Genomic DNA, 144179 nt, shown 5'->3' on the forward strand with positions numbered 1-144179 from the left:
GCACCAATCACAGCACCCAATACAGCGTTGGAAAGGGCAGTTGCAGCAGAAGGACATAGGCTATGCAGACGTCCACCATATACATTTAAAAGGTAAAAGAACCGTGCCAGCAAAGTAGTCCCTTGTGGGGGTGTCTGTGTTGTGCTGTGGGCGTGTGCTGGGGGCGTCACAAACGCTGGGGGCGTGTGGTACGTTCCGCCCTTCATGCCATGTCTCATATCTTGTGCTAATCCCACCCTTGTCCCTTTAAATACCCCTGCACCCCATAATGCTAACCCACAGTAACTACTTAAAATACCCAAACACCCTTAAACACTAACCCATCTTAACCCAATAAATGTACCCCAAAACCCAAACCTATCCCTGAACCCTATAAATACCCCTGTACCTCAAAACGCAAACCTACCCCTGAACCCTAAAAATACCCCTGTACCCCAAAGCCCAAACCTAGCCCTGAACCCTAAAAATACCACTGTACCCCAAAACCTAAATCTACCCCATAACCCTAAAATACCCCTGTACCCCAAAACCCAAACCTAGACCTGAACCCTTAAAATACCCCTGTACCCCAAAACCCAAACCTATCCCTGAACCCTAAAAATACCCCTGTACCCCAAAACCCAAACCTAGCCCTGAGCCCTAAAAATAACCCTGTAGCCCAAAACCCAAACCTACCCCTGAAACCTAAAATACCCGGTACCCCAAAACCCAGCCCTGAACCCTAAAAATACCCCTGTACCCCAAAACCCAACCTAGCCCTGAACCCTTAAAATACCCCTGTACCCCAAAACCACCCCTGAACCCTAAAAACCCCCCTATACCCCAAAACCCAAACCTACCCTGAACCCTAAAAATACCCCTGTACCCCATAACCCAAAACTATATCTGAACCCTTAAAATACCCAACCACCCCAAAACGTATACCTCAGTACCCCAAAACATATACCCCTATACCCATACTTACCTTAACCAAACATTAAAAAAACATGCTTTTACCATTCATGCATTTACAACGAATTTCGTTGTAAATGTATGCGTGGTAAAAGCCTATAAAATGTAATGCCATGCGTTATAATGGCATTGCGGAGTCATGGTATTTTCGTAATGAAAGTATGCGGAGGGATGGTATGCGGAATGAAAGTTGCGGAATAATGGGTGTTTACCCTCCCCCAATAAGTACATTGGTGGCACGGCGGCCCACATCTCCAACAACATACTCATATTTTTTCACCATCCATTTGAAAAATGCACAGGTCTCTCTCATTGATGGCCAGCACCGACATACACTTTTAGACACACCTCCCACCACAAGTTCTAGAACTGCAAACTTTAGAGCTGGGGAGCTACGTTCGAATCTCGGCATTAGCTCAACATCCTGTGATTCCAGGAAAATCGCTTTGTCTCCCCGTGCCTACCACAAAGGAATGTGTTCTTCTCTAATGTAAATTGTGCTCATGCTATGTTTTTTTTTTTTTTTTAATTTGTTTTTATTGTTGCATCTTAGCTCCTGGGTACAAAGTGGACCAATGGCCGGCGTGGCGTCAACATTCAGCCACGGTCAGCCGTGCGCGCAACTTTTCTGAATACAAACTCATGGTAATTGACATTTCTTCTATTGAACAGTACAGACCGGTCAGGTATGTCAACAGGCTGGAGGCTCCGTTATCGTGCTCCATGAGGGAGGAGGGAGAACACTAGTGGGTGTGTGAAGTTCCGCCTTGGAGGCGCAGGATCGGGGTCTGTACAGTTCTTATAACGGTGTTACTAGTAACTGGGGGGACAGAACTGTGGGAGGGAGCATATAGGCGTTGGCAAGAGCACAGTAGTGGAGGGCAAGTGTATGGTGTCAGGAGACAAAGGGTTCCCTCAGTGTGCACTCACGCTAAGGTAGAGCATTCAGGAGTGGGGGTATTCCGTGTCCGGGAGTATTGGGGTGGTCGGTGTGGGGGCGGGGCCTTGGTCGGGGGTTACTTGCACAGTCAGGTGTGGGGGGGAGGGGGGGCGTGGGTGGGTCCTCTGTGTGCAGGGTCTGCCGGAAGCTGTGCAGGAGCATGGCCCATTCCATAGAGATGGGATGCTTACGCGCTCCTCTGGCTTCCTCCTCTCTAAGAGCGTCCTCTTCTGCCGCCGCCCATTTACAAACCGCCCCCGTCCATGCTGCTATAGGGGGGCCTTCCGGGGACCGCCAGTGCATGGCTATGCATCTGTTTGCCAGTAATAGCGCCAAGGATACAAAGCGCCTGTGTACCGGGTCACGTTTCGGGACATGGAAGATGCCTAGTGCACTGGATTCCCAGGAGGCTAGTGATGTGAGACCTGTAATATCCGTCAGCGTGTCATGCACCGTTTTCCATAGGGAGTGGAGGTCGGGGCAGCTCCAAAACATGTGACGGAAATCTGCATCAGGGGATCGACATCTGGGGCACAGGAATTGTGTAGAAGGGTAAAATCGCTGTAGGCGCGCTGGGGTGAGGTACGCCCTGTGTAGTATATAGTATTGAATGTTTTTGAATCGAGCGTTCCTAGAGACGCGTTTCGGGGCCTCGAGCGCCTTGGACCACTCTGTGTCGTGAAGTTCGCGGCCAATGTCTTCCTCCCACGTGGCCCGTAGGGTCGTCAGGGGGGCGTGCGAAAGTTCTCGTATTGATTTATACAACCAGGTGACCAAGTGGTGTCCCACTCCTATGTGTAGGATAGTGTGTATTACTGGGTGCGTGTCTGGTTCACCTGCTCCCAGATTACAGTAGGGACGAAATCCCTCGAGTAGTTGTCGATGTCTGAGGAATTGACCTGGGGGAAGTTCATACTCCGCAACCAGCCGATCGATTGGTTTAAGCTGTCCCTCCTCAAAGAGCGACTCCATATCCGTGATGGCGCATTGTGTCCATTCAGTGATCATCGGCGCCGTGAAATAGGATTCCCGTCTGGGGCAGCCTACCAACAGTAGTAGCGGGGAGTATGGGGCTCTGCCGGGGGCTGACCGGTGGATCCGCATCATACATTGACGCGCAATTGCGACTTGAAGGGGGTATGTGCGCCGGGGTTTGGTGCCCGGGAGGAGAAGACGGGTGAGCTCCGTAGTCGGGACTCTACCGGTCGAGGTGAAGGTCTCCTGAGTGTACCGGTCCGCCGTCCAGTACGACAGCCACTGGATCTGCGCCGCCAGGAAGTAGGACTCGAAGGAAGGTGCTCCGAGCCCGCCTAGTGTTGTGGGGAGTTGGAGGGTTTTCAAGGCCACTCTGTGTCGGTTAGCACCCCATATAAGGGTGCCCAGGAGAGAGTTGAGGTACCGGAAGAAGGATTTGGGTGGTACCACTGGCAGGTTTGTGAAGTGGTAGAGAAGTCGGGGGAGCATCACCATTTTGGCTAGAGCTATCCGCCCTATCGGGGCCAGTGGGAGCTTGTTCCAGAAGGCAACCGTCGGCCGCAGGTTAGCTAGCACTTTACGATGATTGCCGTCAAAGATGTCTGCCGGAGAGTGGTACAGGCGGACGCCGAGGTACCGGGGAGCTTCCGCGGACCATTAGAGTCTGTGGGTTCCCAGCTCGACGTCGCGGGGGGTACGTGCGGGTGGAAGGGATAGATCGTGGATTTGTCCTAGTTCACCTGGAGTCCCGAGGCGTCTGCGAACTCAGTCAGCGCCACTCCTATGGGAGTGAGATCCGCTTCGATATCCCGGACATATATGAGGAGGTCGTCCGCGTACATAGAGACGCAGTGTGTGTCGTTCGCGAGCGGGATTCCCCAATGTACTCCTTCCTGGCGCAGTCGAACCGCCAGCGGCTCGACGGCCAGGGCGAATAGAAGTGGTGACAGGGGGCACCCCTGTCCCGTGCCTCGGCGAACCTCAAATGCAGAGGAGATGTGTTTTCCAATCCGCACTCGCGTTGTTAGGTCAGTGTACAGGAGACGGGTGTATGCCATGAGCGCCGGGCCGACGTTGAGACGACGTAGGGTCGAGAAAAGGTATGGCCAGGCGAGGGTGTCAAACGCCTTTTCCAGATCCATAATCAGGCAAGTGGCGCGGGGGAATCTGTCTCGGACCTGGTCCTGTACATGGAGAACGCGGCGGATGTTCTGTGAGGTGTTTCTACCCGGCACAAATCCACATTGGTCAGGGTGGACCAGTGGGCATATGACCTGGGTGTACCTGTCAGCCAGAATTTTCCAGAGGATCTTACAGTCTGCTGACAGGAGCGTGATGGGACGATACGAGCCCAGTTGGAGTGGGTCCCTGTGGGGCTTGGGGAAGGTCACAATTACGGATTCCCGCAGTGAACGGGGAAGCACTCGAGAGTGGAGGGCTGCCGCGAACATCCGAGCCAATCGTGGAGCAAGCAGGGCGGAGAACGTTAAGTAGTGGGAAGCCGTCGAGCCCCGGGGCTTTATTCCGGGACAGGGCTCGTAGTGCTTGGGTGACATCCGAGGGAGTTATTTTGGTGTCAAGTGTGCGCTTGTCAGCATCCGATATCGTGGGCAGTGTCAATGGGTCGAGCAAGTGGTCCACTAATGACGGAGTGTACCGGGTTGGGGCCTCGTATACCTTTGCGTAATAGTGTTGGAATGCCAGGAGGATCTCAGCCTGAGATCGCACTAGTACGCCCTCCGGATTGATAATATCCGTAATTGGTTTGGTCTCAGTGTCTTGCCTCGCCATCCAGGCAAGCATCGCCCCCGTTTTGTCCCGGTCTTTGTGGACTCTGGAGGCATAGGCCCGAAAGTTGTATTTCCGGAGATCAGCACAGGCAGCTTGGTACACCGATTTCGCTTCGGCCGTGAGCGTGACGTGTTCCATCGAGTCATTGGTCTGTTTAGTGAGTGTAGCAAGGCGCTGTTCCGTTGTTATGAGTGTCCGTTCTAATGTGCGACGCACCCCTGCGATTTGTTGAATACATTCCCCCGTGCCACCACTTTGAATGCATCCCATTCCACTAACGTCGACGATGCCGAGTCCGCATTGTGTAGGAAGTAGTCTTGTATGCTGGTTTTGTGTGTATCCCTAAAAACCTGATCTGACAGGCAGTCCTTTGGGAGGCGCCAAGTGGGGATTGGTGGGTGTGGGGGGCGCCAGACCAAGCGCAGAATGTGGGCGTCGTGATCCGAGAGGATTCGACCTAGGTAGTCCGAAGATATTACCTTTGGGAGTATAGGCGCAGAGCATAAGAACCTGTCCAGACGGACTCAGAGGTTGTGCGGTACCGAGTGGAATGAGTAAACACGGGCCAGTGGGAGTAAGTGCCGCCACGCGTCAGTGAGCCCCCAGTGTGTGGTCCAAGCCCTAAAGTGTTCCGCTTGCCGGGGGGTTGGGGAGCCCGCGGGGGTGGGTGTGATCGGTCAAGGGCGGGGTCTAGCGAGCAGTTGTAATCTCCTCCCAAGATCCATGGAATTGCAGTAAACTGGGCCAGGACTCCCGTGAGGTGATCCCAGAATTTATCTTGCTCAGTGTTAGGGGCGTAAATGCTGCCCAGAAGGACCCCTTGCCCGTTTAAGATTCCCTCTAATAGTGCGTATCTGCCCTCCCTGTCACCCACCCGTCTGAGAGTTCGAAAAGGGGTGCCTGGCCTAACCCAAATTAAGGCGCCACATGCGAATGCTGAGTATGTCGTAGCGCAAAAGGTCCCTCGCCATTTGGCCTGTAATCGGCCCAGTTCGGTAGCGTTGGTATGTGTCTCTTGTAACAGTGGTACGCAAGCTGACATGCGCTTAATGTAAGAGTAGACGGAGTAGCGTTTGCTAGGTGTGTGGAGGCCCCGTACCTTCAGTGTGAGGACGTTAACGTCCAACCATGGAGTCGCCATTGTTATGCTTTCGTGCTCGTGAGTGGGGCACCCTTGTACCTCCCAATGACCGTGAGGTCCTGTTTTTCGTGTGTGCCCCTGCGCGCCATGCTTCCATATGTGTGGGGGAGGGTCTAACGGGGGCTACAACAGGTAGAACCAAAGGTGGGGAACAGTCCCAATGCCAGGGATATATCACCGGGGGTGGCATATCCAAACTAGTGTCCCACTAGGGGAGAAATATAACAAAATTCTGTGGGGGTGGCTGCGTGTGTTACTGCCGGGCTTATTCGCAGATCGGGCTGTTGTAAGAGAGATGACAATCGCGTGTGTGCATATACAGCCAACTAACTAAGCATCTTTGGCGCGCAAACTTCGCACAGTGCGATAAACAACCAAGAAAGAGGATACAGCAATCGTCCAATGGTTCATCATGAAGAGGTGCCAGGTTGGCCTGCTTGGGTAGCGTCCGTTGTATGCACCGCAAGGAGGGGAGATGAGATCGGACCAAATCCTGACATTGTGCCGTCGCTGTACCGGTCCTTCTCAGGGGTGAATAGGTGTGGTTGGCTTTCCAAGTCCGAGGCTTGGGGAGAAGTGTGCAGTTCAGTCACCGCCCGTAGGGCGTCACGTCTCTCCTGCATAATTTGCGTTAGATCGGGGGAGCCTGAAGGTCAGGATGCTTGACTCTTGGAGGTGTCTGTCCGGATGTGATTCGTACCACGTCTCCTGGATCGTCGCGAGTCGTTGTTTTGTCTCCGCTGGGGACTGGGCTTAGGGATCAACGGACAGTGGAACTCCGCCCAGTCCTGTGCTTCCTCCGCCGTGGTGAAGAATATGGATTTCCCATTATGGAGTACCTTAAGGCGGGCTGGGAACAGTAGGGAGTACTGGAGATTATTTTCGCGGAGACGCCTTTTAACCTTCAGATAGGTCGAGCGCTGCTGTTGTACCTCTCGGGCATAATCCGGGAACACCATGACCTGTTGGTCTTCCACTTGCAGGGGGCCCGCCACCCGGTCTCGGAAATGTAGGAACTTAGCCAGCATAGGGCGTGGAGGTAGGCCTGGCTTGGGTTTCCGGGCGGGAACCCTGTGGGCCCTTTCGATTGAGAAGAACGCTGACCGCTCCGACTCGGGGGTAAACGATCTGGTCCATGATTCCATATAGGTAAGCGGGTCCGAGTTTTCAATCCCTCCGGCAGTCCCAGGACGCGGATGTTGCATCGCCTCGAGCGTCCCTCCAAATCGATTGTGCGCTCTTCGAGGGCCGCCACTCGGCGCAGGACTTTCTTCATGTCTGCTTCTTGCGTTTTCACCGTGGGCTGAAGCTCTGCCACGTTTCGCTCTCCCTCCTTCACTCTGTCCACCAGTTTGCGGTGGTCGTCGCGAATTAGGCTGATGTCCGTCGTCAAGACGCCTAAACGCTCCCCCATAGACAGCCAGGACATTTCGATAGCCGCCAGTACCTGATCCAGTTTCGCCGATAGCGTGGGGTCCGCATTTGGCGTGTTTGTCTGAGTCCATGTCCTTGTGTGCAGCATTTTCTAGATGGCCGTTTCAGGGACGGCAGTCACCTGTGAGCCCCTTGGTTTCCCCATTGGGTTGAGGGAGAGGGCGCCGCATCGTCGTGGAGTCCTGAAGCCACGGGTCGTTGGGGCGAAAGCCAATCCAGTGGGGGTCAAGTATCTAGTCTTTGTTGTCGTCGAGGTGCCCCTGGGCTCGCCACGGGGCCCCTCCGGTCCGGCGACTTCGGTGGTGAGGTAGTGGTGGGGCCTGCGTTGGTGTCTGCAGGCTCACAGCAGCAGGCTATTGGCGCAGTAGGGGGGCCAGCCGCACCCCTCTCCCCCTGAAGCAGTGAGCAGTCTATGGCAGGAGTCGGGGTAGGGTGGGACCGTGGCGGTGAGGGGTTGTTCTTATTGTGGCGTGCCACCGCTGTATCCTGGGGGGTGTCGCTGCCGTCGTTATGGGGAGGCCCGCACCGGGCCCGGCATCTGAGACCTTCTGGGCGCCATGTTAGGGTCAGGCAGCCCGATCTGCGGGGCTGTTCGCTGTGCCAGGAGAGTCTAGGCCGCTCTGTTCCCCCGTCCAGGGAGTGAGGTGTTGGGTGACCGCTGGGGGACTCAGAGGAGGTCGCAGGCCACTGGAGAGGTAGCGGTGAGGGCCCCCGGGGGGGGGGGGGGAAGGGAGCTGGCACTCACCACCCGTCGGGAGCTTCACTGCCGCAGGGGGGTCCAGGCGCCGTCTTGGTGGTTGGGCTGGCATCCAGCCGGGCAGGAGCGCTGGTGGGGTGAGGCTCCATCTTGCGCGCCGATGCGCGCCCGCCAAGGCGAGCCCAGTGCCGAATGCACCTCCGGGGGTCAGTCGCGTCAACCTGTTAGGAGCTCCGCAGCCCTGGTCCGTGTGCGTGTTCCCCGGGTCTCCAGTCCGGTTACGAGGGTGTAGCCGATTTGAGTCTAGAGGGTCGGAGACGCGGCCGCCATCTTGCGGTTCGGCTCCCCGCTCCGGCAGAAGAGATTTCCCCCTCTAATGCCGCACTTCAACAGCGGCCGCGGCTCTCCTGAATGAAGCCTCCGGTGCTGTCGCAACTGCCGGTAACTTTTTCGTTGGCTGAGGCTCACGGCGATCCCTGGAAACGGGCAGGATGCAAGCCCGATCGCGGAGCCTCAGCAAGACACCGCCGCCATCGTGGCTTGCTAAGCCACGCCCCCTTGTGCTCATGCTATGTTGTCGAGTTCGCGCTATATAATATTGCAAGGAAAAATAAAGTAGGGAAACTCGAGTTCACACACTACTGAACACGCACTCTTAAGTGCATCAGCAGTGCACTGTGAATCGGAGTGTTTCACAGGCCTGTCACAGATAAGAAATGCTATCTAAACGAAATCCTACAAAACAATATACTACTGGCCGGCAGCAATTCATACCCGGACAACGTCGGGACGGGCTGCTAGTGATGTATATAGAGCTATGTTTTATTTGTAAACTTTTAGCGGGAAAGGATATATATCTGTCTAGAATTCCGCTTTTAATTGAAATGTATACAGAATGGTATTATTGGTGAATTTCTTGTGTTATTGTATGGCTTAATGCTGCAACAAAACATTGATTGAAAATAATAAAAATTAAAAAACATGTTTTATTAGAACAAATAACGTTTTTGAAGGCACTATTTTGAGTATTTTAGAAAAAAGACACAATATTTTTGAGGGACACAATTCTTGCATGTTTATAACATGTTCAAACTTGTTTTTGAGTCATTTGTGCTGAACTGTATAAACTTATTGGTATTGAAATGTACTTGCTGTCGAAGGCCATCTGTTATCATGCATGTAATCTTTTGTATAATTTTAAGGATACATCTACAATCAGAACATGTAAAAGCACCTGTAACCTTGCTCTAGTATCTGAGCCTATTAGATCTGTACAAACTGAAGGATCCATTGTCTACGTTTGTATAATTTTAGGGATAAATCTACAATCAGAACACGTAAAAGCACCTGTAAACTAGCTCTAGTGTGTGAGTCTTAAAGATGTCTGTAAACTGAAGGTATACAACAACAGAGAGTATATGATGGAAGAAGCAGGATTGAAATTAGAGGGAGAGTGAAGAGAGATGGCACATACAACTTAAAAATGATGGGAATCAATGCCAAATTTCAGACTAATAATTGAAAACCCCATAAAACCTATGGCTCTGTAGACAGTTGCTGAAAAATGCATAATTTTGCAACCAGATCTTCATAAGTTTTTCGGAGTTCACCTCCCAAAAAACAAATGTCAGATTTGGATTTCTTGACCACCGTGAAATCACTAGAATATTTCATTAAGGCCCCGAAAGAGCCGTCTGAAACGCCAGTGGTTTTTAGGCAATTTTTTATCAGTAGACACAATGTTTTCAAAATTGAGTAGGTGGAAGATCTCTTCCACAGCTGAACCTCCGCAGTAGAAGTTACGCTCACTTGCTTCTGGCATCTGTTTACACACCACCACTTTCCAAGTTCACTAGTTACTAGGTCACATACATATAAAATGTGTGCTATCAACTACAGGTAACAACTCAACTCACTCTGGACCATGCTTTTACAAGCCAAGACGATAGAAGGGCCTGTTGCAAAGTTGGCCTTTGAGTGTTGATTTTGTACTTTTGGTCTGGATCTATTTATTTCAGGTCCAAACAACAGTAACTTTTACATCAACAACTGTTGTCATTACATAGCTCAGTACTGCAGTTTGGTTGGTCACGATTACTGTTATAGCTCAGTGCCCAATTTGTGCTGGTGGTTGCAAGTATTGGGCATCAGTCATCCTTTTTGAGGATCTGGATATATTTTTCATCTTCAAACCTTGGCCCAGAGTAAAAAAGGGAGAAGCAGAAAATAGAAGTGCAGGAGAACAGTACAATAGAGGGGGGAAATGGATAAATAGGAATTTGCAAGTCTCAAATAAAGATACAGAAATGGTAGTGGTTGAAAGAAAGACTTATGAGGTGGACTCCAGAACAGGTCATCTTGGTATTGGGCAACCTCAGCCTACAGCTCTTAAAAAAAGCCTTGAGCCATGCACCTAAAAAATATAATAAATTAGGAAAAGAGAGTGATTCACAAATGGTATATGAGACATTAATGAAGATTTAGAATTCATGCAACAGAGTAACTATTTACTTTCAATTTTGACTTACAAATAACACTCTTTTGATATTCAACCAGGTGTGTGTTCAGCCCCTTATAAGCAAGCGACTGGCTGCAGATCATACCACCGGGCATCAAAGGGGAACATCCTTAGCGTGACACAGCATCAGAGCAAGCCTTGATCCAAGCACAGGATTAGCCATGCTAATCCCTTGATCAGCCGGTGTCCCTGTCATTCGCCCTTTGTCGGTGATGGGAATTAGCTGCGCATTCAGGGGTTTGACAGCTGTCATTCGTGGTCTGGAGTTGAATTACCTGGGTTTCTAAACACACACAAAAATACACCAATTTGTATGGAAATGATCTTAATATTTCCAGAGATCTGGACCACACTTTAGCTTCCTTTGGTGCCTGTTTAACTGCATGTTCACCTGAGCAAGGACGTTGTTTCAGCAATATGCCAGGTTTGCAGGGCGTGACATCATCATACACCCTTTGATCCCAGTGACATCACAGGTTTGAGCCCTTGTCTTTCAAGCCACTTGCCATCCTCCTATAGGCTGCTGGGGGAGTAGACAGAGGGCAAGGATTGGACCTAGAGCTATTTACACTATTCTTGCTCCTACTTCCCCACTCCTGGGATCACAGACAGCAAACAGGAGTCAAGCACAGCAGATGCTTCCCCCTGGCATCACTAGTTGAAGCCATTAGTCCAGGAGGTTTTTATTGTATTGTCTTTTATTTTAGTACTGCATGTTACCTTGAGGCCACTTCCAAGCACTTGGATATCAGGGAAATGTGGTAAAGGTGAAAGTCTGGTCTGTGTTCGATTAGCCTTGGTGTTTTTATGGTTACTCACAGTCATATCTTTCAGAGTCCAAAGAACCAGTGGACTGTCTTCTGACTAGAGGAGTTCAGGCCCTCTTGTGGAATTGCATCATTCTTCGGTTTGCGAGCTATATAGGGAATGGAATTTCTTTTAAAGATGGGAGTTAAGTGCCCAAGCGAATTAAAATGAATGAATGCCTTATATGAAGATGACATTTATCCTATCGCCTAGTCCTCCAGACTCACTAGTTGTCTCTGATAGCAGAGCGTGCATCTGGAACACATTGATTTCTTTGGAGGGAAATACTTCTGCATGGCAGGTAACTTCATGCACACTCACTGGCTCCCACAAATAAAAAACTTCTTTCACTTGGAGAAAATGGCTTCCTCTTTTGAATTCTTAAGGCCTCCTGAGAAAGGGTGCTGGCCTCCATAGTCTACCTCAGCCTAGACTCATGATTGGACTCAGACAGTGCCATTCTTATCAATTTTCCTTCAAACCTGGCCTGTACGTTTTGTGCCTACGATTCATAGGTGCTAAACTCTTCTCCCCCTACTGAACCGTGTGTGCATTACTCACCGGGTGCTCATGAATGGTCTTCATTAAGGGATTCCATTTTTGTTCAGATTCTGAGTATGGAATGCAGAAAGACTCATTTCTGATAAGCGCACTGTCATTTTCTTAGATACCCCATTACCAGTGAATTTGTTTTGCCTGATAGTGTCTCCCAGTTATAGGCGATAGTCCATCAGCCACAAATGGGTACAGACAGCAATATCAGGAGAAGCTTCATTTCATCATTAACCCGCACCAGGATGTGGCCCAATATGGCCCCACAGCCTAAAGTAACTGATTCCTGCCTCAAGGTGCCCTCCCAATTTAAGACTTCTGGTCCCTACATTAACTGTGCCCGGCTCAACTACATTGACTTGTTCCGGGGTTTCCATATAGTATAGTGCTATCATAAGTATACAATAGCCGAAAGAAATCAATGTTCCATTACAGATAAAAAGAGTATAGAGTTCGCCTCGGGCACTCACCAGTTCACACACTGATTGTTCTTCTGACTGATAGTACTTCAGACTCCAGTCTGTGACGGAAACCTCACAATCATTTGAAAACACACATTTCAGACTCCATAACATAATGTAATTGTGGTTACCAAACAACACTGCTGGTCAACGGGTCACTGAGTCGTTTCTGGCATACAAAGCCTGAAATGTAGGGACACAGCTATTAGGATATCTGTTTAAAGTCCTGACTAAACCAGAGTGTCATAACTGCACAGAAATCACAGCAATATCATTGTACATTAATCATCAAGGCGTGAGATCGATGAACTGGAACACAGCCGGGTTGGAGAAACATAAGTGTGCATGTCTGCTTGGCCGACCAAACCGACATGCGCATATATAAGTGCACAGTACTCCTCCCTGCCATGTCCAGGCTCCACCCCTCCTGTCGGAAAAACAGCTCAGACAGAGATAAATAAACCAATAATAACAATGTTTTTTTTATCATCTGCTGCTGTACGAAGGAGCCGCCCTGATCAGGCTTTAACTTGGAGGAAGAGCGAAAGGGAGGAAGAGGAAGACAGTAACGCTGTGGCTAAGGGATGAAGCAAGGATGCTAAAGGACCTGTGGCATATGGAGGCAGGAAGTGTAGGGTGAGGGAAGAATGAGTCAAGAGGTGGTATCAGGGTGAGGCAGCGGCAGTAGTATTTGGCAGGAGGGGGGAAGCAAGACCGAGAGACTGCGCTTGTTTCTTCTTTGTCAGTTTTGCTGCAGATTTGTGTATCCTCCGCACATTTGCGGAAAAAGTGAAAAAACCTTTTTGGCTCCCAGGGGAGTCCTTGTGGGACCCCACCACCAGACTGAGTGGCTCTGGGTATTCCTACCCTGCCCCCTTAGGTTGTATTTTGTAGGCATGGGCGGAATTTGCGAATATGCGCAAATTCGTAATCGCGATTCGCAAAAATCCGCCAAACTCTGCGAGCTTGCGAAATTTTTTTTTGCGAGTTCGCGAGATTTTTTCACCAGTTCGGGAATGAGAACTTGCGCATGCGGTCGCAACGGTCGCGAGCATGTTGTTTCCACTTAACGATGCCTTTTTCCTGTTTCGGGTCGCAATGACGTGTTCGCAATTTCCTGTTTCGGGTCGCAATGACGTGTTTGCAATTTCCTGATCAGGCTTTAACTTGGAGGAAGAGCGAAAAGGAGGAAGAGGAAGACAGTAACGCTGTGGCTAAGGGATGAAGCAAAGATGCTAAAGGACCTGTGGCATATGGAGGCAGGAAGTGTAGGGTACGCGCAAATTCGTAATCGCGATTCGCAAAAATGCGCCAAATTCTGCGAGCTTGCGAAAAAAAAAATTGCGAGATTTTTTCACCAGTTCGGGAATGAGAACTTGCGCATGCGGTCGCAACGGTCGCGAGCATGTTGTTTCCACTTAACGATGCCTTTTTCCTGTTTCGGGTCGCAATGACGTTGTGGGGTGTGGGATTCGGCGGGCCGGAATAACAGGCGGGGAGGCCAGATATAGTGCGCTATGTTTAGCGAGGTTTATTGTAGATACAGGTAGGGATGGCTTATAAGTCTCTGAACAAAAGGTGATCGATGGAGTTCTCCTGGGGAAGTCAGAGGTAGAGAAGACGTCCGGTCGGTGGGGGAAGGGAAGGGCTCCGGCTGCTGGGCTGATGTCCTCCGGATGGTGTAAGGCTTCCCTCTCTGTAATGCCGTTGGGTCTTTGACTTCTGCGGTTGAGCCTCGGAGGTTTGGGGCGAGAGAAAAAAATAGAGGACCGTTAGTCTGTCACTCCTCTCGGTCTGTACAACTATCACCGACACCAGGAGGTGGGGATACAGAAAGTGGATAGTGAGGGACGGGTATGACGGGGAGGTGAAAGAGGCCGAAAAATAGAAGGGAAGACCAAGGGTTGACAGGGTGCTCGAGGTGTAGGAAGGTGGGGGTCTATCTATAGATATATATACAGTGCTTTCGTGCTCAAGTAGGTGCAGCGCTATATTATTTACACTTAATTACAACTATCTACAAACGGCACACGGAGATGGATGACGGTTACTCACGTGGCCCGCCGCAACTCCCTGGTGAGTTGCGGCCGCTCTCCAGCAACCTCCTGAGGACTCCACCAGTCCTCAGACCACACGTCGCCGTCGGCGTCCTCCTCCACTTCTTCCGGTTGGAGCTCCGGCTCCTCGTCTCTCTCTCTCAGCTCCGGTTCCTTCCTTGCTGCCTCCTGCCACAAGTCCGCGGGTTGGAACGCCCTTCGTTGTGGTTCGTTGGTTTTTATACCTTCCGGGATGTAGTCGGGGGCGGGACTTCCGGGGTCAGGTAGAACTGCATCCGGGTGTCCGTCTTCCGGTTTCTGGTTTCGGCAACCCTGCAGTTGGAGAGATAGAGAAGAAGTCCTATGGAGAGGGAACAAGGCATCATCTATGTTAGGCGGACCCCTCCCCGCGCGAGGATGCCGCTTCGCTACGGCAGGTACGGTGGCCCTTCCACATCCCCTTTCCCTAGCTGTCTTTCTTGTGGGGGTGGGAGAACAGGGAAAGCGAGAGAGGTAATCCGCATTCCCCTGTTCTGCCCCTTTCCTATGTTCAGTTGTGAACCTATAGGGCTGAAGGGAAAGGAACCACCTAAGGACACGGTCGTTGTGGCCTCGGTTGCGGGCCATCCACGCCAGAGGGGCATGGTCCGTGTAGAGCACGAATTCCCTCCCCTCTAGATAATAACGGAGACTGTCCACTGCCCACTTTATAGCTAGTGCCTCCTTCTCTACACAGGCATAGTTCATTTCTCTGGGGTAGAGCTTCCTGCTTATATACAGAATGGGCCTTTCATTCCCACTTGGGTCTCTCTGGGACAGGACGGCCCCCAACCCCTGATCGGAGGCGTCTGTTTGGAGGATGAATGGTTGGCTATAGTCAGGGCTTACAAGGACTGGTCTGGATAAGAGGGCCTGTTTTAAAGTTTCGAAGGCCTGCAGTAAGGGCACTGAGGGATGTCTTAGGGCCTCTTCTGACTTGGTACTTTTCTTCAGCAGATCTGTCAGGGGAACAGCTGTTTGGGAAAAGTCGGTATGAACCGCCTGTAATACCCCAGAAGCCCCAGAAAGGCCCTGAGTTCTGTTTTGGTCTGAGGGAAGGGAATGGAACGGATGGCCTCTATCTTGTTGTCTTGGGGTCGGATGAGACCTTCCCCTAAAAGATAGCCCAGGTATTTGACGCTTTGTGCGGCCAAGGTGGTTTTGGCCGGGTTTATAGTAAACCCACTGTTGCCTAGAGCGGCCACCACCGCCCTGAGGTGCCCCAAATGTTGGTCCCAGGTATTGCTGTGGATCACTATATCATCCAAATAAGCCCCAGCGTAGTGGGAGTGAGGCTGTAGGACCCTGTTCATGGCCCTCTGAAAAGTGGCGGGGGCGCCGTGTAGGCCGAAAGGCATTACTATGAACTGAAACAAGCCCTCAGGGGTAGAGAAGGCAGTCTTCCGTTTGTCATCATCCTTCAGGGGTATCTGCCAGTACCCCTTGCATAAGTCGAGCGTGCTAATGTATTTTGCGGCTCCTATTCTTTCCACCATCTCATCAACCCGTGGAAGGGGGTAGGAATCAAATCGCGAGACTTTGTTTACTGCTCGAAAGTCTATACAGAACCGCACCGAGCCGTCGGGTTTGGGGACCAGTACTATTGGTGAGTTCCAGCTGCTAACCGACGGCTCGATAATGCCCATCTGCAACATCTGTTCTGTTTCCTTCTTTATGATATTTCTGCGTGCTTCCGGGACCCGATAGGGCCGTTGTCTCACAGTTACCCCTGGATCAGTTTGGATGGCGTGTTCCACTAGGGTTGTACGTCCTGGCAGGGAGGAGAAGACATTCTGTACCGGGGACAACATGGTTTTTAGTTCTTCTGTTAATGACGGGGGTAGATCCGGGTCTATGCAACCCTCAAAGGACAAGGGGTTACGCACCAGTTCACCAGATAGGACAGGTCGGGGCCCCTCCCACTTCTTTAAGAGATTGATGTGGTAGATCTGCCCGACTCCTCGGGTAGGCTCGGTCTCTACTTCGTAGGTGACGGGGGTTACCTGACGAAGGACGGTGAATGGACCCTGCCATTGCCCTAGGAGCTTGTGGTCAGAGGAGGGTAGTAGTAACAACACCAGATCGCCAACAGCCAAGACCCTCTTCTTGGCTCCCTTATCGTACTGTTGTTTTTGGGAAGTTTGGGCCTTTTCCATGTGTTGCCGTACAATGTCCCGGACTTGGGTGAGGTGGGTCTTTAGATTGTCCACATACTCGGGAAGGGGCCGGGTACGATCCGGTTCTGCCTCCCACGCCTCGCGGGCCATATCTAGGAGGGTTCTGGGAGGTCTTCCATACAACAGTTCGTATGGGGAATATCCGGTGCTACTTTGGGTTTTGCACCGGATAGCGAACAGTGCCAGGGGCAACATCTCTTCCCACCGCTTGCTTTCCAATTCCAATAGCTTTTTCAGAGTAGCTTTTAGGGTGGCGTTGTAGCGTTCCACTAACCCATCCGTCTGTGGGTGGTACGCTGAGGTTCTCAGCTGCTTGATACCTAGCTGGGAGCATACCTGACGCATCAAGGCGGACACGAACGGGGTTCCCTGGTCCGTTAAAATTTCTCGTGGAAATCCTACCCGTGAAAAGATAGATATCAGGGCTTTCGCTATGTTCTGGGTGGTGGGATGTTTCAGGGCGACAGCTTCCGGGAAGCGCGTGGCATAGTCCACCACCACCAATGCATATCTACAACCGCTCCTGGAGGGCAACATGGGCCCGATAAGGTCCATTCCTACCCTGCTAAAGGGTATGTCTATGAGAGGGAGGGGCCGGAGGGGTGCTTTTGGGGGTCTGTAGCGGCTATTCCTTTGACAGATGGCACACTCCTTGCAATATTGTTTGATCTGGCTATATACTCCCGGCCAGTAGAATTTTTCGAGTATTGCCTGTCCTGTCTTCTCTTCCCCGAAGTGGCCGCCCAGGAGATGACTATGCGCAAGGAACAACACCTTGTCCCGGAATGGAACCGGAATAACTAACTGTGGAGGTATCTGGGGGTCCGCTTTTCGATACAACAGGCCCCTAGACCGGAAGAAGTAGGGACCTACATGTAGCGGGTCCTCGTTGTCAAGGGCCTGCCCCCAGGCATTTTGCAGGATGGGATCTTCTTGCTGTGCAGCTCTAAATTCACGGTCCGTTTCCCAGGGATGCTGCGCCTCTTGGACTGGATATGCTTCTGTGTACCTCCTTCTTTCCTTTTTCTTTTGGTTTTTTGTTTTGGTCTGCTTCTCAGGAGAGGGACTCAAGGGGTGGTTTTGGGAAAAGGGGGCTTCCTTCCACCATTTTTCCAGGGAGTCGGTAGTGTCTCTTAGGAGAAGGGGGAGACCACTATAATCACTACCCAGAATGGCTTGTTCTGGCAAGTTAGGGATCAGTCCTACATTCAGGGTTCTTCCGTGGTCAGTACTGGTTTGTACCGTGACTCGGGCTGTGGGATAGCTTTTGGTGTCTCCATGTACGCACTTGATGGCTACTGACCCGGTGAAAGGGCCGACGGGTTTCGGCATGTCCTGAGGTCGTACTACGCTGTGTCTACATCCAGTGTCGGCCAGCGCCATAAGGGGTTGGTTGTTGATTTTCACAGGACACCTAAACGGTGGGGGTGAGGCTTCCGCGGTGAGACACACATAATTCCGAGTCACCCCGATTTCCATAGGCTCCTCCTTCTGGGGGCAGTGACGGGCAATGTGTCCAAAACCACCGCAGTGGTAACATTGGGGTCCAGGTGGGTTTGGTCGAGGCATCATCGGATAGGGCACGAAAGGAGCAGGTTCTGCTTTTCGGGGAACGGGTGGCCGAGGGGGCCGGATGTGGCTTCCATGCGGGCCCCGAGGGAGGTGTTCTTCTTTGTTCTTCTGAACTTCTTGGGCTTTGCTGTAGGCACTGGCTATCTCGACTGCCCGTTCGAGCGTCAGGTGAGCATGCTGCCGCACCCATTTTTGGGTGCTCGGATGAAGGGAGGCGAGGAATTGTTCCAGGTTTATTTTAGCGACTATCTCCTCCTTAGTGGACGTAGTGGTTTTCAACCACCGGGATGTCAGGTCCTGAATGCGATATGAGAGGGCCCGAGGAGTTTCTTGGGGCCCCTCTCGTACTTGTCGTAGGCGGATCCTATAGGATTCCTCGTCTATCCCCAGACGCTCGAGGATACACTTTTTAATGTCGGCATACGGCGTCTGCCCCTGTATATTGGCCTGTTGATAGGCTGATTGTAACTCCCCGGTCAGCAACGGACCCAAGTAATGACCCCAGCGATCTTCAGGCCAGTTGGCCGCTTGAGCCAGTCTTTCGAAATTCGTTAAAAAAAAGTCGGGGTCTTCCCCCGCGACATACTTTTGGAGGACGACCGACGGTAAGGGAGCCAGAGGCCTCTGCTGTCCCATTGCCTCCGTGAGCTTCCCTAGAGCCTGGTCCTGTGCAGTTCCTTGCCCTTTCAGGACGTCGTGGAGTTGGCCCCGGTCGTCCTCAGCGGTCTTCAGGAAGCGTTCCATCATTTGTCCGAGCTGCTCCTGGCTTTCGGCCAGCTTCTTGACTGCGGCCTCCATGCCTCCGGGAAATCCCACTTCTGACACCACTTGTGGGGTGTGGGATTCGGCGGGCCGGAATAACAGGCGGGGAGGCCAGATATAGTGCGCTATGTTTAGCGAGGTTTATTGTAGATACAGGTAGGGATGGCTTATAAGTCTCTGAACAAAAGGTGATCGATGGAGTTCTCCTGGGGAAGTCAGAGGTAGAGAAGACGTCCGGTCGGTGGGGGAAGGGAAGGGCTCCGGCTGCTGGGCTGATGTCCTCCGGATGGTGTAAGGCTTCCCTCTCTGTAATGCCGTTGGGTCTTTGACTTCTGCGGTTGAGCCTCGGAGGTTTGGGGCGAGAGAAAAAAATAGAGGACCGTTAGTCTGTCACTCCTCTCGGTCTGTACAACTATCACCGACACCAGGAGGTGGGGATACAGAAAGTGGATAGTGAGGGACGGGTATGACGGGGAGGTGAAAGAGGCCGAAAAATAGAAGGGAAGACCAAGGGTTGACAGGGTGCTCGAGGTGTAGGAAGGTGGGGGTCTATCTATAGATATATATACAGTGCTCTCGTGCTCAAGTAGGTGCAGCGCTATATTATTTACACTTAATTACAACTATCTACAAACGGCACACGGAGATGGATGACGGTTACTCACGTGGCCCGCCGCAACTCCCTGGTGAGTTGCGGCCGCTCTCCAGCAACCTCCTGAGGACTCCACCAGTCCTCAGACCACAAGTCGCCGTCGCCGTCCTCCTCCACTTCTTCCGGTTGGAGCTCCGGCTCCTCGTCTCTCTCTCTCAGCTCCAGTTCCTTCCTTGCTGCCTCCTGCCACAAGTCCGCGGGTTGGAACGCCCTTCGTTGTGGTTCGTTGGTTTTTATACCTTCCGGGATGTAGTCGGGGGCGGGACTTCCGGGGTCAGGTAGAACTGCATTCGGGTGTCCGTCTTCCGGTTTCTGGTTTCGGCAACCCTGCAGTGGGAGAGATAGAGAAGAAGTCCTATGGAGAGGGAACAAGGCATCATCTATGTTAGGCGGACCCCTCCCCGCGCGAGGATGCCGCTTCGCTACGGCAGGTACGGTGGCCCTTCCACAGACGTGTTTGCAATTTCCTGTTTCGGGTCGCAATGACGTGTTTGCAATTTCCTGTTTCGGGTCGCAATGAGGTGTTCGCGTTCGCGCCGTCGCTCGGCCAGCTACCAAAATCTCGCAGCACACGCGAAGAGGGAGGCAAACTCATCAGCGAACACAGAATCATGGTAAGTGAATGCCGCATGCACAAGATTGTATTTTTGAAGCGCGAACAAGAAAAAAAAATCAGTCAACTCGGGAATTGCAGACTTTTGGGCAATTTCGCACGATTCGCGGATCTCGAAATTGTCAAAAATTCGCAAAATTCCGCGAGCGGAACGGATTTTACCGCCCATACTTAGTATTTTGACTTTTTTCTTCTAACTCGGACAAGCCCGAGTCCTTAGATGGCTGCCAACACTTCCTGGCTAAAGTGTTGGCTTTCAAATCCGCTGAGGAAATGCGTCCCTAGATATCTAAATTTCTTTAATAACTCTAAAACTACTGAATAGGTTTACACCAAATTACGAAGAGATCTTTCTGGACCAAGATCTACCATTCTGCCAAATTTGGTGTAATTTCGTTCAGCGGTTTGGGCTGTAGTTGTGTCTAAAAACTGCAAAATCCCCATGGACATTACTTGGTGAATAAGTGTTTTGGGACCCCATCCCCTTTTTCTCTGCCCCTGCTTCACAAATCAACTCAAAACCTTCCAGACAGCAGCTGAAGTCAGTGGCAAACTAGTTTTGAAAATGCCTTGAATATTCATCAAATGGCGCCAAAGTTGTTAGCAAAAAAATAAAACGCTGAGAGAGAGAGAGTGTGTGTGTGTGTGTGTGTGTATACTCATACACACCAGTTCTACCACTGAGGTGCACTCCTTTTCTGGTGGCTGTGCACATGCGATCAGGTGAAATACTGTCAATCCCAGTACAAAAGAGCCAATGGATGAAGTGTGGTAACCATTTGCTATATACTGTATTTTGTCGTAGGCAGAAGCAAAATGTAAAAGACACTTTAATAGACCAATGGATGAAGAGGGCTCTCAGAAAAGCCCCTGTATGTGTGTATATATTTTTTATAATGAGGATGCTAAAGCTGTCTATGGTTCATGCCAGATTTGGAAAATACGAGAATGGCGATATAGATGACGATGTCTTTAGGTCAGACCTAAAAAGGAGAAATTTATATTTTTTTACACCCTCTGATTACTGGACATTTTTCTCCCTTTCTCAAGATTTACTAGCGTAGTAATGAGGAGATTAGATGATGTGATCCTGAATTTGTAAGAGTAATCTATTTACAGGATAAAATGTGAATCAGGTCAGAGTTATCAGCAGTCAGAGTATACCTTTTATCTGGGGCAGTTATAAAAACGTATCCTTTTCTTGGAAAGCTCTTTCAGTTCCATGGTGAAAGTGTCAAGCCATGTGTGCCAAAAGGTACAGAGTGCACTATCTGTTTACTTAGAGTTAATCTTTACCATGCTAGTCCCACAGCTGATGAAGTTTATTAAAATAAAGTTTGGGAACTGTGATCCTGAGCGCATTGGGGGAGGGGTCAGTGAGAGCGGGGATGGGGTCAAAGATGTGGTCTTTCACTGTGAGTTAACTCCTTATAATATTACGCATACACCTTGAAGCAAGCTGGCTCTGTATAAGGTATGCCGTTAAGTGGGTATTCCATGCACAGAGTCCAGAGATTCCCCAGAAGTGTACAGGGCTCAATGTGAACCCAAAGTGCTCTATTGGTGGTAGTGCGGATGAGCAGCTTTAGGCCTAACACAGAGGAGTGTAAGGCATTTACTGCACAACATTGAACAATAATGGACACACGACTCAAAAAGGAGATCCACACCAATTTTAGAAAAATAAACGTTATTCAAGTTTTATTTTAAGACCAAGATCTTTTCAAAAAGCTAAGTACGTTATTCAGGAAAAATGTGTTTGTCTTTTAAAAGTCGACAGTACAGTTTTCAAACAGTTCAATGTTATCCTATGGAGGAAAACAACAATGCAGTTTTACATGTAAGTACCCAACTTACATTTCCAGTCTTCATGGCTTAAGATCAGCAGACGGCAAGGTTCATGTAAGCACAAAGTCTGCAGCAGCACAGAGGCGGCAGGATGCAGAGGTCAAATTTGGAGCTGGGCCCAATGCGTTTCAATAGAGACCTGGGATGCTTGAAGCCACACTACATGCAGGTAGGTAGATCGGTTGCAGAGGCAAGCTTTGGGGGTTAGAGTAAGCCCAGGAAGGGCCACAAGGCAGCACCAGTCCTACGCCACTTGTGGCACAGGGACGGCTTGGTGAAGGGTGCAAATTCAGCATCGGGCACCCAATGCTCTTCAATGGGAAATCTTGGTTGCTGCAGGTGTCGAACCGGAGACTGCACAGAGGAAACCAGTGACAGCAGGGGTACGTTGAGGTGTTGTGGGTCGAAGGGACACCATCGGTTCAGCTCACCAAGGCCCAGGGGATTCTGGTACAGGGGTATTATGACGTTGGATTCTTCTCACCGGAGCCTGTCGCGGCTGGAGGGAGCCTCTGGATTCAGTCTGCAGGCATTGTTATGGATTTCAGGAAGGGCCAGTCAACTGGGACTTGAGGCCAGGATCGCTGAAGACTCTGTTCTGGAATGGTGGGCAATCTGGACATGGTCGGAGGCGTCAGGTGCAGAGTGGGCACGACTTGTGGTTCCGAAGGGCACCAAAGTCCTTTGTATAGTTTTCTTGGGGGACAGATCCGCTGTCCTCTGGAGTCCTGGTCTTTATCAAAGAGCAGGTCAGTCTTCCCTGGGATCTAGAACTCACTGGCTGTAGGACAGGCATCCTCTTCTTTTACCGGGTCTTGGAAGCTGGAGACACATCAGTAGGGGTGGGGCCAAGTCAGGAGGTGTCTTCAGGCTTCCCTGCACGGTGTCTTCTTACATCAGCAGGAACTGGTTTCAGGATGTGGGAGAGCCACCCAAATACTAAATTTCGGGGTGTTTAAAGGGAGTGTCAGGTAGGGCCAATGGCCATCTTACCTGGGGTGACTACAGCCTCAATTATGCCACCCTCCTTTTGGAGGGGGCACAGTACTATCCCTGATTGGAGGGGTCTCCATATCTTCAAGATAGCGGGGACTGAAAGATGTGCTTTACAGCGCTTCCCCTCCCTTAGGGGTGGTTTTGGCAGAGGTGTGCACACCTCCTATCTTAGGTTTTCCCGCCCAAAGTGGGAGGTTTAAACCGGGGGCTGCCAACTGCTTCTAGAAGTAGAGGCTGGGGGAAGCATTACAAAAGGGCAGGCCTTTGAAGCTTCCCTCTCGAGCAGGCCTGGGCGTAGTTCGCATAGTTTTGCTACGTGGAACTCCACAAAGTTATAAAAACAAACTCAGCGAAGTTCCGCAAGTGGCAGAGTGCAATCCCACTAGCATCAGTGTGGGTTTATTGAGAGGGCTCGTTTGGTACCAAACACTCCTGGTTTCAGAGAAGCCATCATGGTGCAGAGGACCTCGAGTCGTCAAGTTCCTAAGCCCATGTACTCTCTATGGATTCCCTGGCACTTGGAATATTCAAGAATGGACTAAAGTATTGTAGGGGCATGTCTTGCCCACACCTGCAGTATAGTGCACCCTGCTTTAGGGCTGTAAGGCCTGCTAGAAGGGTGACTTACCTATACTTTAGGCAGTTCAGTGTGCCATGTCGACTTTGCCACTGCAGCATGCATGGCTTGGTGCAGACAAAACAGCAGTCTGCATGGCCTAGGTGAGGGTTCCCTTGGGGACCCTCTTCAATCTGAATGCCCTAGGAACCCAGGTACCATTTAGTAGGGACTTAAAGGTGGCCTGAAGGGCCAATTGTGGAATAATTTTAGGGAAGCAGTACTGGCACAGGGGACCTGGTTGGCAGGTATCCTGTGTACTACCACCGAAACCACATAAATTCCAGGCAAAAAGTGGGGGCTAACCATGTCAAAAGAGGCACTTTCTCACAAACAGCAAATAAAAAATAAATGCAAGTTAAACTAATCAGTGGCTAATGCACTCCAATATCTCATGCAATCTCAATTGGTTAATGCTCTCACTGCAAATGTATTTATGTGTAAATAAGTCACAAAATTAAATCTGGGCTGATGCAGTGGTGAATAGTGATGAGCCTTTATACCGCTACGAGTTCCTAGCATAGGGCAGAAAACACTGTGAAGATGTAAATCATTATTAAGTTTGCTGTACACACAGTATAGGACAGGCTGCCGCAAAATGTGCAAAAGAGTTTTGTGTTTAAGATAAAACAAGTACAAAATATATATATATATTTTAGTAGTATGCAGACTATAACTAGTGCATTGTTTTCATAAATGTCCATAAAAGGGAAAGATTCCAGAACTCCGCTATCTACACCCTTACTTTACCTCTCAAAAACAATATATTTTTGTCATCAAGTAGTTTCATGTGACTCCATCAATTAAAGCCTATACTGACTCCCAAGCAACCTTTACCAATGTGATGACCAGTGTGTCATGCTCCCTAGTGTGAGGAAGGAAAAGGCCCACTTGCCACTTTTTGAACTGTGAAATAAAGCAAAAATCAGGGTTCAGTGGCCCCATCAGGCCTCTGTGTCAAATGCAACTGCACCTGATGCACCAATGTAAGCTACACCCGTGACCTTCACGACTATTGAAACTATCCACACAACTTAAACGATTAACAAGTTGCATACATTTACATCTCTTTCCGGTAGCTGGTACCCTGGCAAGAACGCTTGTTTCTTCGTTAGTGCTCAGTACCTCTCTCTCCTTCACCATTACAAAAATGGGGTAGCCCATAAGGTATGGACCTGGGTGAATATAATTATAAACAAACAGTGGTCCTGAACCTATAAATTACAGTATTTTGAACAAATCAAAGATGAATCAATATTTGAGTAAGAAAGCAACAATGATCTGTCTGCTAATTGTAAAGACTATGTCTTTGAAAGAAACCTTGCACCACGGTTAGAGAAAATATATTTCTATTTAATTTTTTGTATTCATATTTTTGCAATACTTTTTATATCAATAAAAACACAAAGGTTGCCCCAGAACAGGAGCATGCAAAGGAAAGATGTGATTCAGAAAATGAAAGCAAGTGAAAAGGGAGATAAATAAAGAAATAGTGATTAAGAAATAGTTTGCATTATTTTACAATCAATACTGAACAAAATTTTTCATTGTATTGAACACCTGGCCAACAGCATAGTTTTTTTGCAATCTAATCAAAAAACATTGTAGTACATGAGCCTAAATATCATCAATTTTGCACTGTGTACAATGCTAACAGACAATTGGTCCAAGGTGTATGTATTTGAGATGTCGACTTTTCGACTCGACTTATTCCCAAGCGGCGAGTTGGACCTGGGGATTGCGAGTCTTCATCAGGACTAAAGGTAAAATGAGGCAACCAGGGAAAATTGAATAACCCCTTGGTAATAGAGCAAGTGATGTGGGGAGATCCGAGTTTACCACAACTCAACAGGTATCCTTGAATTCATATCTTTATCCATGTCAAGGGGACGTTGCTTCATATATGACATGGTGTGGGGTACCTTATTTGCAGATTCAAACAATGCACCCAAGTCGGTAATTTGCGAACTTCCACTCCAGAATTCAAGAAACGCTGAATTTAAAATGTACAGTTTTCAGGTAAGCCATGAGGATGCCCTGGCGCAGAAACATGGGATTACTGTCATGTTGGTTGTATAGAACATGGAGGGCCATATGTAGGTAAAAGGCGAATACCGATTCCTTAATACCGAATCGGTATTAAGAATTCGGAAAACGCGATGTAGGTAAAAAATCGGTAAAGTTTACTGATTCGTTAAGATTCGGTATTAAATACCGAATCTGAAAGAATCGGTAAAAAATCAAAAATCCAACAATGAAATACCGAATCGGTGTTACCGAATCCATTACCGAATCGGTAAAAACCGAATCAGTAATTCAAAAATTTGTACGTAGGAGAATCAGCCAATCCAGATCAACCAATTACCTCACAAACAGGAAGTGGCCACACCCAGCCTGGTGTATAGGACCAGGAGCACACAGTGAGGCAGGCAGGCAGTCAGCCAGGAGAGCTGAGGAGGGAGCAGCAACACAGCCACACAGCCACGAAGCACGACAGAACCCGAAAGCAGTGAGAGGGCAAGCCACGACAAGGAGAAGGAGGGAGGTGACAGAAAACAAAAACTGAAGTTCAGTGACAAGGAGCTGGAGGTACTCATCCAGGATGTCGGCCAAGAGCACCACAAGCTGTTTGGAGCCCAGTCCCACCAAGTGCCACAGAGTCACAGAAGAGGCAAATCAGGAGTGGCACTTGTGACAAAATCAATGCCATAGGTGTCACCCAGAGCACCATAGAGGACATCAGGAAGAGGTGGTACGACCTCAGGAAATCAGCAAAACACAGGATGGCAGAGAGACACCGGCAGGCTGGCCTTACAGGTGGAGGCAAAAGCCGAGCCCCAGCACCAACACCACTTGAACTGATGGTGGAGTCCACCATCCAGCCGGAGAGTGTGAGCGGCGTGGGAGACGCAGACAGCTCCGCCCGAGCAGCATGAAAACAAGGTAAAAAGCATGCCCAACATGCTGTGCTACCCCCTCCCCAACCCCAATCCCCATTGTGGCAAAGGGACACCCACTCCACCCCATGTCTTACTGGTTACCTTCAATGCATGATGGGTGATGTAGTCAAAGGGAACACATGAATAGGTCAGTCAGGCTAGCATTCACAATACCATGGGAAAGGAATTGGCTACGTCAGGACAACCACTGTGCACAATAGGCATGTTGTTTAATGCAATACCATTGTTAGCAGAGCATTGAGTACATGTACATTTGTGTCATTACAGGCGAGTCATCTCGCAGTGCAGCAGAGGCCAGCAGAGGCAAGTCAGCCAGGCCAGAGGGGAGCCAACATGAGGATGACAGCATGTCCTCAGGGACCACAAGCACGGCGCCATCACAGCCACCCATTCCTCCAGCACAGCCATCACCACCGCGCCAGGAAGGGCCGCAGTCCCCACTCACACAGTCCCGAGAGCGACGATCACCGACGCCACCACCACCACAGTCAGGCAGGAGGCATGCCGTGGCCAGCCTCCAGCAGATGGAGGGATCGGAGGAGGAGGGCAGATTCGGCGAACAAAGTCCCATTGCTGATCGATACCACAGGAAGAGGGCTGGTGCAGCATCCGATGGCTCCCACATCACATCAAGACGCCGCAGGGTGAGGCCGGACAGTCCAGTTGCATCCGAGCAGGGTGACAGTGTGTTTGCTGGACTGGAAGGCAACATGCTGAAGGTCCAGCGCCTGCAATGGAGGGAGATGAAGTCAATGCACAGGGAGGTGGCACACATGAACAAACATATGCACAGGATGGAGAAGGGCATCAGTGCTATGGGTGAGAACTTGTGTGCGGGAATGGAGAGAGTAGCTAACTCGGTGGACAACCTCTGCAGCCAGCTTCAGCGGGACCGTCTTGGCAGGCGCGGGGAGAGACAGAGGCTCCAGGCCTATACCAAGTCGGTGAACCGGCTGGCCACTACAACTTCAGTGATGTGTCGCAGGTCCATCGCCATGCAGGAGGAGATGGCACATTGCAGCAGGGATGTGGCCAAGGGGATGGTGTCCATTACCTCTGTGCTACAGCACATGCAGAATGCTAAGGCGGCCACAATGGAAGGGGTGGGGGGACAGTGAAGTGGCTACCAGCCGTGGTGGCATTACGCCCTCACCCACAGAATGCAGGAGGCGTAGTGAACGCAACATGCCTGCACATGAACAATCGTCCACACCAGACAGTGTCGAAAGGGAACGTGGACGTGCAGCGTGTGAACGCAGGAAGTAAGGAGCTATGGCTGTTTCCATGAATGAGATGGGTGATGTAACCCATGTCCAATTGGACATTGCTCACTATAGTGGAGGTGTGCACAATAAACACCTTTACATGTAACAGGTAATGGCTCAGTGTCGTTACTCACTCAGAAAAAGTTTGACGTAATCTCTGACCGCCTCTGTCTCCCATCTTGTTCAATTGCACCACCAGCTGCGCAGGGCTCTGGCTGAGGGTTGTCGTCGTCCTCATCCTCTGAGTCAGTTAGTTCCACTGCTGTACCTTTTGTTGTGGCCAGATTGTGCAGCATTGCACATGTAGCAATGATCTTGCAACATTTCAGGGGGCTGTACAGACGTGCACCTCCAGTTTTGTGGAGGCAACGGAATCTGCTTTTGAGCAATCCAAATGTGCGCTCCACCACGTTGCCTGTGCTCCTATGTGCCACATTGTACCTCCTCTCCCTTGGGGTGGTTGGGTTGAGATATGGTGTGAGCAGATAGGGCCGGAGGGCATATGCGCTGTCACCTATGTGAAGAAGTAATTGGTATTGATTACTGTGCACAACAGCTTGAGGCAGGGTGTACATCAGGGTGTGGCACATGTACTTAACTAGTATGTATCCGTCTCCAAATTCGCCAGCAAGCAGATGTGTATGGATGCCACTGTTACGGAAGATGTAGGCGTTGTGGCTACTCCCGGGGAATTTGGCCACGATGTCAGTAATGTTGTGATTGGCATTACAGATCAACTGCACATTGATGGAGTGGGTGGGTTTGCGGTTTCTGTATATGTATTCGCTTGCTGCAGGTGGGCAGATGGGTATGTGTGTTCCATCGATACATCCAATGACGTATGGGAACTGTGCAAGTTGGTAGAACTCAAGCTTGGTTCTCTGCAGCTCCGCCTGTGTACTGGGGAAGGAAATGTAATGTTCCATTCTGTCCATAATGGCATCCAGGAAGGTGTTGAAGAAACGGAATAGACAGCTCTGTGACACTCCACCCACTGCAGCTATCACACCCTAAAAACTTCCTGATGCAAGGAGGTGCAGGCAGCAGAGTACCTGGACATGGGTGGGGATAGCGTGGGCCCTTGGTGTCTGATGCTCAAGATAGGGTCTTAGGTCACGGATTAGGTCCTGGATGGTGTCTGGGTGCAGTCTGTATCTTTCATGGATTTCCGCTTCTGTCAATTGGAACAATGTGATGCGTACTCTGTACACCCGCTCTTCACGTCTCCAGATCCTCACTCCTGCTGCTCTCAAGCGTAGCCGCCTTGCAATGAGGTAGAGGGCTGCCATTGTGGTCACACAGATGCATTTTGGGCCGGTAACACCGAAAAATGCCCTTTTTCGGCGTTACGGACCGATATTCGGCCACCTACATATTGCCCGGAGTCACTTATTTAGGGGCCTGTTTGCTTCGAAACTGCTCTGTACTGATATTATTTTGTTGAAATAAAAACAGTTAAAAAAAAAAAGTCTGATGATGAAAAAGTCCTGATCCCCAAAAATGAGTGATTGTGCCCCAATTGAAGCCATCAGCATAAATTAGGCATTGATTTACTGTAGCTAAGAGTAAAGATGAATTCGCAGCTTTATAAACACGAGTACAGGTTTTGAGTCACTTAGTAGTCAGCACCCGGACCAGATGCCGAGAATAGGTGTCTTTAAAGATTTGTAATGATGGTCAGGTCAAATAAAACGTTTTTTCAAAACATTAGCACCTGATAGATCAAGCAATAATTTTGTTTTTGGGTTATAAACCGCCGTTCTAATTAATTGAAACAAAATTAACTTTATGACCACTGCAAGTGGTCTTGTGCCTTATTTTTAACATTGAAAGCAATGACAAATCTGGCGTGTCATGCACGGTCAACATTGTTCTCACCCTCAAAACATCTGTGTCTTATCCCTAGGTCCTCCTCCAACCAACAGTTTAATGAGGCTAAATTCTAATGTGATAATCCTTTTGAGCAATATAATGCAGAGCTTTTTTAAGAGGCAGCACAGAATTCATTGTCAGGTATAAAGTAATTACCACCCCACTGCTCATGACAATAAAACATATGGTACCCTGATTATTAAATCTCTCTCTCTCTCTCTCTATATATATATATATATGAAAGTAAAACTCGTCCCAGGAACTCCAACACTGCCACGATAGCACGCAGTTTTGAAAAGACGAAGAGAGGAACCCAGTATATAGTTATAGTTAGGACCTAGTTACCATAGGAAAAGCGTTTTTTGTTTGCTAATAACTAAGGTTCAAAGTCTACAGATATATGGACTGTTTTGCTGAAATTAAAAAATCCAAGTGTTCTGAGTGGCTGAGGAGGCCATTTCAGAGCAAGTACTTTGATTTGCTGGCCGCAAAATGAAAAGAATTGTTGCTGTGGCATTTACAGGACTGGGGACCCTGTCTTAAAAATATGTGAAAAACGTCATAAGGGGGCTGGGTAAGGATACCCTGCCAACTAGGCCTTTGGAAGGGGGCTGTCCCATGGTAAAAAGTTTGAAGCCCTTTTTCATAAAATCTAGCTGTGTGAGCCTGGACGGTTGACTATGTATATATATTTTCTTAATTGGGAGGGAGGCATGTGACCCACTTCCTTAGCCTTGGAATGGTCCTGAGGTTCGATGTGAGACGTCTCAGGGACTCCATACCCGGGACACAAGGATGATTCCTTCCCATACAAACGCGGGCAGAGGACACTGCATTGCTCCAGCCAGGCAAAAAAAACACAGAAATAAAAGCTGCTACCTCCGGGCGGGAAGACATTGAAGTATGGCTGGTTCCCACTGGCACTCAAGAGTGAGTGCTAACGGGGGGGCTTGGGCAGCCCGCCTACTGCCCCTAACAGGGAGCTGAGTTGCCTCAGGTGGGACCGAGGCACCGACAAAAATAAAAAAACTGGGGGGAAAAGTTGGCGTCTCCCGCCCGCAACCGAGCATGGGTGTAGGCTGGAGAGCTAGCGAACCTTTGGGACTCCCCCACTATCTCCAACAGAATGGCAAGCTGTGGGTGTCCCAGGTGTGACCGGGATACTCCCAGGAAAAAAAAGTAATAGAAATTATAAATGAGGGACCAGAGGCTTTTATTTATTCATTACTACTCCTGGCAAAGAGAACCCTACAATGTCCTTTGTGGGCTAATTTGTATATATTTTCCTGCTTTGTGGTGCCTCAATCAGGGCAGTTCAGAAAAGGGGGTGGTGATGGACAGAGCATCTGAATTAAGCAGAATACTCGTACCCAGTCAACAGATCAGGGCTTGATCCATCACCGTTTTTTAGCTCACTGCACCATCCCAGCTCAGAACCTGGCTACATGCAAATTAGTCTGTCCCTGGCCCAGTGCATCATGGGAATAGGGCAGACCAAACTACCAAGCCAATTCTTTTACTGGAAAGGAAACAAGCTTCCGGGGACCGGTTTCTGGCATTACAGCCGTCTTCGGCCCGGCTTGCTTGAATCCGGATGGTGCAGTGAGCAAGGGACTCACATCTGAGCATACCCTTCCACGCTTATGGTGGACAAAACGATTCAGAAAAGGGGGGGTGGTGATGGACAGAGCATCTGAATTAAGCAGAATACTCGTACCCAGTCAACAGATAAGGGCTTGATCCATCACCGTTTCAATCAGGGCAGTGACACCACCATGCTACAAAACGTGGTGTGTGTTGGGGGTAGCGGGAGGCTGCAGCAGCCTCCCATAATTCATTTCTTGAAAGTGAACACTATTTTTATTGAGTGTACAGCGTGTCCACAGGAAAAGTTTTTGGTGTTTGAAAACATTCCTATTGCTTGCAGTTGGTGTGATAGCTGTATTATATGATAAACACAAGATGATGGACTGAGTGCTGAAACTTTTCAATCACTCTCCCCCAGTAAAGAGATCTGGGTTTAATCCATCGTCCTTTTGCTCACTATGCCACCTTGGTTTGGACCCAGACATATGCAAAAATCAGTCTTGACCCGTCTCCTCGTGGGAACAGTTCAGCTCGAACTGCCATGCCAGGTCCTCCCTGGACCGGAAACAAATGTCTGAAATTCCCATGGGGGGGGCAGGGGTGGGAAGGAGGCAGGGTCAAGATTGATTTGCACGTGGCGGGGTCCAAACTGGGGTGACGTGGTGAGCAAAATAATGATGGAAAAAACCCAGATCAGTGTTTGAAAAGTTTCAACACTCCATCCATCATTTTATTTTGTGATGTTAATTTGATTGTATTATATGGCCCGAAGTGTGTAAAAACAACTAAGATGTGTTTAATATCGCAGACAAGGGCAAAAGGTTTGTCTTCATATAATGATGGGTTGACTACTTGACAAAGCCAATAGGCTTGCTTTGCATATTAATGTGGTCACCGCTGCCACTGCCGGGATCCTGGATACCGACGGCCGATTACAACCTACATTACCGCCGACCTTTTCAGGGCGGGGACCCTGCCATGAAAAGGTCAGCGGAAAGGCAGAGAAGGGGCCCCAAGATGTTGTAGCGCATGGGGGCACATGTTGTGCTCCCATCTTCTTGCACTGTCATGGATGCACTGTGTGCCATGCATGACATGGTGCATGGTAGACAGTGCACAGACGCGCAAGAGGCAGTGCCTTGGTGGCGGCATGTGTTGCAGGTACTCTATAAGCCAAAGCATTCTGCCGATGTGGCCACGTTGATGCAACACTGCTAGCCTGGTGATTAACCCATAAGTATTGTGACCAGGCATCCCAGATTTCCCAGGACCTTTCCGGTTTTTCACCACCTGTCCCGGTAGATTTCAGGAAATGTAGCTTATTTCCCGCTTTTTAGAGAGGGTTGACTGAAAACGGCAGAAGGTGTTTTTTTATGATTTACAAAACAGGGATAGATAGTTGTTTCAACAAGCAATTTAATTAACAGGGAAGCTACTGAGTTAAACAAGCATTTGTAATGCAATATGTCTCGCATTATGAAAGTTTGAGCTATTGGTCTTGTAAATGACAATTTCTTTATTTATGTGTTGGTTTTGAAAATAGCTAACTTAATAGCTTTGTCATTTACAATGCCAATAGTTATAACTTTCGCAAATGTGACACCTATAGCATTTGTAATGCAACATGTTTTGTATTTACGTGACTTAGATGTATTGATACTACAAATAACAATGGCTTTAAATTTTTTTAAATAATTAACCACATGGCTGCTAGGCGTTTTCCCGTCCTGTGCTGAAAAAACCAAAATCACGGTAATTCATGACGAGCTGGGCTTGTCATCCGCGCACGGCAGGTAAGCACCATGACGAGCCCAGCTCGTCATTAGCTTCGAAGGGGTTAATACTTAAATAAAAGTGATTCTAATTTATAATGGCAATAGCTTAAACTTTTGTAAATAACTTGTGTGAAGATTATGTTCAGTGTATTTTATTGTGATGAAAATCCAAGAACAGAAGTGAAATATTAACATCTTTTTGTGACATTTGTAATGAAGCTTGAAACATTGAGTGCACATATTTGAACCAGTTGTTGTTGAATGGTTGCAGAGATTGATGCTGTGATGGCACGGAGTGATGCTGGGGTTGCGCTGAGTGATGCAGGGGTAGCGCTGAGTGATGCTGGGGTTGCGCTGAGTGATGCAGGGGGTTGCGCTGAGTGACGCTGGGGTTGCGCTGAGTGATGCAGGGGGTTGCGCTGAGTGACGCAGGGGTTGCGCTGAGTGACGCAGGGGTTGCGCTGAGTGACGCAGGGGTTGCGCTGAGTGACGCAGGGGTTGCGCTGAGTGACGCAGGGGTTGCGCTGAGTGACGCAGGGGTTGCGCTGAGTGACGCAGGGGTTGCGCTGAGTGACGCTGGGGTTGCACTGAGTGACGCAGGGGTTGCGCTGAGTGATGCAGGGGTTGCGCTGAGTGATGCAGGGGTTGCGCTGAGTGATGCTGAGGTTGCAAGGGGAAAAAACGTGTCTAACAGAGGGCAGAAGGGCACAAAAAGCGAGTCTAACAGAGGGCGGAAAGGCAGAAAAAGAAGGGAAAAACGAGTCTAAGAGAGGGCAGAAGGGCACAAAAAACGAGTCTAACAGAGGGTAGAAAAACAAGGCGAAAAACGAGTCTAATAGGGGCAGAAAAACAAGGGAAACAAGCTAGGTTTCGGCGAGATGTTCGCATGAAGGCAGAAGGATCACCTGAACTATTGCTGCCAGTCCGTCATGTCTGTAGGCAACACAACAGCGCCAATGAGGTTACGTAGGAAAAGTGGCGGAAATGTTAGAGGCCGCAGAACTGCTGACAATAGGCTCTCACTTGTTAAAGTGAGAGCACAGTATTTTGCCACTGTTGAACAAAACAAAATGGATTGTTAAAAGTTGATTTTCGGCAAGCCTGTGATCAATCTTTAGTGTGGTGTGGACCATAAAAAAAATGTGCATGCACGGCCTCGCAGCCGTTAAGTGAAGCAGCGGGCGAGGGAGCGGATCCCTTTGAAGTAGCTCACGGCCCCGGGCAGTGACAGGACTCACACTGCCCGAGTGGGCCGAAAAAGAGGGAAACTGCCTACGGCTACCCTGGTACTTAGACCTGGTTCTACTGAGTTTTAGTTTAGTAGCATTTACATGACACTGAGTTGGATATGCATCGGAATAAACCGAAGAAGGGTGGCTTTGAAGCCTGGCCTTCGGTCTGAGTGCCTCGGCCAAAGCGGTAGTCGGGTGTAGAGCCAAGGCCTTTTGCGCTTATGATAGAACCTTGGCGATAGTTCCTAATTGTCCAATGTAATATAATTTAAAGAAGGAAAAAAAGGTGCTAATGGTGACTTTATTCGCTCAAAAGTGTGTGGTGCAAGCTAGCTTTCGGCGAGATGTTCGCATGAAGGCAGAAGGATCACCTGAACTATTGCTGCCAGTCTGTCATGTCTGGAGGCAACACAACACCGCCAATGAGGTTAGGTAGGGAAAGTGGCGGAAATGTTAGAGGCCGCAGAACTGCTGACAATAGGCTCTCACTTGTTAAAGTGAGAGCACAGTATTTTGCTGCTGTTGAACAAAACAAAATGGATTTTTAAAAGTTGATTTTCGGCGAGCCTGTGATAAATCTTTAGTGTGGTGTGGAGCATTAAAAAAAACAAGCGCTAATCGCTTCTCCGGTGTCGGTCACAATACAAACTGCTAAACTCTCCGAGCAACTGTGGAACTGGTAGGAAATACGAGGCACAGAAAAATGTACATGCCGGAGTAACGTGTACAATACAGAGTTGTAACACCGATTGAAGAGGTACTCACGGACACTGACAATAAAGTGAAAAAAAAACATTGGTTACACTAAATATGTTACTACAGTAGTCACAGCATCTGGGGAACTCCCTCTAGGCTCTAGTACATGGAAATTGTAAAGTGAGGAACAGATCTGTTTAGATCTCCGGAGGTAGTGGCGACAGTTGCTGGAAAAAGCTTTGGTATAGCTAGGAGGCGGCGTTGTAACAGGAGAGGACGGGACGGAAGATGCAGTAAAATACGGGCAGGAAAGAAATGGAGAATTCCGTGCGTTGTTTAAAAAAATAGAAAATGGGGTGGCACACAAACAACAGTTTAGTGCCTGGTCAATGAAAAAAAGATGGTGACAAACGGGCAGCTGTTTCAAAACTGCCGAACCCTCGGAGCAAAAGAAACAAGTCTTCGCGGCTCGATGCTGTTTGGGAGGTGGGAGGGGAAGTAGGAGAGGGGGGAGTGATAGGGATGAAAGATCTAGCCGCCGCATGCCTGCAGAGAGCGTGAATGAGAAGAGCGGAGGTAAGAGGTGAAGTGAGATGTGTGGGAGGGGGTGGGAAGCGGCAGCCTTTGAAGTGTGATGACAGACATATGGTGGTTTGTGACGTAGCTGGTTTGTGCACACTCTTAGACACATGAACTGTGGCAAATCTTCTGTTGGTTTCAGAGCTTATTTGGCCCTCAATACTCTCGTCTATTTATCATTTACATGATAAAATAGTCGAGACCTAAAAAAAGGCATTTTATGTATGTTCTTACTGCCTGTTCTGTAATACTCTGCTGTCGTTCTGTGCGCTTACCGAAGTAAAATTTTAGTCCTTCTTCTATTTTGGTGAAATGTCCCGTTTTTTGGCTTTAACCCCTCCCCTGCTGATGACGGAACCGCTCCGTCATCAGCTACGGTTGGGCTGTGCTGATGACGGAGCGGTTCCGTCATGGCCCGGCCACCGCGCCTGCGCGGTGCTGATTTCGCGACTGCGCTGCAGTTGTATTGAGCGGGGCGGGTCATGACGGAACTGCTCTGTCACCAGCACAGCTCAACCGCGGCTGGTGACGGAGCGGTTCTGTCACCAGCATGCGGCCGCCGCCCCGCCGCCGCAGCGAAAGGGTTAAAGTTCTGGTCGCCCAACCCATAATGCGGCGTTTGGGATGCCGCCGTACTCCCGACCACAGCAATGGCAGTCTGGCAGTCAGACAGCCAAAGTCTTAATAGGGCCCTAAGATTAAAGTGACATTATAGCTAGGTAGGGTATTAAGATATTACTTTATGTCAAAAAAGCTTCGGAAATGTACTGAAAAAATTACTAAAGTGATGTTATAGTTTGTTGAAAATATCATTTAAAACATACTATTTTAAACGTTTAAAAAAACTGAAATTCAACGTTATAACTTACTGAGCTAACTATAATGTGTGCATGCTCATGCACTGCTGATGACTGCACATATTAAATCATGATTGACATGTTCAATGGCCTAACTGATGACATTATCCACCTTATCGTTGAATATAATCTAAAAACCAATACAACCTTTGAACTATGTAAAAAAAAGTACTAAATGGTGTAGAACTGTGATTAGCATGAATTAAATAAACAAACATATGAGCTTATTTTAAATAATTACACTGTAGCCTACTCCCTCTAGAAACACTAGCCCCATTAGGTGGCCAAACCCCTACTTTGCATACATTTGCTCTGGATATAGCTCACTAATTACTTTCAGTGTCAAAAGTATATTACAAACTGTCACACTTATGGATGATTTAGTCAGTAATATCATCATTGGGAGGTACAAAAACATCCCAAATTATACATTTATGTTGTTTGTAGATTGAATGCACAAAGGCAAAATTGCTCCAACATTAAATAGGCTATCAACCTTGTCTTAGAGAGGCTGGAGCCAAAGAAGTCAGAATTATAAATGACATGTCAGAAAGGAATTTGAGATCTTTTCTTGTAATCTGATATATTTTAAATTGCACAATTAGTGGTAACATTCTTCAGGACGCTGGGTCAAAGTCATAGAAAAAAGTTCCCTAAAGAGGTCAAAATGGACAGCGAGTTTAATTTCTTTAAAAGAAGATTAAAGGCTACTTTTTACAGATGGGTGCTCTGTGATTATTGTGGGTAAGGCACCATTTGGTTTTGCACTTTTCATGTCTCTCTAATAATGTCAACGATAGAAATTGAATGAAGGATATTTCTCAAATACAAGAGATGTTTCTGTATTGTGCTGCTAACAGGGATACGAAGAACTATTGTTCATTCCAAGTTAGTACAAAAAATTGGTTTCCCCAGCACACGTTAATGTCAACATAAATAATAGATAAAAAAATTCTTGTCTTTCTTTGTATTTGTTAGATTCATTCTCATATGTTCTCGTTTATTTCTTTTTTTTGCCAAAACATGTTTCGTCGTCCATGGCAGGTGGTGATTCCGAACCGGGTTCCTTATCTTCATTAGTTTTTCTCTCCCATTCGCAGCGACGGCGTCTTCCGTCGTACCAGCGAGTACAAAGAGTACTCGCTGGGATGATGGAAGGCTGCACGAGCAAACACTCGGAAGGCAGTAAAACGGATGACAACAAATAATAAGGGATAATACTGACAAGAATAGGAGAGAAAAATTAACGAAGACAAGGAACTATTTGGGGAAACCGGGATGGATTTACAACTGGTTAAAAGATAACACTATCCATACCGACCAACCAGCCCGGAGGAAGTCGCAGCCACCTGCCATGGGCGGCGAAACACACGTTGACTAAAAAAAAGGCTAAAAATGAACTAACCGAAACATATGAGAATAAACCTAAGAAATACAAAGAAAGACAAGAATTGTTGATATATGTTATTTATGTAATACATGTTAACAGTAGTGTGTGCGGGGGAAACCAATTTTTTGTACAAATTGGGTGATTTTGGTCATCCAACTGGGGAGTGGGGGATCTCCCCACCTCAAAGCACTGCACATAAATAAGTTCACAACAACTTTCAAGAGTACTTCTGTAGAGCGCCACAGACCCTTCTGCAAACCTCACTCACACTAGCTTATTCATTCCAAGTTAGTTCAGGTATGCCCTGTAGACAGCAAGTTAGCACATGAGGAAGACTAAGAACATAAAGGTTTGCAGGTTGGGATAAGACACAAAAATGCCACAAAACCCACAGAAGGTGGGGTTATTTTACATCAGAATGTGGTTCTTGAACAGGAAACCCCATGTGAAGACATGCATATACAGAGTTAAGAAATTCTGATTGCTTATGGACAGGATGTCCAATCCCGATCGGAGTCCCTCAAGGATCTACTCTATCTCCGTCACTTTTTAACTTATACGTCGAACCTCTGACAGAAATCCTCCGAGACGCAAACATCTCCTATCACATGTACGCGGACACGCAGATTTACATCAAGGTCGCTTCTATAGAGGACATCAAGTTAATCAATGAGACCTTAAAAGAGACAATACGATGGTTAACCAGTAATCACCTGAACCTTAATGCACAAAAAAACGAATTCCTATAAAACGCACCACCAAAAAACCACACAGAGGCGATAGAATGGACCAAATTGATCACAGCACTAAACTGCACCCCTACACTAGTGGACTCAGCCAAATCATTAGGAATCCCATTGGATGAGAACCTAGACATGAAAGCCCACATCAAATCAATGGCAAAAAATGCCCCCTTTCACTTGAACTACTTAAGGAAAGTGAAACCATTCATCTCGTCCGCAGATCTCAAATTGGCAATACAATCATCAGTTATCTCAAGAATTGAATACGGGTGCACAACCTTAACAGGGCTTCCAAAAAACTCCACAGCACCACTAAAAGCGTGCCTCAATACAGCAGCAAGGCTCATTACCTGATCGAGGAAATTTGACCATATATCACCCCACCTAAAAGCGTTAAACTGGCTACCATATGAAGCAAGAATCCAATTTAAAATGGCATGTATCACCCACAAAGCTCTCCACTACAAAACACCAAGATACCTGGCCCAGAAGATTGAGCTTTATGGAGGAGGGAGACCAGCCAGGAGTGCCAAGGAGCTGCTGCTGAGGCCACCCATCTTCCGGAAGAAGAAAACATACGACAGAGCTTTCTCTGGGGCAGCTCCCAGAATATGGAACTCACACCCTCCGAATATCAGGAAAATTCCAAACATGGCAACATTCAAAAAGGAAGCTAAGATCTTCCTAATAAATAAGTTCCTTACATAGACTAGAACGGACTTCACTGCCACCGCGTCTTAGAGGTGCCAAGACGGAACATCGATTGGAAGAAAGAGAATGCCTCTAGTTAAACGGGGAACAACCTACCGGCGCTATACCCTCCCAGAAGATTGCACAGATAAAGACAAGTCAGAACTATTTGTTACAGGAAGACAACCTACAATATAGTAGGATAGTAGAATAACATTTATGATAACCTGGGAGATAGACGCAGACTGAAAATTACGCAGAAAGGTGTAATCCCGATTCTAATACTAGCCCAACTTTAGCAAACCATTGTACATAGTTTAGAATATATCCACTTTTGACGTATACCTAACCTACCTCATATCAGTGTAATGTTTACTATATAGCTCTATACTTACCGGCCTCACTCATTATATGGTAATGCTATGCGAGTTGTATCTCAAACCTACCTCATGTATGTATATATGTATCTGTGAACACCACCACCCTGCTGGACAACCTCGCCACCCTCGGTCTCAAGCAGCTGGTGACCACCCCCACCCACTACGCCGGACACACACTAGACCCCGTCTTCTCCTCCAGCAAGGACATCTCCTTCAGCCACGCCACCGGACGGACCACAGCTGCGTCCACTTCAGCTACAGAAAGAACACGATACACCACCACCAGCAACAGGTTGCACGCAGAAGATGGAACAAGATCACAGCCGACCAGCTCGACGCTTCCCTGAGCCAGAACCCCCCCGCCAGCTCAGCGAACCCCAGCCAGGCCGCCAACAACCTCACGAAGTGGATCAGCAACTGCGCAGACGACCTCGCCCCACTAAGGACCTCGCCCAGCAGACCCGGCAGTAAGAAAGCACCATGGTTCACCGACAAACTCAAGAGCTCCAAGAGGAACCACCGAGCCCTCGAGAGAGCCTGGCGCAGCGACCCAACACCAGACATGACCACCCTCAAGCTCGCCACTCGAAAACACCACCAACTGATCCACACCACCAAGAAAACCGCATTCAAGGAACGACTGGAAAACAACGCCCACAACAGCAAGAAACTCTTCAACATCGTCAAAGAGCTCTCCAACCCCAGCGCCGGAAACAACGACATTACCCCATCACAAGACCTCTGCAACTCCCTCGCCTCCTACTTCCACAACAAGATCGCGGACATACACAACAGCTTCAGCACAGAGCCGACGCACCCCACGACAGCACCTGCACCCCCCACCACCACCCTCCGCGCCTGGACCCCGATCAACACCGAGGAAACCTTACGCACGATGAACTCCATCCACTCCGGATCTCCAACCGACCCTCACCACGTCTTCAACAAGGCCGACTCCGTCATCGCACCCCACCTGCGGGACATCATCAACACCTCCTTCGACACAGACACCATCCCGGAGAGCTGGAAGCATGCCGAACTCAGCGCTCTACTGAAGAAACCATCAGCGGACCCCACCAAACGCAAAAACTACTGCCCCATCTCGCTCCTCCCGTTTCCGGCCAAAGTCATCGAGAAGACCGTCAACAAGCAGCTGCCCGCCTTCCTCAAGACGAATGGATCCCTCGACCACTCGCAGTCCGGCTTCCGGGCCAACCACAGCACCGAGACCGCTCTCATCGCTGCCACTGATGACATCCGAGCCCTGCTCGACAACGGGGAAACAGCGGCCCTCATCCTCCTGGACCTTTCCGCGGCTTTCAACACTGTCTGCCACCGCACCCTAGAGCAGCGCCTCAGCAACGTCGGAATCCAGGAGAAGGCACTAGATTGGATCATCTCCTTCCTCGCCGGAAGGACTCAGAGAGTCCGCCTCCCCCCCTTCGGATCAGAAGCCACCGAAGTCATCTGCGGCGTTCCTCAAGGTTCCTCGCTCAGCCCCACCCTCTTCAATGTCTACATGAGCCCCCTTGCGGCCATCGCACGCCAACACAACCTCAACATCATCTCTTACGCCGACGACACCCAGCTGATCCTCTCCCTCACCAACGACCCCGCCACCGCCAGAGTCCGCCTACACAAGGGGATGAAAGACGTAGCCGAGTGGATGAAGAACAGCCGTCTGAAACTGAATTCAGACAAGACGGAAGTACTCATCCTGGGATCTTCGCCCTCAGCCTGGAACGACTCCTGGTGGCCCCCCGCCCTGGGCAGCGCACCCAAACCAACAGACCACGCACGCAACCTGGGCTTCATCCTGGACTCCTCCCTCTCCATGACCAGTCAAGTCAACGCCGTCTCCTCGTCATGCTTCAACATCCCGACTCACCTTCGCCTGACCCAAGACCACCTCGCCTTCAGGAAGCAGCTCAAGACCTGGCTGTTCGAGCAGTAGCGGACCCCCCCCTCCCCAAGCTCCTTGAGACCCTCCGGGTGAGTAGCACGCTATATAAATGCTGTGATTGATTGATTGAAGCGCTCTGATACCCAAGGGTCACGTTCGCGCTATACAAAACTCTCTAAATAAATAAATAAATTATCCCCCTGGATACTCCAGTACTTAACAGATGAGTTTTCATACCCACACAGTTTCCTCCTAATAGATGCTGGCAGGTCAATACGGACAAGATTTATTGGGAGACAAAGCATTTTGAATCTAGTAAGTCAAAAACTGATCTTTTATGTTATGCCCCATTTCCACATTGAAATCTCAGAACAGGAGGCAATTACCATACCTGGTAACTACCTCACCCCTGGGTAATATAATAGCGGTGGTAAATACTCCACCAAACTAGTGAAAGCGGCACCTTACATTACAAAAGAAAATCCTCCTCGAATATATTTTTGTCTCTTGATAACATTTGACTAAAATTATAAACTCAATCTCTTTTAGATACAATTTAGCAGGTTGTGGAGAAAATAGGAACTGCCAAGTTTGTCTGATTCTTAATTTGATCTTGAAAAATGCATTTCCTTTATCACCAGCTCTTTTCGGTGCCCGCATATTCCCAGCCTTGTACACCGGACAATGGCTGGGTAGGGTGCGTTAGACTGCCTTTGTTTCCTAAGATCCAATCACAACAGCCGGAGTGAATAGTATAATTTGTGACGAAAATTATCTTGCTTTTACATTTTTCAGAAGTTTAATATAAGGACAGTCACGGAAGTAGTTCAACCGAATAAACCTGTTTATGCAGTTAAACTATTATTCGATTGTAAATTAACTTTTTCGTAACAATATATTTTAGGTACACGCGTCGGATACTTGTGTTCAGACCAAATACATACGTATTCTGTAGCCTTCCTGGGCAATTTTAATCGCGCATACATTCTTTCAACAGGCACCGCAATGCAATTCAAGATAAAGGATTAACCGCCACCATCCCCTAAGCAGTTTTCGGGCAGCAGGGGTGACAGCCCCAGTCTCATTGAAAGCGGTATTATTACAAGACTGTCCTACAGTCATCTTACGGTGAGCAGCATAAGGGGATCGACAGAAGCATTTCATAGACGGCGAACATCGTTAACATCATTGTTTTCAAAGACGACAAGAGCTAGAAACGGTTAACACAAAATGGACTTTGTTGGCACCCCTTCCACAAAATGGTCGCTTCGCTATGCCCACTCTGGACTAGAGACTAAGAAGGCTCCCGGCATGCACCGGTGTAGAGCAGCCAAGCGAGAGTAGATGTAAGAGGTACATTTAAGGAACTAACATTGATGAAGGACAAACATTTAAACGAGCGCTCTGCTGGTTCTTCGAGTCAAAATGATGGCCATTTTAAGAGATTATATTTTAAAAAGAAAAATAGAAAAAATAGATACTGAAGCCATTTTGTTTCTTGGTGATACTCTGTAGCATTCATGTTGTTTTTTAAAAGCTTTATCGTTTACAAATTAAATATTTGAACGTACTGTTCGTTGGCTCGAACAACTATAATGGGTTCATCCATGGTATTGAAATCTCACTGTGAGTTTTAGTTTAGCTTATAACAGGTCTATTTCGAGGCTTTTGTGGGCGTGAATGTTAAAAGACAATCTCTGGTCCGAAATTACCTCGGCAAACGTTCTATTCCTTTCAACGGAATATGTGCCACCTTCCTGTTAACAATGCTACAAATTAAAAGACCAGTTTCACCGAGGGCGGCCATTTTAGAATGGAGCAGTCCAATAGTCGTTACCAGGGGGCGTGGTCTCGCTTCGACCCACTCTTGTCTCTGCCTATTGTAGGCGCGCCTGCGCTGGGAGGGTGGCGGCCATTTTGTTTTGCTTTTGCCCGCGCTTCTGATTCCATTCGCTCCAGCGGGCGGGAGATTGAATGAGCGGTGGAGCTGCTATAGCCGGGTAGAGGAGCCGTCAGCACCGCCGCAGCGCGTCCATCGGAGCACCGGACGACTCCCCCACACCCTACCCTTCCAGGCAACATGGCGAGCCGCAGCAGCACCCCGAGCCGCGGCGCCGGGCCCGGCACCCCGCTCTCGCCCACCCGCATTACCCGCCTGCAGGAGAAAGAGGAGCTGCGGCACCTCAACGACCGCCTGGCTGTGTATATCGACCGCGTACGCTCCCTGGAGCTGGAGAACGACCGGCTCATGGTCAAGATCTCCGAGAAGGAAGAGGTCACCACGCGCGAGGTGAGCAGGGCGTCACCGGGTTAGGGCAGGTTGTAACCATCCCTATGGAGGCGGCATCATCAAAAGGTGCCTTTCACTGGGAGGGAGAGATTCCAAAGCTGTCTCGATCTGATTTTTGCAATGCATTATTTTTATACACCGTTTTAATGCCAGTGAATGCTATAGGGTAATGCACGAATCCTTTATTTAGGGGCGTTGGTTGGGCATCCTCGGAGGGAGGTATTCTAGCAACGATTAAACAAACTGAGTACATTCAGTGTGTCCTTTGGCACGATCAGTTCTATTTGTTCTGGTGGAAGGAGTAGCAGACGATTCTGCATCTTTATTGGGGGTGTCCCGGGTGACATCTAGCCGGGGTCCTCTTTTTGTTGAAGATTGTGCAGAAGTGGGTGTGGCATGTGGGGTTTCGTGTTATTCTTTATGGCACACCTCAGATCAACCGCCTTCAGCTGTGCTGACAGTAACAGATTTAAGAGAGATTATTCAATCTCAAGGCGCCAGTTACAGTAAGACCATCCCAGAACTGAGCCGTTCATGTGTGTCTAACTGCTGGTCTCGTGAAGTTTCAAGCTTTATTAATTATTCGATTCAACTTTGTAGTTCCCTGTTGTGACAAGTTGTATGGCATAAATAAGATTGCTCGCTTTGAACTACGCTTGCTGGTTTTTAACAGGTGCTTGTTACATTGTCTTCAAATCAGGCTGCACTATATTTACATTTGGATGAAGGTTGTAAGTATTTGAGATACTCTGGGAAGTGGAGACTATTTGCTTTTGTCATTGTTTTTCTGAGCCTTCCTAATTTCACCCGAGTTCATTTGTTACAGTAGCGTCCCCTGGATTCATTCATGTATCCAGCCTTGATTTGGCTGCATTCGCTTTGGTCACGTGGGGGCACACCTACAGCCCTTTTGTAAAATGCAATAGAAAGTCACGCACGATTAGCTCTGAGTTGATTGGCTAGCCTCGAATCCTGTTTCTCTTTCAACATTTAGGTTGTGATTACCAAGTTGTGTATTGCAACCGTAGCTTTATGCTTCTCTGTCAGATTGGTTACTTCTCTAAGGAATTTTCATTTTGTTCATGTACTTGTTACGGTAAAAATGGGAGTAGCTACTTTATTCGTCAGCCTGTACCTGCCATTGAACAATGCAACATTATATTCCCCTCCAATACACCAACATTGCACGTTTATAGCGTGAGTGGTTTGAGGGCGCACGTTCCGTTGTGGCCCGCCCGCCTCCAGTCTTCGAGGAAGGCTGGTGTGCTGAAGGAATGACTGCGAGCCACGGTTTTAATAATCGGGCGACCAGCCAATACCCAGAGTTCAAAATTTGAAAGTGATATGAGTGGGTGTGTTCGCGTCTCTGCAGTTTGTCTTGGCTGCACGATCGCATGTAGAGAACTTTGATTGCTAGTAACATTTCAGGGGGATGATGAAGTGCTGAACACTACAACCTCGCCAGTCCTCTGAGTTGGACATCACTACTCGCAGAATATTGTCACTCGCCTTTTTAAGCCTGGGTTGACAGAATAAATATTGTCACCAATCCTGGCGTTTTGGCTCCATCCAGAGAATTACTCCCCCGTGTGATGCTATATGTGGTACTTAATTCCTCCTTGCGGGAAGAGCCCAGATTGGAACGCGCGAAAGACCGTCATAAAAGAGATAGTCATCGTGCAATTTACTTTCTCGGTCTCCTACTTGCCCCAAAAGTGGTTTCCAAAGCAATCCCTTTTGTTCTTTCTCTGCATTGGCAAAGCTAATAGGGTAGACATAAATGTGATAAACAACATTTACGCCTGCGGTTTCAGTAATTATCCGTTGTAATGCCTGTTCAGTTGCGCTGCAACAGTAAATTCAGGGTTGTTGGCTTTCATTATACTGCTAGTAGACCACGAAGCATTCATTGTTACTTGAACTTCCGAACTTACTACTTCCACTGCTGCACTTCGTCCACTACTTCCATCCATGACAATTTGCGCCTCCATTGACTTTTTTAAGACAAACTACATCTTCTACTTACATACTCTTCAAGTTTGCCTCAATTTTCTAAGTTGATAATTGAAGTGCTTACGAAGCCATCAGTATGATATTGAACTCTGCAGCCGCACTTCGCACGCCTTTGCAAGCAAGTTAAGTTAAAACTATATCAACAGCCAAGTGTGCAAATCCGGATGGCAATTCTGCGTTTTTGGTACCATTGGTGTCTTTCACGGAGCATTACAAATGAGAGATGTAGCCAAAAGCAAAGTCACCCCGGCTGCTATGACTGAAAATGCTGCAAGTTACATGTGAGGAAAGAAGCTGAAAACTTTTGGATAAAGTGAGTTTGTCCGCATATTTCTAGGTCTTTTGATATGCGGTTTACCTAGAACTTGTAGCCACTTAGCCATCCACTGTTAATGGTGAACTTCAAATAGAAGCCAGCAGTCTTATAAGTCTTTGTCCTCCTGAGCTGAAGATCACTTCATTACTCGTTGCGGGGCCCTTGCTGGCCCTCCAAGTTATCTATTTGCATATTTTCCGGTGCTTATAGTTTCTGGCTGCATGCCCGCTCTGGCCAGCAGCTTAACCTCATGTGCCATCCATTGAGACTTCCCCATATTGAAATTGTGACATGAACATTCTGCTGCAACAATCTCAGCTTGTCAAAATGTCACCCCGGACCGCCCACTTTGCTTATCTCAGCTGTTGGATAAACCTCTCTTCTTGCATGAAAAATGTCATGCTGTTACTGAAGATCAGTGCATACTAGCAATGCCACCATTTCTTTGTGTATGGCTACGGCGTTTGATCAACTTGAGAGGACTTTCGGTTAATAAAGTGAAAATCAAATCGTGTTCACTCTTCTATGGGGGAGGGGGTGTGTTATACTTTCCTTCACACTGAAGGGGCAGTTTGATCCGTAATAGTACACTACATGTGACGCCTACAAACACATGGGATGGCTTGTGCAGTTAACGTGCACGCTTCCTCGTCCTGGCGCATCTTTGAGTTAATATTGGGTGGTGTGAACGTGGGCAAACTGATATGATCATGGAAAATTGAGTTAATATTTGTGTAGGGGGGGGGGTGTGATGTATTAAAAAAAGCCCACATCAAAAGATGTTGCACCTGGATAGTGTGCATATCAATATACAGCCCTCTTCTGTCGTACGGGTTTAACTGGAGTAGTTGACCAAGTGCTTAAAGACCGAAATGGTGTGTTGCCCCCACACCCCTTTATTAAGATTGCATCAAAAACATTTCTCCAGTTAGGAGGACGTGTGTTCTGTCCTGTATTAGAGAACTGTACTTGAGTGTTACCGTTTTCTTGAGCCACTTGCTTGTATTTCCCAGTTTTGCTAGTTATAGCCTGAACCGAAATCGCTCATGGTTCAGCTCAACACACTTTAAGATTCTTGTGAAGTCGCTGAATCTTTTTCTTAATTCCTCTGACCCGGAGGTCACACCCTGGCACCCTAGCATCAGTACCGTGAAGTGCACTATGTTCTTTAATTTCCAGGAGGCTTTGTATGCACCTTGCTGCTGCTCCAGCTCACCTCTGCTCCCGTTTCTGTTCCAGAACCTCGAATGACTCCCAAAAACCACTCACTATGTCCATTATTGATCTCACAGCAGGGCCTCTGGGCCCTGAATGGTACTCTTTCATACCTTACACATCGTCACCAATCAGAATGGGAGCTACTTTTGCCTCTGCTTTACCAGCTGTGCTTGTTCCAAAAAGTCAACTTTTACAAGTGTAACTCAGTTGAAACACCACCAGGAGTCGCTTTGACATCGTCTTACCCCCCACGTGTAATGAGATCTAACGCTCCTTCGCCCCACTAGGTGACTACATGCCTGACAGCCATGATCTTGTCTTCACGTACATGGCAGACGCCCTGGAAACAAATAGTTTTGCCTCCGTTTTAAATATGTATTTATCACAGCCCTTAAAGATACCCAGTCAGTACAATGCATACGAATTTGCATCAGTTAACACTGCGGCCATTGTGTTTTTTTCCCCTCGCTATCCGGAGAAGTTTCTCTGAGCTGACTTTGGCATAAACGTGCCGTCCAAAATTATCCTATGAAGCAATATTGTAAACCCTAAGGCTCTGTCATGAGAGGTTTGTTTTGCATTGTTTTTCCGATAGTGCTTTGAGGCGGCTGTACGGGTCGCATTGGTACTGTGCTGTCGGTATTGTGATATAAAGAAATTACTTAGCAGGTAAACTCGCCTTGCAGCGGGCACTGAAGTGATTTGGGGCACGTAGGATGCTACTCGAGTCTACGCCCGCCCCACTGCCAAGAAATGGACACGGGGCGTGCACCAAAACATTTAAACTATTTGACCTTCGAAATAACTTTTTTTGTGAAGCATAGCAACGCCGAGATAATGTTGGGAATGCAGATTGCTGTCTTTAAAAAAAAAATCAGTTTTTACCTGCAGTGGTACGCTTTGTAGTGCAGAGAGACACCACCTGGAGCCCCCATTAGGACATGTATAAGGACTCTGCACAGACAGAGAGCGGCCTTTGTTTCCAGGTGACTGGAGGCGACAGCTGCACTTTTACCTGCCCTCAATCTACGGCCTATGGAACAGACCCAGGCAAAAATGGAAGCACAGGTCAGCTGCTGAAGTCACGCAATCAGGACATAGGCATAGCTGTCATGTGCAGTCTGGTAGCAAAGACAGACGAAGGACTCCTGCACTAAGCCTAACTTGCCACTCATCAGTGGTCCTTCGTATTTGTTCTTTCTTTAGCATCTTTGACTTGTCTAGCAGTGAGAACTTAGGTTTTACACCACTGTTCATACAGCCAATACTTAGTTTCCGACATCGTCTGCGAGAACGTCACTTCCCCTGTGCGAGGACAGCAGCTGCAGTTCTTAATGCAAGATGGGATTTGGATTTAAATTTCAATGCGAGCCAGTAGCCAAACCCCACATCGTCTGCCCATCACTTTAATTAGTCGAGTATGAGATGCACTGTTAAACCATCATGTACCTGTATGTCCTTTATTAGCATCACCTAATACTTGTTAATGTGATCAATGGACTGCTGTATTGGAAGATGTTTATTTGTATATCGCTGGCTGCTCTGTTTAGAGATCTGTTTGGTTTTGTGTATTGGGATTTCAGTACTTGTATGACCTCAGACATGTCCTATGCTGTGGTCAATATTTGTCTTTGTCCTCCCATTGTAGGTAACTGGGGTCAAAGCGTTGTATGAGGGCGAGCTGGCCGATGCCCGACGAGTGCTGGATGAGACTGCCAGAGAGAGGGCCAAGCTTCAGATCGAACTTGGGAAATTCAAGTCTGACCTGGACGAGATCACTAAGAAGTAAGACATTTACGTTGGTGTGAAATGCTTGATGTATGTTGCTGGTTACTGAAGTTTAGTAATTCAATTCTTTTTTTGGAACCTGATTAAGAACAGTCTCACACATCTCAAATCTTCCAAGTTTTACTGCAAAAGTAGGCTGCAGATGGCGAAGTAGGGAAAAATATCACGGGAATCATGGGTTCACATTTTTTTACTACACCTGGTAGTCTAGACAGGACACCTTCAGTATAGACGAGTTCGTATGTTCTGGATTAAAGAAGGTGCATTCAGGTATTAGGACAAAGTCCTGGTCATACGTAAGGGGTGAGACACCGATGTTGACACCATAGCTTCCATAGTGGCTGTGGTGAAGGTGTCCGGAAATAAAAGGGTGAGTCTTCGCAGTTAAAGCAAACATTTGTCAGCTATTACATATTGAGCCTTTACGTTATTTGCTGGAGCCTCGTCGATTGCCATTAGATGTGTTCTGCAGAGCCAGTTAACCTCATCACCCCTGTTTTCTAACCACCTGCTGCATATCTGCACATTTCTATTTTGGTAAGTTATGTACCATATATGGAGATAGCGCCCAGCGGTAGGGAGTGAGGTTGAGATTCTTCTGTTTTCAACCCTCATGCTAGTTTATTTATTAGTAAAGAGGCCTGTGAGCTACCAAAATTACACCGACTTTGTCTTTATTTTTAAGCGCACACACTTACATTCTTATAATTTTAAGTTTTTATTCCACATGAAACTGCTTGTTACTTTTGGGAAAAGTGAACTCTGAAAAGTCTCTTCTTGGTGTGGTTCAAATTTCTGGAAGAGGTCGATTATATGTATTTTGCTCATAGCCCCTTTCAGCTGTTTGTAGGTTGCCCTCCTAAAGTTAAGTTTTAGTTGATCAGCTTATTTTGCTCTAGACACTGGGTGGCAGCTGAAAAGTTTACTTAGCTGAAGCCCAGTTGCTGCTTAGGTTTCTACTACCCCTACTCCCTTTGCACAGGTGGTCTGTTTGTTCAGCTGTGTGTGCTGGGTGCAGCTGTTGCGAGCCATCAAATAGTGCTCCAAAAGAACAGGTGCCATTTAAACGCTGCAGAGAGTTTGCGCAATTCTCAAACCATCAATGCTGAAAAGAAGAGACCGCTGAAAACAGATATTTAGCAGTTGCAAATGAAGCACTTTCAAGAGTATGGAACAAAACTGAAAAAAACTTCTTATTTAGAAATTACAGGACATTGCTTCTAAAGCTGCTGCTTACTTTGTGCTTTTCATTCCGAATTTTTATTTCGGTGACTGTAAAGTTAGTAGAAAGCATGTGGATTGAACTGCTTGCCAAATTAAGAGCCAGAAGTCTGCAATATCCTAGTTAATGCAATCTCTCGTTTTCACACGCCACATTTCTCAGTTCCTTGCTTCTACAGACTGGCAAAGATTCAAACGTGTTGATTACCATGTCACGCTATAATATATTAATGCAAGGCTTTTAAAACTTTCTGAAGGATTTTTGTGGCAAGCCGGACTATACTGTTATTTTTGGTTCTGTTGCGCACAGTAGCTATTGCGCGCTGACCAACAAAATCCGTGTTCTAGTTTAGAGAACTTGTGCCTTGTCAGACCTTCAAGTGCCAGAGGCTAAAGGTAAGATATCTGCTCCAAGTGTTGGTCTCTCTCTATATAGGACTCCATCAATCAGATGCTCTGTATATACCCTTTTGGATCTGGGCACGTTATTACTGGTATCTCAAGATGCCAGGCATTATCAGTCTGTACAGGCGATGATAGTGGTTCTTCACTGCTGTCTTTAAATGTTGTTTTAACAGATTTTTTCATCAGCCTTTTCAGTCCTTGCAATGTAAAATCCCTCCAAAAGACCTCCAATTTACTGCATTAAAAGACACAGTACATTAATCTTGGGTGTCCCTATAACCTGTTTTACACCCAAAGTACAAAACCCCAATTTAGCTGAATACTGAGATGGTACACGTCTACACTACCAAGAGATGCGAGTGTTGTCCTCATTCCTGGAGGAGTCAATATTTTATTCTGTTTGTTTACAATGCGCGTCCTGCGTTCAAGGCAGTGTAGTTCTTTGTCTGATTTCTGGATACCGTTGCACAAACAGTTCATCACAGACTGTTCTAGCTAATACTGCAAATGACCTACCTTAAAGACTCAAGATATTTAGTTGTGATGTACCAGCAATGTTTGTTGGCTGATCATCTGGTTAAAAAGGCCAAAACTGTGTTCAGATAAGATTGCCTTTAGTTGGATTCTTATGCCGAGTCAGAGTGCGCTTCCTAGTTGAGCTAAGATGAATGTCCTGAACATAAATCAAATGGATACATTCTACCTTTTCGTTATCATTTTCTCTTTCAATGTTGAGCTATTGATACAGCTGACAATTGTTGTAAACTCTGCACCCATTCGCTTTCAGGTGAAGTGAATCTTGACTGTTATATTTTTTAGGAACATACATGTTTAAAGAGCTTGGATTATAGAAGCTTTTTTATTTATATAAAGTTTTAAGTCACCAACATAGTCAAAAGCATAGGACCCAATGCAACTGCCCCCCCCCCCCAAAAAAAACCCTATGGAGTGGCGTTATTCAGGACGAGGAAGTCCGTGGAGAAGGTGAAACGCCAGCCAGTAGTGAAACCAACCACAAAAGGTACCCAATGATCAATGAATCCGCCCCCCTGCAACTGAAAAGAGTCTCCACCAAAAACTCGAACCCATGGTATGATGGTAGACTCAATGAAGACAGACGTGCAATGCGCATGGCAGAGCGCACATGGAGATCTGACCCCTCAGCACTGCACCTTAAAACGCTTAAGAACAAGAGAAACGCCTACTTCAGAAAAATCAAACGCTCGAAATCAGTCTTCTTTAGCCAACAGCTGGACCAAGCAAGAAAACTGTTTGAGTTAGTCAAAATCCAAACCAAGACTCAACCTCCACAACATAACATCTCAACAAATGATATTCCAAGCTGTGAGGACTTTTCTACTTTCTTCAAGCAAAAGACCGACCATATAAGAAGTGATCTCCTCAAGGATGTAAGTCGATACTCCTGCTCCATCTGTATAACTAACACTCAACCTAAAAACAACGCTTCATGGACGTCCTTCGACACCTATTCTGAAGAATCAATTCACAAATTGCTCGGCACCTTGAAGCCCGCTAATCACCTCACAGACCCACTACCTGCCAATGCTGTTAAAGCCCTCACCCCCCTGCTCGTCCCACTCTGGACTAAAATCATTAACGGTTCCCTTCAACAAGGACTTATCCCAGACTCCCTCAAGATAGGGCAAGTCATGCCTATACTCAAACCCACAGCTGACCCGGCCGACCCAAACAATTACCGCCCCATCACCAATATCCCCACTCTGGCCAAATTGCTAGAAAAATGCGTTCAACTCCAATTGACAAAACACATTGATCAGTTTGACCTCCTCAACCCTCACCAATCAGGATTCGGAGCAAAACATAGCACGGAAACGGCTATGTGACACATTGATGACGCCCTCCAAATCCTTGATCACAATGAGTCCTGCCTCCTCATCCTTCTTGATCTCTCCTCAGCATTTGATACGGTCAAACACGAGAATCTACTGGAGCTGTTAAATGCCAGAATGGGCATATCCGGGACTTTTCTCAAATGGTTCACGTCCTTTCTGCACAATCGGTCTCAGAAGTTCAAGATCAACAACGCATTGTCCTCACCTGTGCCCGTAACACTAGGCGTCCCTCAAGGCTCCTCCCTATCCCCCACATTGTTCAACCTCGTTATGGCACCACTCACTACCCTGCTTCAAGCCTCAAATGTACAATTCCATATGTACACCGATGACACTCAACTCTACCTCAAGCTACAATCCCCGGAAGACATCAAGCTTTTGAACGCCACACTAAAACACCCAAGCATGGCTGGCCGATAATCACCTCAACCTAAATGCGCTGAAAACTGAGTCCTTCTGATCTCACCCCCGGCGAAAAAGGCCATCACCCAAACCTGGCTCACTCATCTAACCGCACTCAATGTCCAACCCACCATCGTGGACTCTGCGAAATCCCTTGGCATCACACTTGACTCCAATCTCAACATGCGGCAGCATATTAGCAAAGCAACTAAAGGAGCCAACTTCCAAATCAACACTCTGAGAACTCAAACCCTTCCTACCACCCAAGGACTTCCAAACTGTTGTACAAGCCCTAGTCATTCCTCGCATAGACTATGGAATTGTGGCTCTCAGCGGGCTGCCCCATACAACAACGGCACAAATAAGAGCCTCGCTGAACGCAGCCGCGAGACTCATCACTGGCTCAAGAAAACACTCGCATATTTCCCCTGACTTAAAAGCCCTGAACTGGCTGCCTTTTGAAGCCAGAGTTCAGCTGAAAATTGCCTGTATGACGCACTCTGCCGTTCACCACAAGTCACCTAACTACCTCACTAACAAGCTGACTGTATCAGGAGGCGCAAAATCCAACAGAAGCACAAAAAACCTCCTCCTGAAACCTCGTAGATTCCGGAAGGAAAAAACATACAAACGCTCCTTCTCAGGAATGGCCCTAGGATCTGGAATGCACTCCCGCCAGAAACTAGGCGTATCCCCTCCACTGTTCTCTTCAAGAAAGAGGTAAAAGCCATCCTTATGGCTAAGTTTACCTGAACACTACTGTTACTGGAACATTGACACCACACAGCCCCTATATTATCGGCTACCTGAGTGTTTATCTGTGTTATAAACTTTTTTGATTGCTACTGGATCAAAGCCACTGCACGGTCTCTATATTATCGGTTTCCAGTTTGTTTACTAGGGTTTATACTATGACCTGATTGATCTACTAACACCCGCTAGGGTGCTAAAATCTTAGTCGATCGCCACTGGAGCAAAGGCACTACACGGCTCCTATGTTTTGTTTCCTGATTGTTATCAGTGTGTATACTTGTATGCGATTGCTACCCTACCTTGCAGCCCTCTCACTACCGAATATAATAATGTCTCCAAGAGTTTGTCTTCCCCACCTCCTGTTTCTGTAAAGCGCTCTGATATCTGCAAGGATCTTGTTCGCGCTATATAAAACTTTAAAAATAAATAAACAAGGCAGTTCATCCATAGAGCGTTCACTTCTTTTTTGAAAGATGCTGTAGAGGGAGTCAGTCTGATGTGTGGAGGCAAGGAGTTCCAGATTCTCGGGCGATACCTAAGAACATCCGATAATGAGTTCTTTTTCTGGAATTTTTGAGGTTTCAGCAGCAAAGTGCTAGAACTCCTAGAAGATCTGCTCCCGCCAGAAAGCTCAGTTTTTTGGGCTAGGTACAGAGGGCTGTTAAGGTTGAGGGCCTTGTGAGTCATGCACACAATCTTAAGATGAATCCTAGTCTCCAATGGCAGCCAGTTTAAGGATTTCAGTCCAGTGTAATGTGGCTATTCTTTCTGAAACCTGTGATGAGCCTTGGAGCTGAATTCAGGGGATCCCTGAGCGGAGACAACTTGTAGCTGAGTAGCTCACAGTGTGTTGCGCAGCCATAATCTAGCCTGGAAATTACTAGAGCTTGAACATCAGGCTTCAAGCGGGCGGGAGGGAGGGTTTTATCTATCTTAAAATACTCATGTGGTACTTGGCACTTTTGGTGGCTGAGCTAATGTGTTCCTGCATGCTCAGTGATTTGTCAAGTATAATTCCAAGAGACCTTTCCTAGTCAATGATGTGTGGAGTACAGTTGAGAGTTGTTATGTGGTTCAAGTACTCAGCGATGATGTCAGACTATTTGGTTGTTGCGCATTGCTTTTAATTGCAGTATTCTATATTAGCAGAGCTATTTTTGGATAATGAAATAGACGCTTTCCTTCACAAACATTGGAATATTCTATGATGAAAGGACTACGGCAATATAGTGTGAAAAATAAGTCAGACATCTAACTTTGCATGCCATTCCATCAGAACTGCTCACCTTCATTCCTTCCGTAAAAAGGCTCTTGGCCTGCTCTTCCAGGAGAAAAATTGAAAGCTGCAGAATAGTCATTGATCCCCAAGTACCTCAGGGTGGTGCCGTATGCACATAAGGACTTCTGGCCTGCTATAAACTTTCACTTCCATCAAGTCACAGCATTCTTGCTTCTCTGGTTTCATGTGATGTTTGTGGCTGTTCAGATTTTGATTCCATTTGTGGCTTTTCAGAATCCTGCATTTTTGTTCCTACGATGATTTAAATAAAGTAGTGCATCTGAGTAGTCTTTCTCCATTATATCATTAAATGATAGCACCCATGACCAGTAACTCATATCAGCCTATTAAGTACCAACTTATCTGGTTGTATGTAGAAGCGGTTCTGCAATCTAGGTAGTTTGATTGTTAGTGCGGGTCATGCATTTTCCAGAGTGCATTGGAGCTCTGATTCAAAGGAATATTTTTGTAGAGGTCAGGCGTATGTGGAAACCCGTGTAATGTTTCCTAGGACTGGGGGCAGAAGAGATCGTTAAAAGCAGGGGCAGGGCATATTACATGGTTTAGATTTCTCTTCTTTCCTTTCCGGAAACGGAGGCTAACAATTGGCTGCAAATAAATAGTTGAATAGGTCTTATGACGTTTAATTTACTTTTGGACTTTGAAAATAACTAAAATGAGTTTCCCTAAATGATTTTCATGTTTTCGTTTGAGCTGCTGAATAGTATGCCTAATCTCGTTAAAAATGCACACCCATACAATCACATTCTAGGGTAACTCTGGAATTGCGGGGAGAAGCACATGCCTGACATGAGGCCAAGTCACCTGATTCTCCGATTTGTGCTGGAGATTAGCGAGAGAAAAATAATCCTAGTCATGCTTGTCTGCTTCTCGGATAACGGAGTCCATATTATAAGCAGCTCTTCTCTTTTCTTAAATGTTATTGATGTAAATATCACAATGAACAGAAAAGGTCTAGTTAGGCTTTTATTTTCCAGGTTCTTGTGGTGTTTCAGTGAAACCCATTGCTTAATGTGCTGGTTTGTTTGTCCCAAATGAAAAATATCTTCAATTGAAAATAGACTACTGTTGATCTTCCTTTTAATGTAGCAAGATTCATTTAGCTGAGGCGATGCAATAGAAACTTGTATTTTGTGTGAAGAGTGATACTGCTTTGCTAATCCTGTTTCTTTTTTCGCCTTTAGCTATAAGAAGAAAGAATCTGATCTGGCCGGAGCTCTCGCCCGCATTAAAGACCTCGAAGCGCTCTTCCACCGGAGTGAAGCGGAGCTCAATACTGCCCTAAATGAGAAACGGACCTTGGAAGGCGATGTTGCTGACCTACAGGCTCAGCTGGCCAAGGTATGTTTAAGGTTGCATATCTTGTTATGTGCTTGTAAGAATCTTCCAACCTACTGGAGAGGCAACACTGATGACCTCTTTTCCGCATGAGCTTCTTTGCGCACGAGCAGCTTTGCTTAGCTGAATTACCTGCATGTTGCATATTTCTAGCACATGCTACACAGATCTGTGTGTTAATATATGTATGTTCTCTCAACACAGTACTCCTGAGTCTGAGTATTGCATAATTTATGCAAAAAAGAGAGCAGGAAACTATGCATTTCCCAAGTTTTACATGGAGAGTAACTCCTTTATACGTTGCACTCTCCAACACAACTGATGCTCTAAATCTGCACACCTCAAATGACTGGTTTGCACCCTAGATCCTGTGGCCTAGGTTGCCATTTGCCATAGTAAGACTTCACTGTTTTCTGTAGTACTCGAGACATTTTGATTTTAATTGAAGTGACTCGTGATTTTTTTGATTCCCTTCGCATTGCCGGTTTGGATTTAAGGAGGTGCCAATGTCCAAATGTTTATCTGCAAGCAACTGGATAATGGTCTTTCAAATGCGGAATAGAGCATGTAAAATTGTAAGATTAAATAACCTGAAGGATTTGTGAATCTGTCTTCCAACGCAGAACAAAGTTTACATTTGAATGTCTAGTACAACGTAGATGGGTTCAAGTTAAGGGTTGGGCAGTAAAATGAAATGGATGTACTTGTATGATACGTTTGTCACAGCTGCAACATTTTTGTGTCTAGTTTCAGAGGATTTTGGGACCTGTGATGTACTTCAAATTACTGTGCTTTAAAGTGGTGCGTGCACCATGGGAAAATCAAAAACTGCACCTGTACCTGTGGTTAGTTAGAAACTACCAGCTGGGGGTCCATATTACTATTTTATGTCAGTAACCAGGGTGCTTTTGCTAGGCCAACTGGTAGTTGTGTGGGGAATGTATATTGGCTATAAAAAATAATGTAACATTTTTAATTATTTGCCCTGTGATGACTTGAACATTTTTGAACTCTAATAACGATAACTTCAATATTGGACAAGCATCAGATTGCATTATACTGTCTCTGTACTTGCTAAATTGACAGCTTTTTTTATATTGCTCAATCAGCAGCTAGCTTCAGTTAGTTTTCGCAAGGTTTTTCTTTCAACTTTCTCTTTAATGTTTTTTTTTTCCAAATATAGCGAAAGCTTTGACCCAATAGATGTTGTTGTGATATCCTTGGCTTAAATGTGTTAAACTATTACTCTGAAGTCATAGATTTACGTCCAGTTAAATTGCAGTGCTTGGTGGATGTAGTCAATGTTTAATCTTTTATTTTTTTGCAGGCTGAAGATGCACTTGCTGTGGCCAAGAAGCAGTTGGAGAAGGAAACTCTTATGCGGGTGGACTTTGAAAATCGCTGCCAGAGTTTGCAGGAAGAACTGGACTTCCAAAAGAGTGTCTATGCTGAGGTACTGAAACAGTTTGCGCCCCGGCATCTCCCCCACGGTCGATGGCTTTGCTTGAATTGGGTATTTCCTATCAACTGGGTTTCTCGGCTACGTACAAATTTATACTGCACTATAGGAAGTAGGAACGTCCTCAACAGTTTAACCTCTTATAAGGTATCGAAGTAAAACTGTAATCCAACTGTCCATGAGCACTTACAACGGCACAGCTTGTATGTACCAGTGGAATCTTGATACGCACCAGTCGCCAAGTTGAAACGGGATTCTGGCTTTCCAATGAGTCCGGAATTTCCTGTTCTTCCACTTTCTTCAACATAACATCGCCTGGTTACTATTTTCTTTTCTCTATAGGAATCCCGCGAGACCAGAAAGCGACAAGAACGACGCATGGTTGAGGTAGACAGTGGCCGCAGCTTTGATTATGAATCGAAGCTTGCAATGGCTCTTGAGGAACTGAGAAACCAGCATGACGAGCAAGTACGGATGTACAAGGCTGAACTGGAGCAGACTTTCCAGGCTAAAGTAAGACTGGATTAACCTACTACTTTCATTTGAGTTGTCCTATATCCTTTTACATGTATAAAACTATTATCATTTTCATTCTGTGTATTAGTCAAATCCACATATATCAGATGTTGTTGCAGGTATGGGACAACGGTTTTGCATTCTGTGCATAATCTGGCATCTAGTTTCCTGCCAATTGCACAAGTCTTAAACCACCTTAAGACCTGATGCAAGAGTCGTCGGTCTTCAGTCAGATCGCCTAACTTTATTTCCAAATGGAGAATGTATAGTAGTACATAGTTCCCTTCAAAATAGTTTAGAATGCAAACTACATTTTTAAGCTGCTTGACTACAAAGGCTTTCTAGCATTGTCTAAACAGAACTGCCTGAACTTGAGCCTTTGTAGTAACATCATCAAAACGTGTTTATTTGTAGTAGATTTTACAATATGAATCGAATTATATATATTTTATTTATTTCGGAACACATGCTTATGAATTAACTCGACCACTTGATCTAGAATTAAAAAGTCAAACCAATCTCCAGGTGCTGTAGGCCGCTACATGATTTATATGAAACACCAACTGACCGTACCACCACAGCCTGGCATTTAACTGCATATTAACAAATAGAACCCAGTTAAAAACAGGAGAACCTAACCTCTTGGCGTGCTAAAGCGGTGACCTATGGAGCATTTTATACTTCCAGGCTTTATATTGTTATTTGCTATAAAGCATTAGATATTTTGTACACATCCTATTCTCCTGCAGGAGTTTCAGGCATCTGTCCCATGGATTCTTATCAATGAAGTGGACAACAAAGGAAGCTTTCCCCTTCTGTCATCCTTAAAGCATAAAAGGAGGCATTAGTAGTACAATCGACTAGACCATAAACAAGAAGTACTTCAACTATGACTGTCTCTCTCTTGCATAAGGCCAGTGGTGGTTTTCGGCTGCATTTTCAGGCCCAACGTTCTCTTGGGGCAGCCGTTTTTCAAGATTTGTATTTATAAAGGCTCAGTAATTCTCTTTGAAATGTGTTCTAAATGCTGAATTGCCACAGGTTGTGTGCTGCTGCTGTGTCCCGAACACTGGAAACTGTCACAAATACAATAGATCGTTTATATGTAATAATATATCCAAAGGGGTGAATACCCTTGTCCCCAAACCTTTATATTCTGGTTAAGCATTAGTTCAAAAAGAGCTACCATTTCTACCAATCAAAGTTTAGGCCAAAGCTTGGATGTTTTTGATTAATTAAAAATGTCATAACATGGTATTCCTTGGCAGACTAAACAAATTGCCCCTTAATACATCTCATAAAATTTATAGCTACTTGCATTTTAAAAGCCTGGTAAGTGCAATACACATATGCGTTTATATCTGTGCAAACAAATATGTATTACTCCTTGATGATCACGACTGGTTTTCTTTTTGCAATTTGAAATGACAACTATTGTAAGAAAAATATCTACGAAAGCAATTCAATGGAAGGGGATTGGTGTATTGCTATCACTAAATAAGCAAGTTTGGAAAGGTTGATTTGTGTGTTGAGCGTCTGAAAGATTTCTTGTTCTTTGAGTGGCTATATTATTGCACTTATAAAGCATATATCTTTCTGCACCTTCTCATGTGGGCAATCTTATTTATTTAATATTTATAGAGAATGTGTCCCCCAAGGGCTATGCACTCTGGAGAAAGTGAGCTTGCTACCAACCATGGACAAGGATACTAACAAAATAAGCATCTTTTGAGTAAATTCTACAACCAAAGAGGATGTATTTTATAAGTAGCACGAGGCAGATCATTTCTTAGTCTAGGGCGAAGATGTTAGTGAAAGGCCTTGAATACACGCAGCGCCAGCTCACAGGCAGAGCAGTAGGACACTATTCGTTTTAAGAAAGAAGTAAAAGCTATCCTCATGGCTAAATACACCTGAACTACCACTTCGGACTCTTAAAGAATCTGCACAGATCTTTTCTACCTATTCGACCTCTTTGCTTATTTGTATTATTTGTTTTATTGCCTTACAACTATTTGTACTGTTAGCTCTACTGACTTACCTGTTTGGCTATGATCATGTACCCTCTCTTTGTAAAGCGCTCTGATATCTGCAAAGATCTTGTTCGCGCTATATAAAACTTTCAAATAAAAATAAATAAATAAATCATTCAAAAACCTTTCCTCAATACCAGACTACTCCGCGTAACAGACGTTGCATAATGCATAAACCTTTAAATACAGTCTCCTAGGAAGCGAAAGCTGCTGTTTTTCCTAGCCTCATAAATGTAGGTCATATTTTCCAATCCTTGCAGTGTCCTGACACACCTGACAGACCGGTGTGGGATCCGTGGAGTGTATTGAATGCTTCCTCAGGCTCCCTAAATAAGTAAGGCTGGTTATGGAAACCGGCTGATGCTGATTTAGCACTCTATAAAGGAAAATAAAGCTTTCCTCTGTATTGCGTGTTCAAAAACCAAGATTTTACCCTTTGGAGTTAGAGGTGGGAAGTGACCCTACTGAAGGAAGCCAAATATAATGTTGCCATCGTTGATTACGGTTTCTTGTACAAGAAACAAAATGATAATGTAAAAGATTAGCATTTCTGAGGATTGTCGTTTTCTTTTTTAGCTGGCAAACGCCAAGCTTAGTTCTGACCATAATGACCAGATGGCTGGTGCTGCCCGTGAAGAACTGAAGGAAGCCCGGATGAGAATAGAAAGTCTCAGCTACCAGCTTTCTGGCCTGCAGAAACAGGTATTGTGTAAAGACTGATTTTTAATGTTACACTGTGGCGTTCAAATGAAAGACTTCACTCGAAGAATTGGAGAATATTTTCATGGTCACTGGCATGAAGAGAAGTTAGATCTTGTAAGTATGTGAACTGATCAACAAAAATAGCCCTACACCTGTGTAGGGCATAGAGTTTGCTTCAAATGCTGGCGAAATACGCAAGACCGGGGTCAAAATATGGCACTTATTCAATGTTGGTGAGCACCTAAATCGTGCATGGCGATGTGGGTAAAATAACAGAGAAAATGAATTAGCAGACGTGACCCAATCATTTTTTTTTCTGTTCTTTCATGTAGGCTAGTGCTGCTGAAGATCGCATCCGAGAATTGGAAGAAATGTTGATGAGTGAACGAGATAAGTACAGGAAGATACTAGACGGAAAAGAACGGGAAATGACTGATATGAGAGAACAGATGCAGCAGCAGCTAAACGAATACCAAGACTTGCTTGATGTCAAGTTGGCCTTGGACATGGAGATCAGTGCTTACCGGAAGCTGCTGGAAGGAGAGGAGGAACGGTTGGTGCACTCATTGAACTTTAGCACTGCCATGGCTGCTTGTTCTGGCCTACTGTTTGTTCATTGATGTTGCATTTCCACTGTATTTGTTGGTGGTCTGATATATATATTCATGCATGTTATTTGTTTTTGTGGGCCTCTTCCTGAAAATTTTGTTCTCTGTTTGAATTATGTCTTTTAAGTTAGGTTGTATTTGACGATACAGTTTAATCTTTCCGAACCTTAATGTGCAACCCAATCTGATGACCAGCCGTTTGTGACCATATTAGTGATGCACAGGATATTGGAGAATAACATCTCTCAGCTAGAATTTGTGGGGAAATCCTGTGTACCGCCATAGATTGGAACCTTTGCGGTCATCACATTTTCAATGTACTTTTCACAACCCTACCCAACAGGTTCATTGAATCCATATTTTGATTACCAATATATTCATGGACATAACATTTTGACCAAGTACCATATTTGCTAACCGGCTCGCCTGTCTTTGACGTAGGTGATCAAAGGTGGATGGGAGAGGAATAGTACTGGGTTGTGTAACACCTGCTAAGCAATGAGGTGCCTACTAATTGGTATTTTGACTAATCTTTGATTACAAAATGATTTGATGTTGGAACTTAAACATGGCCCACAATTGTAATCCTATTGTGTTAAAATCTATTCCAAATTTTGTTTTAGGTTGAAATTGTCTCCAAGCCCGTCTTCTCGTGTGACGGTCTCCCGAGCTACCTCCAGCAGCAGCAGCTCCACTGCTGTCCGTTCTTCCCGGACCAAAAGGAAACGCGTAGAGATGGAAGAACTTTCAGGGAGTGGTCTGCATTCAGGCAGCGGAATTGGGGGCGGCGAAGCCGCTTTTACCGCAACAAGCATCAGTGGTACAGGTGCAACTGGGAGCAGCAGTAGCAGTAGTTTCCATATGTCGCAGCAAGCAAAAGCCATTGGGAGCATTAGCATTGAAGAAATTGATCTGGAGGGGAAATGCGTGGAGCTGAAAAATAACTCTGAGAAAGTAAGTTCAATTAGTGTGCCTTGGGTACATACTTTCCTTGACTTATTTCCTTAAGTAGGCTTTTGCAATGGGAGGTGAATATGTTCCAGTTGTGTTCATAATAGAAAATGAGCGAAGTGCTTGCATGTCCAGTAAAGTGCCCGTTTCATTGATAACTGGGAAAACTTTCATTTTGCAGCCTCAATCAAATAGAATTGGTGCTGCGCAAACACTCTTGGCGTGTATGGGATGGGACAGAAAAGTACATTTTACACCTTAGACATGAGCTGTTGTTTTAAGGTGGCTGAATGAGTGTAGAGCGGATGCTTACTGCGGCGAAGACCCAAAATATCATTCTGACTTAATTCTGGCAAATGTCCTGCTGGTGGCATGCAGGTAAGGACTGCTAGTCTAACCCAGAAAGGTTGCAATTTGAGCTTGAACAGTAGCACCCAGACAGCTGAAACGTCCCATGATTGGCTTGGCAGATGAAGCAAAAGTCTTGGTAGCAGTAAAGCGTGGTGCCTCGTTTGTAGTGTTTGAGTATAGCCAATCTTATGCTAGCGGGTGTGGTTCTGCCTCATGGGCTTCTGGCGAGCTTTGATCCACTCCCACCATAGTAAACATTGAGCTCCAACTCAGTTTAGTTTAGCTGCTTATGTGAATTAGTGTGCTTTTTTGACAACTGATGGAATGTATTGTGCGAACTTGACTTGCACTACTGATTCCCGTAACATTGTGGAGTAAGTGCTCAATACTGATTCAGCAGTAATTTTCGACCAATTGCAACAGCTTGATTAATTTTTTCTGTACTATTACCGGTGATGGCACACAAACCAATAGTATGTGATGGATCTAATTTTTTGCCCCAGGGTGTCAACCCAGGTCTTTCCTGTGGTAAGTATCCCATTCAGATGTGTCTAGCGTCGGTATTGTGTGTGGTTTGAGCAGCCACAAATGTATGGCTGCTAACAAGGGGCGCGAGCAGAAGTCCACCCATGGGTCTAAGAAAGGGTCAATCTTACTTTGGGTTTCTTCCACTTCAGTGCAGCAGGTGTTTGTTTTAAGAATTCTTGTTGGAATTTTTTGGGAGTACCTCAGACTTCCCTGTATTTATAACCAAACAAACCTAAAGATACTAGCATATTAGGCTACCCTTGGAATTTTCAAAATATTTTAGCCTATATTAGTTTAAACATTTATGATCTTGTCTGTATTGGTCATCCCTGAGCACTTTGCTCCGAGTCCTCTTTTGTTCTGTCCCTTGAGTGCTTTGATTGTACTAGTATGTTGCATTAAGTAGATACATATTTTTATTTTAGGATCAGTCTCTAGGTAACTGGAGGCTTAAGCGACAGATTGGAGATGAAGAAGAAATATCTTACAAATTTACACCAAAGTATACCCTAAAGGCTGGGCAGACTGTGAAGGTATGAAGTTCAATTATTTCAGCATGATTTTAATTTGAGCGTTTACAGCAATCCAGTACGTCTCTTCATAACTTAGTCAGTACATCCAAGAATTTTACACGTTTTTTTAATAAGCCTATTTCATCTCCAGAGACTAAATGCTTACAAGTATCACTGACTTTGTATATGTTGTATGGGTTCCTTGTGTAGCCTTATGGCATGTTACCCTTCCATTGTTTTGTGAGGCTGACATTAAAAAATAAATTGCCTCTGACTCATAACCTGGTACAGAGGCTACCTGATCCAACATTGTTGTGCAGTCGAAACAAACTTCATTGTGAAACCGTATCAACTATTTACATTCTCTGTTTATACTTCACCTTTTCTAAATTAACTGGGGCATTGAAGTCAGGAGTGTGCATGAACATGGGCTTATACATGTAATGCCAGATGGATTTGTAGAGTGAGGATATCCATGCGCTGCGTAGGTGAGTGTAGACGTGTGGTGAGGCTGAGCCTGAATACAAGCAGTTTCAATGGTCCCGCAAGATGACTAATTGAAAGAGCAACCACTGCTCCAAAGAGTATCCCAGCACTAAAGACTAATAATTGGTAAGAATTAAGCCTGAACAGAGAGCCAAGTCTTGAGCTGTTATCTAAACCATGATTCTGAGGGTACAGACCGGAGCTCATAAGGGGCTTTATCCCAGGCCAAAGCTGGCAATGAAAAAATAGTGGTCGCTCCTTATGATTAGCCTTACTATAGGAACCTCAGCCAAAGGCACATTAGACGCATGCAGCTCCCTCACTGGAGACGAAAGATAGATTCCGACTTCCAGATATTGAGGCCCGGAGCAGTAAAAAGCTCCAGAGCTTCATAGTAAACCCGCTTAACCGAGAGTCAGTGAAACGAGTTCAAATAGGGAGATACTGCTGCTCTAAAGGGAAGTTTAAGAAAAAGCTGCCACATTCTGCACACAAGTCTGTTCATCAAATAGTCTGTAATGCTCCGAGTACGTTGGAAAGTCCAACCTAGAGCTAATTAAGGCAATAACAAGCGTCTTTCTAGCCGATAAGGGACGGACGTGCAGGTATTTCTTTAATGTCTGAAGCAGACCGAAGCAAGGTTTTAGCACAGCAGGCACTCGTGGCCGAAATGAAAGCTGGTTGTCAAATTTAAACGCAAGATTTGTAACCACTACCAACCGAGAAGGCAGGGAAAGAGGCTCGATCGAGTCAACAGTCAGACTAATGGTCGGGAGGTAGGGCTTGACTTGAAGTATCTGTCTTGTCTATGTTACACATCAGGTGATCACGACAGATCCATTCAAAAACAGCCGAAAGACCGACTTAATACAACTTGAATCAACATCTTCGCTCTTGTTGAGGAGAATAGAAGCTGCCGGTCATCTGCAAAAGAAATTACCTCAACTCCAAAGGACTCCACCAGCTTTGACAGAAACGCCAAATAAACATTAAAAAAAAACTGGGACTCCACATTAGATACCAGTAGAGCTCTAATCAAAAGAATACTTAAAGGTTTGAAAAAACGGTGGGGCCTTCCAGACCGCTTGACCCCTATTATACTGAAAGGATTTAATTCGATACTAGTCCCCCTAGACGTATGGATCTCCAAAAATCTTGGTAAATGATGGCAACGGCAACATCGTTGCATAGTTAGCCAAGACACTAGGAACAGCAACATGTTTTTTGTAGAGGGGGGTGGTAGTTTAGCCTACTTTTAGTTCAGCTAACTATGGCAGTGGGAATAGAGGCATGTATCAATTTATTCATAACTGGATTGATCACATCCACCACCTAGATAAGCAGATCAATGTGCACTCGCAGCTTGCATTAATGCCCATTCCCTAATATTGTATACAAGATTTTATATTTCAACTTTTGAATAATAAAGTAACTGTGCCCATTTTATTGTTACAATATGGTTCTGATCTGTGTTTCTTGGGCCATGCACCAATGTTGATGTAACATCCATTTACTGAAAATTAAACATATGTATGAAAGTGTGTGCTCCTGCCGGAAATCGTTCTACTTTATTTTCTCTATTATGTCTTATGTACAGTATCCTTTGTTCAGTACCCTGAGCCAAACGGGTCTGCAATGAAAATTATTTTATGACCTTACACAAAGTTCACCTTTGTTTGGATTCTTCTTTTACTGACCTGGAATCTCAATCTGAATTCAGTGCAAGAATTATCTGTAAAAGAGGTCTTAAGTGTTTCACGTTTTGAGTCCTGACTGTCTTACTGTCTAGGAAACTGGGTTTTTGTTGCAGTAGCCTCCCACTTTTTGCTCCCTTTATATTCGCAACTAGATGCTGTTTTTCAACGGACGGTGCACCGAGGCCTGCTAGCCAGACCTAAGTGCCAGTGCTCCTTCCTTAAAACAAAGTGATGTCTGATTGCTTCACAATTGGCTATGGACATTAGCACCCCTGTAAGCTACGTTTAAGTGGTTTCACTCGGGCAGCAAATTGAGATGGAAGCTATGAGGATTGGCTGTAACGAAAGCGAAAGACTGACCTGAAAAACATGATTTCAGTGTTTCTTACCTTTAGAGTCGTAAAACCTTGTCCTGGTCTCTGAAACCTGAGCATCATTTTCACAGCAGCCCTTTAGCTTCACGCCACTGACACATTATTTAAACCATAGGCCCCTAATTTCAATTTCCTTTGAGTATTCACACAGTCCACTCAAACCGTGTCAGTGCAAATAGAAATAGCATTGTTTGAAATTGCAGCACAATGTTTACATACAAATTTAGCTTGACTAAAAATCCAGATAATGTACATTAAAAGCACCCTAAAGAAACCTGTTGTGCCGAGGATCTCCAGTGTAGAATTTGCCGATTTTCGCATTTTTTTTAAGTATAGCATTTAGCATAAAAACATTCTCTGGTAAATCAACGCAGAAAATGCACTACGTTATCATTCGTACTGTGAAACAAAAATAGCTTCACATTCAAAATGAAGTGACTTTTACAATAACTGGTTGGAAAACTGTTTAAGGATCCAAATTAGTTTCAATCGCTTGTCGGATGTGTTGCCCTCTCACAGCTTTAAAGAATCCCTAAATTCCTCAAATGTTGTGTAGGGAGAACTGTCAGAATTACCCTGCTGTGAACTTGGGTACATTTTAGCATCTTAATTGTCTTTGGTATTTTCAATATACAGAAGGGCTTCATCACGTCTGATTTTAGAGATTTCGGGCATGGATCGGGAGGAATAGTGGCTTGTGATGCATCTGGGTTCTATAATTTGATCACTTTGCAACTATACCTTTACTGTCCTTTGTAAATATGACCATAGCAATCTACATTTAAGCTTAACACATTAATTCCCTCTAACAAATCGTTTGTAATTGGATTTTTTTTCTTTCCTCGTTTTTGCTAGAATCTGCATTTAAGCTACTATAATAGTGTTTAGCAGCTTAGTTGATGGTGGTAATCCTGTGCGATTTGCAGAAAGATGACAGTGGTTAAATATGCTTCCCTGTACAGTGTCCTTTGGTGTGTGAATATAGAGCATAGGTTCTTATACAGTGATATAGTTAGGAACCAGATAAATTAGTGCCACTATTGCCCAGAGCTGATGGAGTAATTAAAGATTTTCTAATTCTGGACCACAACCTGAATTGTTTCAGAGGTAAAATGGTGGAGAGTAATAGATTTGTGATGTATTGACATGTTTATGATCCAAACTGAAAATGTCACTGACTTGAGACTTCTGTTTTCAGATTTATGGTGCGGATGCAGGTGTTACACATAGTCCACCTTCTGTTCTTGTATGGAAAGGTCAAAGTAACTGGGGTACAGGATCCAGTGTCAGGACGTTTCTTGTTAATGCTGACGGAGAGGTAAGTGATTATTCAGAATCTTTACTTATATGATGAGAATGTATCTATTTTTCGTGTGGGGTCATGATAGGTCATTGCAACTAACCTCTATGATCTGTGGAGAAGTGTGGCTCAATGGTTAGAGCAGGCAGAGCTCCGGCCACGGACAAGGGTTCGATTCCCGCCTCGGCGGGTCTTGGGCTCATAAATTCCTCTGACCGGATATTCTCGCCTCAGTGCCTATTCTAATCATGGGTCCCACGCTGCAACTCTGGGCAATAGCTTGCTTAGTCTCCACAACGGCCCCCACAGCGCTGGGGATGCCTGATTTCACCATGGGGGTGCCCAGGAGTGGACACTTCACACGGAAAACCAGGAAGGGTTCCCTTGCGGTATTCGTACAAGCGCCGGGAGACCCACTGCGGGTAGCTGTGCGCTATACAAGTACAAAGACATTTACATCTACTGTGAACCGTAGTGATTGGTCCTAGTGCTCTAGCCCTCTTAAAAATGTATACTGTTTGAATGCAATTTTATGCACTTCCCGTTTAAGGTGTTATTCTCCAGCAATACTTTTATGGGACAATGGTACGTATAACCTTTTCCTACATTCTCTGGGAACAGCAACACCCTCTTGAAATCTGTTTCAAGTTTATACTGGTTTGTCTTGCTTTGAAAGCAGTATACGAGCAGTTGCCTCGACACTAAAGGAAATCTTAAGTAAACTGTTACCATTAAATCTTGACTAATTTCGCTATCAGAAATAGAAAAGACAACCAATCTCAATGATAAAATAAGCAGCAATTTCTAAGAAGACACAAGCTGACATTTTACTCGTCTTTGAATATACAGCAAGTGTGACCATATAAAAACAAGATTTAAATGCATCAATATTGCTCCTTCACTTTATTCTGAATTAACAGACCAGCTCTCCAGCCAGAAAGGACCAGTAGGCCAAAAAAATAGAATTCCCTTATAAAAATGTGACTCGCAAGTCTTCGAATAGATTTTTCAAGGCCTATATTTTGATGTGAAACTTAACTCATCTCATTATATCATGATGCCTCGCAGTTCTGAGCCCATGTATTGTATCTCTTCTCCATTTCTCCCTAAAACGTACCCACTTCTACTCTGTATCTTCACTGCCCCTGTGCTCCAGCTTTTCTTCTTTGGCCCGTTTCCATTTGAATTTTGCCACCGATCTGCTATGTTCCAGCTCTTTTTGCAATGTCTTTGAAGTTACTAACCCACTTTATGTTGAATTTAATGTCTATTATGATTAAAAGGTTTACGTTCCCTGTGAGGGATACCCGGGTCTCTGGTAGTTCTTCTGTATACCCAATTGATATTATGTTGAGTGCAATCTAGGAACATTACAAAAATATAAGTAAATAGTTCAAAACTGTGAGAGCCAGAGTTATAACTAGCAATTGCTCCATTACCCAAAACACATAGTTGGCTACCGATTTATCAAGACCGAGTCATTGTAAGGTAAATGAAAGTATCATTTATTATGAATAAGTTCAAGTAAAGGTCCCCATTCTCAGTGCTCGTGCAAACAAATCTATCTGCTACATACTTACTCAGGGGTTAAAATGAAGTTTCTCCCCATTTCCTACAGACTGCACCATGTGCATGTAGAACTGGATGTATTCTTCCTCTACTAAGGGGGAAAAGTAAGACTTGAAGTTTACAGTCCTATTGACTACAGAGATTCTCCTGGAGATGATAGAAAAAAAGTAGTCATCCAACTGCAAGATCAATTCTGAAAACTTTCTTACTTGAAAGTCAATTGTGCCAGTAATTCAGTCACATGTAGGACGAATGGGAATCTTCTTCAGGAATGCTTGGCATCTGATCTTAGTCAAGAACCTTCAGCTAGCCATGGTACATAATTCTGGTGTTCAACAGGTATTCGAAGGCAGATCATCAGTAGATCTCCACAGGATCCATCAGCGACTACCACTACCTGATGTTACACCCAAACTCCAATTTCTTTTCCCATAGGTCCTTGTGGTTTACAGAATCCAAAACTTCATTCTGTGCCCTGCATGGGGTTTGCCAAGTGTATTTTACAAAAAGGGGTTTCTGCTCCTATTCAGTACATAAATATGTATTGTATACCATGCTTCTATTCACTCTCAGAAGGCAAAAACAGACCACTGACTACTATTACGTGGGCTTTCTTCACTAAAATTAAGCAAGCGTTGCCATGTTGTCCTTAAGTTCGTAATTCATACAAAGAATACAACCACACGTTTGTGTGTTCAAACTTTTGCCAGATATCTTTACATTGATATCTTTTCTCATATCCGCCAAGCTGCTTGATTTAAATCTCATTGTGATCTTTAATTTTCTTGTCTCTGGATTTTAAGGTTCACTAGCTTATTTTACGTGCACACAAATGATCAGTACCCTGAACTAAATTTACATAATGGCGAAAAACAATTTGGTAGTGTGCAGGAGTCTAGAATATTGACAGTATGCTTCCGTAGTTTATTATAGTATGACCTCTTTGGCTTGTCTCAGAGTACAGACTACCTTCCATAACTGCCTCGCCTACCAATACTTGGCTAATGCTTTGTAGGAAAGTGGGTTTCTGTTGCAGTAACACCCCCCCCCCCTCTCTTTTCTAGAGCACTTTGAGAGTGCATTGGGCCCCTGCCAATCCATTTTTCAGTTTCTGCGTTCTTTCCCTAAACTGTACCATTGCTCCCACAATTGTCACACCTCTGGCCCACTTATAAGGCACTTGTAGCAGTGGCGCCAAGGGCCTTGTAACCAGAGAGGGTTCCTTAGGGCTGCAGCATGTTTTGTGCCACCCTAACACACACACACACTGCCATTGCAGGCTATGTGTTGTGGTGTAGCTAAACTAAGGGTCGACATGTAACACACTCCTGGGAATAGGTAACTCATCCCTCTGGCAGTGTGCACAAACCACAGATTAGGGCATAGCTGCTTGAGCAATATGCTCCTTCACTGTCTGAGTCCATTCTTGGACACTGTTAGTGCAGTGTTGCCATTTTGAGTACATGGGCTGGGAGTTTGTCAACACAAACTGTGTTTCTGCCTTGTATGAGTTTGTATAGTAAATGCTTTCACACTACCCTCTGATCAGCCTTACTGCTTAGCCCAGCTACAGCAAAATTAAGAGTAATTTTGATATAATATATACAGAACCAGCCTCCTACATGCTTAGACCAGCGAAAGTTTGAATGGTCCTTGAGGCTGATTGTATCTTTCCTGTAGCATTGTGGGTATCTTTACCAGAGATATGAACTCTAACTCAAACTAACCATTAACGCGTTAGACCAACTTGCCATCTAATAACTGGTGAAATAAAGTTTAATTCTCATTATTTAGGAAGTGGCAGTAAGAACTGTGTCCAAAGCCACTGAAAATGGAGAAGAGGAGGAAGATGAAGATGAAGCAGATTTCGGCGATGAGGACCTCTTTCACCAGCAGGTAATTTAAAGACCTATAGCAACACTTATTGAATTAGCCCAAGGAACATGCTAGGTTATTTCACAGCTGTGAAAGTGATTTGATTTTGGTTGCTCCCTTTAGACAGATGAACATGAGCTGGACTCATAAAACAGTTCTATTCAATGAATGATGCATTAGCCACTGAAAGTGTGGCCATATCATGGCGAAGTTAGAGTTTAGGAGTTTTACTTTGTTCCCTATCGAATATGTGTTGCCTAACATCCACTGGGGTCATAATTGAATAATCATTAACTTGGTAAATATTTCCTATGAAGGCAGGTGTTTGACCAAATTGTTATAGTGCCTGGACCTGTGAATCACTGTTTCTGCTTAGGTTCATGGACGCTGCATTGGTCATATGGTGTCTCTACTTAAACTGTTGCAGAGAATTTGGCAAGTGTGACTGTACTGATGTCTTCTGATTGGAGAAACTGTGGCGCACCTGGCGAGGTCTGATCAATCCTCCTTGAATTCCCAGTATTCAGACATGACAGAAGGAGATTTGAGATAAATGCCATTCAGTAGATCGTCTTTTTATTAATACTTTATTTGAGTTTGAAAGGATTTCGTCAGTCTACTGGTTGTCAAGAATTCTTAAGGCTCATGTGTTTGCTGTGTGGGAGGTTTACGGAACATAAGCATGAGGTTATGGCAGGAGAATCGTAATTTGTTTTTCTCTTGCCTGGGTCGTCCAGCTGTGTATTGATGAAGCTTCAACATACAACCAGTCTCTGGCTTTGACCACTTGAGTCTGACTTGGTTGTGCTTTTTTCTCCTCCTTGTTTTAGTGATTCATTCAGCTTCTTTCTGGGTTACACTTTTTAGGTAAGGTTGAGGATAAGATTTTTTCTAGCTCATGGAGCTTTAGCACTGCTGTGAAGATTCAGTGCCCTTGTAGGGTTCTGCGTGGAAGTTTGCACACAATATACCCAAGGGCATTATACAAGACTTCTTGGAAACTTTGATAAGATCTCGAGTCCTCTAATCCAGTTATCGGTGCTGCAGGGAACTTGTCAGGCCTCGAACTGCTTGGATATTGATGGGCACTGACCACAAGAGAAGATATTTGCGGACATTGACAGGCAACAGGCATGGTTAAACTACTGACAATTGTAGAAAAGTTTAGCAAAGCCCAAAGCGCTCCCTCAGGGTCCCGTAGCAGCAGTTCTGTAGTAGGGGATCTCTGTGTATAGTCATAATCTAGTGAATAGTCCCGCCCATGTGCGTGGACCCCGGGGCAATAAAAATAATCTCTTAAAGTGTCAAAAAAATGCAGAACTGCACAGACACTTAGAGAATTTAAAGACAGATAATGCAGCCTATAACCAGGAAGTACTGTCCAGTACTTCAACTAGAAATTCCACCAAAAATCCACAAACGGCAAAGTCTGTCCAGATTTCCCTTGCCTCAGCAGCAAAAACCCTCTGGAATGTGCCTTTAAGAGAACTTTCCAGAACTTCACAGTATCCCAGAATGCCCAGCAGGTCCCTTTTACTTTTTTTTTTCCGGCTCCTGCAAGCAGGACCCTGGAGCATTGAGCTCTCCCTTTTTAAGGGTTTTTGGTGATTTTTCACTGCTTTTTTCAAAGTTAAGTGCTTTATAGTACTTTGGTGCCTTTCTCCTTGGTTCTTGCACTCTGTTTTTTGTCGAATATGCCTGCATTATTCGATAAATGCCCGGAGTGCTCCAGGAAGAAGGCCAAATCCGATCCCCATGAGGTGTGTATCCTCTGCCTTCCATCTTCCCATGTCCCAGAGGAGTGTGTGATCTGTCAAGGCTTCTCTGGCAGGACCCTGAAGGACAGAAAGAAGATCAGACTTCAGGGCCTTGAAGAAAGAAGAATGAAGGCACAAGGTGGGTCTGGAGGGGCTTCATCTGCCCATGCTGAGGCCTCTGGGGGGCTCCCCAGGGGCAGGAAGACCAGCAAGCGTCCCCATTCTGTCTGGGTCGATTGCATCGACTACGTCGACCTGTGCTTCGACGTCGAAGGACCTTACAAGGCCACCATCGAAGTCCCCGGTGACTATTTCGTCATCTTCCTCGTTGAGGGATCGACGTTGAAAGGCCAGGCGTCGGCGCTCGCCGTCGAGGCGACACCGCCGTTCGCCGTCGGCGAAGAGGAGACGATCGTCGTCGAGGAGATCCTCGTCAAGGAGTGGGTTGCCGTTGAGGCGCAGGTTGCCGTTGAGGCGCAGGTTGCCGTCGAGGCGCAGATTGCCGTCGAGGCGCAGAACGCCGTCGAGGCGCAGAAGAACGCCGACGAGGTCGCCATCTAGGCGAAGGCGCTCGACGCCGACGAGAAGACGCTAGACGTCAAGGGACCGACGCTCGCCGTCTGGTCGCCGTTCTTCGATGTCGCAGAGAAGTGGAAGAAGACCTGATGCCATGGGAGGTTCACCAACGTCCCAGGCTGGTAAAGAAGGCGGTTCACCGGGCTCGGTGTATTCCGAGGTGTATACCCAGTCAGGGAAGGTGACTCCACCGCCTCCATTGCCGAGGGGTCCCCCTCCGAGGAACCTTACTCCTCCTCCGTTACCTCCACCTCAACCTGGGCCTCGGTTGCCAGAGAAGCCGCCTCCGATTCCTCCGAGGTCTGTTTCATTGCCTAATCATCCGACCCCTCCCAAAGGGACCCCTAAGCCGAAGGCCCCGGCCAAGCCTAAGTCACCTGTTCCGGTGGAACCGGCGGATCGCCCTAGGCCGAGGAGGTCACGATCACGCTCCGGACGGAGAGGAAGATCGAGGAGTCGACGCAGATCCTCCACCAGATCAAGGCATCGCCATAGGAGAAGGGGATCTAGGTCCCGCACGGACTCCTCCAGGACCCGCTCCTACTCACCGACTTTGTCGGGCTCCCCAGGGACCAGAGTGTCTCCAGTGGAGGTTCTCCTGAGGAGGGCTGCAAAATTGGGTATCACGGTGACGGCTCCGACACCTACGACGTCCGTGATATTCGAAACGCTTCACAAGAGGCACTTGTCTCGCCCTTGCCTACCACTGGTACCTGGACTGCTAGAAGCTGCAGAGTAGCTGTTCCTCACACCGGAGGTAGTGAAGGCCGCTCCCTCCCGGCTTCTGAAGATATACAGGGCCCCGGATTCGGACCCGGCCTTTCTGAGGATAGATCCGGTCCCTGATTCAGTGGTAGTGACGGCGGCCAGCAAGTTACACTCTACCTCCCCGTCCTCCACTGTGCCTCCAGATAAAGTCAGTGGATCGACTCGGCTGGAAGGAAGGCTTGTGGGACTGCGTCCACGGCCATGAAGGCGTCCAGCGATGCGGCGCTGCTAGGCCTCTATGACCGGGCTCTGTGGGACTCCCTGCAACAGTTCGTGGAACTTCTGCCAAGAGACAAGAGGGAGGACTTACAAGAGGTCCTCAAGGAAGGAATGCTGGTGTCAAACCAAGTCAACAGCGCAGCGGCGGATGTCTCCCTGTTGTCTGCCCATGGTTACTGTCATGGGATCAATCAGCGGCACCATGCTTGGCTCAGGTTCACGTCACTCAAGCCGGAGGCCCAGCAGCGGGTGGTCAATCTGCCCTTTTCCGGGGAGACCTTATTCGGAAAACACGCAGATGATGAGATGGCCCGCATGAAAGCGGAGACCCTTACGGCTGTGGCCTGTGATCAAAGATTTTTTGGAAGGCTTGAAGAAAGTATTCCCTCGTGTCGGGCTTCCTTCGCCTTCATGGGAATGAATGTGGTACTGTCGAGATTGATGAAGGAGCCTTTTGAACCTATTCATAAGGCTTCGTTGCAGCACCTCTCCTGGAAGGCGGCGTTCCTCGTGGCCGTTACATCGGCCCGCAGGGTGAGTGAAATTCGGGCTTTGTGTTGCCAAGAACCTTATACTGTATTTCATGCTGCTATGGTTGTTATGCATACTCACCCTAAATTTCTTCCCAAGGTTATTTCTGATTTTCATGTCAACCAGATGATAACTTTGCCTACGTTTTTTCAGAATCCTTCATCTCCAGCGGAAAGGTCCTTACATTCCCTGGATGTTAGGAGGGTGTTGAAGTTTGATATTCGTAGGTCAGACAAATTGTTCATCACTTATGGATCAGTCAGGGCGGGTCTTGCTACCTTTTACCTTGCTAACTTTTCAACATCGTCAAGGAATTTACCAATCCCTCGGCCAACTCCAACGACATCACCCCCTCTCAAGCCCTCTGCGACTCCCTGGCTTTATTCTTCCACAACAAAATTGCAGACATCCACAACAGCTTCGACAACCAACCCGGAGACCAACCCACCCAACCATATGCTGAACATCCTCCCCCCTTGAACACCCTTAACGACTGGAACCCAATCTCCACTGAGGACACCATCCGCCTGATGAACTCCATCCACTCAGGATCCCCTACAGACCCATGTCCTCACCACATCTTCAACAAAGCAAACTCCGTCATAGCACTGCACCTCCGAGACGTCATCAACTGCTCCTTCAACTCCGCCACCTTCCCGGAAAGCTGGAAACACGCTGAACTCACCGCCCTTCTGAAAAAACCCACAGCGGACCCCACCGAACTCAAAAATTACCGCCCCATCTCGCTCCTTCCTTTCCCGGCCAAAGTCATCGAGAAAGCTGTCAACAACCAGCTCGCCGCCTTCCTCGAAGCCAACAAATCCCTCGACTCCTCACAGTCTGGCTTCCGAGCAAAACACAGCACTGAGACCGCCCTCATCGCAGCAACAGACGACATTCGAACTCTACTGGACAATGGAGACACAGTCGCCCTCATCCTCCTCGACCTCTCTGCAGCCTTCGACACAGTCTGCCACAGCACCCTCTTACAACGCCTCAGAAACATCGGAATACAAGGAAAAGCACTTGAATGGATCACCTCGTTCCTCACCGGAAGAACCCAGAGAGTCCGCCTCCCACCATTCAAGTCCGAGGCCACTGAAGTCATCTGTGGCGTACCACAAGGATCCTCACTCAGTCCCACCCTCTTCAACGTATACCAGAAAGCTAATAAGACCTTAGGGGGTAAACCTAAGGCTCATTCTGTAGTAGGGGATCTCTGTGTATAGTCATAATCTAGTGAATAGTCCCAATACTGCATGCCCACCCCTGTGCCCACCCTGGTGGATCCTGTTCCATCTCCTGTGATGGCTCCTGCCCTCCCCTCAGTGATGGCTCCTGTCCCCCCATGATCAAGGGCTGGGTGAAAGGATGGATGATAAGGGGAAGGATGGATGATGAGGGAATGGATGGATGATGAGGGGACGGGTGAAAGGATGGATGGATGGATGGATGGATGGATGGATGGATGGATGGATGGATGGATGGATGGATGGATGGATGAGGGGAAGGATGGATGGATGGATGGATGAGGGGAAGGATGGATGGATGGATGAGGGGAAGGATGGATGGATGGATGGATGGATGATGAGGGGAAGGATGGATGGATGGATGATGAGGGGAAGGATGGATGAGGAGGGGAAGGATGGATGGATGAAGAGTGGGTGGGTAGATGGATGGATGATGAGGGAAAAAGGATGGATGGATGATGAGGGGAAAAAGGATGGATGGGTGATGAGGGAAAAAGGATGGATGGGTGATGAGGGGAAGGATGGATGATGAGGGGGAAGGACAGATGGATGGATGGATGGATGGATGATGGGTGGGTGGGTGAAAGGATGGAAGGAAGGATGGCTAAGTGAAAGGGTCGATGGAGAGAGAAAGGGAGGATGGATGGATGACTAAAATAGTGGATGGGTGGAAGGATTAGTAAGTGAAAGGATATCTGGATTGGTGAAAGGGTAAATGGCTGAATGGATGAGTGAATGGATGGATGGGATGAAGAGTGGATGGATAAGTGTACAGATGGATAGGGTGAAAGGGTGGATGGATAATGGAGATGAGTGAAAGGATGGATGAGGGGATGGATGAGTGAAATGATTGATGGAAGGATACATGATGGATAGGTTTGCAAACGGTTGAATATGTTTGTAAATGGCTGGGCTTACTTATATACTATTGCGAGACCTCTGATGTGTCTGTAAAACGTACCTATTGTCCTGAATTTTGACCCTTTGTCCTGAATTTTTACACTCACCGTCCTGAATTTGCACCAATGCCAGTTAGTCACCCTATTCGCTGGCTTGGAGACGGAGCGCCGTGCAGAGATGTCTGTCCCTCAAGATAAACAGACAGAACTACTCAACCGAGAGAGCTGAGGCGCACACGGGACTGGGTATCTGCAGAGGCGCGCTGGACAAGGGATGAAGTCGGAGGGTTGAGCTCACCTATTGCAGACCATTTCCCACTGGGAGTGAGCCATGGGAAAAATCCTAGAGGCGAGAAATTTAACACGGGCGTCAAGTGGCCCCCATGTCATGGGTGTCAACTTCAGCCAGTCCCCGCTTTTAAATCGGAGACGATTTGCAGGCTGACATTTTGCAACGAAACTACAAGTACCAACATGCAGTTCGCTACCGTTTAACAAGTGACCACTTGGCGGTTTTGACTGCTCTTTCTCTAGTGGTTAGGTCTGTCGAACGGGCATCCGGTGGGATATCAGGTCGTGTTCAAAATACACTGTACTATTTAACGTGCTTACTAATAAAAGGGGCGATAGGTATAGCCATCATTAGTGCAGCAGGTACAGTGGCACCAAGCTCTAAGGCTATTGCAAGACACAAACTGACCTGCAATGGTACGCCTCTTCTGGCGCAGGGCTTTGCAACGTGACGCATCTGGGAGATGCGTCGCGTAGTAAATACCCCACACCATGGTGCATCTTTTGCGCCGCCGCGTCACAAAAGTGACGCAACGGTGGCGTAAAAGCAGCGCAAGGGGCTTGTAAATCTGCCCCAAAGTGTCTACATTGTAAAGAAACTAAATATACATAGCTTCATGTTGTTAAATAACTAAAAAAACTAAGATATCTGTGTTTGTTGTAGGAAAAATGGCCACATAAAATGCCGCTAAATTTCCATTTTTGTGCTGCTAAATTTGCTAATCCATGCCGCTATATCCTGGGGGGTCTGCTCAATGCTCCAAGGTCCTGCTCGCAGGAGCCGGAAAAAAGAACTGAAAGTAAAAGGGACCTGCAGTGCATTCTGGGATACTGTGAAGTTCTGGAAAGTTCTCTTAAAGGCGCAGTATCCTGTTTTGAGCCACATAATGGCAGCCTATGGGGCTTGTCTGTCCATGTCTTCCTCTCTATCATTCCAGAGGGTTTTTGCTGAAGGCAAGGGAAATCTGGACAGGCTTTGCTGTTGGTGGATTTTTAAAGTTAAAGTACTGGACAGTGTAGCCTGTTTGTAGGCTGCATTATATGTCTTTAAATTCTCTCTTAAGTGTTTGTGCAGTTCTGCATTTTTTCGACACTAAGAGATTATTTTTGATTGCTCCGGGGTCCACGCACATGGGCGGGACTATTCACTAGATTATGACTATAACAGATACCCCTACTACAGAACTGGAGTTACAGGACAGAAACTACTCCTTCCACCAGGGGCAAAGCTGCCACGACGGCTTTGCTCCTTAATGTTCCTATTGCAGAAATCTGCAAGGCCGCCACTTGGAAGTCGGTCCATACCTTTGCTAAGCATTACTGTCTGGACACGGATGCCAGGGCAGGCGCTCAGGTTGGGCAAGCTTCACTGCGAAATCTTTTCGCACAATAGTGGTATTTCTCGTTTCTCCACCGCCGCTTTGGTGTGGGGGATGGGCTTGCCATTCTATTCACTAGATTATGACTATACACAGAGATCCCCTACTACAGAAGGAGTAGTTTCTGTCCTGTAACTCCAGTTCTGTAGTAGGGGTATCTCTTTTATAGTCATAAGCGCCCGCCCTCCTCCCGGGTGGAGAGAGAGATTCATGTAAGGAATGCTACAGGTCTGGCGTGTTACGCCTTCAAAAAGAACTGAAAGTAAAAGGGACCTGCAGGGCATTCTGGGATACTGTGAAGTTCTGGAAAGTTCTCTTAAAGGCACAGTATCCTGTTTTGAGCCACATACAGACAAGCCTATGGGGCTTGTCTGTCCATGTCTTCCTCTCTATCATTCCAGAGGGTTTTTGCTTCCGAGGCAAGGGAAATCTGGACAGACTTTGCTGTTTGTGGATTTTTGGTGGAATTTCTAATTAAAGTACTGGACAGTGTAGCCTGTTTATAGGCTGCATTATCGGTCTTTAAATTCTCTCTTAAGTGTCTGTGCAGTACTGCATTTTTTCGACACTTTAAGAGATTATTTTTGATTGCTCCGGGGTCCACGCACATGGGCGGGACTATTCACTAGATTATGACTATAACCGAGATACCCCTACTGCAGAACTGGAGTGACAGGACAGAAACTACTCCTTAAATAGCCTGTGTACACCTAGTATTGACATTTATTCAAACTCTTATTTACGATAGCACTGTAGGGAAATTATATGAATCTGACCATGAACGTAAAGTAGATGAAGGGTTGAATTAACATAAAGTAGATGAGAGGTTGGAAATTGTGTACAATTGCTTTCATATCCTAGGTGGCCTTTCCCAAATAGCTGCCCCCTATAATCTCTAACTGAAACGGCCGACAAGGTTTGCATTTGTAAACCAATTTGGTGATAGCTATTGGTTATGCAAGAGAGCTTGAATCAGAAATGTACATCCAGTCTGGGACTTGGGGCTTTTAACGTGATGAAAAGTAAATATTCAGGTTGCTTACCCATATCAGATTTTCTGTCCACTCTAATCAGTGTTTACTGGGTGTGCACAGTGGGTATTCTTGACTCAATTTATTTATTTTATTTATTTATAGGGTTTTTATAGCGCGAACGTGACCCACAACTGTATCGGAGTGCTTTACAGTAAAAGAATATTTGAGGATGATGTAGACTACAGTCAACAAAAACAAATTTCCCAGTTTGTAAAGAAATAGAGGAAAAAAAATACATAGCAAACCTAGAGGACCAAAATAGGATTCTGCAGAGCGTTGTACATTAGAAAGTTGGTGAACGTCAGGAAATTGTGCTACCAGACATACATTAAGATTTTGAGCGAATAATAGAAAATATATATAAAAAGAATCTTTTTTCCCTAAATGGACTTGTCTGTTAATCAGATATTTGCTGTGCTTGGCTCATTGTTGCATGCTCTGGGAACTCTAGTTCCAGCAGTCATGCAGGGCTCTCCTTTAATTCTGATTAAGATTATACTGAGAGTGCATTCATATCAGGTTACCCTCCCACACAATGGTGAATGCTTCACTAGAGGGATATGAAGCCTGTATGGGATAGCTTTTGATCTAAAAAAAATGTACATCCCATGGACGCTTTTTTTACCCAACCCTGAAGGCCTACCAGTACTCATTAATTTCTAGTTTTTACTACAAGAAAAAACTGTATTTAACATTATTGTTGTACAAAACTGTTTTAAAGACTGGGGATTGTTTGCAAACTGGCCAATGTGGAGGAAAGGAGAAACTAGTATCTTCAAGTACAGAGAGCTGAATATCTGTGTACACTTTTTTCCTAATGTGGTCGTATATCTTGTACTTTGATGGCAAAGGCATTCTTTAACAGCCTCAAAGACTGGTTTGTGCGCGCGTTCTAATCAGAGACCCCTGGTTAACATGGTTAGGATATACACATATCTGACTTTTTTGTAATCCAACTCCAAATGTCAGTTTGAAGCCGTGAAAAAGGTTCGTAGGTGGGTAAATCTATCCAATTAGCTTGTTTTGACCAATAGCTATACTTCTCTACCGATCTGGCTTGCATAATGTAGTTGTAGATTATCTAATCTTATTTGTTTTGCAATTAACCTTTTTTTTCTCTTTTAGGGTGATCCCAGAACAACATCGAGAGGCTGTTTTGTGATGTAAAAAGTGTTATATATGATTTTTATTTTTTATTTTTGCGGACTTTGATTTGTTTGCATTTTTCCCTCGGAGCCACTGAAAACTATTTTTGTATGTCTTTTTTTCCTTTATAATTTTACTCATGTCACATTTTTGTAAAACACATTTTTAATTCAAGAAAACTGCCAGAACTTTTAAATAGCTTCCATCTTTCCTCCTGAAAACACTATTGGAAGGTAAATCACATTTTTTTACAGACATTGTTCCAGGAATACTTTCTCTTAAGGAAAGGAATGAGTAAGATCTCATGGAGTGCAGAGTAAATGTTCACAGCCTCAATCGTCCTGATTTCAATACGGAGATAGATTTGATCAGTTGTGCTTAGTAATGAAAATAGTGGATGCAAACGTGCACATATGTGCAAATCTTTATTTTGGAAACTAGACCTTGAGACTTTCCTCGTGATTGTGTAAATTCACTGGCTCTGCTTATTGCCTTGTTCTCAAGCTGTCCCATGGCTTTCTGTGTAGGACAGCGTTATGTTAATATGTTAATGCAATTGGAATTTAAACCTGAGCACTCAAATCAATTTAGTTTGAGTCCACATCGAACGAAAAGAGTAGCAGTCTGCTTTTGACATGTCTGCTGCAGTCTTAAAAGTTTTTTCTTTGTGGTAAGAGCTCTTCAGCAAAATCTGATTACTAGTTGGAAAACAAGGCATCTCCTTTTATCCAGAAACTCCAGTTTTATGGCTCATAATCCATTCAAGTAACTTATTTTAGATAACTTGCTACAAAGCATGACCAAAACCATAGAACTTGAGTTTTCTGGGCTAGTCTCCTCCCAACACCTATATGAAAGTGGCTGCTAAGCCTCATGGTTTCTTGCAGATGGATTTTATTAGTCATTTTCTTTAAAACTCACTGTTCCAGAGAGCTGTGGATATAAGCTTTGCTGGTCCTAGCATTTGGCTGAAAAGAGCCATAGGTTTACCACCGCTCCTGATGGTGCTCTGTTGTACATTTTGGAGATTGCATGTGTTTAATTTTTTATTTTATTTTTGGTGGCATTTGGAAGCTCGCTTCTATGAAAAATAGTAGACTGACAGATATTATCTAGATATTCAATTTTTATAGCTGAAATGATGACTGCTGAATTGCCGGTAGGGTGGAAATGTAATAGTGCAAAAATGGTTGTCAAGTAACCAGAAATGTCAAATATTAGTTGATGCTGCTCAATATCACAACGAAAGGCAGAATTTTTAGATCACTAAAGAATGAAAAACAATAGAAAACTCAAAAGTTATTTCTTTTAAGAGCAAAGAAAAATACTAATTGTGCAGATTATAATGGCACTATGCCGCTTTTTTGCACTACACGTCCCACCCTGCTTGAGTAAATTGTTCAAATTGTTGTAAAATCATGCAACTGTATGTATGTAAAATATCCAACTGAAATTATGTTTCTCAGAGAATCAATTGATTAACTTGATATGCAGCTTCTGTAATTGAGATGCTATTTTTATAATACACCTTCCAACTGCTGTACACAAGTTGTCCTTGCTAACGTACCATGTTAAAGCATCACATGTGAATATATTTATAACCTATATTTTTTTAACATTTTTTAAAATCTGTGCCAGTAAACTGGTTCAATGGTCTGTTCTGCGGAGGAATGTATTTGAATTCAGAAATTAAGGAAACATTGATCATTCTGCAACATGCTTTGGCCAGCTTAAAGTTAGTTTTAAAAAGGTCTAGAGTTGAGAAATGTGCTTTTCCACAAGAAGCATTGAGTCGCTCAATATTTGTTCTAATTCTCAAACCTTCAGGATACTTGCAGGCGCTATATAAATCATGGGCATCCAAAAAGCTTTGATGGCATGCATTGTTTGAAAGAATCGGCCCTATTTACACATTTGTAAATCTTAGACTGCCCACCGGGCAAGACAGTCATTTGTTTGCCTTTAGTATCACGTGCACATGGCATTGTGTTTAAGTTTCTGAACTGGACGGTCTTTGAGTAGCAGAATTGGACAGTATAAGACTTTAGATGGGTAAGGCAGGTCACCTCATTTTGTATTTCTTTTACACTGGTTTGAATAGTTACAGGTGTTAATTTCTACACTGGGTTAATTCAGTACAAATCCATTTGTTGATGTACTTTATTTTGGGCACTTTCGTCCTGAAACACTGCCTTTTCCACACCTTTGGAGTGTATTCACTTTCCCTCATGATTGGCATGTGATTTGCCTTTTGGCAATCTGCTTTTTGCATTTTTTCTGTTGAAAGATTCCGCTGTCTAATAATGTTACATTAGAGGATTAAATTACTGTCTTTGGGGCATTCATTCAACCACCCATATGTAATTCCACTTTTTAAGATGCTTGACTGCTGTGCTGTACAAGTACATGGGTGCCTCCAGTGGAAGTTTCCCACTTCAGGTATAGTATGATTTGTACTGCTCATTTACCTGATAGCAGACGGTGTCTTCTCCTTGACCGGAACAATTTTCATCCTGGCGACTGGTTGAACCTTTCATGTTATTGTACTTCTTACAAGTTGCAACAACTCGATTTGTGCAACAGATTTTCTCTGAAAGCCTTCACCTGGTGAGGGGCGCAAAGGATGACATGAAAAATTGTGGACTGGTTATCAAAGCTGTATATTCTCTTCTATGTCACTAAAAAGAACTGGCAGTAATAGCAGCTTGGAAGAAGTAAAGGGAAATTATTTGACATTGAGTCAAATACATGGTATGCTTTGTGTACTTTAAAAAATCACCCAATTACCTTCTGGACCTCATTTTAATCAAAGTTGGGATTCGTCTAAGAGGCACATAACCAGGAAGTTAACACATTTTCGTGCATGTTCTCTGCAGCCGTTCAACAATGTGAACTGAAGACTAAAATTGGTGTTTTCCCCACTGATCATCACAGAGCATATTTCCTAATGGCTAGTATATGCACTCTTAAATACTATTTGGGTCAGAAGTGCTCTGGACTGATGAAATGTTTCCGTTACTTGAATTTGTGGAAATATTAAACTTATTGTAAACAGTCCTCATTTAATAATCTCCAAAAATCGTAATGAAATTATCACTTGTCACTGCCAATAGTTTCTAGTTCATTCAGCTTCCTTCAGCTTAATGTACATTTAAAAAAGATTTTGCATTAAGAATTTAAATTGTTTCGGTTGGTTAAATCATTTGATGGTACAGGAAACTATTGCATTTTGTTTGTAATCTATTACTAGCAATTTTTAAGGGAGCCTTTTAGGTTTTCATTATAGTACCAGTTACAAGTGCCCTGGTCATTATTGAATAAGACATTCAAAACTGATTCCACATTATTAAAGTATTTTGTTTTCCTATTGAAGCAACTCTGCTTTGAGTAATTTCGTGGCATTCAACACTTGTTCGATAGCTGTCTTACATACACAAAATGCATTTCACTATGTAGGTTTTTTCTGAAAAATGAATAACTTGACTGTATAAAACTGCCCCCCTCCATATCCACATATTTTGCTCCTTTTTCACGGTTGTTACTGAAATAGTTGTAGTCATATAACGCAGTGCAATTTGCTATTAACTGTTTCTCCTATTTTTTTAAAAAAAATATCCTACAATACTTTTCAGTGGAGAGCAGTAAGGTAGTAAATTGTTAAAATGCCAAAGTTTTGGGTCTTCTTATTATATTATTTAGCCTGCTATCAATCTTCTAATGAAAACATCTGTTCTTTTGCACCCATACTTATACCAATCTATCGTGCAGTTTTGCTGTACTGAACAGACCCTGCTGTTTTCATATCTGTGCAGAAGGGAGTGAACATCAGAATTGCATTATGTACACTACTGTAGTGAGTGTATGCCTTTTCTTCTTTTGTAAGTGGCCTATGTAGCAGGCAACAGGACTTCTGAATCTTGTGATTCCAGAACACAAGGCAGGAATCAAATTGTTCTTCACCGTTGTGAAGAGTGTCCTGTATTTCTTCTTGACCGTGCTGAATTATGAGCTCTGAAACTTGCTTGTAGTGTTTATTAATTTCAAACCCGGCTTTCATATTCTTGGGGAACCGCAGTTTATACTAGGTTTGTGTTTCTGATTTTGAAACTTAATTCGGAACCTGTATCAGACTAGTCAAATACGTTTAATTGTAAGCATACTGTGGTGCTAATTTGAAAGCAAGTAAAGTTTCAGGGTCTGTGAATCTTAAAATTTCTATACCATTTATACAATGAACATTTACTTGCATTGGCATTGTTTGCATATTTTCAGCTTATTAGGCATCAAACTATAATTTTTGCTTTTCAGCCCCTTCTTCAACCAGTGTGGTCATACATATCTTTAAGCTGACTGTAGGTCATCTCATGTAGTGCTAAGTACTGGGTTACACATTTCCAGATACTCAACAGTTTCTCTGTGAAAATTGAAAGCCATGAGAGACCTACGATTTCAGAGACTGTACAAAAAGGCGTTAGAATTTAATGAAAGGGAATAACCCCTTAGGGCGCATGGGAATAGAGCTTTATTTGAGCAGCCCAAAAAAAGTGTCAACGCTAAACATTACACTGGTTGGAGGTTAAAAATAGGGCCTATATGATTTGTCAACTTTACTTCTAAAACAGAGGGAATACATTATTTGGGGACTTTCTACCTTTTGATTGCATTGTTTAAGAATTACCATAACAGTTTGCTTTCTGAAGAGGATCTTACATGTAGCAGTTTAACACTGGGTAATTTTAAACAAACTGTGAACAGCATTTTTGAGCCACTTCAAAAATTGTTTCTGATGTCAGGTTGGATTTGTTTAAAGAAAGATACACCAAAAAAATGCCTCTTTTATAGGAAGGTCTTAATATTTACTTCATTAAAAAGTGGACATTTGTCTGTTGCAATGAGTGATCACCCTCCACTCATTCGCTTCATGGTTCATTACTTTAGTAAGCACCAACTAGTTAAATTTAGCTATCCTTAGGTTAGAGCTGCCACATAAATGGTTTTATCATACACAACGTTCTGTACCATAAACTGTCTTGATCCTCTAATTTGGGTGAGAGGATTGTAAGTGTTTAAAAGCAACTTGCACTGTGGTTTTTAATTTGGCTACATGATTTGCAAAATGCTAAAGACATGATCTGTAATTTATACACTAATTTGTCTTGAACTTCGCCTGTTCTAGTGAATGGTAGGCTTATTTCCGTGTTATCCAACAGATAACTAAGACATTACTTCCTCAGACAGCCTAGCATTTTGGTGCACACAGATTGTGACAGTATAACAAACATTTAGCCTAATAAATAGTCTTAACAGGTTGTCTGTAGTTCTGACTAATCTAGCATTTGTAGTACATTCACTCTAGCTATAAAGTGAGCTCCATAACTAGTAACGTGGCCAGGGCTTGTGTGACTTCAGAGCTCTGTGCTTGCTTCCAGTCCAGACACTATTTCACTGTGAATCTACGAAACTGTGAAGTGATCCTCTATACTATATATTTTTTTAATCGCAGTCCCATTGAGTTGTTATATAACTACATTTATGTTAATCCATCACCGTTTGGTTTGTACGGCAAAACAAGGTTGTTTAAAACAGCGAATGGAAGGTTTTGTATCATAGAATGAAAACCATAATGGGATGAAAGGATCCCTGGATAACCAAAAACCTCTTTAAAGGGTTTAAAATGCCTGGGAAACAGAATTTTGTTTTGCTCTCCTATATACTTAACTTTAGGCTACTTAAATTAAGGGATTTTTATGATTGTATTAGCATATATTGAATATTTTGTAAACATAATGCCTTTATTGAAATGCTAACGTCTAGACCGAATGAAAAGGTATCCTCTTGGAAAAAGTAAGAACCAAGGGAAGCACAAATTATGTTAACTTGTCTGACAAATGGTTTATGCAATAGCACTTAAATTGACTCTTTCCACATTTTCATTAGGAGGAAGAAGTTAAGGAAAGCTAGCTAATGTGGGTCTTCCCAGGGCTCTGATTAACAGTATTCTTTGAACTTTTAACAAATATAATAAAAACCGCTTCTGTTCATTAACGATATTCCATGTTGACTAAAGGTAGCACAAAAAATGTAACTCTCCCATGAAACACATGCTTTTCAAGTCATACCATTGGTTTCTAATACTTGACTGTCCATATAATCGCACAGAGTAACCTCTGTCAATGCTAATTAGATAGGATATAAACATTGGCTTAGCACACAATATAATATGTTGCTTGCTGCAGAAGAGAGGAATTAGTGCTTGCGCTGCTGACACTGACAAATGTGTAAACCTTATAGCTGGGTTAAGGAGCTTCTACTGGCTGCCAAAGCAGTCACAATAAACCAGCAATAAACTTTTCTGGGTGGAGCTTAACCATGCGGCTTAAGAAATATTCATTACTTTATTTGAAATCTATTTTGATAATTGATGCATTCTGATTTGAACTGTACATTTTTATCTTATCAACCTATTGAGTAACTGATTTTCTATTTATACAGTGGTTACCCCAATTGTAAACTTATCAGGGTTTTTTTCAATTTTACTGTACAAGAGCTTTTGTATGGCTTATAAAGTTTTAAACATTTGTAGGCTTGTACAATAAAACCTACAAAAAGCAGATGAAATCTAAACTGCTAGCGATATTCGCACACAGATTTTTAAATCTTCAAGAAAATCTAGACTTTATCATTTCAATGTTTTTGTTTGAATACCAGTATGCATGCCAAATGTCTTTATCAATGATTTGTAAAATACATATTGACTGGAACCTTTTTGTACAACACTCCCAATAAATGTTTTGACTTTTATCTGATTTGAGCATTTGTCTTCATTTTGATTATTTTAGTTTACTGTGTATTAAAAAAAGTTTTCTGAGAGTATAGCTGAGTTCTGCAGATTTCCAAAGTGATGACTTAATGGATTAAATATCATGTCTATGGACAAAAACTTTAATCACAAATGCCTGCTGCACTTTATTGTCAATCCAGAATTTTTACTCCACAAATTGAAGTAGATTGCAGCTATCAAGGTACATGCTTGTAAGTTCAGAGTCCCCCTCATGTCTGCACACAGTTTGCAAACCGCAACACCTAGATGAAGAGCATGAAAAGCTTACAGAAACTCTCTTGGCAAGCACCTAATCCGCAAAGCACTTGCTTATCAGAATTCAGATCAACACTCCACGTACACATTCTTGTACACCAAAGAGAAAAATAAGTTACATCGCTCAAATATACCTATAAAACACACTAAATCAAAATGTGAACAAAAAATTGCACATGCGTAAAAAGCAGACACCAACTCTAAATCATGAAACTATCCATAATATCACCGAATATAAGGTAGATTCCCATGTTCCACCTCGCATAAACACATTATGAATAAAGTTTAATGCCCCAACGAGTAATCTGCCTGGTTATACCCTATCGTGTTTAATCAAGCATAAAGGCAAACCTTTTCTTAGAACATTTTCCAGCTACAGATTTTTTACATAGCATTTTTCCAAAGCACACCAATTTTGCTGAAAAATGACTTTGCAGAGCAAAAAAACTTCTGTTTCAGGAGGGAACCAACTCGATCGGTTTCTTTTCCAACTTGATCTCTTTCCTTTTTAATTTAAGTTAGATCTTGCTGCACTCCTCATTTCCCCTTTTGCCTTGGAAAACCTCTTCACACGTTCAGGTAGAACAGAGTGAGTTTGTGTAGTTCTAGGTTACATACAAGATTGTAATAGTTGGGAAATATTAAACCACACCAAGAACTAATGGACATGCAGCACCAGAACCATATTACCTCCTTCCTTCCTAAGTCTGCTAGCCAAATGCCAATAAAGAATCAGTTCCTGGTGCCTTGAGTCAGCCACGCAGCTGGACATACATTTTTGCCCTTCACAGCCCATTCAGTTACCTGCAAATGTCCCTTGACCTTGATCTTTTTTTTTTTACGTTGGTTAAACCTCTACTTACTCTATCCTTCCGCCAAAGCATCTGCTACACATACATTTGGGCACTGAAATTTTCCTCAAGCAATAGTTTGCAGCACAGCTTGGTTGTGCTATGCACCTGTCTGAGTTGCTTCAAATAAAACTATTCTACTGTGAACTTATGTCTGGCTTCCCTAGCCAAACCGTTCCCCCTGCAATATCCACACTTCGGCATTTCCTGGGGCAACCACCCTTCTATCAGCTCTTGGGTGGTTCAAACTCATATCAATTTTGCAGTTCAGTTGACCATAGAGGCAGATTTAATTGTTGCGAACAATAGCTAGAGTCTCACCCCTTTTCTGCTGGTTGATACCTTTAAGCAGCTTTTTCTGACACGTATAACAGCAGATTTCTCATTCTGTGATATTCCTCAGGCATTAGAATGAATCTAGAAACTTCAAAGGCATTCTTTTATGGACAAGTAGGTGGCATTTTGTAGCTTCGAACCTATGTTCCTCTCTGGAAGTGATGATCAGAGTTGAATGTAGGCATCACCCATGTGTGCTGACGTCTGTTGCCTTTTTTCCAAGCTTGTACATGTGGATCAGGAGTTACTCCATTGTATTTCCAAGACATTTCACAATTTTTTTTCCAATGTGTAATTAAAAATTCTGTAGTAGGGGATCTCTGTGTATAGTCATAATCTAGTGAATAGTCCCGCCCATGTGCGCGGACCCCGGAGCAATCAAAAATAATCTCTTAAGCTGTCAAAACATGCAGACCTGCATAGACACTTAAGAGAGAATTTAAAGACAGATAATGCAGCCTATATCCACAGGCTACACTGTCCAATACTTCAACTGGAAATTCCACCAAAAACCACAACAGCACAGCCTGTCCAGGGTTTTCCACAGAGAAAAACCTTGCTTTTAACAGCAAAACCCTCTGGAATGATAGAGAGGAAGGAGTGGACAGACAAGCCCCATAGGCTGCCATTATGTGGCTCAAAACAGGATACTGTGCCTTTAAGAGAACTTTCCAGAAGCCCACCAGAATGCAGTGCAGGTCCCTTTCACCTTCAGTTCTTTTTTCCGGCTCCTGCTAGCAGGACCCTGGAGCATTAGCTCTTCTTTTCTGAGCTTTTTCTATACTATTATTGTGATATTTTTGGATTTTTGTAGCTTCACTCGACGTCTTTGGCCTTTATCTGCATTCTGCTGTGGTTTTTTGGCAGAATTTCTGCAGTCTTCTTGTCTTTAGACTATTTCTAGTCTGACATGTGCTTTGTCTGCAGCTGAACTGAAGGCCAAAGCTGAAGCTCACAGGGTTTGTACTCTATGCTTGCCTGTGTCTTTGGACACCTGTCTTCTCTGTACCTTCTTTTCTAGGGGGCTTCGGCTTCCAGGTTTCAGACAGAGGAGTTTGAAGGCATCTTCAGCCTCTGGGTGAGGTGAGGGTAGGTCCTCTACCGAGTCCCATGCTGTAATCTCTGGGGTTGTCCCCAGTAACGGCACGTCTGAGCTATGACGCGGTTCCAGTCGGCGTTGGGGCCGTCGTGGAGTGCCTGGACGTCATGGAGTGCGTCGACGTCAGGGAGTGCCTCGACGTCATGGAGTGTCTCGACGTAGACGTCAAGTCAAGTCATGGAATTTATATAGCGCACTACATACCCAGAGGGTTTCAAGGCGCTTAGGAAGGGGAGGAGGATTACTTGTCAAATATCCACGTTTTGAGTTGCTTTCTGAATGCTAGGTGGTTCTGGGTAAGGCGAAGGTAGGCGGGGAGTGAGTTCCATGTTTTAGCAGCCAGGTATGAAAAGGATCTGCCTCCCATGGTGGTCTTGTTGATGCGAGGTACAGTGGCGAGGGCTTGGCTGGAAGAACGTAGTTGGCGGGAGGGGGTGTAGAAGGACAGTCGTGAGTTGAGGCATTCTGGACCGATGTCGTAGAGTGATTTGTGTGCATGGGTAAGCAGTCGGAAAGTGATCCTCTTATTGACGGGTAGCCAGTGGAGGTCTTTAAGGTGACCAGAGATGTGTTCGTTGCGTGGGATGTCTAATATGAGTCTGGCTGAGGCGTTTTGGATTCGTTGGAGTTTCTTCTGGAGTTTTGCGGTAGTACCTGCGTAGAGGGTGTTTCCGTAGTCTAGTCGGCTCGTGACCAGAGCGTGGGTGACTGTTTTCCTTGTTTCGGAGGGGATCCAGCGAAATGTTTTTCTGAGCATGCGAAGAATGTTGAAGCAGGAAGAGGATACGGCGCTGACTTGTCTGTTCATTGAGAGTGAAGAATCCAGGATGACGCCTAGGTTCCGTGCGTGGTCTGTCGGGATGGGTGCTTTTCCGAGGGCTTCCGGCCACCAGGAGTCGTCCCATGCAGAGGGGGATGTACCTAAGATGAGGACTTCTGTTTTGTCTGAGTTCAGTTTCAGACGGCTTTGTTTCATCCATTCGGCAACTTCTTTCATTCCTTCGTGTAGGTTAGTTTTGGCGGTGCTGGGGTCATTGGTGAGAGAAAGGATCAGTTGAGTGTCATCCGCGTAAGAGATGATGTTGAGGTTGTGTTGGCGTGCGATGGCTGCGAGGGGACTCATGTATACGTTGAAGAGGGTGGGACTGAGTGAGGATCCTTGTGGTACGCCGCAGATGACTTCAGAGGCCTCGGACTTGAATGGTGGGAGGCGGACTCTCTGGGTTCTTCCGGTGAGGAACGAGGTGATCCATTCAAGTGCTTTTCCTTGGATTCCGATGTTATTGAGGCGTTGTAAAAGGGTGCTGTGACAGACTGTGTCGAATGCTGCAGAGAGGTCAAGGAGGATGAGGGCGACTGTGTCTCCATTGTCCAGTAGAGTTCGAATGTCGTCTGTTGCTGCGATGAGGGCGGTCTCAGTGCTGTGTTTTGCTCGGAAGCCAGATTGTGAGGGGTCGAGGGATTTGTTGGCTTCGAGGAAGGCGGCGAGCTGGTTGTTGACAGCTTTCTCGATGACTTTGGCCGGGAAAGGAAGGAGCGAGATGGGACGGTAGTTTTTGAGTTCGGTGGGGTCGGCTGTGGGTTTTTTCAGAAGGGCGGTGAGTTCAGCGTGTTTCCAGTCTTCCGGGAAGGTGGCGGAGTTGAAGGAGCAGTTGATGACGTCTCGGAGGTGCGGTGCTATGATGGAGTCTGCTTTGTTGAAGATGTGGTGAGGACATGGGTCTGTGGGGGATCCTGAGTGGATGGAATTCATCAGGCGGATGGTGTCCTCAGCGGAGATTGGGTTCCAGTCGTTAAGGGTGTTCACGGGAGGAAGATGATCGGCGAATGGTAGGGTGGGTTGGTTTCCGGGTTGGTTGTCAAAGCTGTTGTGGATGTCTGCAATCTTGTTGTGGAAAAATGAGGCTAGGGAGTCGCAGAGGGTTTGAGAGGGGGTGATGTCGTTGGAGTTGGCCGAGGGATTGGAAAATTCCTTGACGATGTTGAAAAGTTCCTTGCTGTTGTGGGCGTTGTTGTCAAGTCGATCCTTGAATGCTGTTTTCTTGGCTTTTCGGATTAGTTGGTGGTGAGTGCGGGTGGCGTTTTTGAAGGCGTCCTTGGTGCTGGTGGTTGGGTCTTTTTTCCAGGCCTTTTCAAGGGAGCGGCAGAGTTTCTTGGACTTCTTGAGATCATCGTTGAACCATGAGGCCTTCTTGCTGCCAGGTTTGTTTTGACGTTTTTTCAGTGGTGCTAGGGTGTCAGCGGTGTTGGATAGCCACAGGGTGAGGTTGGCGGCGGCTTCGTTAGCGTTAGAAGAGAGGGCTGGGGTGTCTTGAAGGAGCGATGCGGAGATTTGGTCCGTGGTGATTTTGTTCCAGTTTCTTTGCAGGGTAGGTTGGATGTGGTTGCTGGGTTTTGGTTTGTTGTAGGTGAAGTGAACGCAGCTGTGGTCAGTCCAGAGGAGGTCTGTGGTGTGGCTGAAGGAGACATGGTTGCTGGATGTGAAGATGGGGTCGAGTGTGTGACCTGCGATGTGGGTGGGGGAGGTGACTAGTTGTTTAAGTCCGAGGTTGGCGAGGTTGTCCACGAGGGTGGCGGTGTTGCGGTCGTTGGTCTTTTCGAGGTGAAAGTTGAGGTCTCCCAGAAGGATGTAGTCTTTGGAGGGGAGCGCGTGTGGGGTGATGAAGTCCGTGATGTCTTCACTGAATTTTGCGCGGGGTCCTGGTGGTCTGTAGAGGAGGGTGCCTCTGAGTGTGGTTTTGGGGTCGACGTGGATCTGGAAGTGAAGGTGTTCGGAGTTTGCGAGGTTGGCGTCAGAGCTGGTTGATATGCGGATTGATTTCTTATGGACGATAGCGATTCCTCCTCCTGTGTGGCTGGTGCGGTCTTTGCGAGTGATCTTATAGTCTTCAGGGATGGCAATGGTGATGTCTGGTGCGGAGGAAGCATTCATCCATGTTTCCGTGAGGAAGGCGATGTCCGGAGAAATGGTGTCTAGTAGATTCCATAGGTCAATGGCGTGTCTGTGGACCGATCGAGTGTTGAGAAGGATGCACTGTAGGAGGTTAGGGTCGGGAATCTGTGTTGTGGTCGTGGCGGAGATGTTGTCGGTGCCGATGAATTTGCAGGAGTAGCAAGAGAAAGGTCCATGGGTGTGTCCAGGGGCGGCTCGGACGCAGTTGGGGGCACGACCGGGGTTAAGGGCTAGGAGGGTGGCGGCATCGTAGGTAATGCGGGAGGGGCGGGCATTACGAGGACCAGGGGGTCTGGCGCTGGGCGCGGTCCAGGCGCGGACGGGCGTAGACGGGCTTACCTTTGGCGCACCTTCGGCGCGGATTGGGCGCGGTCGCTGCGCGTAAACGCTGCGCGCGGGAACTCCTGTCATATATGGAGAGTGGAGGGGGAGGGGCGAGGGCGTCTCAGCTGGGAGGCGGGGCGGGCTCAGGTCAGCGCACACGGAGGCACAACAACAACAGGGACAAAATGGAGGGGGGGGGGAGTAGAGCAAGGCGCCGAGGGAAATCGCGCTAGTAATACTAAATCGGACCAGAAATGGTGCAAGCACTACAAAGGTCAAAACAATCATGCAAGCGCTACAAAGTTTAAACAATTACGCACGCACTACAAAGTAAAACAATTATGAAGCGCTACAAAGTTTAAACAATTACGTGCGCACTACAAAGTAAAACACTTATGAAACGCTACAAAGTTTAAACAATTACACACGCACTACAAAGTAAAACAATTATGATCTGATAAACAATATAGGCACAGTCGAATGCAGGCAGCGCAGTGCTACAATACCGAGTCTCGGTGGGGAGACAAGGGAGCGACCACTCAGGGCAGGAGCGAAGAGAGATCACAGCGTTTCTGGGATTGGGAGCGCTGTACCTAATCAGTGGGAGGGCGTCTCAGCTGGGAGGCGGGGCGGGCTCAGGTCAGCGCACACGGAGGCACAACAACAACAGGGACAAAATGGAGGGAAGGGGAGTAGAGCAAGGCGCCGAGGGAAATCGCGCTAGTAATACTAAATCGGACCAGAAATGGTGCAAGCACTACAAAGGTCAAAACAATCATGCAAGCGCTACAAAGTTTAAACAATTACGCACGCACTACAAAGTAAAACAATTATGAAGCGCTACAAAGTTTAAACAATTACGTGCGCACTACAAAGTAAAACACTTATGAAACGCTACAAAGTTTAAACAATTACACACGCACTACAAAGTAAAACAATTATGATCTGATAAACAATATAGGCACAGTCGAATGCAGGCAGCGCAGTGCTACAATACCGAGTCTCGGTGGGGAGACAAGGGAGCGACCACTCAGGGCAGGAGCGAAGAGAGATCACAGCGTTTCTGGGATTGGGAGCGCTGTACCTAATCAGTGGGAGGGCGTCTCAGCTGGGAGGCGGGGCGGGCTCAGGTCAGCGCACACGGAGGCACAACAACAACAGGGACAAAATGGAGGGAAGGGGAGTAGAGCAAGGCGCCGAGGGAAATCGCGCTAGTAATACTAAATCGGACCAGAAATGGTGCAAGCACTACAAAGGTCAAAACAATCATGCAAGCGCTACAAAGTTTAAACAATTACGCACGCACTACAAAGTAAAACAATTATGAAGCGCTACAAAGTTTAAACAATTACGTGCGCACTACAAAGTAAAACACTTATGAAACGCTACAAAGTTTAAACAATTACACACGCACTACAAAGTAAAACAATTATGATCTGATAAACAATATAGGCACAGTCGAATGCAGGCAGCGCAGTGCTACAATACCGAGTCTCGGTGGGGAGACAAGGGAGCGACCACTCAGGGCAGGAGCGAAGAGAGATCACAGCGTTTCTGGGATTGGGAGCGCTGTACCTAATCAGTGGGAGGGCGTCTCAGCTGGGAGGCGGGGCGGGCTCAGGTCAGCGCACACGGAGGCACAACAACAACAGGGACAAAATGGAGGGGGGGGAGTAGAGCAAGGCGCCGAGGGAAATCGCGCTAGTAATACTAAATCGGACCAGAAATGGTGCAAGCACTACAAAGGTCAAAACAATCATGCAAGCGCTACAAAGTTTAAACAATTACGCACGCACTACAAAGTAAAACAATTATGAAGCGCTACAAAGTTTAAACAATTACGTGCGCACTACAAAGTAAAACACTTATGAAACGCTACAAAGTTTAAACAATTACACACGCACTACAAAGTAAAACAATTATGATCTGATAAACAATATAGGCACAGTCGAATGCAGGCAGCGCAGTGCTACAATACCGAGTCTCGGTGGGGAGACAAGGGAGCGACCACTCAGGGCAGGAGCGAAGAGAGATCACAGCGTTTCTGGGATTGGGAGCGCTGTACCTAATCAGTGGGAGGGCGTCTCAGCTGGGAGGCGGGGCGGGCTCAGGTCAGCGCACACGGAGGCACAACAACAACAGGGACAAAATGGAGGGGGGGGGAGTAGAGCAAGGCGCCGAGGGAAATCGCGCTAGTAATACTAAATCGGACCAGAAATGGTGCAAGCACTACAAAGGTCAAAACAATCATGCAAGCGCTACAAAGTTTAAACAATTACGCACGCACTACAAAGTAAAACAATTATGAAGCGCTACAAAGTTTAAACAATTACGTGCGCACTACAAAGTAAAACACTTATGAAACGCTACAAAGTTTAAACAATTACACACGCACTACAAAGTAAAACAATTATGATCTGATAAACAATATAGGCACAGTCGAATGCAGGCAGCGCAGTGCTACAATACCGAGTCTCGGTGGGGAGACAAGGGAGCGACCACTCAGGGCAGGAGCGAAGAGAGATCACAGCGTTTCTGGGATTGGGAGCGCTGTACCTAATCAGTGGGAGGGCGTCTCAGCTGGGAGGCGGGGCGGGCTCAGGTCAGCGCACACGGAGGCACAACAACAACAGGGACAAAATGGAGGGGGGGGAGTAGAGCAAGGCGCCGAGGGAAATCGCGCTAGTAATACTAAATCGGACCAGAAATGGTGCAAGCACTACAAAGGTCAAAACAATCATGCAAGCGCTACAAAGTTTAAACAATTACGCACGCACTACAAAGTAAAACAATTATGAAGCGCTACAAAGTTTAAACAATTACGTGCGCACTACAAAGTAAAACACTTATGAAACGCTACAAAGTTTAAACAATTACACACGCACTACAAAGTAAAACAATTATGATCTGATAAACAATATAGGCACAGTCGAATGCAGGCAGCGCAGTGCTACAATACCGAGTCTCGGTGGGGAGACAAGGGAGCGACCACTCAGGGCAGGAGCGAAGAGAGATCACAGCGTTTCTGGGATTGGGAGCGCTGTACCTAATCAGTGGGAGGGCGTCTCAGCTGGGAGGCGGGGCGGGCTCAGGTCAGCGCACACGGAGGCACAACAACAACAGGGACAAAATGGAGGGGGGGGGAGTAGAGCAAGGCGCCGAGGGAAATCGCGCTAGTAATACTAAATCGGACCAGAAATGGTGCAAGCACTACAAAGGTCAAAACAATCATGCAAGCGCTACAAAGTTTAAACAATTACGCACGCACTACAAAGTAAAACAATTACGTGCGCACTACAAAGTAAAACACTTATGAAACGCTACAAAGTTTAAACAATTACACACGCACTACAAAGTAAAACAGTTATGATCTGATAAACAATATAGGCACAGTCATGGAGTGTCTCGACGTAGACGTCATGGAGTGCCTCGACGTAGACGTCATGGAGTGCCTCGACGTAGACGTCATGGAGTGCCTCGACGTAGACGTCATGGAGTGCCTCGACGTAGACGTCATGGAGTGCCTCGACGTAGACGTCATGGAGTGCCTCGACGTAGACGTCATGGAGTGCCTCGACGTCATGGAGTGCCTCGACGTCATGGGGTGCCTCGACGTCATGGGGTGCCTCGACGTCATGGGGTGCCTCGACGTCATGGGGTTCTGTAGTAGGGGATCTCTGTGTATAGTCATAATCTAGTGAATAGTCCCGCCCATGTGCGTGGACCCCGGAGCAATCAAAAATAATCTCTCAAGTGTCGAAAAAATGCAGAACTGCACAGGCACTTAAGAGAGCATTTAAAGACATATAATGCAGCCTAAAAAGGCTACACTGTCCAGTACTTCAGCTAGAAATTCCACCAAAAAACCACAAAAACAGCAAAGCCTGTCCAGATTTCCTTTGTCTTCAGTACAAACCCCTCTGGAAGATAGAGAGGAAGGCATGGACAGACAAGCCCCATAGGCTGCCATTATGTGGCTCAGAATAGGATACTGTGCCTTTAAGAGAACTTTCCAGAACTTCACAGTATCCCAGAATGCCTTGCAGGTCTCCCTTACTTTCAGTTCTTTTTTCCGGCTCCTGCAAGCAGGACCCTGGAGCATTGAGCTCTCCCTTTTCAAGGGTTTTGTTGGTGTTTTTTCACTAAATTCGATTTTGTGTACTTTTAAAGTACTTTGGTGACATTCTTCTTGGTTTTTTGCACTCTTTTGTTGTCCATAATGCCTGCATTATTTGACAAATGCCCGGAGTGCTCCAGGAAGAAGGCCAAGACAGACCCCCATGAGGTCTGTATCCTCTGCCTTCCCTCTTCCCACATCCCTGAGGAGTGTGAGATCTGCCAAGGCTTCTCTGGCAGGACCCTGAAGGACAGACTGAAGATCAGGCTTCAGGGACTAGAAGAAAGAAGACAGAAGACGCAAGGTGGGTCTGGAGGGGCTTCATCTTCCCATGCTGAGGCCCCTGGGGGGCTCCCCGGGGGCAGGAAGCCCAGCACACGTCCCCATTCTCCGTCTGGGTCGGTGGCACCCACCAAGGTGTCGAGGGGGAAGTCCAAGGCCGGCTCCTCATCTCCCCAGGGCTCTGGGTCGAGAAAACGTCGACGTCGAGGGACCTGCATAGGCCGCCGTCGAACACAGAGACTTTGTCATCGTCGCTGTCTTCGTCGTCGTCGAGATTTCGGCGTCGACAGGATCGGCGTCGACGCTCGCCGCCGAGGCGATACCGTCGATCGCCGTCAAGGCACAAGGCGTCATCGTCGTCGAGCCCGCCGTCGACGCAGAAGCACTCGCCGGTGAGACGGAGGCGTTCGCCGCCGAGGCGTAGGAGGTCGAGGTCGACGTCGAGGCGATCGCCGTCGAGGCGCAAGGGATCGCCGTCAAGACACAGGGTCGTCGTCGAGGTGGTCCGGGTCGACGTCGAGACACGGCAGACGGTCGATGCCGAAGGGTCGCTCGACGTCGAGGGGCCGACGGTCGACGCCTGGACACCGGTCGGTGGCGTCGAAGGATCGTACTACGCGGCCTAGGGCTGAGGGGGGCTCTCCTCAGCCCGGGAAGGATGGTGGGTCGCCGGGATCGGTGTACTCGGAGGTGTATACTCCAAAGAAGTCCGTTCCTCCTCCTCCTCCTCCGCTACCTAGAGGCCCGCGTCCGAGGACTCCTACCCCTCCTCCTTTGCCTGAAAAGCCGCCACCGGTTCCGCCGAGGTCGGTCTCGTTGCCCGATCTCCCGACCCCTCCTAAGAAGACTCCGAAGTCTAAGGAACCACGTAAGCCCAAGTCGGCCACCCCGGAGAAGCCGGTGGACCGGCCGAGGCCCAGGAGATCGAAGTCTCGCTCCAGACGGAGGGAACGATCGAGAAGTAGGCACAGGTCCTCCACCCGTTCCAGACGGCACCGTAGGAGACACAGATCCAGGACCGATACGTCCTCTAGGACCCGCTCCTATTCCCCTACTTTGTCCGATTCACCGGAGACTAGGGTGTCTCCTATCGATGACATCGGTACGTTCCAGGAGGTTCTCCTGAGGGGGGCCGCGAAGTTGGGTATCACGGTGACGGCTCCTACACCTACGACGTCCATGATATTCGAGACTTTGCACAAGAAGCTCCTGTCTCGCCCTCTGTTGCCCTTGGTTCCGGGACTGGTTGAACCGGCACAAGAACTCTTTCTTACACCGGCAGTGGTGAAGGCCACCCCGTCTAGACTTTTGAAGAAGTACAGGGCGCCGGACTCAGACCCTGCCTTCCTGAGGATGGACCCGGTCCCCGACTCAGTCATAGTTACGGCGGCCAGAAAACAGCATTCTACCTCCCCGTCCTCCACCGTGCCTCCGGACAAGGAGAGCCGCTGGATTGATTCGGCGGGAAGGAAGGCGTGTGGGACTTCTTCCACGACAATGAAGGCTTCCAGCGACTCGGCATTACTGGGACGATATGACCGTGCGCTTTGGGATTCCATGGAGCAGTTCGCGGAACTTGTGCCGCGTGACAGGAGGGAGGACTTCATGGAAATTGTCAAGGAGGGGATGCTGGTCTCGAACCAGGCCATCAGTGCCGCGGCGGATATCTCCTTGTTAGCTGCACATGGCTACTGCCACTGCATCAACCAGCGCCGCCATGCATGGCTCAGGCTTACGTCTCTCAAGCCTGAGGCGCAACAGCGAGTGGCCAACCTGCCGTTTTCCGGGGACACGCTCTTCGGTAAACACGCAGATGACGAGATGGCCCGGATGAAGGCCGAGGCAGAAACCCTGACGGCGGTGGGCTTGGAGAAGCCCAAGGACAAGAAACCCTACCGCCAGTTCCAGCGGCGGTTCGGCTCGCAAGAGAAAAGGAAGAGGACAGTCTTCGGGACAACAGCAGCAGCAACAACAGCAGCAGTTCCGAAGACCTTTCCAAAAGCGTCAGAGGGGTAGAGGTGGACAGCAGCCCTCTACCGCGAACAAGGGCCCGGCCGGGTCTCGACCCTGAGCGGTTACTTCCCCGTCATCCGTTACCCACTCCGGTGGGGGGAAGCGTTCAATCTTTTCTGGCAGAGTGGAGAAAAATTACTCAGGACAAGTGGGTGCTGAATATTGTTTGCAATGGATACAGTCTTCGGTTCATCAGCCCTCCTCCAGCGATCCCTCCGGTCAGCTCGCAGTATCAACTGCGCGAGCTCCAGGCGGAGGCCGATATTCTGTTAAGGAAAAGGGCGATAGAAGACGTACCTCTGTCTCAAAGAGGAAGAGGTCTGTACTCCCGGTTCTTTCTGGTTCGCAAAAAGGACAAGAACGAGTTCAGACCCATTCTGGACTTGCGGCAGGCAAAAAAGTGGATTCGCAGAGAAAAGTTTCGCATGCTGTCGTTGCATCAGATTTATCCTCAGTTGCAACAGGGGGACTGGCTTTGTGCCATAGACCTTCAAGATGCGTACTTCCACGTGCCCATCGCGCACAAGCACAGGAAGTTTCTGCGGTTCCAAGTCGGCACCAATGATTACCAATACACGGTACTGCCTTTCGGACTAAAATCTGCACCCAGGACATTCTCGAAGTGCATGGCAGTGGTAGCGGCACACCTAAGGAAAGGCAAGGTGTTTGTCTACCCGTACCTGGACGATTGGTTGATCAAGGCCTCCTCCTTCTCAGAAGCCCAAGCGGACTTCTGGAAGACGTGCGTTCTCTTGAACAAGTTGGGGTTGCACATCAACATGTCCAAGTCTGTCCCGATCCCGGTCCAATGTATTCAATACTTGGGGGCCACCATCAATACGCTGTCAGCAAGCGTGTCTCCTTCGGAGGAGCGACGGAGATCGATCCTTCGGAAGGCTCAGGCTCTTATGACCGCTCCATCTACAACAGTGAGGACGGTGTCTTCTCTACTGGGGTCGATGGCCTATTGTATCTTCCTCACTCCTCATGCACGACTACACATGAGACCTCTGCAGGAGTGCCTGGAGGACCAATGGGACCAGAGGAGAGGATCTTGGGATGACGAGATACGACTGTCTCTGCATGCTCTTCAGTCTCTGACGTGGTGGTGTTCAGCGGAGAATCTCCTCAGAGGAGTTCCCTTCCACAAGGATATTCCTACTCAGACGATCGTGAAGAATGCTTCTCTCCAGGGCTGGGGAGCGCATTCGGGGGACTTACAGATCCAAGGCACGTGGTCTCAGACGGAGTCCACGTATCACATCAATTTCCTGGAACTCAGAGCTGTTCACTTGGCGCTGAAGGCCTTCCATCCGTCCTTCCGGACCAACTCTCTGCTTGTACAGACGGACAATACGACCACAATGTATTACCTCAACAAGCAGGGGGGGTCGAGATCGCGCACCCTGTCTCGGGAGGCGCAGACGATCTGGCACTGGCTTCTGGCAAGAGGATTGACGATAACGGCTACCCATCTGCCAGGTGTGCAGAATGTTCAGGCGGACGCACTGAGCAGGCTGATTCAGGAAAACCACGAGTGGGTCATAAACGACGACGTGCTAGGAGAAGTCTTCGCAAGGTGGGGGACTCCAGACGTAGATCTGTTCGCCACCGCCGAAAACAGCAAATGCCGAGACTTCGCCTCCAGGTACTACCAGCAAGGGACGCTGGGGAATGCACTCTGGATCAACTGGTCGAACAGCTTTGTTTCCGCTTTTCCGCCCATCCCTCTGATTCCGGCGGTGTTCATCAAGCTGTCCCGGTCCAGGGCACGAATGATCCTGATTGCCCCGGAATGGCCCAGACAATGGTGGTTCACGGACCTTCTACACCGGTCCCTCCTTCCACACATTCGGTTGCCGTGCAGGCCGGACCTTCTCACGAAGTTCGGGGGGCAGATGGTGCACCCCAACCTCTCATCCTTGAGTTTGACGGCATGGCTCCTGAGGTAGTGCAATATGGCCATTTGAATCTACCAGACGATTGCATGGACATACTGAAGGAGTCTAAGAGGCCCTCCACTCGGACGTCATACGCTTACAAGTGGAAGAGGTTTTGTATCTGGTGTGTGTCCAGGAACTTCGTTCCTACGACGTGCAAGGAAGATGTCATCCTTCCCTACTGTGAGAAGGTGGCCTGATATGCAGTGCTCACTATTCTAGTGAACACTATGTATCAGTCCAGCAACCCTTATTGATGATTGGTTGTAAGTCAACCTTATAGACCAGCTATCCTAGTAGCGTGGATACGAGCAGTCTAAGGCTAAAGACTCGAGAGGGCGTGTTAAGCCAGCTGTTATACCACACATATACCCCTTGAACACCAAGTGAAAGGACACCACACAAGTGTTATGAGAATAAACAAGTTATTTATTAAGATTCACAACAGCCCTGTACTCTTTATGAGGACAGGGTACTAAGCACAAAACAAAACCTTTACGAAAATACTTAAGTTAGCACAGTATATACAAATGCCCGAGGGGCACGGAAAACCATATACTCTGAAAGTGGAATGCGAAATTACTAGCAGGTAAGTACAGTACTAATAGGCTTTGGAATCGCTAGATCTTGACTATAGAATCTTCAGATTACTTCTAGGAGACCCAGGGGACTCGGGTGCAGAGTGTGCACTCTCACGCGTGATGCGGGACAAAGTCTATGGTAGCTAGTAAAGACAAAGTTAGTGTTCTCGGGCGAACCCGACCTGGTAGGAGGAAAACGAAAGTGGATTCTGACCCTTGGATAGTGAGGCTATGCTGGGGCACCGAAATGCCGAAGTTACCTAGCCCAGGGGCTGCAGCTGCATAGGTCTCAAAAGACGTCGGGAATCCTCGTAGACGGACCAGGAGCCTGGAAGAAAGAAGTTGCTGGCAGGCGACCAGTGAAGAAAGTTCGATGGATCCAAGCCTGGATCGAAGGAAGATGACACCTGAAAGCAGAGGGGACCAAGTTCGTGACTACTAGCCAGTAGTCAGGTGGCACCAGGAGGGCACCGGATGGTAGTCACCTCGACTAGGTGAGTGGGTGACGCTGTGCTCGCAGATCTCACGGACCAGGAGGCGTTGTCGGCGACCAGGATGGAGGAGCGAGCTGTCCCACGAAGATTGAAGCTGTCGGCGTCGCTGGACCCAGGATTGGGCAACAGCTTTGGCAAATTCAAGCCCACGCGGTGGACTCAAAATGGCGTCTGGAGTGGACCAGGAGGGTCCGGGGTGCCTCTCTTGAAGAAGGAAGCAAGGGCCAGTCTGGAGCAACCAGACCAGCAGCAGTGATGTCGTCGGGCGTCGTGTAGAAGGCCACAAGCCAGCCGGCTAGTAGCCACACAGCGCGGTGAGCACGCAAAAGCAGAAGGGCCCCACGCAGATCGTGGAGATGCTGGAGGGCTGATCTTCGGTGCTGGAGCTGCTCAGGGTTGGGGCTTCTCGGACCCCAAAGCACTCACCAGTGGAGCACACGGTGGGCTTGTTGCAAAGAAGTCGTGCAGTCTTGGCGATTGTCGGTCCCTCGAGGTCTCGTCGCACTCACAGTTCTCAGCTTTGCTGTAGAGGTGAGTAGAGGTCAGAGGTGCCAGGGAAGCCGGGTCTCGTCGAGCTGGGTCGTCGGATTCGTGAAGAAGGACTTGCAGCAGACCGCAGTGTTCTTAGGATGGTGCCCGCTTGACGCAGGCTGACTACTCCTTAGCCACAAGGGAGAATCTTGAAGAAGGAAATCTTGATGCCTTTCGCAGAAAGTCGGGTCTTGATTCCAAAGATGATCTAATTTGAACAGGGGGCCCGCTCCCATCTTTATACTAAAAAAGGGGGCTGACCCGGTGACTAGGTCCTGCCTATGGGTGGGACTAGGAGGGGGGTGTGAGAAGGTGGCCTGATATGCAGTGCTCACTATTCTAGTGAACACTATGTATCAGTCCAGCAACCCTTATTGATGATTGGTTGTAAGTCAACCTTATAGACCAGCTATCCTAGTAGCATGGATACGAGCAGTCTAAGGCTAAAGACTCGAGAGGGCGTGTTAAGCCAGCTGTTTACCACACATATACCCCTTGAACACCAAGTGAAAGGACACCACACAAGTGTTATGAAAATAAACAGTTATTTATTTAAAGATCACAACAGCCCTGTACTCTTTATGAGGACAGGGTACTAAGCACAAACCAAAACTCTTACAAAAATACTTAAGTTAGCACAGTATACACAAATGCCCGAGGGGCACGGAAAACCATATACTCTGAAAGTGGAATGCGAAATTCCTAGCAGGTAAGTACAGTACTAATAGCTTTGGGAATCGCTAGGACTTGACTAGGGAATCGTTAGATTACTTCTAGGAGGCCTAGGGGACTCGGGTGCAGTGTGTGCACTCTCACGCGAGATGCGGACAAAAGTCTATGGTAGCTAGAAATTGAAAAGTTAGTGTTCTCGGGCGAACCCGACCTGGTAGGGAGAAAACGAAAGTAGATTCTGACCCTTGGATAGTGAGGCTATGCTGGGGCACCGAAATGCCGAAGTTACCTAGCCCAGGGGCTGCAGCTGCATAGGTCTGAAAAGACGTCGGGAATCCTCGTAGACGGACCAGGAGCCGGAAGAAAAGATGCTGGCCGGTGACCAGTGAAGAAAGTTCAGTTGGATCAAAGCCTGGATCTCGAAGATAGATGACACCTGAAAGCAGAGGGGACCAAGTTCGAGACTACTAGCCAGTAGTCAGTGGGCACCAGGAGGGCACCGGATGGTAGCCACCTCGACAAGGTGAGTGGGTGACGCTGGAGCTCGAAGATCTCACGGACCAGGAGGCGTCGTCGGCGACCAGGATGGAGGATCGAGCTGTCCCACGAAGATAGAAGCTGTCGGCGTCGCTGGACCCAGGATTGGGCAACAAAGCCTTGGCAAATTCAAGCCCACGCGGTGGACCTAAAATGGCGTCTGGAGTGGACCAGGAGGGTCCGGGGTGCCTCTCTTCAAGAAGGAAGCAAGGGCCAGTCTGGAGCAACCAGACCAGCAGTCGTGAAGTCGTTGGGCGTCGTTCAGAAGGCCACAAGCCAGCCGGCTAGTAGCCAAACAACGCGGTGCACAGCAAACAGCAGGAGGGCCCCACGCAGATCGTGGAGATGCAGGGAGGCTGACCTTGGGTGCTGGAGCTGCGCAGGGTCGGGGCTTCTCGGACCCCATAGCACTCACCAGTGGAGGACACGGTGGGCTTGCAGTAAAGATGTCGTGCAGTCTTGGCGATCGTCGGTCCCTCGAGGTCTCGTCGCACTCACGGTTCTCAGCTTGGCTGTAGAGGTGAGTAGAGGTCAGAGGTGCCAGGGAAGCCGGGTCTCGTCGAGCTGGGTCGTCGGATTCGTGAAGAAGGACTTGCAGCAGACCGCAGTGTTCTTTAGGATGGTGCCCGCTTGATGCAGGGTGACTACTCCTTAGCCACAAGGGAGAATCTTGAAGAAGAAATCTTGATGTCCTTTCGAAGAAAGTCGTGTCTTGATTCCAAAGATGATCTAATTTGAACAGGGGGCCCGCTCCTATCTTTATACTAAAAAAGGGGGCTGACCCGGTGACTAGGTCCTGCCTATGGGTGGGACCAGGAGGGGGGTGGTTACACCCCTCTCCCCTGCCGGACTTCCCCAGGCCAGGGGCTGGTGTGCCCCTGGAACTGGTTCTGACTGGCCTATGCGTAGTGAGCACCGGGGTGCCACTCAGCAGTCACCTTCCTGAAAAGCCCTGCCTACCCAGGATACACAAAACCATGTCTGGGATGGTGCTAGCACCGCCCCGGACAGGAAACCCTTTGTCCAGGCCTCCCTCGCTGGAAGGACTCCCAGCAGCAGGAGGTCAGACTCGTGTCTGTGGTGGCAGCATCCATTTTGTGGAGCTGAGGCTTCAGTTAACTTTAACCGGGGTTCACAGTTACATACATGTCGTGTCCCTCTAGAAGGGTGGAATGCTAACCCCGTCGCCAGAATTGGCGAGGGGTTAGTATTCCAATTCGTATGACACCTTACTCGACATGTTTTGATAAAGCAATACCAAAGATAGCATTTAACCGCGAGGAGTATAATGCACTTAAGAGTATATGGTATGCGATATCATGGAACAGCTATTAGGACTTGATTCCGCAAGCTGCAGACAGGCTCAGCTCATGCCAGAGCACCATCTCACACGATTCCAAGCACTCTGCCTTCAGGATTGTCAAGGCCTGCCATAGGAGTGACTGATAGGAATCTGTGTGTCCATTTTAGGGTTAGGTATAGGTATACTACACCTACAGCAAAGGGTGATTACACGACTTTGCCCCAGCTGTCATGCAGCCAGTTGTGTCAAATTTAGGAGGCCAGCCAGGGGTGGCATAATACATGCTGCAGCCCCTGGCAGCCCTGGGTACACCTATGCCCTGAGTTACAGGGTCTGATAAGGTGGCCCAGTACCAATTGGTAAATGCACCTAGGGTACATGTCGTAATTTAGAAAGAGAACAGCCAGGCTGTGGGTCTGATTGGCAGGCCCACAGCCAGAGAAAGTCGTAAACCAGTGAAACAAAAGCAAAAAATCTGGGTGATCATAGGATTGCAGACCCTACTCTCCTACATGACCCCCCCCCCCCCCCCCCCAAACTTTGGGACAATAAGCTAACCTTGACCAGGTGAGTCTTCTTGTTCTAAGTGGAAAAATCTGGAGAGCCCATCGGCATTGCCATGATCAGTACCAGGTCTATGTTCCACTGTAAAGTCCATCCCCTGTAGGGAAATGGACCACCTAAGCAGTTTGGGGTTTTCACCCTTCATCTGATTTAGCCACAAGAGGGGCTTATGGTCGGTCTGAATCTTGAAGTGAGTGCCAAACAAGTATGGCCTCAGCTTCTTCAGGGCCCAAACCACAGCAAAGGCCTCCCTCTCAATAGCTGACCAATTCTTCTCTCTGGGGGTCAGCCTTCTGCTTATAAAAGCAATGGGCTGATCCTGACCATCAAAATTCAGTTGAGAAAGAACAGCTCCCACACCCAACTCAGAAGCATCTGTTTGGACAATGAATGGTTTGGAGTAGTCTGGACTCTTAAGGATAGGTGCTGTGCACATGGCCTGCTTTAGGTCATCGAATGCTTTTTGACAGCCTGCTGTCCACTGAACCTTTTTTGGCATTTTCTTACTTGTCAGTTCATTTAATGGTGTCACAATGGAACCATAGTTCCTGACAAACTTTCTGTAGTATCCAGTCAGGCCCAAGAAAGCTCGAACCTGAGTCTGGGTGGTTGGAGGAGCCCAGTCCCTGATTGACTGTATTTTGCTCTCCAGTGGCTGAACCTGGCCTCCACCTACAAGGTGGCCCAGGTATACAACCTGTGTCTGCCCTATCTGGCACTTAGTGGCCTTGATAGTGAGGCCTGCTGCTTGCAGAGCCTCTAACACTTTCCTCAGGTGGACCAGGTGATCCTCCCAGGTGGAGCTAAAGACAGCAATATCATCTAGATATGCTGCACAGAAGTCATCCAGCCCAGTAAGGACTTGATTCACCAACCTTTGGAAGGTGGCAGGTGCATTTTTCAGACCAAAGGGCATTACCACAAATTGATAATGCCCACCAGGGGTTGAAAATGCTGTCTTGGGCTTGGCATCCTCAGCTAACCTGATTTGCCAATACCCAGCTGTTAAGTCAAATGTACTTAAGTAGTTGGCAGAAGCCAATCTATCTATAAGTTCATCTGCCCTTGGTATTGGATGGGCATCAGTCTTAGTGACTGCATTGAGACCCCTGTAGTCTACGCAAAACCTCATCTCTCTCTTACCATCTTGGGTGTGAGGCTTTGGCACTAGAACTACTGGACTAGCCCAAGGGCTATCTGAGGGTTCAATGACTCCCAATTCCAACATTTTCTGCACTTCAGTTTTTATGCAGTCTCTAACATGATCAGGCTGCCTGTAGATTTTACTCTTGACTGGCAGGCTGTCACCAGTGTCAACCTCATGGGTGCACCAATTGGTCTGACTGGGTGTCAGAGAGAACATATGTCTGAAAGACTGAAGAACCTGTTTACAGTCTTTCTGCTGATGTTCAGAGAGGCTGCCACAAAAGACAACACCATCTACTGACCCATCATCAGGATTCTGAGTGAGCAGGTCTGGGAGAGGGTCACTCTCTTTCTCCTGTCCCTCATCTATGGCCATGAGCAAGCTCATGTCCTTCCTGTCGACATATGCTTTGAGCCTGTTGACATGGAGTACCCTGTGGGGACTCCTGGGAGTTCCAAGGTCCACCAGGTAGGTGACCTCTCCCTTTTGCTCAAGAATTGTGTGGGGCCCAGACCATTTGTCTTTGAGTGCTGCTGGGGCCACTGGCTCCAACACCCACACCTTCTGTCCAGGCTGGTAAACAGTCAGGACAGCCTTTTGGTCATGCCAAGCTTTTTGAAGTTCTTGACTGGCCTTAAGGTTTTCAGATGACTTCTCCATATACTCAGCCATCCTGGAGCGGAGACCAAGTACATAGTCCATTATGTTGGTTGCAGGCTTTTTGAGAGGTCTCTCCCATCCTTCCTTCACCAAACACAAGGGGCCTCTCACAGGATGCCCATACAAAAGTTCAAAAGGGCTGTAGCCAACCCCCTTTTGTGGGACCTCTCTGTAAGCAAACAGAAGGCAGGGCATCAGGACATCCCATCTACGCCTGAGTGTTTCAGGTAGTCCATGAATCATCCCTTTTAGGGTCCTGTTGAACCTTTCAACAAGCCCATTGCATTGTGGATGATAGGGTGTAGTGAATTTGTAATTAACACCACACTCCTTCCACATAGCAGTTAAGTAGCTTGACATGAAGTTTGCACCTCTGTCAGAGACAACCTCCTTAGGGAAGCCCACTCTGGAGAACACTCCAACTAGGGCCCTTGCCACCACAGGTGCTGTGGTGGTCCTAAGTGGAATAGCTTCAGGATACCTGGTGGCATGATCCACTACCACCAGTATAAACTTGTGCCCTGATGCTGTCTGGGGTTCCATTGGACCAACAATGTCAATCCCCACTCTTTCAAAGGGCACCCCCACCACAGGCATTGGTATAAGGGGGGCCTTTGTTGTGCCACCTGACTTACCACTGGCTTGGCAAGTGACACAGGAGCGACAAAACTCCTTGGTATCCTCATTCATGTGAGGCCAGTGAAAGTGTGAGACAAGCCTGTCCCAAGTCTTTGTCTGGCCTAAGTGACCTGCTAAGGGAATCTCATGGGCCAAGGTAAGTAGGAAACCTCTCTGAGACAAGGGTACAACCAGCCTCCTGGTCATGCCAGGCTTGGGGTCTCTTGACTCAGTGTACAGGAGTCCATCTTCCCAGTATACCTTGTGGGTACCTGTGGCGTTCCCAGCAGCCTCAGCAGCAGCCTGCTGTCTGAGGGGTTCAAGAGAAGGGCAGTCTAACTGGTCCTTCCCCAGGTCTTCCCTTGAGGGTCCCCCTGAACCCAAGAATTCAACTTGATCAAGTTCAAACTCTCTAGGCTCAGTTTCCCTCAATTCCTGTAGGTCAGCCTCCTCTGAGACTTGATCCACAACCTGGGGCAAGGGGGAAGGCACAGCCTTAACCCTACTGCTCTTTTTCTTGGAAGGTGTCTGGTCCATTGTTACAGGATCCAGCACCTGTTCAGTGGGGCATTTCCTGGCCTGTGACCTGGTCACAGCAAACACATGTGCTGGCAAGCCTAACATTTCCAGGTGAGTCCTCTGCTCCACTTCTGACCATTGTGATGACTCCAAATCATTGCCCAACAAACAATCCACTGGGAGGTCTGAACTAACTACAACCTTCTTTTGGCCAGTTACCCCTCCCCAGGAGAAAGCTACAATTGCCATACTGTGATTGGTAGTGACATTGCTTGCATTGGTCACCAGGAATTCTGTACCTGGCATGATCTGTCCAGGGTCCACAAAGCTAGGTGTCACCATTGTGACACTGGCACAAGTGTCCCTATAGGCCTGAGCCATTTTTAGGTTTCGCTGGGGGGCGGAGCCGTTAGGCTCCTCCTCCAGAGAAATCTGTAGTTTCTAGTATGGGTGACTTGAACACGCCCCTCTGCTTCATTGGCTAGCTCCATAAATGGAGGCTAGCCATTGGAACAGAGAGGCGTCCGTCAATGCCGGACCAGACACGGGGGCGTTCCCGAGATTCTTTGGCTTTTGCCGACGTCACGCGACGCCGGGAACGTCCCAGAGTCTCTTCCGGCCGGGCCGTGCTTGCTGCTGTCCTGGGCATGTTTTTCCCCGGCACGTTTCCTGCCTCCCTCCCGCCGTTCGTGTTCTCTCCCGCCCCCCTCCCCCTCACGCCCCCTGTGTCCTCTCCCGCCCCTCCCGCCGTCCGTTTTAATTTATATTCACTCAATGTACACTTATCTGCCGGGATCCACCATTCTCGGTCTTACTTTGCGTGCTAATTACCCTTGTTTCAGATGTGTTCATGCATTTCCACCCATATATTTTTAGCTGCCTACATATAATGTTGTATTTCTTTTTTGCTAGGCATACACCATGCTCCACTGTACGCTTTTCCTTACAGCGTTTGGAATGTTACTTCATACTTACCCCTAAAATACATAACGACTGCGTGACTCTGTTCCACTTGCCCCTTTCTCACCCGTTCCTACACAAAAAGCAGTTGAGTTGTTTTTCCGGGCGCTTTTTCAAAGGTTTATCATTTTGTTGCGTCTTCGCCCCACCTCTGATTTTCAAAAGTCTTCACACGTCCGCTGTCAAAGCAATTGAGGAAAACTGAGAGGATCCGGCCCTGCAGCAACTTTCCACATTTCACCTTTTATCAAGCAGGCCTTTGTCCTCCCTCTCCCCTGATGTTGCCTGTGTTACTTGAAGATATGCCTCCGGGTCACGGGGTTAAAAGGGGGCTTGAAGGGAGATCATATTGGGCTTGCTTTACACAGGCACCTAGCATTAGACACAAGGCCCAATAGAAGAAAGATATACTACTCCTGTTTGATGAGCACCGGGGCAATAAATTCATTAATCATCATTTTATGCCTCATCAAACACTTTCCAAGTTCCTCCATGGGAGTTATACAAATTAGCCACTGAAAAGGCAGTAATTTTAGTTTAGCGAGGTAAGTGGTTTTGATTGCCTTCCTGAACAATGCTTCCCTTGACAGCCTAATAAATCAGTGCTTTCTGAGGCCGAGGCGCAGCGAGTGTGAACAATAACTCGCCAGAGTTTCTCCTCTGAATTCGGCCCAGAGGCCCGGGGAGGACGGGCCCGGATCAAAGCTGTCGCTTTATTGCCGGGCAAGGCTTTATTTGAGAAGAATAACTATTATTTTGAGGGAGAGGGCAGCGAGAAGGTCAGCATGTGTGAGATAAGTGGAAGGGGGTGGGGTCAGGGCGCGGTGGTGGGTGAGGGAGGAGAGAGCGCGCGATTGGTCGGTATGTGGCAAAAGGGACGATTACATGTCACACAGACCCTTACTCGGATAGGGGGAAGAGTGTGGCATTTTAATTAGGGCTGGGCTCGTTCGGAAAATGTAGCCTTATTGACAATCCAATCATCCTTCTGGGGATATGTTCAACACATCGATTCAACGTAACAAACTAATGGGCACGTGCGTGAGCACTCCAGTCACAGAGACACACACAAACCATTTACACGCGGAGGCACGCACAAATATACAAAGACAAATACACATGAACACATAAACACATGCGAACACATCCAGTAAGCGTACCAATACATACACAGAATAGTAGAACATCACACACAATTGCGCAGGAGAGATGCAAACGTATGCACGTGCGCAAATAAACTTTCCCACATACAAACACATGTGTGGTAAATAGATAAAATGCAAAAATACGCAGGTAAACCGAGATGGAAACAATCACACAAATTATCAGAGTAACAGATACATAAAAATAGAGACAACACGAACTGGACTGCAGGCGCCTATATATAAACGATAACACGCATAAGTATCATAATGCCCACAAATGCATATACAGGTACTTAACACAAACCTTTTTTATATAGGCACACACTCGCACAGGGATGGAAACATAAATGCATAGATTAAAAACACACACTTATAAATGTATGCGTATACAAACACAGACATTTATTTGTACGCGCATTTGGCCTCGGAAAACCAGGAGGAAAGTTGCATTCCCTGAAAGGTGCACATACATCAGAGTCCGGCTGTCTGATTGAGCGGGTGCCGCGCGCCCTCCTGCTCTGCAGGGCACAGCTCAATCTCACGCCCTGGCTCTGCACGGATTCAGAGCAAGGAGCACACCGCGACAGCAGCCCCGCCGAGCGGCTGAAATATCTCCGCTGTCACCGGGCCGGACAGGTGAGGGGCGCTGACATAAATCTAGGGGCTGCCATTGTCAGCGGAGACAGATTACCGGCGAGCTCAAGTAATAGAGATCGCGTGTAATCTGAGAGCAATTGATTGGTCGCCTCTCGCAGGGAGCGGGGACTCGGTGGCGCAGCTTCAGATGCGCTGGGTGGTTTCCCAGCGCAGGCCTTGCGGGTGTGCTGTCTTATCTTTCCAGATTGCTGCCCTGACAATATCATCCCTTTCTGCTGGGCCGTAAATCATCGCGGTAACCGGCCGTCAGCAGGCAGCCAGCGCACGTTGGCACCAAGCCGGGGAATTTGTCTTTCTCGCGGCCTATAGCAGGACACGCAGAGAAGAAGGGGGGGGGGGGGGGGGGGGGGGGTTGTTTGTATCAATAACCGTCTGTTAACGTCTCATGAGCCAGGGTGTAAAACACAGAATAGAACAAGCGAAGAGAGGAGTGAAAAGACGCGTCTGTGTATTAATTGTCGTCTGAAGCAAATCCTTCCCACTCCCACGCTGGCGGAAATCCCCAGGCTGCCGGAAGGAAGGGAAAGGTAAACAACAGGGGCGTAGTGCAACAGGCGCAGTGGCACCAGGACCCAGGTGAGCATGGGGCTCTGTACATCCCAAATAAGGCTGTATTTTAATAGCCAACCGCTGTTGTTGTTGCTGGTGGCGAGGGTGCTTTCCATTGTTTGCGTTTGGACCGATGGCACCCTTGCCAAGCCACTGAAAGTAAACATGGAAGTAAACTAACACAAATAAGTACGCTACCAGCTTGAAAGCAGAGGACAATTCTTAATGTTCTCGTTTTCGCTCAGTATTAGAGAATGAAACGCCTGGATTTAAAAGCCATCGTCCTAATGAGCAGAGAAATGACGACAGGCCAGTGCGAGAGTAGTCTCGGCCTCCTCTACAGCACTCCAGACCGGAGGTATTTTAAGTACAGCCGTGTCTTCTCTCGTTCATTAACTTTCCCTCCACACAACTCCGCGCGCCTCTGGAAATAAGTTGGCAAACTGGAAGCCGTTTATTAGGTTTCGCTGGGGGGCGGAGCCGTTAGGCTCTTCCTCCAGAGAAATCTATTGAGTACAGTAAGCACTATGGAACACGCCCCCCCGTCCCATTGGCTAGCTCCATAAATGGAGCCTAGCCATTGGACGAGGGGCCTGTCCATCAATGCCAGACCAGACACGGGGGCATTCCCGAGATTCTTTGGCTTTTGCCGACGTCACGCGACGCCGGGAACGCCCCCGAGTCTCCTCCGGCCGGGCCGTGCTTGCTGCTGTCCTGGGCATGTTTTTCCCCGGCACGTTTCCCGCCTCCCTCCCGCCGTTCGTGTTCTCTCCCGCCCCCTCCCCCCTCACGCCCCCTGTGTCCTTTCCCGCCCCCTCCCGCCGTCCGTTCCTCTCCCGCCCCCCCCCGTGTCCTCGTAGGCCTCCTCCCGCCGTTCGTGTTCTCTCCCGCCCCCCTCCCCCCTCACACCCCCTGTGTCCTCTCCCGCCCCCTCCCGCCGTCCGTTCCTCTCCCGCGCCCCCTCCCGCCGTCCGTTCCTCTCCCGCCCCCCCCCCCGTGTCCTCGTAGGCCTCCCTCCCGCCGTTCGTGTTCTCTCCCGCCCCCCTCACGCCCCCTGTGTCCTCTCCCGCCCCCTCCCGCCGTCCGTTCCTCTCCCGCCCCCCCCCCGTGTCCTCGTAGGTGCTGACCCGGGAGCCGCACTGCCATAGGCTGACTCCCGGGTGCTTTGGAGGCTCGCCCGTTCTGCCGTGTCTGGATTGGCCCGCTCGACTGGAGGAGCCGAGAATTCACCGCGATCACCGCCGGGCCCGGGGAAGACTGACCTGACCTCGCCGAGGGACCTGAAAAACGAAGTAGCTGTGCCGTATAAAAGTACTAGTTAGGTATGTTTCACCATTTCTTACAGCTGTCCACTGTGCAGCAGTACGTCAAAATGTTGCAAATAGACATCAGAAACAATTTTTTTTAAACCCAATCTTTAATGGCGGCGCGCAACCGCAATAACTACCTAAAACCCTTGGTGAGGGAGGAACAGAAAAGTGATCCCCTCCCAAGATGGTACCAGCATAGTGACTAAATAAATCGTAATTTCGATGGCCAAACCCTTCGTTCTGAAGTGCTGTTTGAGACCTTATAAGGGCCGAGGAGCTTGTCTGAGATCCCGCCTTCGCTAAAGGGTACGAATGGAAAAGGGACAAGCGTCGCTGTGATCTGGAAGCGGCCATCTTTGGTGGGAAGAACATGTTTTAGCATTTTGATAATAATTATTCAGTATTTTTCAAATATAGGCAGATTATTACAAAGCGCGAAATTCTAATCCTCTAATCAGACCCTGTCTCTCGGTCTACAATGCTAGATTCCGTAGTAACTTCATGCAGTCCACACCACTCAGTTATTGATGCACAACACTTGCCCTCTTATTGAAAAAGTATCATATCCCGACCATAAAACCAACCCATGATATTTCAGTAACTCCTCCTCCTACACGCCCTCGCTTGTTCCACACCTCCTATTCCCCTCCGGCCCCACATTACCCTGCGCGCCTAGCCCACCCTCCTGTCACCCACCCCTCTTGCCCCACCCTCTAGTAAGCCACGCCGGGGATGCCGGGAGGGCGGTGGGTGCCGGAAGTGTTTGAAGTCTGAAGTAACAGCGACCGAGAAGGTGAGGGGGAGAGCAGAGGAGGGAGTGGAGCCCCGTGGGTGCAGTCCAGGTGGAGGAGGGATACGTGGCACGGGGGGATTGTGGCAAGCACTGGCTGGAGGGGCAGCAGGGTGGGTGAACAACACTGGGGTCATAACTCTGTGCTGCACTTGGTTAGAGGGCTGCGGTGGAGGCATTTATGATCAGGATGAGGCGAAGGTGCAGGAGATGGCAACGTCCAGGAAATGGGCATGTAAAGCGTTAGCACCGAGTTGATGACATAATGGGTGGGGGGACTCGTGAAGGCATTAGAATGAGGAGTGGAGAGGAAAGGCAAGAATGGAGCTGTAGTAGGAGAGGGCATGAGAAGTGAGCGGTATCTCGAGCAGTGTGGGTGGACTAGAAGGTAATGGGCGTTGTCACTGGAGCGGCGAGGTAGTGTTTAAAGAGAGGGGAAGTGAAATAGGTGTAGCGGTGTAGCACAGTGTGTAGACGAAAAGAGTACGGTGCCCCATAAAGTCTTCATGTTTCCTGCCTTCGCTTTATAAGTATACCATAAGTAGTTTACGACTTTATTCTTCCTTTCCTTGTTATGTTCCTCCATCATCCTTCCTAGACCCTGTGACCATATCTTTATTGTCTGAATCGTGTTCGTGTCATAACTATGCAGACCTTTAGTGCTGTTACATCTGAACTTTGACTCTCATAGTGTCCTGTGTTATTCTCTGACGCCTTTGCCTGCCAGTTTTGTACCTTCCTGTCTTCTATATTTCCTTTTGGCGTATGAATGTCCCTTTTATGGCCTTATGGTTGTCTTGTTTTTGTTGTCTGTCTCCAGTCTCTCTTTATCGTCCTGGAGATGTATTTCACAGGACTGGTCATGATGCTCCATGTGTGCCATCTAGAACCGCACACAATTCTCCAGATGAGTACTATAAAATATGCTGTGACTCATGCCCAGATCTGGACCTGATGCTCAGGCTTGGTCTCTGTACTTGGATTGTGTAAGCCTGGAGCACTGCTTATATTGGTTTATAGAGGACTTGGGGCAGTGATCCATTTTGGTGAGGAAACATGTCTCCAGAGAAGCATATACTAGTGTGACTCACTGCATAGCACCAGTACAGTTGGGCGTGACTGTATAATGAGTTCTTGTGTATTTTGATTATAGGTATATCCCCAGAACGCCATGCTGCTTGCGCATATTCCACCTGTGCATGAAGGGGCAAGCCTGGGGAGTGCCAGCGCCACATTAATCTGATAGCCACACTAGATCACATGAAATGCTTTAAAGGGACATATGGAGCAGTTCCAAGGTACCAGCATGGTAAAAAACAAATAACTGCACGTCTGCCTCTTACGCTTCATCATCCAACACACTGCTACGCCTTGTGTCCCATACCATGATAACCGCACCTCAGTGGTCGTTACGCACAACATGGAAGCACTTCCCACATGGAATCAAAACAGAAAGAACAACCTTCTATCCACACTACCGACATGGTGTAGTATAGTGCTTTTGAAGGCAAGCACTTCAGCGCCCCACATAAGGTGAAGTGTTTCAATTGGCAAAAGATTAGTTGGGGGATCAAGAGGCTTGGCATGAACTAAATCCACTGTTTCATTGTGCGAAAATCGAGTAATCCTAATTTCTGTTTGGCTTGGTATCTAACCCACAACGTGATGTAGGAAATATGAGCAATGGGGATAGGTTGTTGCCATTTAGACTGCGATGGGATAGGATAGTACTCGATATGGCAATACCAATAAGATTTCAAATCTGTAACTCTATTTAAATGTTTGATTTTTCGACACACTGCAAAAGCATGTGTTTGATACTGTTCTTGTAGTAGCTGTCAGCTGAGCAGAACACATTTTTGGTTTGTATTTTTATTTTTGTAGTTCATAGTATTTCTATTGGATTTTTTTTAGCATGGAGATAGTTTGTCGAGGTCTTGATGCTGTAACAGGAGCATGTATTATTTTACCATCATTTCTATTTATGTTGGGTGACGTGCGTTGTTAAAGAGTGACAAGAGGGCTAAAGACGTGTTTGCCCGTGTTTGGTGAAAAAGGCTAGATGGATATCTCGACGGGATGCACCCATAATTCAAGGTATTCACGTATATTCTAGCCTGGCATTGTAAGTGTTTTTGGTGACTTAAGAAGACTACAGCGCTGCTTCGCAGTCTGAGGCGCTAACTCGACCTCACGGACTCCGCGGCCCCACCGCCCGCCCCTCCTTCGGGGAAGGCGCGAGTGGTTTTGCTGTGAGTCCCTAGAGCAGGAAGTCAGATTGTGGTTTTCTTGCAAGCTTGCAACACTTCCCTTTTTAGGTTTCGCTGGGGAACGGAGCCGTTAGGCTCCGCCTCCAGAGAAATCTTATGTTTCTTAGTGTGTACTCTTAGTCCCTCCCTCTGTTTCATTGGCTAGCTCCATAAATGGAGGCTAGCCATTGGAACAGAGAGGCGTCCGTCATGGCCGGAGGAGACACGGGGGCGTTCCCGAGATTCTTTGGCTTTTGCCGACGTCACGCGACGCCGGGAACGCCCCCGAATCCATCGACACGTGTTTGGTGCAGACTGAAGGTTTGTGAGCCTTCCCCGAGCAGAGCGCACTAAAATAACCCGTGTGCAGCTTCACCACCGCGAGCCGGGATCAGTAAACCCCCGACGAAGGGCCCCGTACCTTGCTGGTACCAACGCGACCGAAAACGAGCCCCGACGGGAGAGCCGAGCCCCCTCACCAAACGCCGCCACATCTTTCCCTCTCAGCTTTCTTTCTTCCCTCTTACAGTTTCGGTTTCTCTCGTTCTCTCACTCTCTCTCCCCTCCTGCCGTCTCTTTTCCTCTCACCCCTCCTCTTTCCTCGCTCAATCTGTGCCCCTCGTGTCTGCTCTCTCTGGTCACCAGAAGAGACAGCGCCTCCCACCGCCGCAAAAACGCCCGCCATAGAAAGAGCGCAAGGGACAGGAAACGAATAAACAAGGGAAGGAAAGACACACAACCAAGAGTGGAACACTTAAAGCTGCTCCAGAGAGGGGGAGCCGAGCAGGTCCGCCTGGAAATGTACATGTGTAGAGACACTTCCTCGGGAAGGTCCCCCCTCCCCCCGATCAGACCCTTTCAATTATTCAATAGCTAGAGCAGACCAAGTGACTGCCAGGTGCAATACATCAGGCTTAGGAAGGGCTTTCATTAGATTCGGAGAGATTCACGCTGCTCTCTCCCTCCATCCCTCCGCCCTCACTCCTGTGTGGGTGGCTCTGTGTGTGTGTGTGTGGGTGGCTCTGTGTGTGTGTGCGTGTGGGTGCAAATGCAATAGGTCTCACATTTGCGAAAGATTAAGCTATTGGCATTGTAAATGACAATGCCATTTATTTATCTGTTTTCAAAACCAACACATAAATAAAAAAATTTGTCATTTACAATGACAATAGCTCTAACTTTTACAAAGGCGAAACCGTTGCATTGTAAATGCTTGTTCCATTAATGAAAGGTGTCTGTCTGTATTTGCCCAAAGTATTGGGACTGATGTCAGGGGACATATCCATATCCCCTGTACTGACAAGGACAGCCTGAGTGAGGGTGCCAACTAAGTTGTCACTCCCCTCAGAACCCAGGGTTAACCCTACTAAACCCTTGGGAGGTGCACTACCACTGCTGGCTGTACTAGGGGGCACAGGTGCCTTAGGGGCTGCAGTGGCAGGAGTCTGCCCTCCTCTTTTCTTGGTGCACTCACTAAACCAGTGAGTTTTACTTTTACAGTATTGGCACCACCTTTTAGATTGGCCTTCTTTCTTCTTTTGGGGAGCCTGACCCCCACCCTCTTTGGGTTGTTGGGGACCTGTCGAAGACTTCTGGTCATTTTGTTCCCCTTTAGAATCTTTACCCTTCTGGTCTGCTTTCTTCTGACCACCTTGATTCTGGCCCTGGTTCTGTTTAACTCTTGTTCTAACCCATCTGTCTGCCTTCTTTCCCAATTCTTGGGGAGAGGTCAGATCTGAGTCAACAAGATGCTGATGCAACAACTGGTTCTGACAATTGTTTAAAATTTGTTCTCTCATCATCAAATTGTACAATCCTTTATAATCAGTAACCTTACTGCCCAGCAACCAGCCCTCAAAAGCCTTAGTGGCACAATCTACAAAGTCAGCCCAATCTTGAGACTGAGTTTTCTGGGTATCCCTGAACAGCACCCTGTACTGCTCAGTGGTTAGGCCAAACCCATCAACCAGTGCATTTTTCAAGACTTGGTAATCATTAGCATCCTCTACCCTTGTGGTGAGGAGCTTGTCTCTTCTTTTACCTTCAAAGGAGAGCCACAAGTTAGCTGCCCACTGACTTGGGGGAACACCTTGCACAGTGCAGGCCCTCTCCAAAGCAGTAATCCATTTGTGGATGTCATCCCCTTGTTTAAAGGGGGGCACTATCTTACCTAGGTGTTTTGTATCAAAACTCCTTTCCCTATTGCTAGGTACAATGCTGCCACCAGTGGGGACTGCCCCACTCAATTGTTGCTCTCTAGCAAAGGCAAGCCTTTCTTTGGCCAGGGCAAGTTCTTCCCTTTCAATCCTCAGATTGGCTGCCTTTTCCTTAGCTACATACATTCTCCTCTGGGGAGATGTCATTCCCCTCTGAGAGGAACGTTGAGAGCCATTGGTATGAAGGGATCTGCCAGAGTCTCTGGATAGAGACCTAGCTCGTCCATTCCCAATGTTAAGCTGACCTGAGAGTGGCCCCAGGGCTCCCCTAGAATCCATCTCATGTCTGCTTAAGTTGGACCTGGTTAGTCTGCTGACTTCTACCTGTCCCTTGTCTGCCTCTTCCCCAGATGCCAAGTCATCATCCTCATCATCAGCATCATCTGCTTCCTGAAGGGGATGGTCCTGGCTATCAAAGGGACCCTGTAGGGAGGGCATATTGCCTTCTGAAGTAGAAGGGTCTGGGTTACCAGCCCTCCTTGCATCATGAGTCTCTAAGAGATCAATCAGAAAAGCAGTTGTGGGGTTAGCCCCCTGCTTAATCTTCCTAGAGGTACATACTTGTCGTAACTCATGGAAGCTAAGCACAGTATATCTTGAAGGGATGACCTGTGGAGGGTCAACTGACACAAGGGGAGACTCAGTGTTTCCACCTTTGTCTGACATACTGTTTCTAGTGTGGTGTAAGTGATGCACCTACCTACACTATGAGTTACCTACTGATCCCTTGCTAGAGTTGCAGCCAAGGTGTGCTAAGCCCTGAGGAGCTACAACAGCTGGTTCAGTAGAACTCAGAGTATTCTAAGCTTTAGTTATATGTACCTAACAGTACTTTATGTGATCTTTCAACAAGATATTCTTAGGATACGTGTGGTAAAACAACAGCAAGCTCAAATCCCAACCGCTGCTCACCAATGTGAGAAGGTGGCCTGATATGCAGTGCTCACTATTCTAGTGAACACTATGTATCAGTCCAGCAACCCTTATTGATGATTGGTTGTAAGTCAACCTTATAGACCAGCTATCCTAGTAGCATGGATACGAGCAGTCTAAGGCTAAAGACTCGAGAGGGCGTGTTAAGCCAGCTGTTTACCACACATATACCCCTTGAACACCAAGTGAAAGGACACCACACAAGTGTTATGAAAATAAACAGTTATTTATTTAAAGATCACAACAGCCCTGTACTCTTTATGAGGACAGGGTACTAAGCACAAACCAAAACTCTTACAAAAATACTTAAGTTAGCACAGTATACACAAATGCCCGAGGGGCACGGAAAACCATATACTCTGAAAGTGGAATGCGAAATTCCTAGCAGGTAAGTACAGTACTAATAGCTTTGGGAATCGCTAGGACTTGACTAGGGAATCGTTAGATTACTTCTAGGAGGCCTAGGGGACTCGGGTGCAGTGTGTGCACTCTCACGCGAGATGCGGACAAAAGTCTATGGTAGCTAGAAATTGAAAAGTTAGTGTTCTCGGGCGAACCCGACCTGGTAGGGAGAAAACGAAAGTAGATTCTGACCCTTGGATAGTGAGGCTATGCTGGGGCACCGAAATGCCGAAGTTACCTAGCCCAGGGGCTGCAGCTGCATAGGTCTGAAAATACGTCGGGAATCCTCGTAGACGGACCAGGAGCCGGAAGAAAAGATGCTGGCCGGTGACCAGTGAAGAAAGTTCAGTTGGATCCAAGCCTGGATCTCGAAGATAGATGACACCTGAAAGCAGAGGGGACCAAGTTCGAGACTACTAGCCAGTAGTCAGTGGGCACCAGGAGGGCACCGGATGGTAGCCACCTCGACAAGGTGAGTGGGTGACGCTGGAGCTCGAAGATCTCACGGACCAGGAGGCGTCGTCGGCGACCAGGATGGAGGATCGAGCTGTCCCACGAAGATAGAAGCTGTCGGCGTCGCTGGACCCAGGATTGGGCAACAAAGCCTTGGCAAATTCAAGCCCACGCGGTGGACCTAAAATGGCGTCTGGAGTGGACCAGGAGGGTCCGGGGTGCCTCTCTTCAAGAAGGAAGCAAGGGCCAGTCTGGAGCAACCAGACCAGCAGTCGTGAAGTCGTTGGGCGTCGTTCAGAAGGCCACAAGCCAGCCGGCTAGTAGCCAAACAACGCAGTGCACAGCAAACAGCAGGAGGGCCCCACGCAGATCGTGGAGATGCAGGGAGGCTGACCTTGGGTGCTGGAGCTGCGCAGGGTCGGGGCTTCTCGGACCCCAAAGCACTCACCAGTGGAGGACACGGTGGGCTTGCAGTAAAGATGTCGTGCAGTCTTGGCGATCGTCGGTCCCTCGAGGTCTCGTCGCACTCGCGGTTCTCAGCTTGGCTGTAGAGGTGAGTAGAGGTCAGAGGTGCTAGGGAAGCCGGGTCTCGTCGAGCTGGGTCGTCGGATTCGTGAAGAAGGACTTGCAGCAGACCGCAGTGTTCTTTAGGATGGTGCCCGCTTGATGCAGGGTGACTACTCCTTAGCCACAAGGGAGAATCTTGAAGAAGAAATCTTGATGTCCTTTCGAAGAAAGTCGTGTCTTGATTCCAAAGATGATCTAATTTGAACAGGGGGCCCGCTCCTATCTTTATACTAAAAAAGGGGGCTGACCCGGTGACTAGGTCCTGCCTATGGGTGGGACCAGGAGGGGGGTGGTTACACCCCTCTCCCCTGCCGGACTTCCCCAGGCCAGGGGCTGGTGTGCCCCTGGAACTGGTTCTGACTGGCCTATGCGTAGTGAGCACCGGGGTGCCACTCAGCAGTCACCTTCCTGAAAAGCCCTGCCTACCCAGGATACACAAAACCATGTCTGGGATGGTGCTAGCACCGCCCCGGACAGGAAACCCTTTGTCCAGGCCTCCCTCGCTGGAAGGACTCCCAGCAGCAGGAGGTCAGACTCGTGTCTGTGGTGGCAGCATCCATTTTGTGGAGCTGAGGCTTCAGTTAACTTTAACCGGGGTTCACAGTTACATACATGTCGTGTCCCTCTAGAAGGGTGGAATGCTAACCCCGTCGCCAGAATTGGCGAGGGGTTAGTATTCCAATTCGTATGACACCTTACTCGACATGTTTTGATAAAGCAATACCAAAGATAGCATTTAACCGCGAGGAGTATAATGCACTTAAGAGTATATGGTATGCGATATCATGGAACAGCTATTAGGACTTGATTCCGCAAGCTGCAGACAGGCTCAGCTCATGCCAGAGCACCATCTCACACGATTCCAAGCACTCTGCCTTCAGGATTGTCAAGGCCTGCCATAGGAGTGACTGATAGGAATCTGTGTGTCCATTTTAGGGTTAGGTATAGGTATACTACACCTACAGCAAAGGGTGATTACACGACTTTGCCCCAGCTGTCATGCAGCCAGTTGTGTCAAATTTAGGAGGCCAGCCAGGGGTGGCATAATACATGCTGCAGCCCCTGGCAGCCCTGGGTACACCTATGCCCTGAGTTACAAGGTCTGATAAGGTGGCCCAGTACCAATTGGAAATGCACCTAGGGTACATGGAATCCATTTTTCAGAGAGAGCAGTAGGCCTGGGGTCCTGATTGGCAGGGTCCCAGGTCGACTATGTCAAAAACCAGCTAAAACACAGGGCAAAAAAAGTTGGGGGCAACCATAGTCAGGATGTACCTTCCTACACCTACCTTCTACATTTGGCGCGATCTGGCCTTAATGTTCACTCTATTAGGGTTCATCTCGCTGCATTGACTGCCTACAGGAAAAGCCCTTCACAGACTTCCTTCTTTCAGATCCCTGTGATCAAAGATTTTTTGGAAGGCTTGAAGAAAGTGTTCCCTCCTGTCAGGCTTCCTTCGCCTTCATGGGAATTGAATGTGGTGCTGTCCAGTTTGATGAGGGAGCCTTTTGAACCCATTCATAAGGCTTCGTTGCAGCACCTGTCCTGGGAGGCGGCGTTCCTCGTGGCCATTACATCGGCCCGCAGGGTGAGTGAAATTCAGGCGTTGTGTTGTAATGAACCTTATACTGTATTTCATGCTGCTAAGGTTGTTATGCGTACTCACCCTAAATTTCTTCCCAAGGTTATTTCTGACTTTCATGTCAATCAAACTATAACTTTGCCTACGTTTTTTCAGAATCCTTCATCTTCAGCGGAAAGGTCCTTACATTCCCTGGATGTGCGGAGGGTGTTGAAATTTTATCTGGATAAGACTAAAGATATTCGTAGGTCAGACCAATTGTTTATCAATTACGGATCAGTCAGGACGGGTCTTGCGACCTCTAAGCAGTCCATTTCTAGGTGGATTGTGTCCTGCATACAACTATGTTACCAGAAAGCTAATAAGACCTTAGGGGGTAAGCCTAAGGCTCATTCCACCAGGGACAAAGCTGCCACGACAGCCTTGCTCCGTAATGTGCCGATTGCAGAGATTTGCAAGGCTGCCACTTGGAAGTCGGTTCATACCTTTGCTAAGCATTACTGTCTGGACGCTGATGCCAGAGCGGATGCTCAGGTTGGACAGGCTTCGCAGCGGAATTTGTTCGCACAATAGTGGTGTTGGTTTCTTTTCTCCACCGCCGTTTTGGTGTGGGGATGGGCTTGCCATTCTATTCACTAGATTATGACTATACACAGAGATCCCCTACTACAGAAGGAGTAGTTTATTTTCTGTAACTCCAGTTCTGTAGTAGGGGTATCTCTGTTATAGTCATAAGCGCCCGCCCGCCTCCCCGGTGGAGAGATGTTCATGTAAAGAATGCTACAGGTCGGGCGTGTTACGCCTTCAAAAAGAACTGAAAGTAAGGGAGACCTGCAAGGCATTCTGGGATACTGTGAAGTTCTGGAAAGTTCTCTTAAAGGCACAGTATCCTATTCTGAGCCACATAATGGCAGCCTATGGGGCTTGTCTGTCCATGCCTTCCTCTCTATCTTCCAGAGGGGTTTGTACTGAAGACAAAGAAAATCTGGACAGGCTTTGCTGTTTTTGTGGTTTTTTTGGTGGAATTTCTAGCTGAAGTACTGGACAGTGTAGCCTTTTTTTAGGCTGCATTATGTCTTTAAATTCTCTCTTCAGTGTCTGTGCAGTTCTGCATTTTTTCGACACTTTAGAGATTATTTTTGATTGCTCCGGGGTCCACGCACATGGGCGGGACTATTCACTAGATTATGACTATAACAGAGATACCCCTACTACAGAACTGGAGTTACAGAAAAGAAACTACTCCTTCCCCGACGTCATGGAGCAGTGTTGCTCTACGTCATGGAGCGGTGATGCTCTACGTCATGGAGCGGTGATGCTCTACGTCATGGAGCGGTGATGCTCTACGTCATGGAGCGGTGATGCTCTACGTCATGGAGCGGTGATGCTCTATGTCATGGAGCGGTGATGCTCTACGTCATGGAGCAGGGTTGCTCGACGTCATGGGACAATGAGGCTAGACGTCATGGAGCAGTGATGCTCCTTTTGGGGCATTGGTCACTTGGGCTCTGCCCTCTTCCGTTGGGTCCGGGCGTCACCGTTAGGGATGGCTCGGCGTCTCCGTGTTTGACACCTAGTGACATTTTGACGTCTGAGTGTTGGTTGTCGTAGAGACAGTCACTGTCTTAGCGTTGGTGACGTCGTAGTGAGGTCGCCGTCATGGGTTACAGCCGCAGAATACTGCCGGCTCCTGACGCCTGGGTCTTGTTCCAGGCCTCGCTCCTTGGTGAGCCTCTCTTCGTAGGAGGGGACTTTGTGTTCCCGGCACCTTCCACTCACGACGCAGAGCAGTTGATCAGCGTCGAGGAACCCTTCTGATGGGGAGTTTGTGGTTACTCACCACGTGTAAGCGAGGGACGTTGGTCCTTTTGCTTAGTTTTGAGTACTTGCATACCTGCACGTCTGCTAGGTCGCCTCCTGCTCAACCACTACTGGTGAGACCACCGGGGATGTTTCAGAATCCTCTCGGGTCCCTCTCCCGCCTCCACCCCAGGGGCCTTTGGCCCCTCAGTCTGCGAACCTCCGTGCCTTGATACCAGGGATGCGTCTTCCATGAGTACGGGGAGTCTCTCTCCGACTCTTTACTGGTTGGCGGGACTTAACTTTCGTCCACTACCACCTGACAGGAGGTTCTGGCTCCGACCGTGCTCCTGACTTGGTCGCATGGGTGGCGTCATGTAGACCTCGGGCTATGGCCCGCTGTTATTGGGCCATTGTTGTGAGATCCCTCTGTGGGGGTGATTTCTTCACCGATTTGTGGTTCCTCTGCCGAGAGACAGGAGGGAAGCCTTACAAGAGGTGGTCTAATGGACCTGATAGTTTCGGATCTAGGCATCGGTGTCGGAGCGGAGTTTTTCTCTCCTGCCGACCCCCAGGTATTGTGGGTTTGTCCTACGTTGCCATACTTTTCTTCGCCTGACGTCTCTGCAGCCTGCGGCTCAGCAGTGTGCTTCTACTCTCCCGTTTTTTGGGCAACCTTTGGGCTGCCATGAGTAGTGAGTGGCTCGCTTGAAGTCTGAATCGGAGACTTTTGGACGGCTGTAGGTTTGGGGCATGGAGAACGGCTTGAGGCCTTCTGCCCTTTCCAGCGGCGTTTTTCCTCCCAGGATTTGCCGGTGGTCCCGGGCCGTCATGTAATGCTTTACAAGTATATTGTGCGCATATGCCTGAGAGCTTATTGCTCCTCGGCGAACAAAGGCCGGCTGGGTCTAAGTCTGTCTTCGGTTCATCTGCCCTCCTCCAGCAATTCCTCCGGTCGGCTCGCGGTTTAAGCTGCGCGAGCTCTAAGCAGAGGCCGATATCCTGTTTGGGACAAGGGCGATAGAGGACGTACCTCTGTCTCAAAGGGGAAGAGGTCTGTACTCCCGGTTCTTTCTGGTTCGCAAGAAGGACAAGAACGAGTTCAGGCCCATTCTGGATTTGCGACAAGCAAACAAGTGGATTCGCAGAAGAGGAATTTCGCATGCTGTCGTTGCATCAGGTTTATACTCAGCTGCAACAGGGAGATTGGCTCGGTGCCATAGATCTACAGGATGCATACTCCCATGTGCTCATTGCACACAAACACAGGAAGTTCCTGCGATTCCAAGTCGGCGCCCATCATTATCAGTACACAGTACTGCCAGTCGGGCTGAAGTCTGCGCCCAGACCGTTCTCGAAGTGCATGGCAGTGGTAGCTGCACGCCTGAGGAAAAACGAGGTGTTTTTCTCTAACCATACCTGGACGATTGGTTGATCAAGGCCTCCTCCTTCTCAGAAGCTCAGGCACACTTCCAGAGGACGTGCGTTCTCTTGAACGAGCTGGGGTTGCACATCAACATGTCCAAGTCTGTCCCCATTCCGGTCCAGTGCATACAGTACTTGGGAGCCTCCGTCAATACGCTGTCAGCAAGCGTGTCTCCTTCGGAGGAGAGACGATTATCTCTCCTTAGGAAGGCTCAGGCTCTTGTGACCGCCCCATCTACGACAGTGAAGACAGCGTCTTCTCTACTGGGGTCGATGGCCTCTTGTATATTCCTCACGCCACACGCACGGCTGCTCATGAGACCTTTGCAGGAGTGCTTGGAGGATCAGTGGGATTAGAGGAAAGGATCCTTGGGCGACAAGATACGACTGTCTCTGCGTGCTCTTCAGTCTCTAAAGTGGTAGTGTTCAGCGGAGAATCTCCTAATAGGGGTTCCCTTTCACAAGGACATTTCCACACAGACTGTCGTGATGGATGCGTCTCCCCACGGTTGGGGGGGCGCTTTCCGGAGACTTGCAGATACAAGGAACGTGGTCCCCGATGGAGTCCACGTATCACATCATTTTCTGGGAACTCAGAGCTGTTCCCTTGGCATTGAAGGTGTTTCTTCCGTCCTTCCAGACCAACTCTCTGCTTGTGCAGACGGACAATTTGACCACAATGTGTTACCTCAACAAGCAGGGGGGGGGGTTCGAGATCGCGCACTCTGTCGCAGGAGGCGCGGGCGATCTGGCGACTGACTCTAACGGCTACCCATCTGCCAGGTGTGCAGAATGTTCAGGCAGACGTGCTGAGCAGACTGATTCAGGAAAGCTACGAATGGGTCATAAACGACGAAGTACTAAGAGAAGTCTTCGGCGAATGCCGAGAATTCGCCTCCAGGTACTGCCTGTGGGGAAGCTGGGGAATGCGTTCTGGATTAACTGGTCGAACAGCTTTCTGTACGCTTTTCCACCCTTTCCCTTGATTCCGGCGGTGTTCATCAAGCTGTCCCAGTCCAGGGCGCGGATGATCCTGTTTGCCCCGGAATGGCCCAGACAGTGGTGGTTCACGGACCTGCTTCACCGGTCTCTCCGTACTCTCATACGGAGGCCTTGCAGGCCGGACCTTCTCGCAAAGTTCAGGGGGGAGACGTTGCACCCCAACCTCTTGTCTTTGAGTTTGGCTGCATGGCTCCTGAGATAGTGTGATATGGCCATTTGAATCTACCAGAAGTTTGTATGGACATACTGAAGGAGGCTTCGCATCCTTCCACTAGGACTTCTTCTGCTTACTAGTGGAAGAAGTTTTTGCATCTGGTGCAAGTCCAAGGACCATGACCTGTCGACGTGTAAGGAAGAGGTCTTCCTTCTGTATCTTCTACGCCTGGCGCAGTCGGGCCTTAATGTCTAATCCATTACGGTTCATATTGCTGCGCTGACTGCCTACAGGAAATGCCCTTCAGACTTCCTTCTTCCAGATCCCTGTGATCAAAGAATTTTTTGGAAGGCTGGATGAAAGCATTCCCTCCTGTCTGGCTTCCTTCGCCTTCATGGGAATTGAATGTGGTGCTGTCCAGATGGATGCAGGAGCCTTTTGAACCTATTCATAGGGCTTCGTTGCAGCATCTGTCCTGGAGGGCGGCGTTCCTCGTGGCCATCACATCGGCCCGCAGGGGGAGTGATATTCAGGCGTTGTGTTGCCAAGGACCTTATACTGTTTTCCATGCTGCTGAGGTTGTTACGCATACTCACCCTAAATGTCTTCCTAAGGTTATTTCTGGTTTTCATGTCAACCAGACAATAACTTTCCCTACGTTTGTTCGGAATCTGGCATCTCCAGCGGGAAGGTCCCTACATTCCCTGGATGTTAGGAGGGTGTTGGAATTTTATCTGCTAAAACCAGAGATATTTGTGGTTCAGATCAATTGTTTGTCAATTATGGATCAGTCTGGACCGGTCTTGCTACCTCAAAACAGTCCATCTCTAGGTGGATTGTGTCCTGTACACTATTGTGTTACCAACAGACTAATACGACCTTAGGAGGTAAACCTAAGGCTCATTCCACCAGAGGCAAAGCTGCCACGACTGCTTTGCTGCTTAATGTTCCGATTGCAGAAATCTGCAAGGCCGCCACTTGGAAGACGGTCCATACCTTGGCTAAGCATTACTGTCTGGACACTGATACCAGGGCATATGCTCAGGTTGGGCAGGCTTTGCTGCGAAATTTGTTCGCACAATAGTGGTGTTATTTCTCGTTTCTCCACCGCCGCTTTGGTGTGGGGATGGGCTTGCCATTCTATTCACTAGATTATGACTATACACAGAGATCCTCTACTACAGAAGGAGTAGTTTCTGTCCTGTAACTCCAGTTCTGTAGTAGGGGTATCTCTGTTATAGTCATAAGCGCCCGCCCTCCTCCCCGGTGGAGAGAGATATTCATGTAAGGAATGCTACAGGTCTGGCGTGTTACGCCTTCAAAAAGAACTGAAGGTGAAAGGGACCTGCACTGCATTCTGGGATACTGTGAGGCTTCTGGAAAGTTCTCTTAAAGGCACAGTATCCTGTTTTGAGCCACATAATAGCAGCCTATGGGGCTTGTCTGTCCACTCCTTCCTCTCTATCATTCCAGAGGGTTTTGCTGTTAAAAGCAAGGTTTTTCTCTGTGGAAAACCCTGGACAGGCTGTGCTGTTGTGGTTTTTGGTGGAATTTCCAGTTGAAGTATTGGACAGTGTAGCCTGTGGATATAGGCTGCATTATCTCTTTAAATTCTCTCTTAAGTGTCTATGCAGGTCTGCATGTTTTGACAGCTTAAGAGATTATTTTTGATTGCTCCGGGGTCCGCGCACATGGGCGGGACTATTCACTAGATTATGACTATAACAGAGATACCCCTACTACAGAACTGGAGTTACAGGACAGAAACTACTCCTTACGCACTAAGACTTCAGGGTTTGCAGGGACTGTTGCAAACAGAAGTGTGTTACAGACGCTCGTGAGGTATGCCAGTGGTACCTGCTTTCAAAACATGATTCCAGGGCCTGTAATGACGGAGTCCAGATGAATCAGGCAGCCATACGGGACTCTGAAGCAAAGTTTTGTCATTAAACAGAGAGCTCCATGAAGGGACCCAGGGCTGATCTCGCCTAGGTCAGTTTTCAGGTAACTAAAAAACAGAAGTGCAGAGGGTCAAAAGGGGAAATAATTTAACGACCTGTCTACTCATGCCCCTATACTGATACAAACCACAGAACGAGGAGACCAGGTCAGGTAGTGGTGTGCTGTCCTACATAGAGAACAGGAATCACGAGGACACCCGTGTGGAAAAGTGTATTGGGTCACACTGGGCTAGAAATATCCCATCAGACCACCCTCGTGGCGGCATATCATCATGTGGGGGTGGACAGTCGCTCCAAGTACCGCCAGTGTGGCAGTGCGGAATTGGAAAACGGCGTATTTCGCCACACTTGTGCCCAAAGTACAGTGCAGAAAAAAGTGTAGTGCTATGAAGAAGGTGCTTGTTAAAAATGACCAGCTAGACCAAAGCGATTGCTTACCGGAATAAGTTTAGGTGTCCAGATTAAAAACACGCCTGGTAGTGAGTAAGTAAAACTACATTATGGCGCTGTGCAGAATGGTCAACTAGTTTCAGCTAGATCGAGTATTACACCAGCTTTCATCAGGACCTTGGAGATGGTAAGCTACTGCAACACGGTGTAAAGGGTGTACGAATATGAAAAACATAAGTTACATCAAAATTGTACAGTGTACTTTGAGGAAGACAAGTATCACCCCAAGACTTGGAACCTCTATGTCCACTGAAGACAGGAAAGGAATCTTCTACCCAGCTTTATGTGGGTGAAAGCCTCACCTCGCCCGGCACACGCTCGGGAAACTGAGGCCCCGCTCTGTCCATCGGTGCCTGGCGCTCGAAGCCGAGCGGAAGTGGTTTGTATCAGTTTTCAGGTAAGCCTAAGAAGACACACAAGAAATCTTAAGTAGAAACCTGTCCCTTATTCAGTATTAGGGGTATCTTTCATAGATTTTATACAAAAGAGAGAGTGGGGGGGGGGACCAAGGAGCTATTAAAAGGTCCAGTGTCCATGCTCCTTATTTTTATACTGATTTCCAAAAAAGGGCCTCTGTTCCTAATGCAGCGTGCAAAAAGTCACCAGATGCATGAGGGTGCAAAAGTCACCCATATGTGAGAAAAGGAAATTAAAAAGGAAAGGAGAAACAGAATCCCTAGGTAAGGGGACCCACAGAAAAACGGGGGAATCAATGTGTGTCCTCTGTTGCCCTCACACACCTCGAAAGATGTCATGCTTCATCTGGCAGTTGCTCCTCGTAGGGCCAGCGCTGCAATTCCCTACGGGTCCCCCGAAGGGTCTCTTTATCAGAGATCTTTTATAGGACTGCCGGATGGTGCATGCGGGTGTGCGGGGTGGTGGGTCAATTGAGGGAAATAAAAGGTGCGTGCAAGTGTAAAGTGAAATTCATAATGGGTAACCATGCAGCTATTGTTTTAATCATGTACCATGAGCAGACTCCACTGCTAAATAAAATCTAGCCCCAGTGGCATGCAATGCCTGGGTATAGAAAGACATAGGTCAACATGTTTCGCTCCTTCGTTGCCTTAAGGGTCGTTGGCGCTTCGTCAGGACCAAAATTCTAAAAGGTGAAGTGCACGTGATAAACGAGTTAAAAATACCCTCATAATCGATCAGGGCGGGCAGTAACCTGTATACCCAAAGTATGGCTACAGCTGCAGGTTTGTAACCGCTCCTGGTCAGTACCTATGAAAGAACAAAAAAAATGTACATTTAAATTAAATTTAAGCACCAGGAACACCTTGATGCCACATCATGTGCCATCACTGTGTACACATCCAAAACATGAATTTATCAAAGATAGCAGGCGCATGGGACACAAGTTCACACCAGGAATTTGAAGATGTATGGGCCAGTAAAGCATAGATATTGCATATGAGTGGGCCCAGAAAAGTGGATGCAGGACCCTCGCATGGGAAATCTTGAGATGTGGGGGTGAGGTGGGACCCAATTATGCCCCTATATTATGTAGCAATAGGTCTCAACCACTCTAAAACATCATACTCGAAAAGCCTCCTCAGGAGTCAGTGCCAAAGAGATGTTATCTCTTAATACGCTCTCACCTCACATGCCTGAATCATTCCCCGTCGTCGGGATGGAAGTCCCCGGTACACAAATAAAGTAATGTCACATAGACCTATATACATAGTAATGGGCCAGAGGCCTCTCATTAATAACATATCCATGTCCTTTTGTGAAAAGGACCGAACTTTGGCCAAGAGCCAATCAGCTATCACCACCCTCTGGAACCTTCCTGGAAGGAGCTCTAGTTACTCAGATTTTCTACTGCACGTCGTGCTAAGGGAGTCTCCACTGAGCTCTGCTCAGCTTTCCTTAGTTTTCTGGATTTCAAGTACTTTTCTCTTCAGAACTTTCATTTGTGTGGGGTTTTCAGTTTGCTATGGCTGATACTCCTAAAAAAGGACTTTTTAGGTCCTGTGCCTCATGTGGCAGAAAGACTTCATGTGGACGACCAGCACAAGGATTGTCTCTATTGCCTCTACCCGGACCACTCTTCAAAGGATTGCAAGGTCTGCCGTACCTTTTCAACAAAAACCCTCAAGGACATAGAGGGACGCCTTTTGATATGGCTACAGAGACTGAATGACAGCGCCCAGCAGTCTCTTCTGGTGAGAGTGAATGTTCCTTCAGGAGTTCACATTCCTCTCCTAAAAGACCTAGAGTGACATCCCCGGGACCATCTACTGAGCCACCTCAAAAGAAGACGCATAAAAAGTCTTCAGAGGTTCACTCTAAGGTCTTGCCTGTAAAGGTTTCTCCTCAGGACTCTGCTTCCACCTTCAAGAAACTTTTCACAATTTTGTCAGCTTTGCCTGTGACAGCATCGACGGCTACCATCTCCACTTCTGTGGCGTCTTCTTCAATGTCGACGCCTACAAGTTCCTCGTCGTCGACAGGTAGGTCCATTTCATCAATAATTAAAATAAAGAAGTTGACGTCTGCTAATTCGACGTCGACGAGCACTTCCATGTCGACGAAAGCTTCATCGACGTCGACGAAAGCTCCATCGACGTTGAAGCTATCCCCGTCGACGAAGCCATCGTCGTCGAAGCTATTGATGACTAAGTCACTGTCGACGACATCGTCGACGTCATAGTCGATGATGCCATCTGGATCAGTCGTCGCCGTCCTGCCGTCGACCACCCCGTCGACTGGTTCGACGACATCGGAACCTACCTTGAAAAGTGCGCTTGTTCACCTAAAAATTACCAAACGCACGCTGACACCGGCTTTAACCTCTCCGATCAGAGTCCAGACTTTACCACCTGCGCATCTCCTAGACGAGGATGACTCAGATGATGGCCATAATTTCCAGACGGCTACTAGCCCATCCGAACTAAATGTAAAATACCACGAGAGCTCGGATTATGAGGAACAGGAACAACAGATAGATTACCAGGAGGAATTCCAGGCTCCTCCTCAGCCTATGGTTTGTCTACCTGCGTCTATAGTCACTGACCTTCAGTTTTTGATTGCGGATTAGAAACAAAGGTTCCCATCTTCGCCTACGCCTCCACCACCTCCAGTGGTTCCTCCTCCGCCTAGGCCTCCACCTTCGCCTCTAATATTCAGTCTGACCCTGCTCCCTCACAACCTCCACCATCCTCATATGATGAGGAGGAGCGGCAATAGGAAGAAGGGGAACTTCAAGACTCCCAATCGACACAGGATAAATGGGACGATTATGTCATTCCCTGTCCGGCATCTCCTGTGCCTACGCAAGCTGATTCTCCCCCTGAGGATATCGGGGGTTTCCATAATATTCTTGAAAGGGCGGCTTTGCGTTTCAAAATTCCTATGACAACTCGGCAACAAGAAAGCTTCCTTTATGATTTTAAGGAACCGTTCAAGAAGGCTGTCGGGTCCATCCCTATGATCGACTACATTTGGGAACAGGGGGTTAAGATCATGCAAAATCCTTCTTCCTCACCCCCAGTGCTGCCTAGGCTGGACAAGAAATATAGAGCTCCAGACACGGCTCCAGCTTGCCTTACTGGCCATCCCAAACTGGACTCGGTCATTACCCAAGCAGCGCAGCGTAAATCGAAAAATCCTTCTGCTGCACTGACTGCTCTCCCAGATAAGGACGGAAGAAGACTGGATAATATTGGGAAGCGTTTTTCTTCTATGTCCGCGCTTCCAACTCTTTGGCACTGTTGGGGCATTATACCCGTCAAATGTGGGCTGATATTGCCCCATATTTGGGGTCCTTACCGGAACAAGAAAAAGAGGAGGCTAGGAAGATTCTCTTGGAGGGTGAACGCTCAGCCTCAGAAATCATCGACTGTGCGATGGATATCGCATTGACTGGTTTTCGCCAACTGGCTGGGGCTGCGGTGTTGCGACACCAAGGTTGGCTGAAAGCTACTGCTTTCCGTCTGGAAGTATAAACTAAAGTGCTTGACATGCCTTATGACGGCCAACTTCTTTTCGGCGCACACATCGACGAGGCGCTTCAAGGTATTAAAAAGGATACCGATACGACGAGGGCATTGGGTACCCTCCAGTTTAAGAGTCCTCCTTTTCGTGGCTCAAGAGGGAGGGGACAATCTTCTACAAGAGGAGACTTTCAAGGTTACCTGTCCTCCTACACCTCAAATCAGCGGCCACAATACCAACAGCGACAACAGCAGCAGGCGTCCTACACGAAGTCTTCCTTTCGTGGTAAAGGAACAAAGACGAACACAGGCAGAAGACAATGACTTCTCTCTGCCACAGGTCTCCACTTCTCTACCATGGAAGATTGGAGGAAGAATCTCGTCTTTCCTACAACATTGGAAAAAGATTACTACGGATCGATGGGTCCTTCAACTAGTTCAATTCGGACACTCTCTGGAGTTCATAGAAACTCAACCTCAGACCCCTCCTCGTCCAATGCTCCACAAAAATTTACATCTACTGCTTTTGGAACTCTCACTAATGCTTCAGAAAGGCGCTATAGAAAGAGTCCCTCTTGGTCAGCGAGGCAAGGGTTTCTATTCCCGATTTTTCTTGATCCGAAAGGAGAAAAAATAGGGACCTATATTGGACTTAAGAAACCTAAACAAGTATCTAAAAAAACTGGAGACCTATATTGGACTTAAGAAACCTAAACAAGTATCTAAAAAAAACAATAATTTCGCATGGTGTCCATTCGGGAGGTGCTACAACTCCTCAATGCAAACGACTTCATGGTGTCTCTAGACCTTGAAGACGCCAATTTTCACGTGCCTATCCACAGGAATCACAAAAAATACCTCAGGTTCGCTGTGGCGGGCACACACTACCAGTTTCGGGTGCTGCCCTTCGGCCTGAAATCAGCGCCACACATTTTCACAAAATGCCGATCTCCAGTGGCCGCGTACCTCTGGCAGCATCATCACCAAGTCTTCCCATACTTGGACGACTGGTTCGTCAAGGCGCCTTCTTTTGCAGGCGTGACCAAGTCCTCCAACGCCTGTCTTCAGCTTTTCAGCGACTTGGGCCTCCCTCTCAATCGAGACAAATCTGTCCTTCAACCTTCCAAGCGTCTCACATCCCTACGCGCTGTCCTCGATACGGCCCAGAAGAAAGCATTTGCTTCGCAGGAACGTCAAGCCAAGCTGACATCCTTAGCAGCCCGCATACAAGCCAAAAGATCCCTCACGGTGCGCCTTTACAAGTCTCTGCTTGGGATGATGTCGTCTTGCATCCTGTTAGTTCCGCATTGCCGTCTTCACATGCGCCCTCTTCAGGAAGCGCTGTCCACTCAATGGATCCAGTGTACGGGATAGTTCGATGATGTCATCCGTGTGACCCTCCCATGTTGAAAGCTCTACAGTGGTGGATTCACCCGCAGAACCTTTTGCAAGGCTTGGCTTGCCTTTCTTGCTTCAAGTTTCTCTGCATGTTGTAACAGATGCGTCCCTGGAAGGTTGGGGTGCGTTCCTCCAAGAACTCAGAATCAGCGGCCGGTGGTCCCCTTCCGAGCGCCAGCTGCACATAAACCTCCTCGAGTTACGAGCAGTTTATCTTGCGGTTCGAGCATTTCTTCCTCGGATCAAAAATTCCCCAGTGATTGTGAGGACGGACAATACCACGACAATGCACTATATAAACAAACAAGGGGGGGGACCCGTTCTCTGACATTGTCTCACGAATCTCAGAAAATCTGGAATTGGTTGCTTCTTCACAACATTTCTCTTCGTGCAGAATACGTCCCTGGAATGGACAATGTCCTCGCAGACTCACTGAGCAGACAGCGGTCTGTGTGCCACGAGTGGGAATTGGATCAACAGCTTCTCAGTCACATCTTCTCCCAATGTGGCACACCTCACCTGGACATTTTCGTGACCAGACAGAACGTCAAATGCCAACACTACGCAAGCTGGCGTCCCCAGAAGGGGTCTCTAGGGAATGCATTTTCGATTACATGGTTCAAAGTCTTTGCGTACGCATTTCCCCCGAGTCCCAGGGTCCTCCGGAAGTTGAAGGCGAAACATTGTACCCTTATCTTGATAGCTCCAGCTTGGCCGCGCCAGCACTGGTTTACGGAGCTTCATCTCCTATCACTGGAACCGCCGATGCCATTGAAGACGTTCCCCAATCTCCTCACAATAAACCAAGGGCAAGTCCAGCATCCGGATCCAGCATCTCTCAAATTATCGGCTTGGTTCCTTAGTTCAGAGAATTCCAAAACTTAGACATCTCACCAGATTGCAGAGCTGTTCTGGCCAGAGCTCGGGCTGACAGTACCAACAAAACCTATTCCCTGAAATAGAAAAGATTCTCCATATGGTGCAAATCAAAGAAAGTGCATCCTCTTTCTTCTTCTCCTTCACAGATTTTGCCTTACCTTCTACATTTAGCAAACTCAGGTCTTGCTCCTGCTTCGATAAAAGTTCACCTGGCCGCAATATCTCGCTTCAGACGTTCTGTGCAGGTCCTTCCCTGTGATCCTGTAGACTCATAAAACAGTTTCTTGAAGGCGTGTTCAGAACATTCCCTCCGGTGAAGACTTTACCACCTACCTGGCAGCTTAACATTGTGCTTGCTCAACTAATGAAACATCCCTTTGAGCCGATACACAAAGCTGATATTAAATATCTTTCCTGGAAAACAGCACTTCTACTCGACGAGACGAGTAAGTGAGCGCCAAGCGTTCTCAATTCAAGACCCTTTCCTCCAGTTCAAACACGACAGTGATTCTAAGGACTAATCCTAAATTTATTCCAAAGGTCCCATCTGACTTTCATGAGCCTTTAGTCCTGCGCTCTTTCTTTCCGAATCCCCAATCGGCAGCAGAGAGGTCACTCCACTCGCTTAATCTCAAACGCTGTCTTAAATTCTACATTCACAGAACACGGAGATTTCGCAAATCTAACCAACTTTTCGTTGCTTTTAGCAGACCTAGGAAAGGTCTTCCCTTGACTAAGCAGAGTATTTCACGTTGGATCTCTGCGGCTATTGCCTTCTGTAATCCGCATGCAGGACATCCTCTGCATTCCAAGGTTAGTGCTCATTCCACTAGAGCAGTCTCAACCTCCATGGTGCTCTTTGCTGGAGTGCCCATTACTGACATCTGCAGAGCGGCGACATGGAAGACGCTGCATACGTTCACCAGGCACTACTGCTTCGATACTGAACTCATGAAAGATTCAGCAGTGGGACAAGCTGTGCTCCGTCATCTATTTCACTAGAGGTGAGCCTTCTCTTTCATCCCACCTTCCTACTGTATGCTCGCACATTTCTCTCTGATATTGCATTTTGTGCTTGGGCTAAGGTTATCTATTTTAGGGTTGATACTAGAGGTGAAAGTGATCACAATGCGCTGATCTTGGAGTTTTCCTCCCTGGGCATCCCTAAAGACTCCTGCATGTCCAATGATGCTCTCGATTCGAGGGCGCTTCTATCCAACAATAGGCGCAGAGTTAGATGGGATAAACGGGTAACACATCCCGAGCTAGTGGCTGAGCTTTATGCTCGGACTATCCCGGTATTGGAAGCTGTTGGTGCCTTAATTTCGGAGTATTTCACTCCAGAATATAAAAAACCCGGGGACCTACATCAGGAGCTAACTTTTACTTTAGCAGAGGTTCTTAACCCCCTGGGGCCAAAAGGGATAATGAGGGGCAATAGAGCCATATGGTATAATACTGCCTGCAGAAAGGCGAAGGCAGAACTGCTTCGGGCCGTGAAGCAAAATGACAATAAGGCACTAATAAAAGCTAGGAGACTAGAATATAAGCGGCTAATCCACCATGCCAAGATCTATTGGGACAATGACAACTGGGCCAATTTAACGTCTGCTCTTAAAATAAGGGATGCTCGGAAATTCTGGTCAATTGTAAATACGGGGTCGGGCAACCCACTACCGGCAGTTGTACCAAATATTGCCGCAAATGTGTGGGAGGATCCTTTTCGCACCCTGTACGGAGGGGATAATGCCTAATGTGATGGGGACCAAGGGGGGTTGTTGCTTAATCCTACTGCCCAGATTGATGAGGTTGATTTTACTGAGGGAGAGGTCTGTGTTGCAATATCTAAACTTGCAGCCGGTAAAGCGCCGGGGCTGGATAAACTCCCAGGCGACCTCTTCAAGCATGAACTCATGGTCTGGGCCCCTATTTAACGGCTATATTCAATGCAGTCCAGAGGGGTATGGCGGTCCCTAGTACTTGGCTGGTAGCAGAGATTGTCCCTATCTTCAAGAAGGGCTCTTCTCTCCTCCCAGACAACTACAGGCCTATTAGCCTCATTAATGTGCTGCAAAAGATCTTTGCGAGGCTGATCTTAGACCACCTCCTGGACTGGGTTGAGGAGTGTTCAGTTTTGAGTCCCTACCAGGCAGGGTTTAGGAAAAATACATTCACTACGGATCAAATTTTTCGTCTGACCCTATTATTCTGGAAAATCATCAAGATTGAGGGTGGTACACTTTACACTGTTTTTGTGGACCTGCGTGCGGCCTGCGATCTGGTCCCACGGGGAAAATTATGGTCTGTGCTCCGAGAGCTGGGCATTACTTGCCAACTTTTGAACATGATAATGCAACTCCATAAGGAGAATTTTGCACAGGTCAGGTGTGGAAAAAATGGTTTGTTGTCATCTAGATTCCCTGTTGACAGGGGGGTGAGATAGGGTTGTTTCTTGGCACCGACCCGGTTTTGCCTCTACGTCAACGGGGTAATCAAACACCTGAACGCGGTACCAAACAGCGATGCCCCCAAGCTCGCTGGTTACCGGGTGCCTGCGATCATGTTCGCAGATGATACTCTGCTATTGTCTAAATCCCCCATGGGTATTCAACGTGTGCTGGATGGTTTTGAGCCATTTTGTCTCGAACGGGGACTAGAGATAAATACCCCCAAAACCAAATAAATGATTTTTAATCCCCCCGCAACTACACGTTCAAACCCGAGGATAGGCACAGTTAGGTTGGAAAGAGTCCAGACCTTTGAGTACCTGGGGGTGACCTTAAATGAAACCATGACTTGGGCCCCACATCAAATAAAATCCCAACTTAAGTTAGCTCAATTAGCGGGGGGCATCCTTAAGCTCTCAAACAAATCTTCTGTTAAACCGACTGGCCCACCCCTAGAAATATACAAATTGCAGGCAAGGGGAGCAGTAATGTATGGCGGCGAATTCTGGGGCTACCTGTGCAGACCCGAGATTGTCGTCACTGCAAATAAATTTCTAAGACAGCTACTGGCTTTGCCCACCAGTACGCCTCTCTTGCCGCTGAGGCTCGATCTAGGCCTCAGACCTATAGACGAGGAACTGGGTCTCAAACTGCTAACATTCTGGCGGAGGCTTTGGACTACCCCCGAGCTCCTGAATTACAGGCAGGAGCTTTTGGAAATCCTAAGACTCCCAAATGTGGGGAAACTCCCATGGTTCAAGTACTTGAGAGACTAATTTGGGAGGATAGGACTTCCCCTATTGAGGTCTGACCCCGAGACAGCCTGTACTAGGGTCCCACGCAAGCACTTGGCTAAGTTGTACTATGAAAGTAAACTAATTGCCTCTACACAGAATGTACAAATCCGCACCCTATCTGAAACTTTTTTAATGATTAAAGACTTTTTCACTTTGAGCATGTTTTAGATGACATTTATCCCATTTTATTGAGAAAATTGTATTTACAATGGAGATACGGCACCTTGCCAATAAGAGCTTTTACGAGTAAATGGTGTTCGTCTTCTCCAAAAAATTGTCCCGGCTGCAACTGCGAGCAGGAAAATGAATTGCATATATTGTTCTTTTGTTCAGCCTATCAAAAGTCTAGGAGGTATTGGATTATTCCCCTATGTAAAAACCTGGGCTTCACACAATGCATGGAAGCCTATAGAATTTTTAAAACCGATCTATCCACTATGACTGTATTTGCTGTAACAAAATTCTTGGCAGCTATGTGGAACAAAAGAAGGATGTTAACAAACATTGCCTGAACGTAGATCTTTTCTTTGCAAGTTTTTAGTTTCCGTTTTTTATAGTTGTACAGATGTATAGATGGATGCATTGAAATTGTAGCTATGTAATGGATGAACTTACGGACACTCTTAATTAATTGTGGTCTGCCAAGCATTAACAGGTCTTATGGGTAGTTGCATTTTCTCGCTCTTGCAACATTGATTATTTGTTTATACTTTATTACTTTGTCTAAATGCTCAATTTTGTGAATTCTTTTATGACAAAATTTGTCGAAATAAAGATACAATGAATGAATGAATGGTACCTTTTGCATTTCACATTTGATATGTTATCAAGTGAGATTTTATGTTGTACCATTCGAAATGTGCTTGTCATTGCTTGCTACTCTGATTCAGGCATGTGAATCTACGAAAGACTCCCCTAATACTGGATAAGGAATGCGTTACTTACCTGTAACTGCAGTTATCCAGTATTGGTATCTTTCATAGATTCACATGCAACCCACCCGCCTCCACTGGAAGGGCTCACTTTAGTTCTCTCAGTTATATGTCTACTTAGCACTGTGCTTACGCAAATCTGAGGGACTAGAGTTCCTTCCAGGAAGGTTCCAGAGGGTGGTGATAGCTGATTGGCTCTTGGCCAAAGTTTGGTCCTTTTCACAAAAGGACATGGATATGTTACTAATGAGGCCTCTGGCCCATTACTATGTATATATGTCTATGTGACATTACTTTATTTATGTACCGGGGACTCCCATCCCGACGACTGGCAATGATTCAGGCATGTGAATCTATGAAAGATACCAATACTGGATAACTGCAGTTACAGGTAAGGAACGCATTCCTTCCTGCCACACGCCCTCCAAAGAGGGCATTCCTCATGATTGCCCTCGGAGGCAATCCAGAGCCTAGTTCCGATGCACTCTGAATTTCCGGGTCCGTCGCCCAGGACACAGCCAATAGAAGCCTTTAGGGGGTCATACTGCATTTTTAACACGTGACCTGTTCCCTCTACCGTGACTTCAGGCCTCCGGGATCCATTTGGCCTTCAGTTGGACTTTGGCTAGCGAGTTCACCCTCTGTGTGGTCAGTGACGCATTGGGTTCAATGTCTACTTTGGTGCTGGTGCCACCTGCTGCGCACGTTTCCTTCGCATCAATATTGATGTAGACACCTTGTCAGGGTTTGCAACCTGCTGTGTTCAGACTTGGCAGAATCACCCTCGACCGAGCTGCACCCTGATCTCACCGGAGCGCATCCAGCTGGAAACTCTTCAGATTCTGATACCACGTCATTACCACGCATAGGACTCGGACATTGGTCTTTTTGGCACCGATTCGGACAAGGACCATTTTGATGACGGGGATAATTTTTGTTCCCAAGTATGAGGAGGGAAATTGGTATGAGGAACTACAAGATACCAATGGCCTGAATGCTTCTTCAGTTACTGGGATTCTCTTCCTGCCACTAAGGGAAGGTACCTCCTTTGCTGATATTTCACGGAGGGCGGCAGAAGTACTTGACACACAATTACGCCATACTGGAGGTGAAGACTAATATTCTTCCAGAGATCAAACCCCTATAGCACCTTTATTACCATTTAATGAAGCCCTCATGGATATCCACTTAGACGAAACCATGTTTGTGACCACCAGTAATAGGCTGGTCGCCTGGTGCCATTGACCAGCTCACGTTGACCCAGATTTAAACACCCTGCACCATCAATCAGGTGGATCCATCCCCAAGTTTGGCAAATCCCAATTCCTCCCCTGTGCTCTATCGTAGTATCTCAGCTAGGCTCTACTTTTGACAACAACTAGGCTAAGTATGTAGGCAGTGGTCCTCATGCTTTGAGCACTGCACCCTGGTCAAGACTATTCTACCTCCATGCACCTGAAGACCTTCATGGAGTGGGAGGGGACGTTATTTTGGCTTTGGCCCATATGTAGACTCCGAAGTGAATTCACTCTCCTGAAGGTAAGTCCCCTTCAGAGAACCTTCTCCTAAGACTGACCCGCAAAAAATATAAAGTGCCATAGAAAGAAGTCTTCTTGCTGGAGGAGGCAGTTCCATTCCTTTGTCCATACAGTGTTGATGCATTTCCCCAATGCAAGCTCTTCCTCGACATTGGGTGATATTTGGTGCCTAAAAATAGGGACTAGAATTAAAGACTGAGTAGTGCGGTGTTGACTGATTGCTCAGCTCCGTTTATTGTGCTGATTTCGTAGGCGGACCACCGAGCCAACTCTGGTGCTGCCCAGTAAGTTGAAGGTGAAATGTTTCATCTGTGGCAAAGGAGCAGATCTAGGGTATGCAATTTTACAAATGAAACCCTATTGTGAACACCTTCACAGTGACCAAAGGTTTGCCTACATGTAGCTTTTCTGTTCAGTCGAGTGCATTGACTATGGTGCATGAGGATTATCGACGACAACATAACTCTGAAGCTGATCACATTGTGCCACCTTTTAGTATGGGTACTGGCATGTACTTAGACTTGCCCAATGCCAGTGTTTTACTGGCTGACACTGCTCCAGAGTAACTTTAGTTTATAACAATCCTTATTTTTCTACATTTTTATGCATCCAACCTAAGCGAAGGAATAGCTGCATTGACAAATTTCAGGTTCCATAGTCGTTTGTCAAAAATGCGTTACGGTATGGGCTAAATAGCAATTGCCAAGGGCCCCTACCTTTCAAGGGCCCCTGTGACAGTGAAATTTTTTTGTAGCTCCCATTTATTTCTTAATTTCAACTGTTTAAATGTATAAGTAAATGTAGTTTAGTATCATAGGGTTTGAATAAGTAGAAAATGGATAATACAACTCAAAGTTGATCTGATCAGGAGCCCAAAAATGTTCCCTGCCCTGGGTTCTCAAACTCCTTAAAATGAGATTGGTATGTATCACCCCAATAAATATCCTCTGGAGGGCATTCCTGCTCGTTCCACCAGGGCATAGTAGGCTCTACCTGGTCTTTCCAGATGGCCACTGGTTGCTGAAGTCTGCCAGGCAGCTGCATGACCAAACTTGAAACCTTGTGCCAAGTTCAACTCCTGCATGTACAGAGACCATAGCTTTGCACAAGCTCTTTTGCTTTAATTCTTTGGTTAACTAGCAGAACACAAATGGACATTTCACAGGCAGATATTGTTTTGGGGCTCGTTCATAAAGTGCAACATCTGGTAGATATATCATCTTCCTACAAATCCCTTAATACATTCATGCTTGCCTCTTGAGCTAGTACTCCCAACGTATGCAAGCATTGTAGGACGCTGGCTCTGAATATACTATACCAAAATGAGGTATAGTGCACAGAGTCCAGTGGCACCCCAAAGGTAGGCGGAGGTAAAAGTAGATAGCACCTTACTCTCTATTTGTGGTAGACTTTATCAGAGGGTAGTGTTAAGCATTTGTTGGACACATTCAATTAGCAAATGTCACACATTCAAAGACTGAACTCAGACCAATTTTGTTTGTATACAAATATTAAGTTATTTTATTTCTAGAGCCAAGCCTGGCACATGTAAGTGAAATAAATGCTTTGCAAAATATTATGCAGTGTTTACAAGTGAATCAAAGTTCAAATGCAGTTGTTTGAAATGCAAGTCAAGGTATTGAAATTACTGTACAGGTTACTTTTTTGTTACTTTTTCTACTCCGTGTGATATGCCTAGATATAATACTGAGACATTTCCAAGAGAAAAGGTAAGCAAGATCAGTTTTGCATGATTGTAATTTTTCAG

At 47.1% G+C, this 144179-nt stretch overlaps 1 protein-coding gene across 1 annotated transcript; it reads left to right on the plus strand.

Moving 5' to 3' along the window:
* Positions 1 to 43384: 43384 nt before the first annotated feature.
* LMNB2 (lamin B2) lies at positions 43385 to 88037 on the plus strand. The gene is made up of 12 exons (XM_086947256.1): positions 43385 to 43797; positions 48993 to 49129; positions 56272 to 56428; positions 57753 to 57878; positions 58227 to 58397; positions 61010 to 61135; positions 61468 to 61688; positions 62367 to 62697; positions 63999 to 64106; positions 67841 to 67960; positions 71306 to 71407; positions 81216 to 88037. Exons 1-12 carry the CDS (start codon positions 43588 to 43590, stop codon positions 81255 to 81257), a joined length of 1851 nt encoding a protein of 616 aa, XP_086803382.1. The 5' UTR covers positions 43385 to 43587; the 3' UTR covers positions 81258 to 88037.
* The last annotated feature ends 56142 nt before the right edge of the window (positions 88038 to 144179 follow it).

Source organism: Lissotriton vulgaris, chromosome 12 (genome assembly GCF_964263255.1).
Source record: "Lissotriton vulgaris chromosome 12, aLisVul1.2, whole genome shotgun sequence".
NCBI classification, from domain to species: Eukaryota; Metazoa; Chordata; class Amphibia; order Caudata; family Salamandridae; genus Lissotriton; species Lissotriton vulgaris.

What these genes read in the sequence shown, in the direction of transcription:
- LMNB2 (XM_086947256.1), top strand. Translation starts at nt 43,588, where the DNA reads ATGGCGAGCCGCAGCAGCACCCCGAGCCGCGGCGCCGGGCCCGGCACC. An exon ending in AGCAGACTTTCCAGGCTAAA is followed by an intron (nt 58,398 to 61,009) that starts GTAAGACTGGAT and finishes TTTCTTTTTTAG; the next exon opens with CTGGCAAACGCCAAGCTTAG. An exon ending in TTGTTAATGCTGACGGAGAG is followed by an intron (nt 67,961 to 71,305) that starts GTAAGTGATTAT and finishes CTCATTATTTAG; the next exon opens with GAAGTGGCAGTAAGAACTGT.